Source organism: Cupressus sempervirens, chromosome 1 (genome assembly GCF_028749045.1).
Source record: "Cupressus sempervirens isolate cs-2001-9-10 chromosome 1, ASM2874904v1, whole genome shotgun sequence".
NCBI classification, from domain to species: domain Eukaryota; kingdom Viridiplantae; phylum Streptophyta; class Pinopsida; order Cupressales; family Cupressaceae; genus Cupressus; species Cupressus sempervirens.
Window position 1 is genome coordinate 879919892 of NC_143118.1, and position 144179 is coordinate 880064070.

At 33.9% G+C, this 144179-nt stretch overlaps 1 long non-coding RNA gene and 1 pseudogene across 1 annotated transcript; one reads left to right on the forward strand and one right to left on the reverse strand.

Annotated features, from left to right (window-relative positions):
* Positions 1-10141: 10141 nt before the first annotated feature.
* On the forward strand, positions 10142-79442 carry LOC149580639 (3-dehydrosphinganine reductase TSC10A-like; annotated as a pseudogene).
* Positions 69561-76929, reverse strand: LOC149580640 (uncharacterized). The gene is made up of 2 exons (XR_016360043.1): positions 76830-76929; positions 69561-70056 (listed from the first exon to the last, which is right to left on the reverse strand). It is a non-coding gene; the product is annotated as an uncharacterized LOC149580640 (long non-coding RNA).
* Positions 79443-144179: the final 64737 nt, after the last annotated feature.

The window sequence follows — 144179 nt, forward strand, 5'->3', positions numbered from 1 at the left end:
TCAAAGAGAACAAAAAATAGCTCGGTAGAGATTATGATGAGACTTATACCCTAGTTGCAAGAATAGAAACTACGTGTGTTGTCATTGCAATTGAAGTCACACATAAATGGAAGGTGTTTCAAATGGATGTGAAGTTTGTCTTCTTGAATGGAGTATTGAAAGAAGAGGTGTATGTGGAGTAGCCATTTGGTTATGCATGTGGAGCAGCCATCTGGTTATGAAGTTCCAGGAGAAGAACACAAGGTGTAAAGGTTGAAAAGAGCTCTTTATGGGCTGAAACAAGCTCCATGGGCATGGTGTAGCAAGATTGACTCATATTTGATGAGAAATGGCTTTAGAAAAAGTGACGATGAGACCACTCTATACATCAAGGCATCTGATAGTAAAAAACAAAAAATTGTTGTCTTGTATGTAGATGATTTAGTTTTTACTAGAAATGATAATTTCCTAATTGATGATATGAAATAGGCCATGAAGAGTGAGTTTGAAATGACAAATTTATGTCTCTTAAAGTATTTTATAGGCATATAAGTAAAAATAATGCATGATGACATCTTAAATATCTCTCAAGAAAAATATGCAAATAAAATCTTGGAGAGATTTAAAATGCAAAATAGTAAGGCAGCCCCAGCACCAACAAGTGTAGATCTGAAGTTTACCAAGGAGGATTGCAGCAACTCGTGAATCCAACGTTGTATAAAAGTATGGTTGGAAGCTTAATGTATTTGAAACCAACTTGGCCATATATGATGCATGTAGTAAGTCTAATTTCCAGATTTATGGAAACTCCAAAGGATTCCCATTGGCAAGCAAGAAAGAGGATTCTAAGGTATATGAATGGCACCAAAGGATTTGGTATTTTGTATATTGCAGAAAATAAGTTTGGCTAGTTGGTTATACAGATAGTGATTGGGCTAGAAGTTTGGATGATTGGCAGATAACTTTCGGTTATGTTTTTCATATGGCTTCAGGTGCAATTTCATGGGCATCCAAGAAGCAACCAATTGTTTCTCAATCTACAACAGAAGCTGAATACATAACAACAAATGTAGTAGCATGTCAAGCTATTTGGCTGAGAAGAATCTTGGCAGATTTGAAGGAAAAATAAGAGGATGGAACCATAATCTATTGTGATAACATTTTCTCAATAGCATTGACAAAGAATCCAGTCTTTCATGGAAGAAGAAAGAACATTGAGATAAGATATCATTTCATTAGAGAGATGGATGAGAATGGTGAAATTAAGATGTAGTATTGTAAGTTCAAGCAGCAGCTAGCAGGCATATTAACTAAGCCATTAGGCATAGAAACTTTTGTGGACCTAAGAAGATGTCTAGGAATAGTTGATTTGGATCAATAGTGCTCCTTCTATTGTTAACTCGAGACAAAGGGAGGTGTTTGAATCTTGAGTCATTTTGTTTGTCCCTAGAGCCTATCATTCACCTACTGAAGAAGTTGAGTTCACCAAGTCTCCTCTGACACTGCAGCTCCAACAGAGACATTTAATGTGGTAGGTAAGTTTGAATTCAAAAATGAGAGGGAAGTTTTTTGTATGATCTGCAAGAGACAAAAGGGGGAACATTTGTTCATTCTAACAGATTCCAACATTTTGAGTGATTCAGAAGTGTTCAACAGAATAACACTAGTAGGAGGTTTTTTTAGAGTGCAACAGAGCAAGAAAATGATTTTTTGAGTTTTGCAAAAGTGAATGTTTGTCCAATATGAGCAGCGATTGCTCCAAGATTATTGTATGCATCCTTACATTGTTGTAAGGTTAGTATTTAGATATTTTGATTTCTAGGTTTGTAGTTTTACTCTCAAGATTTGTAATAGTTTAATTTGGTTAATAGAAAGCAAGAAAGAAAACTTGTCCATCTCTAGTATATTGTGTTTCTAATCTTGTCTCCATTCATATTTTCCGCTATAAATGTTAATAGTTTTGGTAAAACTAAGAAGAAATTTCTATCTCTATTTATGCATTTTTTGGAATGTTGTTATTTCTCCTCACACAACTTGGCTTTTTTTTTTTTTTTTTTTTTTTTCCGAGTAACTCGGTTCCTATTGATCAATCAACTCGGACTTTACCTTTCCCAACCTTCACTTTGGAGACCAAGTGACTCAGTGTCTTGCTTGTTGAGCTCGTTGTGTAGATTGAGCAACTTGGTCCCTAGTGTTGTCGAGCAGCTCGGTAGTCTTTTGTCCGCTTCTTTTTGTTGTTTTATTGTATTTCACATAAAATTTCCTTGAATCTTAAATGTCTATGATATTATGAATTGCATGTTACCTCTAGGAGTTTCATGCATAAATTTCCAATCACAAAATATTTCAAAACCTAAGATTTTCATGAAAATTCAAATAAATCAGACTAAAAAGTGCACTATTATTTTGCATTACTAGCATCGAGGGTTTTCTAGGAGCGACAAAATTTGTGAAATTGAATGCTATTCTAGATGCACCTCCATCATTATGATTCTTATAATGAAACTCTAAATATTTTGTATAATAAAATACTATGGCTAAAATTTTCTTAGAAAAAAAGAAAAAGGCAACCCTGAAAAATCAACATAGCCATTGCAAATTAGCAATAAAAATGAAAAATGAAAAATTCATTTTAATAATAAAATTGAAAAGGATGATATAATAAGTAGCTGGAGTATAATGGATAATAGACTCAATGAATTACCCAAGTAAAGATGACACCCACTGAACCTGCAGTAGAAATAAATATCTATGTTTAAGTGTATGCATCGAAAGTTGATTGATTTGTTCAAGAATATTGTCCTTAAGGCCTATTATTTTATAGCATGAAAAGTTTTTTCAAGAAAATCTTCAAATTATTCTTTAAGATGAGAAATGTTTCAAACAACAGCTCTTTTAGAACTTTAGTCCCTGTCTATATTGTAAAAAGTGAAAAGCAGATTGAACTCTCCATAGTTCAAAAGATAGTAATGACACTGAAGTGGAATACATCAATTATATAGTGAAAAGACCATAAAGAACACAATTCACAAAGGATTATAGATTTTCTTAAAAACCAAAAGGTTGAGAAAAAAGCTAAAATATTTTATCTTTACTCAAGAGTCGATATTTACAAAATTAGAAAACCAAAACATATGAAGAGAGTGCTCAATTTTTTTAGGTATTATTAAATGTTATTTAAAACTATATTTTTAGTTGTATATTTTGAAAAAAAGATTTTTTGGGAGATTAAATTTTTTGGTGAAGACATGTTTACAACTCCTCCCATTCTTTCAATACTTATTTTCAGTCTTTAAGTAGCTTCTACTCCACAAAAATAGAGAAAGATTCTAAACTATCCTTTCCCTATAATAAAATTAAGATACTTCAGTTGCTTAAAATTTATCAAAATTTCCTCTTAGGCACCCACATAGGGACATTGGGTAAGTAATAAAATATACTACATGTGTATAAGGTGTATGAAGCTAAATTTGTAAAATATAAGTCATAATAAAAATAACTACATCACTTTTAAATATTCTATTTAAAAATAATTTTTATCTAAAAATATATAATCTTTATAATTTTTACAATTAATAAATCTAATATTAAAAATTCACATACCAAAAATTACTTAAGTGTTCTGTAAATTAATTTTAGGAAAATAGAATTTATGGAATGTACTTTTATATTTTAGTTTAAAATGTAGCTTATAGTAAAATAAAATTATAAAATTATTATAAAATTTTAATTTTAATTTAAAAATCAAATTCATATTTATTTATAAAATAATGTATACTATTATCGATTTTTATTTTTATTATAATTATATTAAAAGATTAATCAAAATTATCTTTAAAAACTACAGTCATAAACAATTTAATCCATATTATAAATTCTCTATGACCACTGATATGTGTTATTTAGCTAGATTATGAATCACGAACAACTAGAATGACATGTTAATAAAAACTCCAAATAAATTTGCATGCTTCCTCTTTGCTTGAGTTCTAGGCCCACTTGGGCAGTGCTTCCTCCAAGTCTTCTCTACATGTTGCTTGGATTGTTGGCCCATCTTTCATTCATTGGCATATCTAGCTAGAGAGGAATCATCGAATCTTCCAAGATGTTTAGATTAGTGTTATGCATCTTTGGTGGAAGATCTCACATTCTCTTTAGAAAACTATTCAAGTGTGTGCTAGATGGGGGTATGGATATGACTGATCTTACTATATGCAATTGCCTCAATTTTCATCTTCAAGATGGGCTTGCAGCTCAATGGTATCAAAGAGTGCCCAAACATCCTTGGCAACAAGGGAAAGGACGGGTGTATCAGGAGGGGCATTGGACTCCTCCTCATGGAGTTCTAAAAATTAACATTGATGGTTCTTCCCGAGGGAATCCAGGCCCTACTAGTATTGGGGGAGTGGCTCATTGTAGTTTTGGTGAAGTTAAATTCTTTTACTCAGTGCATAAGGCTGACCATACTAACAATCTCATGTAGGCTCATGCCATTTTATATGTTGTGGAATAGTGTTGTTTGCAGGGATGGCGCAAGATTATTTGTGAGTCTGATTCCCAAGTGGTGGTGAACTTGCTTTCCTTGTAGGATCTTGAGGATGTTAGTTGGTAGCTGGTAACTATTTTTAATCAGACATTTCTCTTTTGTACCTCTCTTGACTTCATTAGGTTTACTTACATTCCTTGTGAATGGAACATAGCTATTGATTGTTTGGCCAAATGGGCTTCTGGTCATGCTCCAGGCTAGAATATTATGGATAGGGGGTAGCTTTCCCTTGACCTATTACAAGAATTTGATGAACTTGTTGCTTAGGATATAGCTCCTTGTTGTAATCCTTTTTGTTTTAATAAATTTGTACCCCTCTTTTTCAAAAAAAAAATTATTGTCATCAAAACTTTAGAGTTGTGATTTTTTCTTGTTAGCCAATTAAATAAGGGGGAGTCTAATAAGAATATTAGCTCCTTGCCTAATATACATGCATGGACTAAAAAAAAAGCCTATTGCTTTATAATTTAAAAAAATTGTGCAATTATTCTTATTGTTGTTTTAAGAATTTGGTGTATCAAAGAGATTAAGAAAATGTAAAATCTTGAGGTAATAAACTTAGTGCTAATAATATAAATATTTATATTTCTTTGGTGTATGAAGTAGTTTTGTTTAATAGATTATTATAGCCCTAATGAGTGAACTAAGTTAAGGAAACATGTGCAATTTAGGGATCTTCTATATGTACAAGGGTGAAATGATGATCATTTGAAAAAGTTGTTTGATACAAATTATTTATGAATACTTGAATTATACAACTACCTCAATAATTGCCAATATTTATGCACATGTTCTAAGACGAATGCACCATTAGTTCTAATAAAAATCTACAACTCAACCAAATACAATTCAAAAATTCTAAATACTGAGGTGACTATTAGTACATTTGAAATTTATTAATAAAACAAGAGCTCTTTGAGAGCTCTTGGAGAGCTATGGTCCTTGCCTTTTAGCTTAGAATGACAAAATACTTTTTTTTTGTATCATATTTAAAATGTAAAGCAAAATGAAAATGAAGGAGAAATAATGGACAGGGAAATGATTTTTTGTTGTCTATATAAGAAAATAATATCAATAATTTCATTTAAAGATAAAATTTAAGGTAAATAATAGAATTTTAAAAATAATTTTAATCTTTTATAAAATTGTCGTTTATACAATTACCTCCATGTATAAATGATTAAGTTTTAAATATATCTAGAAAAATTACTTTGAATAAAAAAATTTACTATTAAAATAAAAACATTAGAAATATTTCTAACATGTATATAAACTGTAATATAACAACTTTATTGCTAAAATTCCTACTCATATTACTTGACGAAAGCTATTTGGAAAAAAGCAAGTTTAAATAGATGGCAAGCTTTAAAGAGTGCAGCATATATATTTTTGGACATGTGTTATGGTAAGTCTTTACTTTTTTCCTGCTTTTTGGATTCTCGAAAATTGGAATTTTCCCTAGGAAATTGGTCTTGGACCAATCAGAATTTAGATATTAAATGTTGTAAAATGAATTAAAAAATATTATGCTAAAAACCTTAGCTTGGAACAATATATTTTTGCCATAGAAAATTAATACCGTCCACCTGAAGTTCAATCGGTTCCCTGCCTTATATATAAGATAGGAACTAACAATATCTATGTCAGGTTAGATGTATGCTACCCCATTGCTTTATAGCTTAAAAACTAGTGCCTAATTATTCAAATTGTTGTTTTAAGAATTTGATGCATAGGTGAGATTAAGAAAAAAAAAATCTTGAATTTCAAAATCTTATTACTAATACTAACAAGAGCTCTTGTTAGAGCTTGAGTCCCTACCTATTGCACTGAAGAAGGAAATTGCAGTAATTGGGCAACAAATACTCTCATAGGTGTCAAGAACTAAAAAAACTGACCATATGGACCTTTGCAAAGTGTTTCATCATGTCCTTTCAATGTAATGCCAGTTGTTAATTATCTTGTAGTGATTTGTTTTATATGTTGAATCTCTCTTCTAGCCACCTCGTGTAGCTGTTATTCTTTGTAAATTTGCTTTGTTTCAATAAAAAAAAAAAAGGAACTAAAAAAATACAAGTTTACAACACATTTGTGCATAAGAACTTTTCTTAGAACAATTAAAGGACTACATTTTTTAATGTTAAATAAGCTCATATAGCTATTGGTTCAAAGTTCTAAAATAGCTTTAATTTATATTAATTGTCACTTAAATACATTTATGAATAGATCTCCACAATCCATAGATAAGCATTAAATATATTTCTTTTAATTTCTTAATTTGCATTAGTGTTTATTTCCACAATCCATAGATAAGCATTAAACATATTTCTTTTAATTTCTTAATTTGCATTAGTGTTTTACAAGTATTAATTTGTGTCGAAAGATGTATTTAGAATAGTAGTAAATAAATTGCTATTGAGAATTTCTAAGTACCCATGCTAAGGTAAAAATTGACTTTTAGTAAGTTGATCTATTTGGTAAACTAGTTTGGTATTTAAATAATAATATTGGAGTGAATATATTTAAATAACTTCAACTAAACAATTTCATTTTTTATTTTTCAAATTTATTTTGAACCTTAGTTAAAAAAATTATTTAAACTATTTTAATCAATAACAAGGTTCTTAATTTTTAAATTTATTTTCTACATCAACTAACTTAAATAATTATTCAATAATAGCTTTTAAATATACTATAATTTGAAATTCATATTTTATATAAAATTCTCATGTCAAAGTATTTTTGAAACATTGATAAAGCTATTTATAGATTTTAATTGTTATTAAAATAGCCGATATTGACAATGACTATATTGATAAGTAGGAGATGATTTCCACAGCTAGTCAAATTGTGATGTGAATATCAGGATTTAACTGTGTGATTTTTGAGTCAAACTCGATGACCCATGTTTCATGAGTAGTGATTCAACATGAATCCATCTCTCATGAGAATAAATGGAACACTTAGCACTCATTGGATCTAGGTGATGCTCACAAGGGTGAAGCACCGAGACTTCCCGGGAGGTCACCCATCCCAGTACTACTCCAGCTTGAGCGCGCTTAACTACGGAGTTTCCTCCACAGTTAAACCCAAAGCTTGCAACCCCATTTGCAAAACCTTCACCAAGTGTTGTGCCTTATGAACCATTCATTAGAAAGCCCCTTAAGCTCATCAATTGATAAGTAGGAGATGATTTCCACAGCTAGTCAAATTGTGATGTGAATATCAGGATTTAACTGTGTGATTTTTGAGTCAAACTCGATGACCCATGTTTCATGAGTAGTGATTCAACATGAATCCATCTCTCATGAGAATAAATGGAACACTTAGCACTCATTGGATCTAGGTGATGCTCACAAGGGTGAAGCACCGGGACTTCCCGGGAGGTCACCCATCCCAGTACTACTCCAGCCTGAGCGCGCTTAACTACGGAGTTTCCTCCACAGTTAAACCCAAAGCTTGCAACCCCATTTGCAAAACCTTCACCAAGTGTTGTGCTTTATGAACCATTCATTAGAAAGCCCCTTAAGCTCATCAATTGATAAGTAGGAGATGATTTCCACAGCTAGTCAAATTGTGATGTGAATATCAGGATTTAACTGTGTGATTTTTGAGTCAAACTCGATGACCCATGTTTCATGAGTAGTGATTCAACATGAATCCATCTCTCATGAGAATAAATGGAACACTTAGCACTCATTGGATCTAGGTGATGCTCACAAGGGTGAAGCACCGGGACTTCCCGGGAGGTCACCCATCCCAGTACTACTCCAGCCTGAGCGCGCTTAACTACGGAGTTTCCTCCACAGTTAAACCCAAAGCTTGCAACCCCATTTGCAAAACCTTCACCAAGTGTTGTGCCTTATGAACCATTCATTAGAAAGCCCCTTAAGCTCATCAATTGACTAGCTGTGGAAATCATCTCCTACTTATCAATTGATGAGCTTAAGGGGCTTTCTAATGAATGGTTCATAAGGCACAACACTTGGTGAAGGTTTTGCAAATGGGGTTGCAAGCTTTGGGTTTAACTGTGGAGGAAACTCCGTAGTTAAGCGCGCTCAGGTTGGAGTAGTACTGGGATGGGTGACCTCCCGGGAAGTCCCGGTGCTTCACCCTTGTGAGCATCACCTAGATCCAATGAGTGCTAAGTGTTCCATTTATTCTCATGAGAGATGGATTCATGTTGAATCACTACTCATGAAACATGGGTCATCGAGTTTGACTCAAAAATCACACAGTTAAATCCTGATATTCACATCACAATGACTATATTGACCATGACAAGACATGCATATGTTTGGTGGTATGTCATGCAAGAGCTCTTGACAAGGATGATATTTAATGTGTAGTAATATCATCATTAATAGTTTTGATTAATTAATACATATTTGTTGCTTTTATTTTTATTATTTATTTTAATTGAAATTTTATTTATAACCAACAAAATTTGTATTGATCCATGAAAAATTAGAAATTAGTGAAAGAAATTAAATTAAAAAATAAAATTTCATTAAACTTTTGAATCTGAGATTTTTTAGATTGTAAAAATTAATTAAGAGAGGTTCCGACTAATAAATATATTCAATTTTCAAAACCCAGCTCGTGGTCTCGTGGTGTTGCTGGGAAATGTTAATCGTAGATGACAGGCTCAAATTGTCCAGCTATTTTTTTTGGTTTTCTTTAACGCTGCCAATACCCAAAGTTAACCATGGTAAATTCGTTTCGGTTTTCAAATCGAAGCTCCACCTAAATATCTCCGGTGAAATTAATTATTTAGTTGTAGACAAGGTCCTTGACTGAGATGTGAATGCAAAACAACTTCTCTCGTACTTTTTTAATATTATGTGTATTAAATAATCCCCACGGAATCCACATTAAAAAGTTTGGATTATGATTGACAGCTATATTTCATTAATGAATTTTGGAAGATTAATGCACATTTCCGTAGGTTATAAATAATTTTATTTTATTTTTGGTCTTCACAACCTACCCAATAAGAGTGGAGGTACGAGGTAGCCCACTACAGGCGTTTAAAATTAAAAAATTCCCGACCAAGAATCTGATCTTAGAAATAAATGTTGCTGTCAGTTCAATAAATATAGTTTTTATCACTGCATTGCAGATTTTTTTTGTTTTTATAAATAAATTTAATAGTTTTTATGATTTCAAAAATATTACCATTGAAACTTTAGAACTGTAAAATTTATTTTCTGTGCTAAAAATGAAAAGCGCGCCTAATGAAAACATAGACAGGGACTAATAATAAACAGTTATATTTCTTTGGTGTACGGAGTACTTTTGTTTAATTGATTATAGTCTTAATGAATGCACTAACATAAAATTGGTGTCCACTCGAACGACAGATCTAATTTTGGGCATCTTTATGGGATCTAATTACAATCATAAATAATTGTACTCCCCACCTGCAACATAAAAAACGCTTTATGGAATCTAAGCATCTCAAAGTCGGTGTGTTAACATTTTATGGTCTTGCTGAACATATCAACCCAAGTAAAGAGAGAGGAGTTCCCAGCTGCAGCACATATAAATAACTCTGCAGTCTATTGAAGCAAATCACCAAAGCCTCCTCTTTTCTTCCTTTGTTCCATTCCAGTGAAGATGAGATCACCATGGCTGCAATCTCTTGAGGGGAAGCATGTTCTGATAACAGGTGGATCAAGTGGAATTGGGCTTGCCATTGCCAAAGAGGCTCTCTCTCAAGGAGCATTCATCACAATCGTAGACATAAGCTCCACTAATTTGGAGAAGGGAGAACGAATTCTTGCTAAAGATGGTGACACCAAACATAAAATATTAACCAAGGTTTTATCTTATTCTTCCCTTTTAAGCTTATCTCAAAACCTAGAAATCGTGATGTCTGATCTGATTTTTAATTTTGAATAGATTGCAGATGTGGGTGTATATGAAGCATTGGCAAAGACAATAAAAGAGTCATTTGAATGGAGGGCTATTGATGTGCTGGTTTGCAATGCAGGTCTAGGAAGGTCACCTATCTCAATACTAATCTAAGCGCCTACTACAAAGTTTCCATCATGCTTCACTTTTTGTACGCATCACCTAGAAGTAATGAGTGCTAAGTATTCCATTCTGTCTAGTGAGAGATGGGTTCTTGTGAACCACTACTTAGAGCAATGAATTTGATTCAAAAACTACACACTTGACTCCTCATATAATATAACATTTTTTGTTTTAAATATCTCCTAGTACTCATCAACATAATATTTGTTTTAGCATTTGATTGTGTAAAATGTTTAACATCAACATTTTAGATAAACATTATATGTTTTTTTTATCTATTATTTAATCATAACGATAAATTATATGACCGATAATAATTAGACAAAAAATATTCTATAGCCAAAATTCCAATAGTTTTTTAACAACTACTTTTATTTTCTCATCACATTACTTCACCAAAACAAATACGTATTTTAGATTGCAAGATAAAGATCTTGATCTAAATCCTTATCTAAATGAAATAATATACCAATATCTAAAAAGATCCCACTTAACATTCTTACACACTTTTTGTAATTATTTGTACATATATTTCTTTGAGGTTTTAGAAAAGTATATTAAACATGCTAGCACTCAAACAAACATCTAATCTAAAAAGTAGTGTTCAATCAATTTTTCAAGTCCATTAATGTATCCTTCAAGTCGTCATTATCTAATTTTGTTTCTATATTTTCAATGTATATAGGTGGCTTGGAAGATGACAGAAATATCTTGCAGATTGTCAAGGCCACAACTTTCTATAATCGAAGCAAAACAGAGAAACCTGAGCATGTTGCAAAATATACATTGGAAGCGATAAAGAATGGAACATTTCTCGTCACAAGAGGATTCATTAGTCTTGCACTGTTGACATTATCTCGTGGACCCGTGCCTGCAGACTCATTTGGAATGGCTTTGGTTGAGTTGATATTATATATTCCTATGAGACTCATCAGCTTTTTCTACCCTAGTTATGTTTATTATGCTATTAAATATATAAATAATAAGAAATTTTAGAAATTTACTCAGGAAAGAAAAAGCTAAATCTCAAATTTATATAAATAATTTCAATGGTGAAATTCATATATTATCCATATTTAAAAGAAAATCAGTATCATTATGATTATCTTTGGTGCAGGAGCACCTTGAAGGCAAACAACACTCATGGGATGCCACGAGTCTAAATGGTGAATCTAGGTTTTAGTAGGATGTCTAAAGTCTTATAGACCCAATATAATGTAATAATGATCCAACATGTAAGACCACTGGCATGAGTAATCCAATATAAGCCTTCCCAGTCAAACTAGTCAACCCATCCATGGTATAGTAGGATTAGATGTTTCTAGAGGTTTTGAATCTTTTGGTGCCATAATGCACCTATTGAACATTTTTACAAAAGGTTTTGGTGCAATATAAAAAATGCAAAAGTTGTTGAAATTGATCAAATGTTTCTTAACAACACTTTGTCAGTAATGCAGCTTTTCACAAAACTAACCAACTACCCATTTTCAATAGTTGAAACTTTAAAATTACAGTTGGTTGAGTTGGTGTCAGTTTATATAAGCCCCTTTGGATCAAATCCAAATAAAGATGTATATTTTGGATGAAATTGAAGTTGAAAGAAATAAATAATTTATTGGTTTTCTTGCAAATTGCAACTTTGAGTGTTCTTCCCTTGTTTTAAACTGATTCATCGTGTACATTGAATTACTATAATCACAAATACCCAATCCTATAAATGCCAAGTGTAGTTTTTCATTATAAAGTTGATGGAACTTTTTCTTAAATATCAAGAGAGCTTGCACTTATATACAAGTCACATTGGATACTAACAGGTAGTTTTATTGTGCATGCAAGAGTTTCAGTGAGCGAGCATGGAAGTGCTAACATACATGTTAGCGTGGAGTGGTCAATAGAGCTTCGTTCATCTATTTTTCCATGTAGTAGTAGGTGAAGCAAGAGGTTCCTTCATGTATACAAATCCTCATTGAGGGAGGAGAAAATTATGTTTCATGCCCTTTTGAAGGAAGTCACAATTTGATCACTGCCCTAATTAATGCTTAGGAATGATATCGATGGTAATAATGTGATGTTGCCAAAATTGTAAGTCAGATGACTCCAATTTCATTGCTCATTTGATCATGATATTTAAATTATAATTTCCTAAATGAAAGATTCAAGGTGGTATTACCAATGTTTCTAATTAAATACATATTTTTATCATGCAATGTTGTTGGTGTAAATATGTATTCATTATTTACACTTACTTAAGTTTACTTAGGTTAATGCATTATTGTATTATTTTAGTTTATGAGACAGTTAGGAGTTTGTGCACCTTTTTTGAGTTGTCATGTTGACAACACAGGGGTATGCAACTCTATTTTAGCACATGATGTCTACAACACTAATTTGCATGTCACACCCTTGTAGGCTTATCCTCTCATCATCGCACTTACTTCCATGCTTAATGGAGGATAACCCATATCTGGAAGACATGTGCCTGGTTGTATAACTTATCATGATGTTGATTTCGAGGCATTCTAGATGTATCTCAGAGGCTTTTATATACAAGCACCCCTAATGTACTTAACAATGCATATTGAATGAATATATCGTCATTCTGATCATACTCTCTCTTTTTGGTCTACAATTGTGCTTGTGTATGAGTTCTTAGTTCCTAGGTGAATTTTTCACTTAGGAAAATTCTTACATGATATCAGAACTTGGAGATTTTCTCATCACGTAGCTGTTCGAGACCATTTGTTGCTTCAACACCTTAGCTTGAATCTGGAGTACTATAGAAACTGGGAGTGTCCAGAACCAAAATGTTGAATCAGTGAAGATCGACTATAAACTCGATTACCTTGGCCTAGTCAAACGTGAGGAATTTTTTTTGCAAATCAGCACCTAGAGGCCCTGATTTGTAGTTTGGGTATGGTCATTTGCAAATCTATTTGAATTACTTTTTGGGTCAGGCACCCATCAGAGAATTTTTTTTTAGCAGAACTGAGTAGTGACACCCCGGCTCTGCCATTTGGGGGTATATTTTATTAATTGCAAGAGGGCATTTAAATTGGCAAGTCTGCACACATATTCGCAGTCATATTACACAATAAACCAACGACCGTACCACATTTGCAGTGGGCAATATGTTCCAGCATAACCACCTTTTCTGGCCAGGCAACAACCAATTTCGGTAGTTGAGCCTCATATTCCACCTTCGATCGTGGCTTTGTTGTTTGAAGTCTTTGCTGCTTTGTTTTTAAACACCTTCAAGTTCAAACCTATAGTGCATGTGGGATATATATATATATCACACACAACTGACAGCTTGAGCTTCTCTAGCGAGTAGACTTCTGGCAAACAGAATCATCTTCTCTCGGTGGCATCTGCTCCTTTTTTTTTGGCAGATGGAAGTATCTTCTTCGGCACCACTTTTTGAATTTCCTAGTGCATTCTCCTCCTAACAATTGCGTAGTGAAGGAACGACCCACATACACCACGTGGCATCACTTCCACTCAGCCAAGTGACATCCTCCAACCTATCTATGCTCCAGCGGCCAATTAAATGCTACCATGTGTCATCCTTAGCCTTGACATGTAGGTACCCCATGGACGAATCAATTACTGCCACCTATGTAGTCAATGTACAAACTGCTCAGCCAACAATTGCGTACCACATGTCTAGTATTTGACATGTCATATAGACACACAGTCCGAGCCACATCAGTAGCCGACTAAGTGAACACGTAGGTGCCACATCACCTGCCATGCAGGATCTGACATGCCAATTCCATACAGGACATGTGTCACATCCGTACGGATCCGTATGCCCAGTCAGCTTAACACATCAGTAGGGGGCCTATTTTTTGCTTACGTTAGCATTTCATTATGTTAAATTTGATGGTTGTTTGACCGTCAAAATTAGGAAATTTATAACTGTTGCGACAACTATTTGACCATCAAATTTTAGCTCGCAGTTTTTCTTCCAAAACCCTCTCCAGATTGCCTTTTGATTTGGGAGCCTAACTTTGTGAGCCCATAACTTGGACGTCCGAACTCTGATTCAGTTGCATTTTTTTTGAAATAAGTGATATGTTATTTTTTAGTTTTGGTGCAAAGATTTTTTAGAAATTGCATTTTTTGGTGACTGCACCTACATAATCCTACATTTTACAACTTCAAACGCTCCATATAGGCACATCTGGTCACTTTTTTAAGTTTCATTTTTTTTGAAAGTGCATTATTTTTTGTCTACTTTCTAGATCTATAGTCAGATTCTAGGGTTGTATGGAAAAAATTCTCACTTTTAGAACTAGGGCTTTTTTTGCATTGTAAAGCTTTGATTACTTTTCAGAATTGTTGTACATTTGAGCTACAGTGCTTAGTGACAAGTTTGAGCCTCAAAGGGTAGTTGTAAAAGAAAAATTAGAAAGTCCACTTTGTTCATTTTTGACAAGTGGCCCATTGTACATGCACTACTTATAAAGTGCCAAAAGCATCTTTTTTGGGGGGGTCTTTTGATTGAGTGAAATGGGGGGGGTGTGTATTGTGTTCTTGTGTCTCTCTTTTGTGCTCTTTTCATTTTTTGCATCATGGGTTTTAAATGTCCACCTCTAACTTCACGCAATTATTCTACATGGAAAGCTATTTCATGGAGTAGATTAATGGAAACAGGAAATAGTCTTTATGTTGATGGTACAATTACCAAACTTACTAATGATAAAGAACTCATTAATTGGCAAGCTCAAGACTGACAGGCTTTAGGAGTTATTAGGAATTGTGTTCATAGAGATCTGTTGTTTCACATTGCCAGTTGTATAGAATCCAAAACAATTTGGGAAAAACTTAAATCATTGTATGGTAAGGTGGATGAAGAAAAGGGATTTTAGATTGAGGATGATCTACTTCTCTTGGATCCAAAGAACTTTGACACAATTCAAGATTACATCAACAAAGCCAATGAGTATAGGGAACTTCTTAAAGATTGTGGAAATCCCATGAAGGATGAAAAGTTGATTTATCACATCCTAAAGAGGCTACCTTCAAAGAATGCTTCCTTTGTTTCAAGTTTCAATACTCATAGGTTGACCATGGGATCTTCTTACCAGAAGCCTTCATTTGATGCATTCGCAGAGATGTTGATTGTTGAACAATCTCACTTGATGGATTTAGGACTTATCAAGTCATCAAAGACTAAAGCCTTGGTGGCTAGTGATGAGCACCAATCAAGTCAAGGAGGGAAAAGAAACAACAAAAGGAATTAATGGAAGCAAAAAACACAATCTAAGACACAACAATCCTCCTCATAGCAAGGCAGTTCATCTTCCAACAAGAAGGAAAGTAATGAAAAGAAGGACAAACTATTTTGTGCATACTGCAAAAAGCCAAATCATGAGAAGCATCATTGCAAAACTAAAAGAATCGATGAGTTGGAAAATGTACTCAAGAGGAACAAGATTCAAGTGTCAGGTACTTCCAAGGATTCTACTCCAACCTCTTCAAAGGGTAAAGGGCAAGTAGTTATGGCAAACACAAGTTCTTCTTCGGAATGGATACTTGACTCAGGTGCCTCTTACCATGTGGGTTCTTCAAAGGGAGACTTTTCTTCATTGAAGTAGTCAAAGGTACCACACATCTTCATGGGAGATGATACTAAAATGGAAGTTGAAGGGAAAGGACATGTGGAAATGGAAAATGGGGAATTCAAAGATGTTCTGTACATTCCAAACCTTAGCTCCAATCTCCTCTCAGTTTACCAAATCACTCACCTTGGAGATGGTCATAAAGTTGAGTTCCTTCCAGATTCAATGATGGTGCGCAGTCTTAGAGATGATTCATTGGTTGTAGTAGGGAAATTAAATGATGACAAGAGGCTTTATTTCTTCTCCCACTTTGTGGCTAAGTCTCCTTCTCAAGCTTTGTTGACTCACTCTACTTCACAAATCACATTATGGCATGAGTGGTTTGGTCACCTTGACTTCCGCTCTCTTCAACAACTTTGCTCAAAACATATAGTCAAAGGTCTACCTAACATTAAATTTTCTAAGGGAGAATGTTCATCATGTTTAGTGGATATGAATCTCAAGGAGAAGTATGATAAAGGGAAGTCTTCTAGAGCTCCAGTTATTCTTCATTTGGTTCACATGGTTTTAGTAGGATCCTTTGCAGTGACTTCAGTAAGCCAAGGCCACTACATCCTCACATTTGTTGATGACATTTCATGATTCACTTGGGTCTACTTCCTTCATCATAAGAATGAATTTTTTCATAAGCTTCAAGACTTTAAGACTCATGTTGAACACAAATCCAAGAAAGCCATCAAGATACTATGGGTGGACAATGAGAATAGATATGTAGATAGAAGACTTAAGGACTTTTGCAGACTTGTGGGAATTGATCTTCAGAATCCACCAACATTCAATCCACACAAGAAAAATATTGCAGCTATGAGGATTAGGACTCTAAAAACCATGGCAAGTTGCATGATAAAATCCAAGTCTCTTGATCCTACATTAGAAGTTGAAGCCATTAGTAGTGCTACTCACATACTTAATAGGTCTCCTCATAATGCCTTAGACTACAAGACTCCTTTTGAGGCATGGTGCGACAGAAAGCCAATTGTGAGTCACCTTAGAGTCTTTGGTTGTCCAGCATGGGAAAACCTATCTTTGAGGGGTTGCAAGGCACTAGCACCTAGGCCTTGTACTTTCATCGGGTATGAAGACAATGTTGAAGGCATATAGACTTATGGATCTATAGACTCATGAGATTTTTTTGGAGAAGGATGTTCACTTTGAGGAAAGTTCACCAAGCTTATCCTCTAATCCTCTCCACACTTCATACACCGTGGAAACTAATAGTGACACCGACAACAATGCTTCAATAGATTCAGACACATGGGGTTCTATCAACAATTACAGTGAGAGGTCACATCATCAATCTAGTCCACATGCTTATATTGCCCTAGTGAAAGGTCCAACACAGCATGGTACATCTTGTATTCCAACTCCAACTTCATTTGATTTGGGAGATAGTCTTGAGGACTTACATCTTCTCATTGATGAAGGTGATCCTTCTATAGTTTTTGTGAGGGCTCACTCTGATCCTCATGTCCATTCTCTACATGATCAATCTTCATAGGTTGGTGTGATTGTGGATCCTTATGAACAATAGTTGTTGGAGGTCTCTTTTTCAGTTGAGGAGATAGATGGTTCATTGGAACAAGTTCAACAACCATCCTTGCCAGATCTCCATTCATTTTTTTCAACACAGTTTGAAAGGGTGAGCATCAGCATTAGCATAGGGATACTTGAGCAGGTTTCAGGGCCACCATACATCTTCTAGATTGTACCTTTGCCTTCTTTTTTTCCAAAGGGGAGAAACGTCATTAAGCATTCTTGGACCAAATTCTTCCTTGAAGTGGCTTTTACTTGTCGGCATTCTTCATTTGCGGGGGGGGACTACCTTTTCTCTCTTCCTCTTCTTTCATATGGGGGGGACATTTTCCTCTTATGAGGTTTTGTCTCTCTCCTTCTTTACTTTTGTATATATTGGATGTATGTCGTAATGGGGGGTGGGGGGGGTGTGGTGGTCTTGATTACTCCATCCATCCATGTATCCCTTTTATCTATCTTTTCAGGGGAGGGTTTTTCCCATGTGGTTTTCCTTCTTTCTCCGCTTTATGGGAGATTGCATTTCATTATGTACATGGGTACCTAACATGGCCTAGTAGCCAGGAACCATTATGCTCTTCATCCTAGTTTTTGTAAGCTTAAGGGGATTCCCCTAAGTTGCACTTAAGGGGGGGTTTTGGTGTAAATACGTATTCACTATTTACACTTAAGTTTACTTAGGTTAATGCATTATTTTATTATTTTTTATTATTTTATTTTATGAGACACTTAAGAGTTTGTGCACCTTTTTTGAGTTGTCATGTTGACAACATAGGAGTATGAAACTCTATTTTAGCACATGGTGTCTACAACACTAATTTGCATGTCACACCCTTGTAGGCTTATTCTCTCATCATCGCACTTACTTTCGTGCTTAATGGAGGATAACCCATATCTAGTGGACATGTGCCTAGTTGTATGACTTATCATGATGCTGATTTTGAGGCATTCTAGATGTATCTCAGAGGCTTTTATATATAGGCACTCCTAGTGTACTTAACAATGCATATTGAATGAATATATCATCATTTTAATCATACTCTCTCTTTCTGCTCTACAGTTGTGCTTGTGTTTGAGTTCTTAGTTCCTGGGTAAATTTTTCCCTTAGGAAAATTCTTGCAGATGTCCCCTTGACACATCGTCTCTTATTAATAATGACATTCATATCTCTCAAACATGGAAGTAATTTTGAGGAAAAATTAACTTACACAATTATGTGAACAATTTCTAACAAGAGATGGAAAGTTGTTATGCCCACTAGGGAATCCTAGGAATACAAGATTAAAACATGCACTAAGTAATATTTTTAATAGAAGTTACCTACTACAATGCAGAGTAACCATGTGCAATAAATAAGCATCAACACAAGATCATAATCTCAAGAAACATAGCATAACACGCTATTTAAAGAACAAGTGGAAGTCTTTCTAACACTTCAAAAAATTCCCAAGCCTATAACCAAGTACCCATAATGGAGAATACACACATCCCCAAGAATAATACAAGAGTACATATAAAATCTACAATTGACAAGAGGGAGATACTATACTATCTAATGCAAGAAAGATGTTTTTTTTTAAAGTCCAAAATAAATATTCCTAACATGGTCAAAAATATCACTTCAATCCTAAATATTCATAGCATAATTCAACAAATGGAAACAATCTACAAAAGACCATGTAAAAGCCAAGGAATCAAAGTACAAGTCCAAGGAAAACCACACTGAACATTAAAGCTAAAACCTGAAATCTGGCTAAGCCTAAATTCCTAAAATCTTAAACTCCTAAAATCTGACTAATTACTTTGATGACTTTTAGAATTTGGAATCTTTATCTAACTTTTGGCTGGAATGTCTCTCAAATGAATCATTACATATATAAAATATATTTTAAGTATACGATAGAAGAGTATGCCAAAATATATTTTATATATGTAAAAAGAACTTGAAATAGATCTGGAAGACAACTTGAACCCCTAAGGACCAACTCAAGTAACTTAAAACATCATCCATCATCTAATAGATGAAGACAACAAAGGATGATCATATGTGAAAAAAACTGCATAGATGCCAAATTGCAGATGCCAATTTTCAGATATGAAAAAAATCAGATGATGAATAAATTGGAGAACATAAAAATGATACAGTCCAATAAGGCTGAAGATGAAAAATCATATGTGTAGATAAAAAAATGCAGATGCCAATCTATGCAAACAAAAATCTGCTGAAATGCATCTAAATTCTCAGGTCAGATGCAACATAGATGACATTTTCTTAAGTAGTGACGAAAAAAAAGAATCTTAAGATAAAAATGCATAAAGTAAAAGCTAGAACTAAGAGGAAGCAAGGAACAACTGAATATTAATAACCTCCACACTAGGGAGTATTAGATATACACACATTGAGGCAATAATCACTCAAGCATGAAGAAGAAGAAAGAGAACCAATCTTAACTATTCTCCAAGGATATGAGACAAGCAAGGAACAACTAAATATTAACAACCTACACACTAGGGAGTATTAGATACACAAAAATTGAGGCAATAATCACTTGAGCATGAAGAAGAAGAAATAAAACCAAACTTAAATATTCTCTAAGGATGTCAAACAAGCAAGGAACAACTGAATATAAACAACCCCCACACTAGGGAGTATTAGATACACACAAATTGAGGCAATAATCAGTTGAGCACCAAGAAGAAGAAAGAGAAATAACCTTACTATTCTCCAAGGATGTGGTCTCAAACCACATCTAAAATCCAAAGAAAAACCAAAGAATCTTATAATAGACTAGAATTCAATGAAAAAACATAAATCACAACCAAGTTCTATTGGACTCATTACCAAGAGAATGAATCCCAAGATGATTTGACATAAAAAATAGGATACCAACATCCCTCAAATATCCAAGATGACATCCACATCTCGAAAATCTAACAAGAAGCTCTAGATTGTAAAAATATCAATCTTTGGCAAAATTCAGCAAGGGTACAAAAATCAACATTTTAACATGAAAGGGCGCTTTCAACCTAAGATATAGAATCCTTAGAAGGCCTTATGACCATTTTGACTTGACCAACATACTCTTTAAAGCAAAGACTATCAATCTCAAAATCTAAATCATGCCAAAACTAACAAATGACAAGCTTGTGAGGGCATGCAAAATGATGCAACAAGAAAAAGGTCAAAAGATAAACTTGGATTTTTGTTATGCAAATAAAACACATTGGTCTAAATGTACCCAAAAACACACTTATAAAATAAAATTCCACTTTTATTCACTTTACAAAATTCTTGTACCCTAACAGTATAAAGACTTGCATTTTAAAACATAAAATGTGTACAAGCACAACCAGGGATGGAAAGAGCTAAAATAAGTGGGGAAAGAGCATAAATATGCATAGAAATAACAATGAATAAGTTGTAATTACAAAAATAAATAACAGAGGAATGAAGAGCCCTACCTCTCAAACGAAGAAAAACATAAAATGAAGAGGAATAAATAAAGCCAATACCAAATCAATCAACACATTCAACAAAGGGGACTGATCTTGGCACAAATCCAGTGAGCCACTCCACACATCTTGAATCTAACAGCTGTATCAAACCCAACAAGAAAAACTCCAAATTCCTCACAAGAATGTTTAAGCAATTTATGCTCTCCCAAAATGAAAAAGTGAGAGAAATGAATTCTAATTACTCATTAAAAGTCACTTAAATTCTTCCAAAGACCAAATAAAATAAAATAAAATCTCTTTGGACAATTAAATGGGATAGGCTAATCTCTAGACACAATGCACTAAAGACAAAACAAAGTCAAAAGCTTTTTTTTTTCTAGATACACAAAAACATAGTGATTTTTTTCCAATTTCTTTGTTGTTTTCGACTACAAACTATGCAGATCATGAAGATCAAATGCTTAAATTTTTAGAAAAATCCATGATGTTTTCAATTTTTTAAAAATTGGTCAACTGTAGAGTTTGTAGGAAGGATAGTCAAATCCCAATTAAACTAAAACCCAAAATCAACACAAACTCAACCTAGATTAAATTAATCAATGTCTATTAAATAGAATATCTCTATGGAAAATTCATCAGGTAATATAAAATAACTATAGAATAATTAAATTCAAAAATGTTAATTAAAACTCTCTTTCGTGATAACTACGGTAACTCTAATGTACAAACACACCACTAGTCTTTCAATAATGCATAATGAATCTGGATTTACCAACCATGTATTAGATGGATATATTAATATAATAATTAATTATAGATATATCATCCCTATAGAAATGATATTTGCTTAGTATGAAAGGCTAGAATCACTATCACTTGTGTCCACGACTAGGTATATAGGCATACACTCAATTCCTGAAAGTTAGAATGAGCATGTATGTGGACCTATTTAGTAAACATATAAACATCAAGAGTAGGTACTCATAATAAATGATAGCCAAATAACCATGTATAACGACCGCTGCCTAGGTTAATAGTAACTTGCAAAGTGATATCATGATGTCATTTCAGCCAGTGATCAATGACAAAATGAATGAGGATATGACAAGTAAGGTCAAAGAGAAGGAAGTCAACAAGGTTGTTTTCAATATGAACTAGTCCAAAGCCCCTAGTCTTGATGGGTTTCCTCCAGCTTTCTTCTAGGAATTCTGGGACATTGTCAAGTACAATGTAATCCAAGTTGCTCGTGATTTTATCAGAATGAGTAAACTACTAAAGGAACTCAATCAAACATTCATTGTTATCATCCCTAAGATGGAGGACCCTAGAAGGCTAGAAGATTTCAGACCCATTAGCTTTTGTAACACAATTTATAAGGTTCTTGCTAAGGTTATGGTAAATCATATCAAGCCCCTTCTTGATTATTTCATTGGCCCCTACCAGAATGGTTTTGTGCTAGGGAGGCAGATTCTTGATGTGGTAATAACCACTCATGAGGTAATTCATTCAATGCAAAGGATCAAGAACCCATGTATGCACCTTAAACTGGGTATTTCCAAACCTTTTGATAAGGTTAGGAGGGAATTCCTTTATGCTATTCCCATCAAGCTTGGCTTTAATGAGAATGTTACTAGAATTATAAAAATCATTGTGACCTCTCTTACTTTTTTGGTGCTTATTAATGGAGCTCCTGAAAAATTCTTCTCTTCCTCCCAAGGTTTACATCAAGGTGACCCCCTATCTCCTTACCTATTTATCATTGTGGTAGAGGTTTTAAGCAAAAATTTAGTTTCTTTGACTAACTTTGGTAGAATTAAGGGTATTAAACCTCATTCTCGGTGTCCCCTACAAATTATCCAGTCGTTTGTGGATGATACATTCTTATTTGATATCTCCTCTATTTATGAAGCTAGAGAATGGAGAGACACCCTAAATCAGTATGCATTGATCTCTGGTCAATGCATAAATTAACAAAAAATAAAAGTGTATTTCTTTATCATTGTTGCCAGTTTGAGAGAAAAGGTGACCGGTATTCTTGGTTACCAGGAGGCACGTTTCACGAACACTTATGTTGTTCTCCCACACACAATAAAGGAAGTCCCCAATTAGTATTGAAATGGACCAGTTGAATTCTTTGAGAGAAAACAAACAAGCTAGAAAGGTAAAATTTTAAGCAATGCAGGGAAACTCTAGCTTCTCTTTGCATCCTTGTAGGGAATCTTGGTGTATTTCCTCTCCATCTTCAAAATCCTAGGTAGATTTAGAGACATTCTTGATAAAATCCAACATAATTTTTTATGGTCTAGCACTAAAGAGAAGTCTAGAATGAGTTTGGTAAGATGGGAGAAAGTTTGTCATCCTAAAGCACTAGGAGGATTGAATATAAGAAGTATAGGACACTTGAATAAGGCCCTCCTAACCAAAATCAGCTAGAAATTGGTGAACTCTCAGGGTAGTTGATGTAGCATTGTGATGGCTAAATATCTTGGAGGGTCTTCTTTCCATCAATTCCCTTTGGAACATGCTCTCCCCTAAGGTTCCAAGATCTGGAACAATATGGTTAACACCCAAAAAATCTTGAAGATGGGTTGTCGTTGGATCATGGGGAATGTAAACTCTATTGACATCTAGGAAGATCAATGGCTCCAAGACAACCCACTCATGCACACTAAGTTCCTACCTATGTGCAAGAGGTGTACTAGATTGTACGTCTCTTTGACTCGAAGCTTTATCACCCTTGATGGACAATGGATTAAATTCTAGAACTAGGAGCCGATGGAGTTGGGCCTTTCCTAGGAGCTGCAAGACCTTGTCTAGAATTATAGGATTCCCCTCACCCTAGTGGAGCACTTGTTAGTTTGGAAACTTACCCCCTTGGGTGAGTTCACAGTGAAGTTTTCTTACCTCAATTGTCTAAGGGGGGAGGTGGCCCAGGCAGATTGAAGAAAGGTTTGGCACCCTTGGATCCTACCAAAGAGAAACTTCATGTGGTGGATGACTTTGGATGGGTCTATCATCACTATAGATAACCTCTAAAGAAGAGGGTATCAACTTGCTAACTGCTTCATATTATGCCTCCCAGATGCTGAATATATCCCACACCTTCTTATCCACTACCCTTTTCCTATGGAAGTATGGAGGAAAGTCCTTGCCTTATGGGAGGTCCATTGGTGTGTCGATGGTGAGTTTCAAAAATTTGTTCACTTAGATAGTCTATTTACCTACCCTTACCTCAAAAACTTATGGTCTATTCTCCCCCCATATGTTTCATTGAAAATCTAGAAGGAGCAGAATAATATAATTTTTAAGAAAGGGAGCATAGTTACAATAATGCCATATGAATGATCACAACAGGTGGCAAGCCTTTAATTATCCACGTGGGTAGGAGGACAAGGATCTTCATAAAGGGATCATTTGGCAAGATTGTATGACAATTCACATTAATGATTCAATTGTCACGAGATTTAAGTATTTCTGAAAAAGGATACAAAGGGTGGATTCATTGAGATGTAAAATCCTATCAATTGATGATTAAAAAGACAAGTTGTTGAATTCCCCCTCCAACTATAGCTAGCAATGGTCATTTATGAATGGAAATGGACAGCTAACATGTGACACTAAGGGTAGCTTTTCAGTTTTTGGGAAACCTTGTTGACTTATGATGGTTATGCACTACCTTTTCCTTTTAATATTGGATGCTTTTCTTTCATATTCAGTAACTGCAACCCTGCAACAAGGCTATGTCAAATTTTTTGAAGAATTGGTGGTTGAACTAGGTAACGACATGGGCACTAGTGATCATATTAAACCTATGGGAATGGAGGCTAGCATCTGTAATAGAAAAGTGAGGATGGTTTATCTTCAGGATGGTGACCTTTTACCATTTATAGAAGGGATGATGAAACACAATGAGAATGTCTTTATGCAGTTCTTTAATTCATGGAAGGAAATGAAAGTGACTATCAATGGCATGGGTTTCAAAATCTTAGAGAAAATTATTGCGAAGGTTGGAGAGTTTTTCTTGGAAGGAAAGAACTCTAGCATAGGTAGGCCAAGGTTAATGAGGAAATTAGTCTATTGAAATTCTTCAAATTCAAGGAAGAACCAATGCAAATGCATGGTGGTTTTTCAAGAGAAGCTCTTCCTAAACCTTGGGATTTCATTTTCTATGCTATTATGAGGTACATTACCCTCAAGGATCAGTTCTAGGTACTCTATTATTACCATTTCCCCATTATTAATCACTTCAAAAACCTAGACCATATTTCCTTCCTGTTTCTTTTGTTGCATTCTATGGAATATTATATCTATAAGGCTAGGAGGAAATAAGAGGAGGGTAAAACCTTCTACCTCATCCATTAGCGGCTAATGAACAAATTGTATATCCACCATCTCACCCAAAACTCATTGCTTCTGTTCAACCCACTGGCTTTTGTCATCCCCCAAGTCTCTTTAGACCCCAACCTTGGTCCTAGCCATAAAAAAAGTCAAGAAAACCCCTAGCTCTAAGGTTAAAATTAGCCTAATTAATTCAAATACAAACAATAGGAAGAGTAAGAAAAGTGCCAGGAAAACCAACAAATACATCCAGTTGGAAAAATTCAAGTCCCCCCCCACTCCCCCCCCCCACCCAAAGCATGATTCTAGCTCTGAATCTACAGAAAGTGATGTTAAACCTACCAAAAAGAAGAGACTCCCTTAGCACACAAAGACTATCCCTAGCCCCTCCCATATTTTCCAAACCCTCAAAGCTACCCTGGCTAGAAGTGGGGGCAAAGACATCATCTCCCCCAGGAAAGGTACTCCTAAAGGTGGGGGGAGAAATGGAAAACATAGCCATGGAAAAAGCCACAACAATGCTAGACTGGATAGGCTTGAGCAGTTGATGAGGGATTTGGTAGATAATCACATTGGTATCTACTAGAAATTTGACACTTTGGTTGAATTCTCCACCAAATTTAGCATTTTGTGACCACCACCCTTTACTTTTTGTAGATGAAAAAAGATGAGAAAGATTTGGGCAAGGAGAGCAAGACAATTCGATCCATTTATGGGTTCCTAGTGAAGGACTAGTTGAACACAATCCTATACAAATTGATGAGGATGGAGGGGGAGGACATGAATAAGGATGCACCTGAGCAGAAGAAAGATGAGGATCTTGGAAATATGGATGGTAGCTAGCCCTTGGTCTGGTATTTTCCTTTTATTTTTATGTTGTTGGTTACTTTGAACTGGTTGCCCTACAGGGTTTTACATTATATCCTTATGTTGATATGTGGGATTGATAGTAGCAATTTGTTTAAGTGTTGTTGGTTTATTTTTCAATTTTTTCTTTCTAATAGTTTCAAGACTGATGGTACTATTAATTTTTCTATGGACATTATATGTTTTTTGAAGTTTAAAGTTGGATATTGGTTAGATGACTGGGAGGCAACCTCCAGTTGACTTTTTAGCCTTTTTATACTTTGGGGTCAGTCTACCATCTTTTTGGGTGCTATCTAATACCTCAAAAACATAGATAACCATAATGAAGGAGAATGAGACACTGTGTATATCTCACAAGCAAGTGACTATGGCTCTGTCTCACTTCATACTAGCACCTACATGCAATCCACGCATAGTAGAGGTGTAGCACATCTTAACAACACATAATCACCTCAATATTACATTTAAATTAAATCCATTTAAAAATATTATTTCTAGAAATATGAGCATATGACAATTAAGTCTCTATAAAACTTCCATTAGCATATAAGACATAATGTCTAAGAATCATCAACAATCATCCTAATACTTTAATCCAATCTTATTGAATGCAAAACATATCATATATCATAAGAAACAATCATCAAAATATGCTCTAACTAATAGATAACCACATACTTAAACATCATATTATTTCACTTAATGAAACCTATCTTTCAAGATACATCAATAAATATTTAATCACCAAGTATATGTACTTCGTTCTGCTTACAACCCAAAATTTGAGGATCTATTGCCTCCTAGTAAGCACTAGCTTGGAGAAACACTACAAAATCATCAAAGTTCCTATCTAAATTGTGATAGTTGAAATGAAAGCAAGGCTAGAGGGAAAGATGATGGAAATATATAGAGAAATAAAGGAATAAAAATGTAGAGAGAGAGAGGCAAAGGTAAAGAGAGATAGAAAGGACATTATAGTATTATCGTAAATTTAAATTTATCAAATTTTACTTATAATTAATATGTAATATCTAATAATAATTAGATGATGTTATAAAGAAAGTGTATCACATCAAAGATATTTATAGGCAAGCATGTGTGTCAATTATCACATAGATTAAGATCACCATTTTAAATCTACAATGACGAAAACCTTCATAAAGGATATAAACACAAAGTGAAGGATCTTAATTACTTTGTGTTTGTAAGTGTAGTTGTGGAGGCAATTAAGGAAGCTCTGTGTTCCCAATAATAAAAAATTTAACTTAAAAAAATATATATCATAAATAATATTGAAGTGATTTTACAATATTTATTTTAATTAGATGATGTGATTAGATTTTAATAAAATTTTAGTGATAAGAAGATAGTTCGTGATATTCACTTATTGTATTTGTCATAGGCAATATACTATTGCATGCAGTTTCAATCAAATTGAATTAGTTTCCACCAATCAAAAAATATTATTTTTTCTAAATGAAATATTTCTATAGTTTTTATATTTATTTGTATAATTTATATATTATAAAAAACCTTTATGTCAAACATGATTGGTTAAATTTATTTAGTGTTTTAGGACCCCTTTTTGCAGATCTATTTCCATATAACATTTTTTTGGGCAAGATTTTTGGAATGCACATTAAAAAAAAAAATATTAGTAGTAGTTTTTAACAATACGTAACTTCTAGATTTAAATGTTAAAACTAAATAGGTAAGATTCAACAAATTTTGATTTTGATTTTTAACATATTTTTAGTTCGGTTTAATTCACACAAGAGTGCGTAAATATATAATCATAACATTAATAATGGAAAGACAAATTTTACAGAGTAACAAGTATAAGAGTAGTAAGAGTTCTTGAAAGTAATAAAACATTAAACATAATTTATGATTATTAAAAAATTTAATGCTATAAACTCTATCTTAGGTAAGACATCAAAGCTAACAATTTTTGTTTGATCATAATATAATATTGACATGAAGGTGAGCTAAGAGGAAGAAGAGCTACCATGACATGGCCTTATGCTCATTCATCACTGGAAAGTGTTACCACATTTAAGTCCATATCAATGTGCATGAATCTCAGATGAACAAAATTCACATACATATCAAGATGTTGGAGTGCAAGAAGATGAGTAACAACAACATTCTAAATAAAATAAGTTGAATGTGGAACATGCCAACCACTAAATTTGAAACCTTGAATAAATACAATCTACTTAAATAAAGGTACCAATAGATAATGTTAAAATATATAAATAATAAATTTGATTATAACTAATGACATTAAAATATGTTGAATTATTTTGATTATGAAGAAAAATGATATTATAATATTGAAAAAAGTGGGATGCATGTAAATGTGTAATAAATTTGGGTAAAAGAAGGAAAGAATTTATGACTAAATTTTTTATAATAAATTATTATAATTGTATATTAAAAATTTATCATAAGGAATTATAAATCAAAAGAATATTCTAAAATTAATTTAAGAAATGAAAAAATTAAATTTTATACTTTTATTAAAAAATGAATTAGGTTGGTATTGGTTTCCACAATTTATATTAAACCACGTAGTGGCTTGTAATTGTTGTAAACAGAGTAGTATAAATAAAATTTTAATAGTCATAACTTTGTTGTATTTGAGAAATTATGAAATATGTGCAGCCTAAAATATTGCCCTAGAATAGGGGTAGTACTTGTTAGATATCCACTCCTACAAGAATCCATATAATTGAACCAATGAATTTTTTATTATCTAGATGTTATTAAAAGGTTAAAAAAAATTTATTCATGTTATGAATTTTCAACAATATGTCACTTGTTTATTCTATTGGTATTGATTAGTAGTTTTATAGCTATTGAACACATAATATGTTTGCCACTTCATAACTTCCTCTAAGTGCAGTACTAGTAGAATATACAAAAAAAAAGTTAGATACTTATTTAATTTCAACACTAAGAGGAAATATAGTTTAAATAAAAGCATATAGGCCAAGTTTTATTTTGAAACCAACTTCCTTCATATATACATTACATAAAATTGTATCTTAAAAATATAGAGAAAAACAAATTGTATCTCAAAAAAAGAAGAAGGTATGATCATGAACTTTTGTACTTATAATTAGTTTTGAACATTTTTTAAGTATAAAATTATTTAACTTTAAAGTGAAGAGACTATTTTATAATTGCAATTACCTAAACTTAAATCAAATAGTAACAATGGCTTGTGTTTGTCATTAATAGATTAGTACAAATAAACACTTAACATCCATAACTTTGTAGTATTTGATAAATTACTAAATATGTGTATCCTAAAATATTATCATAGAATAGGGGTAGTGCTAGTAGGAAATCCATTCCTATAAGACTCCATATATTTGAACCAATCGAATTAATGCAAAATAATTTCAGTGATTTTAAAACTCACAAATCTCACAAATAAACATTACATAGAATAAAAAATGAAAAATAAAAGAAAAAATACTTCCATTTAATTGGTTGAAATTTAAAATAATAATCACTAGTTAAGAATAAGTGATTGCAATAGTATTAGTCTATGACAAATTTACATCCTCAAAAGTTGGCTAAAAATTTGAAGAGTCATGGTGGGTACAAAAATTAGTGTATAAGATTTCAATATTTTTACCCAATGAGAAAGTTCTTAGTTTTATTAATTTATATATGTTATAAATGTGCATCTTAGCTATGTAAAATATTGATTATATAATAGCATTTATAAATAATTAATTTTCATTAGTAGAAATTAGAAATTTTAATCGCTAGTTATTAAAAGTTATTGCAATAGTACTATGTCTATGACTAGTACTAATAAAGTTTACTAATAAATATATAAATATCATCTTAAATATATAAATATATAAATATATAATCGAATATTATAAAACATAATGTAAATATAAAAATATCCTAAATAAGCCCTGCCCCTGACCCTAATTGAGTCAAGATAAATTTCAACAACTCCTAAATGGGTAACCTAGGTCAAGCTAGTGGGGTGGGCTTTTGAGAAACTCAAAAGGGGAATTGTTTGTAGCCTATTCAATCAAACTACACATTCAAATGACATATGTGGATGAGTATCTTTCTCGTAATCATGGGGTTATTGTGCGAATGAGGATGAACTTGAAAAAAAGTATTATTGAAGGGGATGCATTAAATATAAGTAATATTTTAATAGATGTGGCTAAGGTCGGATGACAAGATATAGATGTTATTGAAATGATTAGACACTTTTTAATGAATGTGGAAGGGGTGTCTTTTTTCCACACCTACCAAGAAGACAATCATGTTGTGGATATGTTGGCAAGCATAGGAAAATTTATGAAGGGGTTCAAATTTTTGGATGTCCCTTCATCTATCTCGATGGAGGTATATGATTTGATCTTCCATTGTTGCTCTAAAATCATGCATTATTTCCTTTATTGGGGTCTAGTTCCTATAGTGTTTCAATGAGTTGGCTTGCCTTTTGGGAGTTCAAGTTATTTAGCTTGTGTGCAAAGCTAAAAATTTGGTATTCAATTTTCTTGGGTAAATTTTTTTAAAACATAATGTGTGATATTTATAGTCATCAGGGTAAGAGAATCATGGGTGGAGATCCCAATTAGATAGAACCTGATCAATTGGGCAGGGGGGGGGGGGGGGGTATCAGAGTGATAATGTGCTCTTGGAGACCCTTGAGAATGGTGGGATTACTAAGTATATCATAGGTATGAAGGGCTACAACCCTGAGCTCTCCTAGAAAATTGTGGAGTCTTGGAATGATGGAAAGGTAATGGTGGGTTTCATCTCCTTTTTTATTATGTCATCTAGTCCATTTTTTCCATTACTGGGCTAAGTATGGAAGGAGAGAAAATATCAAGGAATGCAAAAAAAATTCCCCAAAGAGGAACATGATCACTTTCTTGACTCAGGAGAGAAAGTTCCAAGGCTTCACCATGGGTTCAATGGAGAGACAATGAATGGGGTTTGGTCAGCCCTAGTGAAGGTGCTTATTCAATTCATTACCTATGAAGGAAGGTGTAGTGAAATTCATTACCTATGAAGGAAGCTATAAATGGTTTCATTCCCACATTTTCCCCATGTTAAAGTAGTTTTGGCAAAATAGTTCTTTATGTTTCCAATTTTGGATTTACTCTTCTCTTTTGTTGTATGTGGAAAACTATAAAGTTAAAGGCTCCCTTCACAAAAAAAGGTCTTTTATTTAGACTCTATGAACTCTATTAGAATTTGGCCCTTTAGTCCCCCACTTACCTTGCATCTGAGTAGAACAAGAATATTTTTAAAGTCATTTCTTTGTTCGTGAGGCAAGCTCACATGCAAACCACTCCTAAGACCTCCTATGGCTTGGCTATTAGGACTATGACCCTCTTCATATCAAAAAATTAAAAAAGATAATCTCCTTTATACCTAGGATAAAATAGTGGTTGTTTTAGATGACTCTAACAAGGTTTCTTCCTCAGCTATATCCTCTTCCCCTAGGTTTCACCATGTACCTTCCCTCCTTTGTTATGGATTTAATCTATTTGAGTGACCCTCAAGTGTCTAGGGAATCCTCACCATCCTAGTTCCAAAAGAAGTAGATGATATCATTGATTTGGATTGTCTTACACTACATTCAAAAGATATCACCTCTTGTTATAATAGGTTGGAAGCTGTGGATATGTGGCTTCTTTTTCATATGCATGTTGCATGCAGGGAGATTAATAAGATGGAAGCCATCATGGAGGTAGAGTAGAAATTGGTGGACTAGACCTTGAGCCATGGGGATGAAGTATGGTGGAATGTTGGCAGGGAGTTGGTGGATAATCTTCATAATTGGGAAAAAATCAAGGAGCATGTGGATGAAATCAAGAAAGAGGTTTTGTCAGAGGAAGAAAGAGATGAAATGTTCAAGGCTATGGTGTCCATAGAGAAAACACGAGATCAACTCGGGAAATAAATTAACAATTTTCTCTACTAGGACAATTTAGTTTAGGCCAAAATAGAGAAGGACATAGGCAGTTTGAAGGCCCATCTGGAGGAAAGATCTATGAAGAGGAAGTACAAAGAGGGGACTCAAAAAATATCCAGCCTCAAAATGTGCCCATAACCATGTATAAATGAACAAAAAATCATTTCAAGACAACCATGGAATGCTATAAAGTGATATCCACAATAAAACAATCCATGTGAACAAACATGAATCCACACATCCTATGTTATGCTTCCAACCTCCACAAAATACTCCCTTGGCTAACCTGTATCGCCCTATCTTGCTCAACTTTTCTTTCTTACCTTTTTTTGGCTTCCTACAACAACTACCATTGTAGTTTCTTTTATAGTAGTAAGCTCTCACAAAACCACCAAGTAGTACTACATAAACCATTTTCTATGAAACCACTATTGGCCCATGTTTAATATTGGGCATTTAATTTTTTTTCCTAATATTAAATAATCATATCAAATATTATCCCAATGTTACAATACAACTCATGAAGAATATCCCAAGGGGATCTCTACATGTTGCACGTCCATCTAGGTTCTCCTAGGTGCAACATTACATAGTAAAATAAATAATACAATACAAACAATATGATGCAATGTGTGCAACACACATATAGTCAATATAATTAATACAAAGAATATAAGAAGCTATCAAAATAATGCAAAAAATAATTTTGGCTCTTTATCCTTGTTCAAATTTTTTTTCTTTTTTAGTCATCTTTCACTAAAGTTCCCATAGACTTAACTTTAAACACTTTAAATTTCATTTGGATCTTTTTTAATGAACATGATAAAACTATAAGGAGTTTTAGGTGACTTTTGAAAAAATTCACCTCTTAAATAAATCCACAACACCTTTTGAGCATATATGGGTAACAAAATCAACTTAAGGTTGTGGATAGTTTCCCATGGTCCTAGGTTCAACACTGCTTCTAGATTAAAGAGCCATGTATAGGACCTCACCTTAGGTGACTAGTTTATCCCTTCCTTGCATAGGTTTCTAGTTGTTGGGCAACATTATCAGGATACATCCTCACATTAAAAATATATTCTACAACACCTTTTTCTCCTATCTTATAAAAGCACATTCTTTATTTTGCATCTAAATTTTAAGAGAATAAATATTTATTTGATTTTATTTTTATAAATAATAAGACTCTCTATATTTAACTATCAATGTAAGTGTTGCAGAGGCCAATATATTAATGTTTTTTTCAATCATTTAGAGTTTGAAATATATTCAACTTAGTATTAGCCTTGAATGTGCATCAAAGGATATAATCTGACATTCCATGACAATGTTCTAAAATCAAGAAAGGGAGGTCTAGAAAATTTGTAGTGGTAGGAACCAAGACTAATAGTAATGTCTATTAGGTTAGGGAAGCTAAAAGGAAAATATCAATTTTGACAACATGATTTTACAATGCAGTTTGAGAAATGTCAAGGTTTAACAAATCCTCAAACACTTTGCACAAGGAATTTTAAATGAGAAAGACACAAATACAGACAAAATTCAAGAGCATAGAATATTTATATTAAAACCCTATTAAGCTAGTGCATACTAATATTTTTGGACCTACCACAAGGTAAGAGCACAAATTTGGGTCACAATTCCGCGAAAGGCAAATCCGCAGATGAGACCTTTCCGAAAATAGGTACCTAATTTTAAAAAATTGGGTACTCGTTATGGTTCAGGCACCTGATCCATATTCAAAAAATTGGGTACCCAATTTTTGAATATGGATTAGGTGCTTGAACTGTGTTTTAAAAATTAGGTACCCATTTTTAAAGCAATTAGGTACTTGATTGCGAAAAACTACAAAACCCAATTTTTGGGGTTTTTTGGCCATTTTTACTATGTGCAAAATGGGAGCCCAATTTTAGCATAGAAATAGGAGCCCGTTTTTGGATTTCTACTGAACCCTATTGCTCTTTTTCGGTGTACCAGGTATTTTTCTTTGTTTTCTACTATTTTTATTTTTTTTCAGTTTTACGCATTATAATTCTATCAATTTATTAAATTTTTTTCACTTTTAATATGTAAAATTGTAAATTTCCATTATTAATAATTTTATCTTTACATTATTGTATCTGTTCATTTAAATAGTTCCATATATTTTAATTTTTTAAATTTGTAGATGTTCATTTAAAAATTATTATTTTAGATGTTTTGACATATTTAATAAAAATTATAATGTTGAATGATTAGATAGAAGTAAATTAGATTGTTTAAACATGTAATTACATTGATATTTTATATTTATTTCAACTAAATAGTAATTAATTATAAATTAGTTTGTAAACCATATAACAAAAAGGTAAAACTAACTATATTACTATGTCTAACCTCAACCTAACCATAACTATAAAATAATTCAATCTAAACCCTAAACATAAAACTAAGTATTTAATGTGTAATGCCCTGCCAAGGGATCCAAACAAAAAACTAATTATTTAATGATTTTACTTATTGTATTGTACTTTGTTTCATGGATCCGAAAGGTATGATGTAATCTATTTTATAAATGTATATTCTTTCAGCCTTTCATACCCTCTGACATGTACAATAGATGATTATGCATTCTGAATTAATGCCAAGTGGCATTTAGAACAAATGTATATTATTTAAATGGATTGAACTTGTAGTTATTCTTTCATGTGGATGTGTTATTTATTTTACTTAGTATTATTTAAAATTTAAATGTGACTCAAGATCTTGGGATCCATAAGGAATGTAATCTGTTATGTTTGCTTACGTATGATTGTATGTTATTGGTTATTTAGTAAAACTTTAGGTTAGTTCTTTTAGTGGGACTTGTTTTGCCTCCATAGAATACACATTTCTTGATGGTTTGTTTAGAGAAATTCTGAGGGCATGGGCTACCTTAGAGGGAATAACATTATTGGATGCACTAGAATCAATAATACAATTACTTAACTTGCATCTGGCTATATAAAGAGAAACATAGAATGGATTGGGTTTCTCTAACATAGAAGTTGCAACAAATGATGCTTTCTCAGACATGAGCCCTTGCACATTTTCTTCCTCTAAAGAAACCCCTGACTCATGGTTGATAGTGATCTTAGGCAAACCTTTTCCTTTACCAATGCATTGAATTAGCCTTTCTAACTAATGTGGGTTGGCTTTGAGGTAGTCCAACTAAGAAATTTGTATGGTGGTCTTCTTATAATGATCAATAAAACCAAAAGATTCTTCAATGATGGGAGAGGATTTACATTTATCTGTCTCCTTCACTCATGAAGGCTCTTCCAGGGTATGCTTATGAGATAGAATTTTCTTAGCAGTCTCATTAGAAGCTTTCTCCTTCACTTCTTTACCCCACTTCTCTTCTAATCTTTCTCACCAATTTGGTGTAGCCACATTGCAAGAATTATTGTTGAGATCTTTAGCTTTCTCATCATCAAATTCATGTTCTAAAAATTTTATGGAAGAGGTCCTAATAGTAGGTCCTGTTAGATCTTCAAGGGCCACATATTCTTCTATTTTCTTTGTTGTCAAATGCATTTGCATGAATCTGGCCATCTAGGGACAATTTGTAACATCATGATCTATAGCTAGGTGGAAATCACACATAGCAATCTATTTACTAGATGATGCAAGATGTTCAATGGCTAATCTTGGTGTTGGCTAGGGTAGCCATTTAGTTTGTCTATTTTGCTGATATGGAATATAATTCCTTCTTGGAATATCTTGATACAAAGGCAGAGGATTGTGGGGCAACTACTTCTTGATTTGTAACACATCATTAACCAATTTTTTATATAAAGGATTAATGGTAGTGATAGGAGCTTGTTGACCTTTCCCTTTTTGTAGATCATGACTCCGTTTACCTGAACCAAGAAAGTCATCCTCTACCTCAATGGCTAAATTTTGCATGGCTGCTAGATTAGGAGCTCTCACCCTTCATATTTGAAAACTTACATCAAAATATTGAGCATTGATGAAGAAAGTAATTTGATTTTCTTTAGTGGGTCTTTTATTGATAGGAATTTGGTTCATTATCTAGTTAAATGAGTAATGAATTCTTGCATGGGCTCATGAACATCCTTCTTCATTTGTGTCAATTGCGAGAGAATCAAATGTTCATCCTTAGTAGTTTTAAATCTCCTCTTGAAAGCTTGAATCAAGGTTTTCCCATGAAGTCATTGATCCAACTAGCAGCTAACCAAACCATTTAACTATGGCTTATGTGAGTGTTTCAACAAAATGACAAAAATAAACATCTTCATGTTGTATTGCAAGAATCCTACTTGTCATAAAAAAATGCACTGATGTGTTGATCAGTGGTAACTTTTTCATCACCAAAAACTTAGGAAGAATTTTTCGGGAGCCAATAGCCATGTCATGTAATTGGTTCCCTAAAGCTAAAGGACCAATAGTAGCTCCCCATGAGACTAGTGGTTGTGGTGCTTGTTGTGCCATAGTTGGGAGAATGATGTTCAAAGGCTGAAAATTTATGGCTAGAGGTACAAGGGTACCTAGTAGGATCAAAGCTTGAAAGGTCAAATGAGAAATAGTAGCCTTGGGTTATGAAGATAGCCTACTAATAGACTTAACCTTCTTCTTCTTCTTAGGATTAATTAGCTTAAAATATAACTTCTTAAGGGCTTTAAAATCTTCACCTAGCAAACCTTTTTGTCTATCCACATAGGTATGTGGTTTGTTAGCTAGTTTATTGGTTATTATTTACGTGCCTTTGGATATGACCAAGATTCTACCTATTTCTCCTTAGGATAACTACTATTCTTTCAATGACTACAATATTCTGACCAATAAGAGCTCTTCACAAGATTCGTCCAAATTCTTCTTCTTCTTCTTCAAGAACTTGATTTACTTCATATTGTTGTGCACTTCATCTGCACCTCCAAGCTAGGGTGTTCAAGTCTAAAATAATATCCTCCTGGGTGTCTTGGAAGCCAAGATTTGGTTGGAGAATAGGAAAAATGTTCTCATGTGGTAGCACCATTGTGCTTCATCATAGGTGATTGTTAATCTATCCTTGTTCAGTCTCCCTAGTAGAGTCATCAAAAATTTGTTGGTAAACAGATATTTCACTATAAAAATTTCCCAATAGAGTGTATGTGGAAAACTATTCACAACAGTTGGATAGGCCCTTGGTATGTAGCCTTACTCTATGTTTAGAGGGGCAACTCCCTCATATGATATAATTTAAAAAAAAATTTCAAACAAAGAATCTAAAATTTTAAATATCAAGAGAAATCTATTCAGGACGAATGCACCACATGAATTCACAACTTTCTTGAGTCAACATAGAATGATAACAAAGGCAATCAAGAACTACACTTGAAAATGACCATTATTACCATGTTGATTCATGATTTGTAAACATTTGCACAGTACTGTGAAAATGCTCACTACAAAAAAATTAGTAGTTTATACTAAAACAATCTTCATTTTAGAACATGAAACCCAAAGTGTATCTCATTTCATTTTCTTGCACCAAGAACATAATAGAGATTTTCAATTTTAGAGACAAAAGCTATACATACTTTTCCAAAATTTGTCTCCTGATCAAAATTTCAGCATAGTGTTCTCTTATTCTAAAGTCCAAAAGTTCTTATTTACAAAGCCAAAAAGAGCCCTTACATAGGTCCACAAAGGTTAATAACTACCTCTTTTTGGTTAATAACTACCTCCAAAATATGTAATTTTGGAGAGGTTAATTAACCTCAATAAAATTAACCCATAGAAGGAAAACTTTCAAAAATAAAACTTAGCTAGAATTTATATGGATGTATACATATCCAATCACTAGTCTTCTAGCTATGAACTCTATCTATTTGTATATTACTAACTTATCTCAAAAAGCCCTATAAGCATTGAGAATGGTCATCATTGAATCATAGTTAGGAATGAACACATTCTCCATCTTGAGTTTGGCTATAAATTATTTATCCTAGATCTCTTTTGACTCTTGTTGATAGATTGAAATGTTGCAATCTTCTAGAGTGACTACAACTAGACTAAGTTTCATCATAGTTTCAGCATTTGTTACTCGATTCTCTATTTCTGAGTGAATTTGGATACTGAAAGAATCAAGAAGAAATTGGCAATCAATATCTTGAAGATCATTTACTACCACGCCACCTGTGATAGTAGAGACTAATTCATCTGTAACTTTCATTTTCAGCTGCTCCAAAGAAGCTATTAGTTTTTCAATCTCAATGATCCCTTTTCTGATATTTATCATTTTCCAATTAACACTTTTACTAAAGATATATATGTGTTAGATTCTCACTCGGATCAGCAACAATTTTCTCGAGAACCAGGGTGTTTCTATCTAACTTGGCCATTTCTTGTAATTCATCAGCTATCTTTTGCTAGGTGGCTTCTTGCTTTTTGCTTCTTTCTAGCTCTTTAGACATTTCTTGTACCTGTTTGGTGGCTTCTCCATATATTTCTTTCACTCTAATTATGAGTTTTGAACATCCTCTATCATTCTATTTATCCAAGCTTCCATCATCATACTATGTGACTTGTGTTGGTTTACTCTTTCAACAACAACATGATCAAGAATACCATTAGGGCCTCCTAAAACTAGTGAAGTAACTACTTCTTTTAAATTAGAGGGATCACTAATAAAATTGATGTAAGACACCAAAATTTTCACTTTCTCCTTGAGTTGCTCCTTAGATCTTTTCTCTTTCTTTGCTCTTTGTAGCATTTGGGCAGTAGTCACTTCAAAATTTTGAAAGCCTCTTTCTGTAGTAGATGGACTAAGATTAACCTTATCTAGAATGAAATATGACTTAGATGTTTCATCAACATTCTTTTCAATTATGGGATTGGCTATTTCTATGCATAGATTGCCTAAAGTTTTATCAATGACTAACCTAGACACCACTTTAGTCTTTTTCACTTTAGGAGACTTTTGAAGGAAACTAGAGATTACATCAAATGGAGGTAGGATCATTTGAACAACTTTCTTCTTCTTTTGAAGACTAGTTTGGAACCATGAATGCATAGTATCTAAAACTTGCATGTCACCTATTATATTTTTAGTAATCATCATTAAATCTGCTGAATTAGATAATTGATTATCCAACTATGTGATGTCTATTAATGATATCTCAAGAGGAGAGAGGCTCGAATGAGGAATTACTACATCATGAGAGGATGTAACGAGGATGTGTGGCTCAATAGTTTGAGGAGTTCTTTGATTCTTCTCATTAGATTCATTTCCTTTCTGATTCACTCTAGTAGGTTTACCTTTCATTTTTGTCCTTCTTCTTTTGACTATAAACTTAGCCGGCTGGTTTAGATCTTCATCTTGATCTAGAGCACTCATATCCAATTGTTGTATTTTCTCACTAGAAGTTGCCTCTAATGCCATTTGAGATGATTCTCCTTAATTATCTGTCCTCTCTTTACTTTGAAATTCATTAGTCACTTTTTCTACTCTGATTTTACTAACCCAATCTCTTGTTCTTTTAAGGACATAGGTAGTTCTTTCTTTTAGACTTTTTAACTCCTAAACTAACCAATCACTAGGAGGAAGATTGAATAATTTTATTTTCTCATAGTAGAAGGTATTGACCAAGGAAACTTCATCATCATTTACACCTATCAAATCAATATCCACCTTGGAGTCTATCACCTATGTTATAGTAAGCCACACCCAATCTCTTTTCCTAGCTTCGAAATTATTTTCACAATCTTCCCAAAAAGCTTCAAGAGCCAGAAAATGACCAAGGCTAGGATTTAGCTTTAACTCATTAACTACATAGCTTGTACTATCATAAGGTAAACACATAGTATAGGGATGAAAATTGATTATGGCAAGGGATCTCTCTATGTTTCTCACATCTAATGCAATGTCACAACTATAATATCTGATGCCTATAAGGAAAGGTATTTCATCTATGCTCATGTTCTTGCAAAGTATATTGCTTTGACTAACCTACCTACACATTTCAATCAAGACCAATTTATAATGAAAAAATCTAGGGAGCATTAGGGGACACCCATCATAGGTAGCTAACCTAGTACAATTGAACTTTGGGAATTGTATGAAGACACTTCCATATTTTTGTACATCCATTGCTGCTTTAGATGAAATTCTAAGTTCCATGTTTTCCTAAATTTCTCTTATAGTCAACATTGTGAATGCATCATTCACTCTTCTAAAATGATGCAGGCCATTGTCATATTGTATCTAAGGAAGATGGTTGTAAATAATAGCTATATCATCATATATACCTTGCTAGTTTAGCCTTGGCCAACTTTTGGTAATTGCAATAGTGTAGAAAAGTTATGAAGTCATGTAGAAGCAATCATTAACATGAAGTTCCATGAGTTTCCTATGCAGCGAGTCACTAATATTTTACTAACCCAATCTCTTGTTCTTTTAAGGACATAGGTAGTTCTTTCTTTCAGACTTTTTAACTCCTAAACTAACCAATCAATAGGAGGAAGATCAAATAATTTGATTTTCTCATAGTAGAAGGAATCGACCAAGGAAAATTCATCATCATTTTTATCTATCACATCAATATCCACCTTAAAGTATATCACCCACGTTATAGTAAGCCACACCCAATCTCTTTTCTTGACTTCAAAATTATTTTCACAATCTTCCCAAAAAGCTTCAAGAGCCAAAAAGTGACCAAGGCTAGGATTTAGCTTTAACTCATTAACTGCATAGCTTGTACTATCATAAGGTAAACACATAGTATAGGGATGCAAATTAATTATGGAAAGGGATCTCTCTATGTTTCTCACATCTGATGCAATGGCACAGCTATAATATCTAATGCCTATAAGGAAAGGTATTTCATCTATGCTCCTGTTCTTGCAAAGTATATTGATTTGACTAACTTTCCTACACATTTCAATCAAGACCAATTTATAATGAAAAAATCTAGGGAGCATTAGGGGACACCAATTATAGGTAGCTAACCTGGTACAATTGAACTTTGGGAATTGTATGAAGACACTTCCATATTTTTGTACATCGATTGCTACTTTAGATGAAATTCTAAGTTCCATGTTTCACTAAATTTCTCTTATAGTCAACATTGTGAATGCATCATTCACTCTTCTAAAATGCTGTAGGCTATTGTCATATTTTATCTAAATAATATGGTTGTAAATAATAGCTATATCATCATATAGACCTTGCCAATTTAGCCCTAGCCAACTTTTGGTAATTGCAACAGCGTAGAAAAGTTATGAAGTCATGTAGAAGTAATCATTGTCCTAAAGTTCCATGAGTTTCCTATGCAGTGAGTCACTGATAATTTTAGTCCAATCAATGTGTTGCTTTTCTTCATAGGCCATGCTAATAAACAAGAACATCCAACCTTCAAACTCATGTGAATCTCAGAGTCATATTATCTTACTTAATAGAGTTACCATGTTTGCTACATCTTCCTTTAACAATGATCTATGAATGGATTTGGCTAGTTGAGATTTTCCTTTCCTTGGTTGGAAGAGCCATGACTTGGAAATAGTGTTTAAAGATTGAGTTTGATTCACCATATAGTATTCTTTGGTAGTTCTTAAATTGATGTTGGCATATTGCACTCTAGTAGGCAATTGTAAGGCAATGGCAATGGAGATAGTATCTATATGGACAATTAATTATTATTTGATGAAATAACTTCTCTAGTATTTGGAAGATAGGCCTTCATGCATCCCAATACTAGATCATGGCACTATACTAAGATGGGGTGCTCTCCTGCTCAAGCCAAACCACTTTCCAATATATTTTCAGCTAAAGGGGTCTTGTCTTCACTCTCAAGAGACAACCAAAAATCTTGAATTCAAACACTTCCTAAAATGGTATCACCAATGCTACGAAGAGTACTTTTTAAAATGGGAGCATAATTCAGCCTCTGATATTTATAGTTCATGGTTTGACTATTGATCCTTCCTATTAATTACTTTGAATTCCTTCAAAGTTCTTCACAAATTGGAGACTTCACACTTCAAATTGAAATTCTTTTGAAGACACTCAAACCTATACTCCATTTGAAAACTTATCCATCAATTCATATATAATACTGTACAAAGTGCTCAAGCTAGCTCCAATATTTAGTTTCAACACTTTTCAATCAATCTACATATATTTGGTCAATGCATTATTCATAAAAACATATATATGAAATAGTATTTTTCAACACATATTTCCCTCATTATGGGTAAAACATATATATATGCTTAAGATTTCTTCTAGTTTTTGTCATTATTGGAAAACATGGTGTTGTTGCTAAGCACTCATAAATGATCTATGTCAAATAATTCATGTGCATGTGTTGAGACCTTTCCAATTGCCAGATTAATTTACAAAGCTACCAATTAAAGTCTGCAAGCAAGAGATAGAGGCATGAACCTTGCTGCAAGTAGGGATGATCACACACTAGTCATGGTTGTTGATGGAAATTCTTTAAACAATCTTAAATGAAAGTGGTTAAATTTAGTTTAGGGTAGAAAATATCTTAGTTATGCCTGATCTATAAAGGTAGATTTTGGAAATTTTAAAAAGGTTGACTCTTCTCTATTTTCTCTGGTATTGCTCTAGCTTGCTACTATAAATCCCCTTTGCTTCTAAACTATATGGTGTTCTGCATTATCTCCTTTAGCCATTGATGTGTAGTGCAAGAACTATTTTCCTATCATTTGTGTATTGTGGATATCTGTAATCTTGCATGACTATATATCTTTTGGCCTATGAATGATATTTAAGTGAATCAAATTTTCCTTGCATCATTTATCTGGGATTTTTGATTTGCATGTGGTTGTTAGATTAAAATAAACTTGGATGTGTATGTCTTTTGGTATCATGACGGTTCAATAGTGCATGTATGGGTAGAGATTGGTTTGACACTCTATTTTGGAGCATCACCTCCTTAGAATAGATTAGGTAGATTTAGTTTCTTGCATCTCCTTCTCCCTTTCCTCTCAAGTGTAATTAGGTGCATCCAGATAGCAAAAGAAGCTAGCCTTCTCTAGAGACTCAACCTCACAGTTCAAGTCCCACAGCTTAGAGGTTGTTTCCAAGTTTCACAATGTTGTATTGAGGTAAAAAATTTGGACAAGAGTGAAAACTTTTGTTACAACAGTTATAAATTGAATCATAGTTCTAGAGACAACTCAGTGCCAGTAGGATTTTTACATGTGGCTTATGCAGTGCATTTGTTGGAAAACATTGAAAAGTTGAAGAATTCAAAGATTACAATATTTTGATTTGAATCTCTACTGAGACATTTGTTTTGTTATTCAACCAAGTAGTTTCCTAGTATGACGAGTTGGGACAATAATGAGTGTTTGATGAAGATGGTTACATAGTATTATAGGAACAACCTAGAAAATTTCAAAGATAGAGACAATGATAGAATGATGAAAAGCTTCCAATCTGAGATGAAGAAAAGATATAGAATCCCTCCCTCTATAGTGGAGAAATATAAAGATGAACTATGTTTCATGGTAGAGACTAACTCTACTTGCATGGAAGTAGTTGAACCTAGAGTAAAGTGTACTGAACTCATGAGATGAAATGAGTGAAGAACTCATTGAAGGATACACATAGATTATTCTATAGTCAGAAAGGGACATTGAATGTCCAAGATGGGGTACTTATGAAGAGAAGATAAGGGAACTTTAGTCTAAACTTCATAGTAAAGAGATCAACAAGAATGTTGAAAAGAATATTGAATCCATTCTTAAGGAGTCAGGCATGACAAGAGAATAACTTAATGAAATCAAAGATATAGAAATGGAGATGAAAGCCAGTGGGCAATCGAAGGTTTTAGTAGCCACACCTATCACTATTGTAGCACCATCTGAAGGAGTGAGAGTAACAAAGTCTACTTCACAAATACATATTGCACCTTATGCAATGGTTGCACAAGTACAACCAATTAGAGTGTAACCTAGTTAGAAAAAGAGGAAATTCGGTGATGTTGAGGTGATACCAACCTCTATGTAGAGGAAACCAGAGAGATTAGTAAAAGTTAAACAAGATCCAACACCATCTCCCAAGGAAAGGGTTAAGAAAACCACTAATGGAATCAAAAAGAGGAGAAATATATTGCAAATCAATGAGTCTGAGGAGTAAGAGGAAGAGACTGAAGAAAATCTAGTTGAATAGGTAGTTGGAGAAGGAAGGAAACCAACTAGTAAGAAATCTTGGAAACCCAAAGTTGAGAATCTTAATATGCAGACTACAAATATTGATAGTTTTGTTCAACTGAATAAGTATTATAGTTTCCATAGTAACATGGGTAGGAGATAGCTAGAAAATGCTATAGTGAGAAATATGATTTTGAGAAATAAGAGATTTGATAGGATCCAAAATAAGATTGTAGAAGATTTGTACAATAGATTGATAAATAGGAAGAGAAGAGTAGTAGTAGAAGATACTAAATTGAGAGAGAATATGGTTAATAAATTGTGTGAAGTAAGCACAAAGGAAGACATTGAAAATATCTTTAAAGGTATTGAAACTTTGCTAAGGAACAAGAGAAGAGAAATTCTTCTTATGGGAGGAAACTATGAAGAGGTTAAGGAAACCAAAGAAGCCATAGAAAAATATATGACTTCCATACCTAAGGTCATTAAGGAAAGTGCATAACCTAAAACAAAAAGTCTAGTTTATGTGGAGGCTAGTACTCCTACTAATGGTGAAGAAGAAGTTGAAGAGGCACATCAAACTTATTCACCTCCTCATATAGTTATTGGTATTGAATCCATGCAAGTGGGTAGTACACACATTGTAAGGAAACTTGGCAACAAATAATATAACCGTTTCCACATAACCCATAATAGATCTGAAATAAACACGGAATTAAAATCCACATGCAAGAGAATAGACAACATACCCACAAAATTGTGACACAAGATATACCCTGGGAAACCCTCATTGAGGGAAAAAACTTAGCCTCCAAAAGCATCCATCATCATGTATTATTCAACAAAAATACCATTTCCATACAACCATGAAAGCCTTCATGGCCATAGCCACAACCAAGAAAACTATGTGAACAAGCATGAATCCACACATCCCATGCCATGCTTCCAACCTTCACAAATGCTCCCTTTGGCTAACCTGTCAAGCCTTGTCCCGCTCGACTCTTGCCTTTTGTCTTCTCCTTGTCTCTCTTTCTCTATACAACAACTACCCTTGTGGCTGCTTATATAGTAGCAAGTCCCACAAAACCACTAAGTGGTATTACATAAACCATGTGCTAAAACCATGTGCTACCTAACCCACTGACCCTACATTTAATATTGGGAATTTAATTCTTTTCCCCCAATATTAAATAATTACATGAAATATTTTCACAATGTTACAATACAACTCATCAAGAATATTCCATGGGAATCTTTACATGTTGCACATCCATCTAGGTACAACATTACATAATAAAATAAAATAATAAAATAACAATATTATGCAATGTGTGCAACACCCATTATCTCAACAATCTCCCACTTGTTGTATACATTGCATAGGGTCAATCTGTAGCCGCATAAAATGAACAAGGGAACAATCCCTCCTAGCACATCCACCATCATGGATCAAAAATACATCAAGTGCTCCATCCTAGTACCCACAAAAAAATCAAAGTATCCAACATCTCGAACGTGAATGATCTCACCTCCTATTATGCCACTCCCACTGGACATACATAGAAGCCATCCAAAGAGAAAACCACCCAACCTGTCGCATTAGAAGATCATAAAATCCTGTACCAACTGAAATCCAAGCACAAAAAACATGATCCAAAGGTAATCACATGTATCCGTAGTTGTCAAAATATCCATAGCTGAAATAGCACCCACAACAAGTGCCAAACCCATCCAACTATCCATACCTCAAAGGTATAACAAGTGAATCTTATATCACCGACATATCCAATCTATAACCTGCAATCACAAGCCTCAAGAGCAATACCTGCCACATATATACCAAGAAGCTCCCACTACAAAAGATAATGTCAAATCTATAACCAATCCACTCACAACATCTCAAAGAAGTGAATCCATGTAGCATCAAGGACATCCACAATACATAAATTGATATCCTGCAATAACAACTCTCATAACAAGTCTCCAATTCTCTCCCAAGTTCACCACAACCAACAGAGGAAAGAGAAAGAAATAACCATGTCATCTCTCAAATGACATACATGAGCACAAACTAGTGATCACAATCTCTAACCAATCTCAAATCCAATGTAGGCAAAACTAAACATCCAGGAAGATAACCAAGATCAGAGAAACCATGCAAATCATAACCTGTATCATGTCCTTCTACACACACCTCTAGATGTAAATTGTGCAAGTATGATCTCCTCTATAAAAACCCCAACAAGAAGCCTCAACAACACCCAAACCATACCATATAACTCATCATGGATGTAAGCCTCTCACAAGAAGATCAAACTCAATAAAACCATTCCTAAATCAAGGAATATGCCCAATATAAAACCATCTCCCAAACTCAACCAGCATAACAACATATGCACATGGAGATAACCAATGCTTAACCATCTCTAAAATGAACCCTCCAGAAATAACTCATGTACCGTAGCTCAAGATCCATATCCATGAAAGACAAGCATAAATATAATGCAACTGAGAGAAAAAAATGGGCTATACCTCTCAAGTAGCAAACCGCCGAGTAGACCAAGAGTGGGGAATGAGAATGCCCATCAAGATACCCAAGTCTCCAACCAAGACTCATTTAAGAATAATCTCCTCTCAAGTCCATATCAGGTGACTGCCCCTCGGACTTCCTGCTGAAACCATCAACTGCCCCAACAAATACTTCTCTAATCTAAGAGAAATCAGCGTCACCACTGTCTCTAAGTATCCATGAGCACCTGTAACTAATCAATCCATGCCAACTCCAAATGCAACATAGCAATATCATGAAGTATCCAGCTTATGATCAATGTACTCAATACCAAGAAACTAAACCAAGATCAATGTCCAAGTTCCAACCATGGCCTCAGGAACATAAACATGAGAACATGATCTTACCATCTCAACCAAAGAGATAACATGCTCCATATGAGCATACCATAACATGTCACAACTCTAAAAACGTATCAAGAGTATACCATGACATAATAATGAAACCATCCTCACACCAAGGATAACATGTCAAATAAAAACATAAACCACACCTTTGCCAAGAACCCTATGAGTCCTCAAGATGCAATCATCTCCACACACCATGAAGAAAACCATCTCCACATACCAGGAAGAACCATCTCCATACACCATGAAGATAACCAAGAACTCCATGAGTCCTCAAGATCTAACCATCTTCAAACACCATGAAGATAACAAGTGCACCATGCAAATGTCAAAGACACTTCTGCAACAACAGGATCTAAGACAAACCTCCAACATCTGCAAAAACTCAATAAATATATCAATGCCAACAACTCCCACTCAACCGTGGTACCAAGTCACCTATGGCATCATAAAATCCATCCTCTGCAAACCAAGAAGATATAAACCAAACCAGGAACTAATCTTGCATTGTAACCCCATCACTCTCACAAGCTCCCACTAAACCATGTATCCAAGCTATCCATGACATCATGATGAAAAAAACCATCTTCTAACCATGAGAATCAACCAAGGCATCAAACTATCGAAGAACTCAAAGTGCACATCATGAGCTTTTCAAAAGAAACCAAATAACCATGATCCTCAACCAAGAAGATATACCACCATAACTGAATCAAAAAATCCAAGCTAATGAACATCAAGGATGTACCTGTATATCCAATCATGTCATGCCAAAATCCATGACACCATGATCACATCCATGAACCGAGCATTTGGCTCTCAATATGTCCAACCTATCAACATAGTCAACCGCAATCCTCCACCATGAATGTACCTGGTAACAACATCTCATCCCTTCTACATGAAGAATAAAATTAGCAAATCATGTGACTTAGGGCATAGACAACCCAAATCCAAGCCACCAATCTGAATATGCATCAATAATGAAAGATCAATGGGCAAAGACAACCCATAACCAAGCTATAAATGCAACCTGTAAGTATAGACCGCTTACAACACTGCACAACTTGTAGACCCAACAAGTCATCATACATATCCAAACCAAACACTGATAACCATATCATCATGAGACCAATCAAAAATATGAACTGAGTATACAATGACATCAAATCTTAAATTTCCAATGCCATAAACTCACAATGTTACCATAGTCAAAATATACCATAAACAGTTTAGATCAATATATCAACAAACAAATCGTGCCAAATCTACACCAAATCTGAACCAATGTCTAGTGCTCTCCAAGAGCTTTCCGTTGACTACTCGAAGTCCAAAATTTGACTCCGTATGCCCAAGTTATGCCCTAATCCGTGCTCAAAATAAATAACATCTGACTTTAGGGCTCTGAAAACTTGACATACCTACACCATGTTGTAGTGCTCTGAATTAACTTTCCAACGCCTGTAAGAACTCTGAAATCTGATATTCTGCAAGAAAGTTATGGCCGTTTTACTAAGACAACCTTTTTACCATTTTCAGTACGATTTTTTATTTTTAATTTTTTCAGTGACGAAAATTTTGACGGGATTAAATTTGACGGCCATCATGGGTTGAAACTAAAAAACTCTTTCATTTCCTTTGAACATGGCCAAACTAGGGCATATTATATATCAAATTTTATGGAAATGTCGACCCGGATCCAATGGTGAGGTTTGTTTTTACCCAAGAGGTCATTTCTGCAAGCTACCCCCTAAAACCCTCATTTTAAATGAAACATTCAAAAAATTCTTTTTGTCCAACAATTTCACATGCCCAAATCTTTTAACATCCCATCATAACAGCAAATCCAAAACCCTCAGATCTGCAATAAATCATTCATATATCTTGCCCTTTTCATTTTATCCTCTCATGCATTCCCATGGATTCAATCTAGGGTTACAATAATAAAACCATAGCTCTGATACCACTTGTAAGGAAACTTGACAACAAATAATATAACCGTTTCCACATAACCCATAATAGATCTGAAATAAACACGGAATTAAAATCCACATGCAAGAGAATAGACAACATACCCACAAAATTGTGAGACAAGATATACCCTAGGAAACCCTCATTGAGGGAAAAACTCCAGCCTCCAAAAGCATCCATCATCATGTATTATTCAGCAAAAATACCATTGCCATACAACCATGGAAGCCTTCATGGCCATAGCCACAACCAAGCAAACTATGTGAATAAGCATGAATCCACACATCCCATGCCATGCTTCCAACCTTCACAAATGCTCCCTTTGGCTAACCTGTCAAGCCTTGTCCCGCTTGACTCTTGCCTTTTGTCTTCTCCTTGTCTCTCTTTCTCTATACAACAACTACCCTTGTGGCTGCTTATATAATAGCAAGTCCCACAAAACCACTAAGTGGTATTACATAAACCATGTGCTACCTAACCCACTAACCCCACATTTAATATTGGGCATTTAATTCTTTTCCCCCAATATTAAATAATTACATGAAATATTTTCACAATGTTACAATACAACTCATCAAGAATATTCCATGGGAATCTTTACATGTTGCACGTCCATCTAAGCACAACATTACATAATAAAATAAAATAATAAAATAACAATATTATGCAATGTGTGCAACACCCATTATCTCAACACACATAACTATAGATGCTAAGGATAACCATTTTGTAGGATATGTGTCCAACATTGTTGACAATGTTATGTCTTACTCTAGCATAGATGAAGAGGATGATGAAGAAGCAAAGAGAAATGCAGAAAAGATTAAGAAGGAAGAAGAAAAGAGAATTTAAGAAATAGAGAAGGAGAAATCACATTTAGAATAAGAAAGAAAAAAAGTAGAAGAATCTTTTGAATTGAAGTAGAAATGGAAGAACGTGATGCAAGATTCAGCATTCTTGCCCAATCTAAAACATGTGGAAATAGAATCTGGGAAACTAGAGTTTTAAAATGAAGCTGACATACCTTATATTGCACTAGCAATTATACCTATTGTAGCACCAACAACTATCCCACCATCAACAGTTAAACTATTTCTAGTATTATCTTATGATGATGATGATGATCAGAAATGATTAATGAGCTCTTTGAGAAACATTCTTTACAAGAACAAGTTTGTAAAGACTTTGGAAAGAACATTGGTAGAATTTCTAGATAGATTGCAAAAGACAGTACCCTCAACTATCACAAGTCCAAACTTACAAGAAAAGGTGAATTTTTTTGATAAAGAATTCATAGTCTTGTTTGTAATTGGTTCAATTCAAGCACAGATGAAGAATGATGCATCACTATTTGACATAGTATGTAGCAATGTCACAAATGATTTGCAGGAACTAAATATGTGCATTAAAGAGCTAAGGAGAAACATCGATGAAAGTAAGAAGTTGTATGGACAATGTGTAATGTCATACAATCATCTATAAGATTTTGATAATCTAATCAGAGGCCAAATGAGTGAGATTCAAGCACTCACTATTAGATTACAACAACTAGAGGCAAGCATCAAAGACTTTGGAATAGAGATGGAGAAAATTCACATTGCTACTAGAGGCATTGAATTTGATAAGAAGAAGGTAAAAAAGAGATTCTTTTTCCTTAGAGAATATTTATCTCCTAAAGCTATCATTTTGTAGAGGCAATTGGAGTGTTATGTAGCAAAGGCATCCTATGATAAATTTTCCTATATACTAAACTTTTAGCCAACTTGAGGGCGGGCCTAGAATTTGGCTCAAATGTATTTGACAAAGATAATATATATGGCTTATTTTAGGTTGTCACCTTTCAAAAAATTTTGTTGAAGAGCATGCAACCTCAATGGTTTGACACCACTTTTAGGTTGATTTGGCACATGTGGTATTGTTTGGGGTGCAAAAATTGTAATTCGGCAAGGAAAGGAGGTTTTTATTAGTATTACCTCCTTGAGTCCTCAAACCATTTTACATATGATTAAGTTTAGTATAGTGACTTGTCATCTTTGTGGAATTTTATTTTTTATAAATCTGCCTTATGATGATTTGTGTTTTTGATATAAACTTTTAATTTATCATATTTTATTTTGAATTCAAAAATTTCCTAATTTTACTATAGACTTTAACTCAATTTCCACATTGGAGGGAAGCCCTTGTTTATTAGGTTGAATGTCAATTCATGTTATTTATTAGATTCAACATAAGACTTAAGCATGTGCTCCTACATCCGCTCTTGGGAAGGCTCCTACATCTATTCAAAATGTTTCTCTCATCCATTTTGCTTTTGCTCCTACTCATGCTAGGGTACAAAATGTTTCTCCCACCCATCATCTGTAGGATGCTGCTGGGGATATCCTTCGTCCTCATGTTGTAGTTGTTGAAACATTTTTCCCTCCTACTATGGCTTAGTTCACTACCGTAGGTCCTACTCTAGCTGCTCCTATTATGGATGCTCTCCATTCTCCTAATACTTACCTAGGGTCTTGGGTTGTTGTAGGGAGATCTGCAATTTCTTATGCAGATGTGGTTGCTTTTGAGGCAGGTATTGGTGGTCCTACTTTGATGAAGGGGACCTATTTGGTTATGCCTATTTCTATAAGTAACTCACTTGTGCTTCATCTAGATTTATAAATTGTTGATGAGATTTCCATAAATGTGGAGGATTAGTCTTCCACTACTCTTATTTTATGTTTTAGGGGTTTTTGGCCCTCTCTTTCAGATTTGCATGCTTGGATTTCCAAATATTGGGAACCAATCATTTCAGATTTAGTTTAGATTTACCTTGTGGCAAGGGGTTTTCTTATTGTGAAATTTTCAAATGTTGAAGATAGAAATCCCATCTTATGTCATGGTTTCTCATGGAAGGAGAGGTTCCCCTTGATGGCCAAATCTTTTTATTAGGATTTTGATCCAACTACTGAATCCTTCAATAAGATTCCTCTTTGGGTACGATTGTCAAATCTTCCCCTTCACTTTTGGCTAGATTTAGACTTGGAGGCTATGGGGGATGCCCTTGGGGACTTCTTGTTGGTTGATTTGATTTCTTTCAATATCTATAGGATGATGTATGTACACATCCTTGTGGAGATTGATGTCTTCAAGGGGCTCCCAAAAAAGATTAAATTGGTTTCTCCAAATGGTTCTTGGATTCAGCTTCTTGATTATGAGGGTATTCCCTTCAAATGTAGGAAATGTCATAAGATTGACCATCTCACTACATGCAATGCTCCTGTAATAAGGTTAGATCAAGGAAATCACCATCTTGGTGGTTAGGGGTTTTAGATGATCACTATATGGTTCAAAAGTATCTATGGATGTCAATGGGTTGAATAGCTCTTCCCATATTGATCTTTTTTTGGCTGAGGATTCTATTGTTGTCTCTAATGATTTGAAAGTTGTTCCTGCAATGGTTTTGACTTAGAATGTTGATGTTGTCTCTTCTTCTATAGATGATTCAAATGTTGTACCTTTGGCAGTGATGATGCAAAATGTTGTTGATGTCCCTTCTTCTGATGTTGATTCTATCCATAACACTATTGTTGGTTTTGATTCAGTTGTTCTATCTCCTATTATGAGGGTTTTGGGGGTTAGTAATGGGGCTACTCTTTGCCCTAGGGATTGGTAGAAGGTTTTTGGGAATGTGGAGGATGGTTTGACATTAGTTAAAGGAAAAAAAGTCAAATCCTCCAAACCTTCATTTGATACGTCTTTCAGTTCTTAAAAGATTGGACCAAAATGTAAATCTTGATGGTTTGGGGCTTTTTGGGTCGTTTGCCCTCTTGCTGGGAACTTTGGCGTGTCCCTCTGGTATGCTCGGTGATGTTAGTTGTTTTAAGATTCTTCATTGGTATATCTTTCTTATCCTTTTGTAAAAGATTTCGAGTCCTTTCAAAACTTTCTTTACTTAATCAAAACATAAGACTTAACTTAAATGTTCATAAGTCATGTCGTATCAACAAAACCATTGTGTATATATTCTAAAGGGGTTGTCTCATAAATTCAGGTATAGACATTCATTCAAAACCCTTAAAAGCTTGGGGGAAATACCACTTATCTTATAAACATCTCCAAATTTAGTCTTGACAATAAAAAATGTTTTAAATGATTTCTTACGTTTATTTAGTAACAATTTGATTGTACCTAAATTGATAAAATCAAAGTGGAAATTAAATAGGATATATATAGATTATTTATAAAACAAAAAAATGTAACAAATTACATGTAGTATTTTAAAATTGTATGCATAACATTTACTATGTTATATAGTAATTTATTGTAAATTTAATTAATTTGTTTGATACTCTAACATATTAACTTATTTAGAATTGTCTATTAGTATGACTTTTTATCTCATTTTAATATGAGTGCCAAGTAATAATAGATAAATAAGAAATTATATATTTATTAAACTTTATCTATTTCAATCCACCCAACTAAACTTCATAATATATAAGAACAATTTGTAAAAACAAGTAAACTATAAGAACAAAAACAATTAGTTAAGCCCTACTTTTTAGTTTGTTGTTTAGATTTGCACTTCTACTCAATTGTGTTTTCATTTATTTATGAATAATTTAGGTTATTGATTGTCTATTAGACCACTCTATTTAACATTATACTTTTCTATCTAAAAGAAAGGAAGACAGAAAAAAGTGGTAAGATCAAATCACCATGACTATAATGCATGTTCTCCCTTGATGTTTGCTTTCAATCTTACTAGTCTCAATATCAAGAAATACCATGTACTAGAGTGTATTTTCCATTATAGTTTAAACATAATTTATAATATAATTTTAGTTTTGTTTGATCCAATAAAATTTGAGATATAAAAAATGATTAAAGTATTGTTAACAATATTAGACTAGCTACAATTAATTTAACTCATATAGTTGATAATAATAATTAATAAATTAAATTAAATTAGAAATCTTATTGTATATATATGAAATGATTTAAATTATGACGTGTCAATTGAATTATAATATGTGAGAATTAATGTTGGTAATTAACCAATTGACTAATATATATTCTTTTAGAAATAGTATAGATATATTAATGTCTCGCAAATATTATTATTAGATACAGGTTAAAATATAGTGAACAATTTTAAGAAATTAGTAAATATTGAGATAAACAAACCATAATTAGTTTAATGATATTGTTAAAAAGTGACTATACATATCAAAATTGTATCAATGTTTATTTTGAAATTATTATTATTTATAATATAAAATAATTATTTTAAAAATTATTATTATTATTTATAAATTAAATATTTCATCAATATTTAAAATGAGAAATGAGATATTTAAAATGAGAAATAAAATTGTAAAATTGAAATATTTTAAATGTAATTATGTTGCTAAACAGATTTGTCACTTAGGAAATATACAATTTGGCCCAATGGAGTGTGTGGAAAATTGATATCTCCAACAGTTGGATAGGCCTTTAATATCCAGCCTTCCTCTGCATTTAGAGGGGCAGCTCCCTCGTAAGATAAAATTTGTGATTTTTCAATAAAACTGAGTACAACTTAGAAAATAAAAAGGAAAACCATTGATAGTGAATGCACCACATGCCTTCAATGTTTTCATAAAAATGATGTAAACTGTTAATGAGAGAAATCAAGGACTACACTTGAGGACTATCACTGACACAATGCTAATTCAACCATTCACGAATACTCACACCATACCATGAAAATACTCATAAATGAATCAACACCTCAACAATTCAGATTCTTTAGAAATAGAACACCAAATGCACTTCCTTTATTTCTTTGCACAAAGAAAGTAAGAAATAACTGCTTACAAAAACAACAATTGTACACACTTTCCAAATTTTGCTTTGTTATCATAGCATAAGTGTTCCTTGTCACCAAAATTGAACTATCTTCTCCCTTCTTGCAGTTGTAGAACTTCTCGACTGCAAAAGAAACACCCCCTTACAATAGTTTTCTCCCATTATATAAATTTTGCCAAGAAGTTGGGCAATTGCCCTAACTTACTTCTTACTGAACTTCTATTGCCTTCCATTGCTTTTGCTCCCATGATAAGTGCAATATTCATTTTACACTTTACAATAATATTAATTCTTAAAGAATTAATATATTTTATATTGTGACATAGTTGACTTGGAGAGAAAAATTTAGGGTTGCAAAACCTTAGATAACAAATTAATATGGTTAGAGTCCATCATATACAAGTAAAAATTATGTTTTGAAATTTAAACATTCAAATTTTAAAAATGATAATTAAAAATTAAGTAGAAATTAAATATATGACTATTTCACATTTTATTGGGATTGGATATATGACTATATCACATTTAAATATTTTTTGATATAAAATGCACACTATTTAACTTTTTAAATTTATTAAATTATTTATTTTTCATTCTATTGGTAAAACAAGTGAGGAATCAACTTTTACAATATAGTTCAATTATTTTGATTTTGATTTATTTGTCTACAAATATATTTTCTATTTAGTTTATATTGATATATTGATATTGGTTTATATGATTAGTTATAAGTAAAATATTTATATTTATATTTATTTTATTAATGGGTCAAATAATGTTTGAAATTTTTTTGGTAAAATTTAAATAATTATAAATTATTAAATAACTATGATATTGTATTATAATTATATTTTCTATTATAAATATATAAATTTTATATCTAATATAATTCATTTATTTGATCTAAAGTAGTTTTCTTTATTTATTTGTAAAATTTAAGTGATTATAATTTTTTGGAAAAAGGGGTAAAAATTTATTCAATTAAAGCCAGATTATAGAAGGCCTCAGGCCCAAACAACTAAAACACCAACCCAACACCAATTAAGTTCTATCCCTTTCCACTAATTGGTCGAAGGTCCCACCAAGATCAGTAGGAAGATCATCCCTATTAGAAATATGCCAACCAACACCCCTCTCCGATGCCCATTTTGCCAAGACATTAGCCACTCCATTCCATTCCCTAAGAATATGATAGAAGGAGATCCCATCCAAAAAGATACTCAAGTGAAGAATCTCTCTAACAATAGAGGCAATTCGCCAGTTAGATTCATTCACTCTCTAGTTATTTATCATATCCACAACTATCTGAGAGTTTGACTCATACACCATTCTCCTCCATCCAAGAGAACAAGCTCGCTCCATAGCCACCTTAATGGCCAAAGCCTCCATCACGTTATTGGATTGAACTTCTTTGTGAATAGAGAATATGAAAATAACATTGCCATCTAAATCTCTCCCAATTCCCCCCACTCCAGCCTATACAGGATTCCCACGGGAGGAGCCATCAGTGTTAATCTTTAGGACTACATCAAGTGGAGGACTCCATCTCCCCACTCTACAAACCTTCCTCTTTAGTGGCTGAGATCTCTTATTGCTAATAGTTCCAAATCCTTTATCCACTAATCCTAAGTTCTTGACAATACTGAAATCACCAGGATCCACTGGCTCTGACATATCACATTTAGCAGAGATAGTCTCTTGAAGCCTATTTAAGATCAGCTACCATATTTTAGTGACTCCCAAGCTAGAGTTATAAAAAATTTGATGGTTACGCTCCAACCAAAGATTCCAAAGAATGAAATAAGGTCCAATAGCCCAAGCCACCTAAAGGAATGAAGTTTTCTTAGGGTGTCTGCCAAGGCTATACCAAAATTCAATAAGAGATTTGGCATGAATACATCTATGACACCACGCCTCCCACCACTTATGCTAGATCTCTCTAGAGAGAGGACATAAGAAGAAAAAATGAGAGACATCTTCCCCATCCAACCTACATAGGGGACATAAAGAGGGTCCCTAAAACCCTCTTCACTGGAGATTATCCGAAGTAAAACACTTTTTTTGAGCAACCAACTATAGAAAAAAATTACATTTCTGCCAAGAAGATTTATTCCAAACCTTCCTCCACTAGGGAACCTCCTGAACTACATTACATTGGCTATCCAACTGAGCATATCCCTAGGCCACACTGAACTTACCTTTTGGGCAAGGACCCCAAGCTAGGATGTCTTTTTCTTTAGAAGAGCTGCATAGCCTAGTAGAGAGAAGATTCGCTAGTTCAACCTGAATCTCTAAGGAGCCCCCTGTGGGCCAAACCTATGGATCCTTCCAACTAGCCACCTCCAAGGATCCACAGCTCTTAATAGTCTTGAAGTATGCTACCATGGTCCATCCTGCAAAAGAAAAAACCTAATACAGAGGCTGAAGGTGGGGGAAGCTAGAGAGAATAGGAGGGTGGCCATCCCAAGAGTCCTACTAGAATAACACACTTGACCCCTCATTACAGATCCAAAAAAGGCCTTCCTTGATAAGAGGAGCACCCCTTTTAAGGGTGTCCCAAATAAAGGACCCCTTACCATCAACCTCAAGTCTAGGAATATCCCGAACCTCCACTCCTGGGAAATACTTATGGGTCAGAATCTTGGCCCAATCCTGATCTTGATTCTTGCACCACCTCTAGTATAACTTTGTTCCAAGAGCCTTGACATCGAGAGCCATACATTTAAGGCCTAGACCCCCAGAAAACTTAGGAAAGAAAAAAGTGTCCCAGTTGACTAAGCTCCATTTAGAGGATAGGAGATTGCCTGACCAAAGGAATTGTCATGACAAAGCATCAAAATATTTCATAACTCCAATGGGAGGAGTTTGCACTAAACACCTGTAAATAGGAAGAGCCTGAATCATAGTCTTGAGCAGGGTAACCCTTCCAGGAGATGAGAGCCACCTACGAGTCTAGTGACTCACTCTACTACAAAATTTGTCAACAAGACCTTGTCAATATTCTTTCCATTGAGTCCCCAAGCTAAAGGTACTCTGAGATAGATCAAAGGGAGGGATCCAACTTGAAACCTAAGAATTCTAGCAATCCTGAACTGAATCGACTGAGTATTAAAGAAATAAATAGAAGATTTACCTTCATTAATTTACTATCTAGAAGCTTTTAAATAAGTATCCAAAATCTTTCTGAAGTTTCTTGCCTCATTAATAGTATCCAAGCCTATTAGTCCAATATCATCCACAAATTGAAGGTGCGTGTATGTTGGAATATCATTGCACCACTTCCACCCTTGAATAAGTCTGAGATCTTCTTGAGATTTTATAAATCTGCCCAAGCCCTCTGCCATAATGATAAATAGATATAGAGAGATAGGATCCCCCTGAAAAAGTCCTCGAGAAGCAAAGAATAGTTCAGTAGGTTCTCCATTAATAAGAATAAAAAAGGATGGGGAAGACATACAGCTGAGAACCCAATCCACCCATTCCATATTAAATCCTAAAGGTAGAAGCACACGACCCAAAAAATCCCAACTAACTCAGTCATAAGCTTTAGCTAAGTCCATCTTAATAAGCATAGCCTTTTCCTTGGACATGGCCATAGAGTGAATAGCCTCTAAAGTAATAACCACCCCATCAAGAATCTGTCTCCCACTAAAAAGAAATCCATGTTCCTTAGATATCAGAGTGGCAAGAAAAGGCTTAAGCCTCTCAACAATTAATTTTGTGATAATTTTGTATGTGACATTACATAGAGCAATGGGTCTGAACTGATCCAACCTATTAGCCCCATCAATCTTGGGAATGAGAGCCAGAAAAGTATCATTCATAGACTTGAGCATTTGTTTATTTTGATATGACTCCTGGACAACATCTAGAAGATCAAATTTAATAATCTCCCAAAACTCCCAAAAAAATTCAATGGGAAACCTGTCTAGGCCTAGGGCTTTACCTTTCGGCATACCAAAAACTACTTTCTCCAGTTCCTCAAGCATAATAAGTTTTAATAGATCTCTATTCATACTATTGGATACAAGATGAGGAATACAGTCTAAGATAGCCCTTGTCTCCTCCAAAGAAACAGGATCCTCCTTAGAGAAGAGTTCAGAGAAGTAACTAATGGCCTCTAAAGCAAGTGCCTCCTTGGAACATAGCTAATCTCTAGAAGTAGAAACAAGAGAAGTGATAGAATTCCCAAACCTATGAGCTTTAACAGTGTTGTGGAAGAAAGTAGTGTTTCTATCTCCCTTCTGCAACTAGTCCACCCGAGACTTTTGCTTCCAAAATATTTCCTCCCGAAGCTACCATTCTTCAACTTCCTTCAGAGCTGAGGATTCTTTAGACATCAAATCTGGAGTCATTCCTAGGTCCCTGATCTGGCGAGTGACACTATCCAACCTAGCTTGAGCTTCTCTCAAATGCTCTTGAAGGTTTCCAAAGCACTGTTTATTCCACTACTTCAGCCTAAACTTTACATGCTGAAGTCTCTTCTCGAGGGTGTACATGGAAGTACCATGAGGAGGCCCACCCTCATACCACCAGGCTATCATAAGATCATGTAGGGAGGGATCCCTCAACCACATTAGCTGAAACTTGAAGAGGGATTCTTAGAAGTCTTGAAAGGAGTGACAGAGAGCCTAATAGGCTAGTGATCAGAGCCTCTCCAATCAAGAATTTTTGAACTGGTAGACCATCTACTATCCATCCAAAAGTAGGATACTAGGAACCTATCAAGCCTTTCTAAAATAGCCTCTGTCCCACTCCTTCTGTTATTCCAGGTGAATATACCAGAATTGGGGTTAACATCAATAAGATTCAAAGAACCAATTTTATCTATAAGCATACTAGAAGAAGGACCCAGTCAAGAAATCCCACCCCTCTTTTCCTCTAGACTAGTAACAGCATTAAAATCTCTAGCCACAATCCAGGGAAGAAAAGGATCCAAAGATTAGACAAGAATAATATGAGACCACATAAGGGATTTACTTACCAAATCACTAGGAGCATAAATATTAGAGAACAAGCACCTTTCACCTATCTCAAAATGAGAATCCAAAAAAAAGATGGAAGACCTACTCACAATCCACCACAAAGGAGTCACCTTCTTAGGATTCTAGAGACAAGCGAGACCCCCTAAGCTCCCTTGAGAACCTACTCCCTACTAGCAACCATGGGGCCAAATCTTTGGTCCACAGTTATCCAATTCATCAGCTGAAAGCTTAGTTTCTTGAATGAAAATAACATCTGGAGAATGAGACTCTATCAATCTACAAACAACCTTTTGTCTAGGGATGCTGCTCAACCCCCTCACATTCCAAGAAAGAATAATCATTTAGAAGACTCTAAGAAGTGGGAGTCAATGGGCATCACTAACACTACCTCAACCAAAGTCTCACCCATCATCTTAACCTTCTCCTAATCCGTCTTCCTTCCACTCTTAGCAGACTTCTCTAAGGTCCCCTTTTTAAAAGGCTTATGTTGTAAGCCTAAAGTGGAAGCAGCTTTAGAGCCTTTTTGTATTGTTAGGCACCCCTTTCTTGCTAGGATGGTTTGCAACTATGATATTTGGAGCATCAAAGGGATGTGACCCACCAAGAATATCACAACTAATCTCCTGAACCACTCCATCTAATCCAACTAGCTGGCCTTGTTCTTTCTTAGAAACCTGGACAAGAATCCCATCCTCCTATAGATAGGGTTTCGAAAAGGAACCATCACCCGAGGATATCTCAACAAGTATTCCTTCCTCTTGTACCAAATTATCTAGAACATTAAACCTATTAAAAGTACCATCACTTTGTCTATCTGTCCAAGTTCTGTTCTATCCCTTTCCTTTATTATGTAGCTTCACTGGGATAAAACCCTCCTTATCCACAGAGGGACCATTTGGCATATGGGCCTTCCCCTTGTCTTCCTTAGGAGTTTGCACAGTGGCCGTAGATGATTGAGAAATTTTATTCTGGGGACATTTGTGCTGTAGGTGCCCATACTCTCGACAAATCCTGCATCTGAAGGGTAAAGTCTTGTAGTCCAACTATTGAATCCATGAAGAAGGGCCCATACAAATTTCCATAGAATCAGGTAGCAGATTATTCAGATCAACTTCCACACAAATTTGAGCATATGAAATTACCTTTCGGTCTTAGGTTAGTGTGGCTGACCCAACCGGTTTCCCTAGTAGAAGTGATATTGAATGAAGGATATCCTCTCTCCAAAATTCCAGAGGCAACCGAGGAAGCTGAACCCACATAGGGACCCAAGACGAGATCTCCTTAGCGGAGTTAAATCTAATGTGCTAGGGTTTGATGAAAAGCCCAACTTGGTTAAAGAAGTATGGACCTCCCTCAAAGACCTTCTTCATGTCTGACATACTTGAGAAAATAACCAAAAAATAGTTGTTGGCCACCAAAAGAATTTCTATATCCCCTTCTGGGTTCCATATTTGATGCGGCCACGATTCCAACACAAGAAGAGAAAGTCGGAGACCCAAGAACTTATATATGAGCGCATGTTTTCCCCAATACTCCACATCCTCTGAAATTTGCTCTAGTTGAATAGTTAATAGCGGTCGATCATCAGATCGCTCCAAACATCCATTCATCTTCTTGATATGGACATAATCCTTCGATGATGAAACATTCATCCTAGAAAGAATATTGATAGCCTTGCCTTCAGCCCCTCCCTGCAACAAAAGAGAGGAATCAACCATCACCAAATCCTTAGATAATATCTAAGACGAGATCTCTGGTTGCCCCATGAGAAAATACTAAGATCCAATCACCAATCAATTAAATGAATAGAAAAACCCACACCCTGCTATTGGCTCCACACTGGCTACCGCCGATTGAAGACATGGCAGACTCAGACCCGCCCCAACCGACCCCAACTTTGCCCGAGTGCTCAAAACCCCCACCCCTCCACACAGTCCTAATGTTGCCTGCTGAATCCACTCTATGTGAACCAGAAACCGCGCAAACTCCTGCACCACAGAATGCCCAAATACCAGGCCTAGGGCACGTAGGCCCTAGCCACTGCGATTTGCCCTGTGCACGCCATTCATATTTTTCACCAAGATAGCATGAGAACACAACAACCTTTAAGTGATTATAAATTATTAAACAAAAATGATATAATTATATAATTATATTTTGTATTATAAATATATAAAATTATGTTATTAGTACTAATTTATCTATTCTATATACTATAATAAATTTGTTAAATGAAAACTAGATTTATACTAAAAGAAAGTGAAGTAAAGTTATTATATTACACTTGTTAAACATATTTTGTAATGTAATAATTTTTAATAACTAATATAATTCATGTATTTTATGTAGAGTCTTTTTCTTTATCATATATATTTCTATCTTTAAATTTTGTATTAAAACATATTAATGATGTTAATGAAGTACAATAACATTTATACATTTTTATTTAAGATGAAACATTGTTTACCAAAAAATAAATAAACCTTCATAGTACATATTCAAGGACCAAAAAAAAATCTTTGTTTATAATTAATCAAGAATCATAACATCACGTGCAAAACAATCTTTGTTTATAATTAATTAAGAATTACAAAATCGTATGCAAAATCTATAACAAAATATTCACAGCTTTACAACCTTATTTATTAGTTCATGTTGTCAGCAAGAAACTATAGCATTCAATGCACTTCAACTTTTTAATTTGTTTTTTAATTAGAACAATGTATTGTTCAAATTTTTTTGAGCTATAAAGTTTTCATATTTATTGCATTGAGAAATAATTGAACACAATATATTTATTGACACTTGATTGGTTGTTGTATGTGACAGTATGCAGTGCAACTTTTTCATATGTTTGTCCAATCAGAACAATTTATTATGTAATTAGTTTTTGCAACTATAAAGTTTTAATATATATTATATTTCAAAATATTTACAAAAATATATTTATTGATAATTTAATTGGTTGTTTTGTGTTATAGTAGGGCTTGTAATTTTTTGTACACAAAATGCAACAAATTATTTTAGAGACTTTTTAAAAATATTTTTTTTCTTTAACAAAACCTCTAACATTTATTTTAATTGTTAAACAAAATCTTTCTATTGAACTCAACAAAAATCAAAACTACTATCCACAACACAAATCAAAACTACTAAACTTCTATGGGCAGAAAGAAACTAGACACATTGCATCTTGTTAGGTTGAATAACAATTCATATTATTTATTAGCATCAACATAGGACTTAAAGATGCAACTTAAATACTTGATAATGTCATATCAACAAAACCATTGTATATATATTCTAAAGAGTTTGTCTCATAAATTTAGGTAGAAACATTTCATTCAAAGCCCTTAAAATTATGGAGAAATGTCACTTATCTTAAAACAACTAAATATAATATGTATGTATTATTTATCTACCAAAGAAAGTTATATATATATATATATATATATATATATATATATATATATATATATATATATATATATATATATATATATATATATATATATATATATATTCAAAAGTGTATACATAAAAAAATACTCTTTTATACATAAGTTACTATAAATTTAATTAATATATTCTATACACATCAAATTATATACTTTTTCTATTAGCATGATTTATCTACTAGACATTTTCTTTCATTCTTGAAATTCTCTATATTAATACAACTACCAACCTTGTCTAAAGCATCAACCTCCATAAATGGTCCCTTAATGAACTCAGCAACCCAAGTAATATTGTACCTTTGCTTTCATTCTTGAAATTCTCTATATTAATACAACTACCAACCTTGTCTAAATCATCAACCTCCATAAATGGTCCCTTAATGAACTCATCAACCCAAGTAATATTGTGCCAAAGGCAGAAATAAATTTTTATTTATAATTAATTAAGAATTACAAAATCCATGCAAAATTGATCCACATTATAAAGATGATCAAATGTTTGAAACTATTTTTTTCACATTTAAAAAAAGTTTTTCATAGTCTTTTTAATTGGCTTTCTTAAAATTTCAAGTCAAAACTTTCATTAGTCCCTAAAATTGAGTAGCCAAAGGTTCATTGTTTTAGGGATTCAAATTAGATTTTTAGTTCTTCTTTCCAATGGTGTAAACTATTTTGAATTCTCAGCTCTAGGTCAAAAGTTATGACCTCTACAAGCTTGGTAATTAAACAAGTTTTAGTTATATATTGTTATTTTTATTATAGCCACATATACATTTCAAACTCATGGCTATAGTGACTTTTGATGTTACATCATTGTATATATTCTTACATTTCTGATAATGAATTTTAGTTTGCATACAACTCTTTTGAGTTTTTGCAAGTTTTTTAAGAACATTGATATCATAGGTATTTGATTTCATCAAATATTATGTTTTCAACTCACTTCTAGATCAAAAACCCATAACAAAATATTGGCAGCTTTACAACCTTCTTTATTAGTCCGTCTGTGTCTTATTTATAAGGTAGGGTACTAATGTTTTTTTTGCCCACCCCCGCCCCTGCCATTTCATTTTAGACTTTAGGTACCAAAAGACTAAAGTCATAAATCCAAGTATTTTTAATTTTTTTTTCCTACACAAAATTCTTAATTGTGATTGGCTAGTTGCTAATTTCCCTCGGAAGAAAATAGATTTTTGGAGATTGGAAATAGGTAGAAAAATACTGCCAAAACATTAAATGCAATGCAGCGCTGGTACTCATATAAATGCAATTAATATGTTGTTAGAATTTGTTTAAAATTTTCTACATAGTTTTGCCACATGTCGTTTGGTTCACATGCAACCTTTCAACTATCTTGTCTGCTGACCAAAGCTTTGTTTATCTTTATTTATTTTTCTATTGTCTTCACGTGTTACGTTGGCTTGGATTGGACAGAAATATACTTCTGAGTTGTGTTTTTTGTATTGCGCCTCTTCAAAATTGATGATGTTCATTGTATACGTAAAATCCAAAATAGTTTAAAAGAAGGCACTGCAAACTGTTTGTAGCGAATGCACATGTTAGCTTATTTCCACTCTTTTAACGAACAACACTTACATAATGGTTTTTATGCATTCATTGTAATAAAAATTAATAAAAGATGGTCATATTTTGCTTACCTTTATTGTTCTTTACCGACTGTAATAGGAAAGGAATACTCTTTGTCCCTGGTTGGATTTGATGATTTCTATTTTTAAAATATATAAATAATTTTTTGAGTTCTTGGGTAAAGATTATTTAGTTAAACAATATTTGTATTATTATTATTATTATTTCATATTATGCAGCTTTTCTAACTGTCAAGGTACTCAGAGGTGGAGTTGCTGGGACTCAAACCCAGACCTGTGGGTATCAAAACACGATTTCCAAATTATTGACTTTTAATAGTTGGTGGCTTCAAAAGTGTTATATATTTTATTAGTTTTAAAACTAAATACCGTTAAAACTAAACTGTTGGGAAACCAAGAATTATTAATAAAAAATAAAACTAAACTGTTGAGAAACCAAGAATTATTAATAAAAAATTTACATTCCATTATACATGTTTGGCGTCTACCTATTTCATTTTCAATGCCAATTAATTTGACAAATTCTAAATAATTTGATATAGCTAAATAAAAAATTATAATATTTTATTTATAAATTAGTGCATTGAGGTTTAATAAATATCAAATGTATCTAATAAAATAAGTGCATTTGATGTTTGTTTATTATTATTAGTTGTATATGACCTTGTTACCTTATGCAAAGAGGTTTGAATTATTATTTTCTTTTGAATACAATAAACAAAGTTGTGGAGGTTTCATACAACCAATCAAGTTTTAATTATATTAGTTGGCTTTATTGTGGTCACCAAAAAATAAAATTATTATTAGAATTAACATCAAACCCATCACTAATAACTACAACTTCCACTATAACTCCAAAAGGCAGGGACCCCTGCTTGCAAAGAGCTCTTGTTAAGTTGAATAACAATTCATATTATTTATTAGTGTCAATATGGGACTTAAAGCTGCAGCCATATTTTTTTATGAACAACTTAAATGCAGATAATGTCATATCAACAAAACCATTGTGTATATATTCTAAAGAGTTTGTCTCATAAATCTAGATAGAGACATTTCATTCAAAGCCTTTAAAAATTTAGAGAAATGTCACTTATCTTACAACTAGCTTATATATATATATATATATATATATATATATTACACCGAGAGTAATCGTTCTCGAGGTGCCTATTTTTATTTAATCCCAAGGTTATTTCATAATTGGAATTTATGAAAAAAAATAGGCGCCTCGAGAACGATTACTCTCGGCGTTATATATATATATACATATATATATATATATATGTATATATATATATATGTATATATGTATATATATGTATATATATGTATGTATATATGTATATATATATGTATATATATATATGTATATATGTACATATATGTATATATATGTATATATGTACATATATGTATATATATATGTATATATGTACATATATGTATATATATGTATATATGTATATATATGTACATATATGTACATATATGTACATATATCTACATATATACATATATACATATATATATACATATATGTACATATATACATATATATACATATATGTACATATATATGTACATATATGTACATATGTACATATATGTATATATGTATATATGTACATATATGTACATATATGTACATATATGTACATATGTACATATATGTACATATATGTACATATGTACATATATGTACATATATGTACAGATATACATATATATACATATATATATGTATATATGTATATATATATATATGTATATATGTATATATATACATATATATATATATATATACATATATATATATATATATATATATATATATATATATATATATATATATGTATATATATATATAGGTATATATATAGGTATATATAAGCTAGTAGCAGTCGCGGTGCAACAGATAAATTATTTTTTAATTTTTCTTTTTTTGATATGGTTAGTATTGATTTATTTATTTTTTTAAAAATTTAGTTGTATAAACTTACTATAAAATTGTAGTCATATAAACTTAGTATAAAATCATTCTTCAACATTTTTTTTTTTAAATTCTATATATATTGTTTATTTGCATCACTTTGATTCAATCTTATTTTAAGGATATTATTAGGTAAATTGTTATATTTAAGAGTAGAGTTATGGTTATGGTTAGGGTTAGAAATAGGGTTAGGGTTAGCATTAAGATTTAAATTAGGGTTAGGGTTACAATTAGAGCTAGAGTTAGGGTCAGGATTAGAGTTACAATTAGAGTTAGAGTTATGCTTAGGGCTAGGGCAAGGGCTATTTTAGGATTATGACTATTTTTAAGGTTAGAGTTAGGGTTAGGTTTAGAATTAGAGTTTTGAATCAGGGTTAAGGTTAGAGTTAGGGTTAAGGTTTTAATGAAGACTAAAGTAAAGGTTAGGGTTAGCATTAATATTTAAATTAGGGTTAGGGTTAGGATTTTAATTAGAATTAGGGTTAGGGTTACAATTAGAGCTAGAGTTAGGGTCAGGATTAGAGTTACAAATAGAGTTAGAGTTGTGGTTAGGGTTATTTTAGGATTATGACTATTGTTAGGGTTAGAGTTAGGGTAAGGTTTAGAATTAGAGTTTTGAATTAGGGTTAAGGTTAGAGTTAGGGTTAGGATTTTTGTCAAGATTAAAGTAAGGGTTAAGGTTAAAGTTTGAGTTTTGAGTTAGGGTTAAGGTTAGAGTTAGAGTTTTGAGTCAGGGTTAAGGTTAGAGTTAGGGTTTTAGTGAAGAGTAAACAAAGGGATACGGTTAGGATTAGAGTCTAATTATGGTAGAGTTAGATTTATAGTTAGAATTAGAGTTAGGGGTATTATTGGGTTAAGGATTAGGGTCAGTGTTAGTGTTAGGGTTAGAATTAGAGTTAGGGTCAGGGTTGGAGATAGGTGTATAGAAAGGGTTAGGGCTAGAGTTAGCTTTAGGGTTAAAATAATTTTTAGGGGTAGAGTTAAAGTCCAATTATGGTAGAGTTAGATTTAGGACCACAATTAGAGGTAGAGGTAGGCTTATAGTTAGGGTTAGGGTTAGGGTTGGAGTTACAAAGACATTTAATATTATGATTAGGGTTAAAATAATTGCTAGGGTTAGAGTTGAAGTCCAATTATGGTAGAGTTAGATTTAGGGCTACAATTAGAGGTAGGGGGAGGGTTACAGTTAGGGTTAGGGTTAGGGTTAGAGTTTCAAAAAGATTAAATATTATGATTAGGGTTAATGTTAGAGTTAGGGTTAACGTTAGAGTTTTGAGTCAACTTTAAGGATAGATTTAGGGTTAGGGCTAGGGATAATATTAAAGTACAATTATAGTAGAGTTAGATTCGCGGTTAGAGTTTGGGGTACGGTAGGGTTTCAGTTATGGTTATGATTATGGTTGGAGTTAGAGAAAGGGGTAGAGAAAGGATTAGATTTAGGGTTATGGTTAGTGTTAGTTTTACATATTGAGTTAGGGATATGCATAGAGTTACATCGGGGTTAAGGTTAAGGTACGAGTTTGAATCAAGGTTAAGTTTAGAATTAAGGTTAGGGTTAGGGTTAGGGTTATATTATAATTATGGTAGAGTTATATTTAGAGTTAGAGTTAGGGGTAGGGGTAGGGTTAGTGTTAGTGTTAGGATTAGAGTTAGGGTTAAGGTTAGGGTTAGGATTGGGGTTAGGGTTAGGGTTAGGGTTAGAGATAGGGTCAAGGTTAAGTTTAGCATTACAATTAGTGTTAGAGATAAGGGTACATAAAAGGTTAGGGTAGGGGTTAGGGTTAGGATTAGGTTTATGGTTAGAATCTGAGTTAGGGTTATAGTTTGAGTTAGGAGTAGACAAAGCATTAGAATTATGGTTAGGATTAGAGTTAGGGGAGAAGTAGGACCATGGTCAAAGTTACAGTTATTGTTATGTTTAGAATTACATTTAGGAGGGTAGCTCATTCTCCTTACACATGCCTATTAGCATAATAGAACAATATAAGGATTAAAATGTTCCTTATGTAGTTTTATAACTTTATTAGTTACATTTATAAATATACAATTAATTAATGTTAATTATGCTTAGCATGAATAGTGTACAATGAAGGAGTACTAAACATTATTGAGGTAATGATTACACTTAAAATGAGTATAAAATGAATATTATGCTTTAGAGTGGGTTAATAGTTAGAAATAACACATCAATTTTATACATAATTTAATGATCAACATATTAATGATATATCTCATGTAAAAGCTTTAATAATACAAAAAAAAAGGTCAACAAAAAGCATTTCAAATATTTGGAAGTATAGTTGAGAAGAATTTGAGATAAAAAGTTAAATCGTTTATTTATTATTTCGATACATAGATGGAAGGAGAATAATATCTCCTAGCATAATTATCTGGATAAAGTAATAAGTGAAGATTTGAAAAATGTGAAATCATCATATGGACCATGTGTATAGCTCTCCATAATGATGTAAGTACATCACATATTCTTCAGATATTAAAATTGTATTACGACCTTTGTTTGTAATATGATCATCATAGACCTCTTTCATCATGGATGGAAACACATCTACTTTTGTAGATGTGTTGCGTACATATTTGGCAACATCTTCCATCTCCATTATCTCTATCTCTTGTACATGATCAATAGATAAAGCTGCATTCTGAAGTGCTTCTACCATAGTTGTACAACACTGTTTAATTATGCGTGCACACTTTTGAAACTCTGTCTCAAAAAAATGATTTGACTGTACAGAAGAAGTTGGGCTAGTGTCGACAATGCTTGATTGTGTATTAGAGGCTTCCATGCCTGAAAAAATGATGGAAAAAAATTTAGATAGCATCATCATGAATAAAAAAAGAAGAACAAATGTATACTTAATGAGAGGTATATAAATTTTAAATGAATAATGGTTTTGAAAAAATAGAATAGGTCACTTAGTACAATCAATTATGGAGAAAATTAATATAAAAACCAAATTGTACTAAAATTTGTAATGAAACTTTGAGTATTGAAACATGGTAATATTATGACCATTCATGGATACTAAAGAATAGACAAACATAGATTTGAAATATCGAGTAGCAATGTATTGGTTGAAAGTCATGAAGCAAAAACATTATGATTTATTTCAATTGGACAATGTCTTTATGATTAGAATTAATATTATAACCTTAATTTGAGGACCCAAGTGATGATCATAGTTAAATTTACAAATTAGAGTATTAGTAAAATGAAATATCAGCCTAATGGAACTTGCAACCATTAAAATGTACAAATAATAAGGTTTTCATGTCAGATTGAGCATATCCAATTATAGTTTTCATTAACTGTGGAATATGGAGTATCAATGTGCATAATAAGAATAACAGCATAATAGTTGACGATGATGATCACATAATGTAGTAGAACAAATAAATCTTTATTATTAAATAATATGTCTAAAAGCATCAATGATTTTCAAGATTTCTCAGTCTACATTCTTCTGCTTTTCTCTTTGAAAGTTGTTCCCCACTTTTCATTTTCTCATAGCGGTCATATGTAAAAGGTGGCATTATCCTCAAACCTTCGAGTGACTTAACACGAGATATGGCCACAAATGTCAATCCTACTTTTTCTCTTGGACCTATATCAATTGTGGCTTTTGAAAGAGTGAGCCCTTGAGATTTGTGAATAGTCAACGCCCATGCCAACCTTAGTGGTAGTTGGAAGGTCCTATCCCTCTGCAGTGGTGATATTGGTATTATGTTTGGATGGTGATCATCAAATGGTACTCCAGAGTAATTATCAAATTGAACTGTAACATATGCTGGTGGCTCAGGTGGAGCAATTCTTGGTTTGTAGACAATATTTCTGATATATCCCAATGATCCATTCACAAGGCCAGCTTCTATCCATAGATTTGTAGTCAACATTACTCTTGCATTGTTACTAATCAATAACTCAATATCAAGTTCTTCGCTTGATAATTCTTCATTTTGATTACCATTGCTTGACTTGGTTGCAAGGCTACGTGCAACTGGATGTCTTAAAGAATACAACATCCTCATGTTATGGTTATGAACATTGTCATTTGTAGAGAATAAATGCACTGCCTTATCAAAATCATCATTGCTTACAACATCTAACCTTATAGGTGTTCGTGTCATAAGCAAGTTCCAGTAATCTATTTGTGGATTTGCATCTCTGACATTTGTGAGAAGCTGACAAAATCTTTGTTGTTGGATATTTTCTCCATCTTGCCTAAATACTTTATCTAGTGTAACCACTATCTTGAATTCCTGCTATAATAACTTTGCCCACCTATTGCTATCATATGCTGGTCTATCATTAACAGGAGGTAATTGCCCCAAATCACCAACTAAAATAATAGATACACCTAAAAGATAGTTGCAAAATTTTTAGTTATGCACATAAAGTGAAATCAAAAGGTATACATTCTATATGGCTAATCTTAATAAGAATTAGAAGACATTAATAACACCATGTGATGTATGGAAAGGGATACCTCCAAAGCTTATGTGTGCTTTATGCGGGAAGGCTTCTCTAAGTCGACTATCTATATTTTCCAGCATGTTTTGGCCAATGAAGCTCATTTCATCAATCAATATATATTTGATATTTTCCATCTCTTGTTGAAAGCTTGTAAGTCTTGTCCCTTGTAGTTGGGAAAAATTTGTAATTGGAATCCGCAACTTTGAATGAATCGTAGATGCTCCTATATTGAAAGCTGCAACTCCAGTTGGTGCAAGCAATAGAAGAGGAGAAGGATTTTCCATCAATGCCATCTGAAAAGATTGATTGATGGCGCCAATTAGATGAGACTTTCCTATTCCTTGAATTATCATAAATAAAGGATTTCCCACTTGATTGCTATGGTAATGTTTTAGAATAATGTCAACTGCCTTTTGTTGCTTGTCACTAAGACTTGTAAAATTGATACACTGTGGAATATCATCATACATAAGACATCCATGCTTTTTTCATTTCAGGTATGAAATTTATTGCTCGGATTGTCTCCTCTTCACTTTGATATGCACTACACCAATTTGTATTTCTATCAATATCTCTTCTTCCCAACATGTCAATTTCAGAAACTGGCATATGTTGACCACGATGTAACCCAGATATTATTTCCCACTCATGTTCTGTAGTATTTTCTTGAATGGCTCCATTATCTTCTATCTCTGAATCACTTGAAGGTTCATTATTTTGTGCATGTTCTTGCCTTCAGACATGCCAAGGATTATAATTGAGTGAGGACCAATTTGCTACTATAGTATCATTATCATGACCAATGTCTCTCTCGACATTACGAAAAGGTTTGTATAGTAACAACTCAGACAAACAAAAGTCTACCCACTTATCAGAATCTCATGGAGGAATAGAAAAATACCTAGGAAAAACTCTAACAATAGCTGCTTTGTTTCTTGGCCCCCATTTATTATCTCCTCTTCTTTTAGGATTATATAACCAAGACCTTGCTGCATCAATCAAACTAATACCTTCCATACAAAGTGGTCTTGTTTTATAACCATCAACAAAAGATTTTGTGAGTTCTTCCTCATTTCTGTCATTATTGATTACCACCGGTTTGAAAACTTCACGTGAGTAATTTAGATTGACAAAATTTCTACTACACTCCACCAATGGAAGTTCTAATAACATATGGCATGTTTCTTGAGCTCCAATATCTCTTTCTATAACTATCTCTGTTAGAAGCTTTCTATATGCTCGTGATGCTAAATCATCAAGATTTTCAAGATTTGAAATTCGCATCAACATTTGTTGATATGTTTCAGAGCTTCTCTCTGATTTTGCTGCATACTTTGCAATATATTTGATAATTGCATGTCTTGAAAGGACAAGCTGCCAATCAACATTCGCCCTCCACAATTGTAGTATGTACCGATTGTGTGTATTAACTCTATCATCATTTCTTGCTGGTTCAAATTTTTTCTCACCTGAATCTACATCGGTATATAACTTTGATCCCTCCAAATTCAATTGCAAAGGAGCATTATACCTAAAACATTGGTGAATACATATCTTGTCAATCCAACTTGTTGAAAAAGGTGAAATAAATAATTTAGATATAATTTTTTTAAAAAATTGATTAACCTACAAACCATGTGTCCTCTTTTTTTACGAAGGCATGCTCCCTCCTTACAGACCGTGTATCTTTCAACACAATTGAGTATCTATTCATAATCTTGATCTATATCCATCTCAGCAAGTTGTGTTGTATTCTTGAGGCATGGATGCTGACCAAAATTATGGAAGACCTAAAAATGAAAATTTATATATTATTCTATTGGATTGAGGTGAGAAACATATATTAATATTTAACTGATTTATAATATGAAACTTACTTGTATATTTCTTTGATGTGGATCATGTCTAGGATTCCATGCATGAATAATGGAGTCAAAATATCTCTCTGCAGTTTTTCGTTCATGCTCATTTGACCAATTAATAGTGTCCATATTTGGTGCCCCTTCGAGCCATAAGAAGCCATGAACATGAGGTGAACCATGATGTTGCCACTCATATCTACACCAAAGGTCCTTTACTTTCATACCTTTATGAAGTATTTCTTTCCTGAACATTGTAGTCCTTAAGTGCATGTAATAAGTGACTATATGTGGATAGTCGATGATATTCTGCCTTCTCCATTTTTGAGCCTCTCGTGGATCAGTAGGTGGTGTACCAGGCATTAGTGCATGCAAATTAGGCCAATGCATATCAGCTGCACTTAATGTGAAGAAAATTGTAGGTGTCCCAATCTGGTCAAGCAAGTCAGTTAATTCTGCTTTATTTTTTGCCCAATATGACCTTGTTCCTCTTAGAGTTGTTCCGAACCGCATTAGCCTATCTGCAAGATTATTACATGGAATTTTCTCCATATGTTCACGTAATTCATTAATAGTTATTGGCATTTCATGAAAGCCCCTTTTTGCAAAAATAGATGCTGAACTTTGTGCATGATGTCTCATTACCATGTTTTGCACAAAATACCTAAACCGTGGATGTTTTCCAAAGCGGTGATCCCTATATTTGATCAAATGCTTTACAAATTCATGCAACTATACTCGTCTCATTCTAGGCTCTAACCAATCACAACTTCCATCTGGAAATAATGTTGGGAAAGCCATATCCAACAACCCAGCTGTGACATACTCATTGATAGGTGATGCACCTATAGATGGCCACTCAATTAAAGAAGACGAAACTACATCTAGATTATTAACCCAAGCATGAATTAATTCCATTTCCCTTTGAGAATTAGGTGGCCTTGAAGCCATAGAATTTGTGTGCTCAATTATATTACCTTCATCTATCTCCATGAGAGGACCTAGGAATACAACTTCATTTGCATCAGAATCAAACTCCATGTGCACTGTCTTTAATCTATGAAAAATATTCTCATCTGTATTTGTAGGAAGGTCATTAAGAGCACTTTCATCTATCCTAACATCTGCATAGAATTTATCATTTTCAACTTTGTATTTTAATGCTCTATACACACGATCCCTATTCACAGTAAAGTTATATCGTGTACCACGTTGATCCCTTCTTCAAACAATAATGATTGGTAAATGATCAATTGTGTGTGGCAAGACTTTTGATGACTGTTCAATGTGCTGGGGAAAACTAATGGTATGTCCTTTATACTTATACTGACCGCCAGTTGCATGTGTAACTTGCAATATAGGATTTACACGTGCAATCAACATCTCTTCAACCTGAGTTAAATTTGCAAGCTCTAGTGGTTGACATCCCGGATCCATATTATTTGAAGATGAAAACCTATGAATCCCTATCTCTTGATGACACCTATTACATATTGGACCCTCACTGGTGCGATATACTTTCATTCCTGCATATGACTCCTGACAAACATAACACATTTTTGGTGTTTTCAAACTATCTATCTGATATCTAAACTGCATTTGGAATCTTCTAAATTCAAATTGAAGCATACCATTTCGGTTGGGCATGTTTTCTCTCTCACCTTCTAATTCATGATTCACATGGATTTGACTTCCATGTTGTGGTGTTTCTGGGACACGTTCTACAGATGGAGACCCTTCATACTCAACATTTAGTTGATTGTTTGCTTTTGTACGACGTTCATGTATTTCACTTGGTTGCACTTCAACATGTTGTACTTCAGATGTTTGTACATCTTGAAGGACCCTCTCAGAAGTATGCTAACGATTGTTTCTTTGTACATTTATGTGCTCTCTTTCATCATTCTCTAGTTGTGCAACTGACACTTCAGACCTTCTTCTACCATAACTTTGCTCGTTTCTTTGATTTAATGTTATTCTTTGTTGTTCTCTTTCATTTTCTATTTGTTGTTGTTGTTGTTGTTGACGTCTACGGTATTCTCTGCGATATTCTCTTTGATATTGCCTTTGGTATTCTCTTCTTGCCTCCTCTGATTCAAAATTTAACCCAAGTCTCACCATAGCTAGTATAAAAATAATATCAATGATTTACATTCTAATGTGTCAGTATAAAGATTAATGCCTAAAATTTAATATTTATTCTTTTAAAATTGCATATAAAAAAGAAACATAAATTAAAATAAATATATGGTTATGCAACAAAATTAAAAGTATAAGTCTCATTTTTCTTATTTAAAAATAAATAAATTGGTATTTTAATAAAATATTTGGAAAATGGCGGCATTGCCATCCACTTTTCAAATGTTAATATGTAAAGATTAATTTTAATCTAAATGTAAATTACAAAACTATTATAATTGAAATAGTAATCTAATTTAGAATGATACTCTAAATCAATATACTACTCTTAATAAAAACATTAGAAATATGTTGAGATATAGTTAACATTATAATAAATTACTTACTATTATAATATTTAAAAAATGGCGGCATTGCCTTCCATTCTTTAAAGATTGATGCCTAAAAGTTAATATTTATTATTTAAAAATTGCATGAAAAAAATAAGCATAAATTAAAATAAAATATATGGCTACTCTAATTTTCAAGTAACAAAATTACAATTATAAAATTAAGTTTTTATATTTAAAAATAAATAAACTGGCATTTTAATAAAATATTTGAAAAATGGCGGCATTGCCATCCACTTTTCAAATATTAATATGTTATGATTAATTATAATCTAAATGTAAAGTACAAAACTATTTTAAGCAAAATAGTAATCTAATTCAGAATATTAATATACTAATCTTAATAAAAAACTATTATAAATCAAACTACTTTTGCAAATGAAAATAGTAATCATTAAATTTATAAATCACTTTTTTAAAAAATAAAATATATTGATATGGCGGCATTGCCATCCATATGAAATATTATGAAAAATAAATACAAGATTAATCTAAAAAATACATTGAAAAATATGAAAAACAATAATGCATGAAACATGCAAATGTAATTTTGTATAAAACAATGTAAAAATTAAGAAATGTCATATAACAAATAAATTACAACTAAATGTAAATAGTGTAACTACTATTCTAAATGGAGATAATAATCAAAATGCAAAATAAAACTTAATAGGGAAAAAAAATTTAACAAAAAGCTTACTTTGCTTTTTGGATCTCCTTGTTGATCTTCAAATGTAAAATGCTTTTCTAAATGATGTATCTCCCTTTCTTCTTCCCAAAAAAGTTTGCTCTACCTCTCAAGAGAAATGAAAGCTTTACTCAAACCCTGTCTTCTGCAAATATGTTCTTCTACGAATGAAGAGCAAAAATGAGAGGATATGAGTGTTTTATAATCAGAGAAAAAACTCTTCATCTCCCACGAAAAAACTATTCAATTTCCACTAAAGGAACTCTTCAAATTCCACATCTCCACTCCTCCACTCCTCTACAAAATTCAAATTAATTACTAAAAAATGCCAATAAGACAATATTACACAACGAAATTAAAAAAAAAACAGTGTGTCTACATGTCGTTATCTATTTTTTTCAAAAAAAAAAAAAAAAAAAAAAAAACATTAACCCGCCACATCATCTGTTTCGTTGAAAAAAAAAAAGTAAAAATAAAAATAAAATGGGGTGATAGGCCATCACCCCCGCCACCCCATGGGGCGTTGTTTTATGTGGCAGCAAGACTGCCTGTCAGTGGCAGTTACTGCCACCCCTGACATGCATGTCAGGGGCGACAGTAATTGCCATTGACAGGCGATCTTGCTACCTTACTCCGCAGCCCACAGCTGGCATTTTCTTTTTTATTGACATTGTAACTGCCGTGCTATGGCTGTAGAGAACGCCTCTCGGCGTAATAATGTATACATAAAAATTCAAAAATGTATACATAAAAAAACTCTTTTATACATAAGTTACTATAAATTTAATTAATATATTCTATACAAATCAAATTATATACTCATTGATTTATAATTTTCTATCAGCATGATCATTTATCTCTGGACGTTTGCTTTCATTCTTGAGATTCTTGATATTAATACAACTACCAACCTTATCTGCTGCAAAAATTGCACTTATGGATGAGAGCTAGATTGAAGATCTGCATGCCATGATTCAAACTAATTTGATAGGGGTTGTCAATACTTTGCATGTGGGGATTCCATTGATGAAGCAGAAGAGTGCTCAAACACCCATGTCAATTGTTCTCATGAACTCTCTCATAGGCCTAGTATTACTCAAAAGCTTCATCTTGGACTGATTTATGGTGAATTTCAGTTCAATATTTTATATAAGCCAAGCAAACATTTGTTTCAAGTATTTTTATCTCAGTATCACGGTACTTGTTCTCTTATCATCTTCTAAGTAGATCTAGTGGTATAGTATGTACTGATTGAATGTTTAATAATTTTAACAATATTTGATGGGAAGTGATTTTCAAGATGTTTGTATTGATGTTGAATATTCATAATTGAATGAAGCATATTCTTTAGATCTTAAAAGTTACATATCATTCAATCATTCAATGTATAAAGTTTTTAACTAAGAAAACTTGTTCATATGACATTATATTTGATAATCATACTTGATGACGTAGTCTTGAAACCATAGTTATAAGTTAGAGACTTGTCAAATAAGCTTCTACAAAATTGATGGGATTTGATTGTTTCAACATGATTTTGAGAAGTGTAAAAATAGGATGCTCAATTATTGGGTCCTATCTCATATATTGTTCAAGAATTTATGTTTTTCTTCACTGTAATTTCTTTATGCAGTATACTTTGTATGGTAACGCTGTATATATTTAGCAACCAAACATGCTCTCAAGGGACTTGGAGAAACTCTCAAGCTTGAATTGATGCCTTATAACATCCAAATTAGCATAATCTTTCCAGGATATAGTGAAACTCCCATGCTTGATTACTGTAAGTATCTCTAATTTTATCTTGCAAATGTTTAATTTTATTATCTTGTAAATTTATAATTAAATATAAATAAGCTCTTCTTCCATTTTGTTATGACCATTATCTTCCATTCTAAATTATCCTTCAATTTTTTAGAATTATGCGTATATAAAGATTTTCAAGATTTAATAATAAGTTATTAGAATTTTTTTAATTTATATTATTAAATGTAATATATATATTTTTATTTGATTGTATCACATTTCTATCATAGATATATAAAATAACATTTAATAATTTTATTTCTTATTTTATTAATATGATAAGTTCTATTTTTGTTCATTAATTGACGATTAAAAAAATCATCTCTAATAAAAATTTCAATATTTATTCACTCATGATCAAAACATGTATTTTAATTTGCAAGATAAGATCCTCTTAACTAAAACCCTTTTATAAATAACATAATACAATAACATCTAAAACGTTCCTACTTAATATTATTTAAGTTATCTTAATATAGTTTTGTTTTGATGTTTCCAATTTATATAGGTGGCATGGAAAATGACAAAGACATATTGCAGATTATTAAGGCCACAACTTTCTATAATCGAAGTCAAGCAGAGAAACCTGAACATGTTGCAAAATATATATTACAAGGAGTAAAGAATGGAACGTTTCTTGTCACAAGCCAATATGATGGCCTCGTTATGTCAACATTCTCTCATGGACCTATGCCTGCAGACTCATTTGGAAGGGCTTTGGTTGAATTGCTATTATATATTCCTATCCGACTCTTCAGCTTCTTTGCTGCTTTTTATGTTTATTATGCTATAAAACATAGGAATAATAAGAAATGTTAGAATACTATGAGAAGAAAGGAATTTTTTTTATAAATAAAATAAAATTATATATATATATATATATATATATATATATTTGTTGTTGTAAAAATAAGATTGATATCTTTTTAAAGTATAAATAAATGTAATGGTATTGTTGATGAAATGTTCAATGTAGAAGAAATATATTATAGTGTGGGACTTGAAAAAGAATATGATCATTACTTTATTTGATCTGTATATATTGTAGATACTAATCTTGTCTTATTGATTATCTAGTTTATTTTTTACTTCATAAACTTAATTTTTTTGGTGCTAAAGTAAGTCTTCAGTTTTCAAAAGACAAATTTATATTTGGGTTCTCATTGTGTTCCTCCAATTAGTCATTATGAGCCAAGTAAAGCACAAAATTATTGACTTGCTTTCAAAAATCAAATGCATATTTGGGTTTTCATTGTGTCCCTACAACTAGCCATTGTGAGCCAAGTAAAGCACAAAATTATTGACTTGTATGTAATGCCCCACCAAGGGATCCAAAAGAATTAACCTAAAGTTTCACTAAGTTTGCTAAACATTTTTTAAAAAAAAATAAGAAAGTATAACATACAGATCAAACACATAGTAGCAGAAGCAATAACATGTAATCATCGACAAACATACATTGCAAGTTACATTTCTTAAAGATCCCAAGACGTTGAGTCACATTTAAAATTTAATTAAATCTAAGTCTAACAACTATCACATACATATGAAAGAATAATCAGAAAGTCCCATATCCATAATATACATTTGTTCCGAATGCCTCTCGGCAAATTAATTCGGAATGCTCAATCATCCACTGTACAAGTCACAGGGTATGAAAGGCTTAAAAGAATATACATATGTAAAGATCAAGATACAACATCCTCAAATCCATGATGCAAAGTAAAGTAAAAATATATGAAACTATTCACCATACATGATACATCCATACATCCATAATGATAAAACATCTATCATAAAATCTAACCATCCATCATAATAATCCAAGAACATAGTGAAGGTAAATGCCAATCATGAAAACTCCAGCCACGGTGATCACGGAATGGATCTCAATGGTAAGAGTAAAAGCACTACCACCCGACCGCGTGGAACCTAAATAGTCCACTCCCACCGCGCTGAGGAGATAGTCTCAAGTCCCAAATAGGATAACAAAACCTATAATCATAAATACTTTCTAAGTCCAGGAAATCCTATAAGTATGCTAACTCAAGGGTTCCTAAAAAGATCGACATCTAAATCCCAGAGGTACCACAAGACATGTAGGAAACCTAATATGCAAGCGGGAAAGTGTCATCGCAAAAGTCATGTGGAAGTTACCCGAGCAATCCCTTAAGAATCTCGGGTCCCTACTGATCCTGCGGCCACTAGTATCCTCTCGTACTGATGAGGCATACTATGGAATGCAAGGTCATAACCAAGCATCCTTTCCACCCCATCCTAGCCTGTACTAGCACTCAAGGCATGGGAGAGAACATACAATTATCTTGTTAGGTTCATTTTCTCTCATTTAGTGTAAATGTTTTCACTTATTAAAAATGACTTACAATGGGTTTCTCAAGGCAGCCTCTTAGGGCTCCGACCCCCATTGCAAGCCACTTCCTGACTCTACACATAGATAACCTACCCTAGCTCATGAACTTGTAAATCAAAGAATCATAATAAAACCACCTCAGTCCTATACAAGCAACTGAAAAACATCATAAAAAGATAATCCACAAAATTACATCAGTTCTTCATGAGCAACAGATAATATCAAATAGTAATCATGTAATCACGACAGTTCTCTATGAGCAACTGAAGGCATCAATGATAAGTCACAAAATCCAATGGTTCTCCAATGAGCAATCAGAAAGTAATACAAGTATAACTGATCGAGACTCAGAAATGGTTAAGTTAGGTATTCTCAAATACATACACCTCAGCTTCACACAAGGAAATTGGAAAGCAATAACAAACAGTAAACACAATCATGTCATAGAGTACTTCATCACATTACCATGGTCAGGTTAAGAAAGATCGAGACCAATTCATCATGACATCACATTCACAACCCCCGAGCCTCTGGTAACAACCTAAATTGGTCAACGCTAAACCAACCCCAAAACATTAAAAGTACAAAGACAACATCAAATTCTCAGAGATTGGATCTGAAAGTATATTATTTGAGTTAAAGTAAGGTTTATGTTTCAGTTTAATGTCGAATTCAAGTAACTAGGTTTTCACAACTACCCTTTACGATTAACCCATTTCTATAATAACTTTCATTAAATCAATAATCCAAATCTATAATTTAGTCAAATATTATTCACTAATTGTTAATTTATTAATTTTATAACCAAATTAATAAATAACAATGTTTATGCATTTAATATTTATTTATTAAATATTAATAAAGTTAAAACTATTATTAATTTAAAATATATTATAATTTTATCAATTAAAAATTTTAAATAATAAAATTTGTTTTAAAAAAAAAAAAAAAATTAAAATTATATAAAAAAAAAGCGAAATAAACAAAGTTGTTTTTTTTTCTTAAATAAAAAAAAACGTTTATAGCCCGTTGGCTTGGCCGCAGGCCTGCGGTGGCAGGGCCTGCAGCGGCAGGTACTCTGTACCTACCGTTGCAGTACCTGCGACGCAGGTACTGTCGGCCTGCCGACAATGGGGGGCGAGTACGGGGTGATTCCCTCCCCCCCCACTAAGTACATTAACTATTATTATATATATATATTTTATATATATATATATTATATATATATATATATATATTTTTAATTTCAATATAAATAAAATAAATCCAGTTTTATTTTAAAAATTAGTTTTGTTTAATTTTCAATAAAACAATTTTTTTAAAAGAATATATATATATATATATATATATATATATATATATATATATATATATATATATATATATATATATATATATATATATATATATATGATATATGTATATATTAATTTTTATATCTAGAACTTTCAATTTAAAAAAAAACAAAACCCTTACAAAATTAAATCTTAATTTCTAAATCAAGAAAACAAGGGTTCTAATTAATTCATCCAGTCTCCATGGATACAGAAATTATTGACAAACAATTAATAAATTCACAATATTGAAAGCTTAAAACTTTCATCACAGAGAATTCAGATCTACAAACCCCAGACACGAAGAAGGCAGGAAGAGATAATTGCATATTTAATGGATAATCAAAAACACAAGACCCTACCTGATCCTAATGCTATTATGCAATCTCGAGGAACTATATGCGAATTCGCTCCTCTCAATAACCTTCTCCTGGAAAACTTTCTTGATATCAGCCTTCTGAAATTTGCTACCAAAAATTGTCTCCAAAAAATTCCCATCGAAATTCGTCTATATCAAAAATGAACCCCCAAAGTTGTGATAAGAAATTTCTCCTCAAATCGGGGCACTAATTGTGCGTTTACCCGAGAAGACTCTTTGCACAACTCAGTTAACTCCAAATTAACCTTTATTATCTTTTCTTATTCTTTTGCATTCAACTTTCATGCACATTAAGTTGAATTATTAAATAACTTTATTTAATATTTCACTTGACTTCTATTTTAAATTAATTTATTACTTTAATCTTATGTGCACTTTTAAGAAATTAAAATAATATTATTAATTTCTATAATTTAATCTTTTAATTTAATTCTCATATTTAAACTCATGCTTAGATCATGCGATCTAGAATTCTTAATAATTTAATATCTTTCAACTTTTAATTTATTTTAGAACTTAATTGATAACATATTTAATTAATTTAAATAACAATAATATTTAGCATTTATTTAAAAATGAACTCCAAATATATTATTATTAAATTAAATAAATATTATCCTGTTCTAAATTTATCTTTGAATTTTAATCTCCAAATTTAATTCTTTTAATTAATTAATTAATTAATTAAATATAAAGATATCATAATAATTCTCTATTAAATTAAATCATTAATTAATCTTTTTAATTAGACTTAATTAATAGAAAATACACCAAGGACTCATAAAGCAACATACGAAAACCCATCATAGAAAAATACATACCATATCAAACAAAAAGGGTTATAATCACGAAATTACATCATTTGATGTATTCAGAGGGTACTTAACTTAGATACTTGTCCTAATTATCAATGAGGACGATTGGCTAAAGGGTTTAGGATTTGGACTTAAGAGTTTATCTCCCCTCTCTTACCATTGAGACAGTGCGATAGGGTATGCTCATCCTGACAATTCAGGGAAGTCGATACCCGGTACCTGCAACCTGCATAAAATTCACGCATGTACAAACACAATATTCTAAGCTAAACAGACAATGGCAGGAAGTGGTGCATTGTGTAGATCTCGACTACTAGGTGACTACGACTCCCTTCCTTAACCATATCAGAAACACCATACATAAATAAAACAACACGCACACCATACACATGCAGTATGGGGTAAGTATCCATAAGAAGCACCTGGAATAATAAACCATCTAACTAATCATCATCGATAACTGAAACCATTGAATAATCATCATACATGCATGAAATATAGAGTACCAAGTAATCTCATCATATAATAAACTAAGTGTAAACATCATATGATAATCTCTAAAATAATAATACTAATCATCAAACATAAATTCTCCTAAAAGAGTTTGGCAATAATATCAGAAATGTAGCTTGAAAATGTAAACTAGGGGCAGGCACTACATCCACCCCCCCTAGACTTAGGCTTACTCTTGGAAGCCTATAAACAAATAGGGATATAAATCCCATAATCTAGATGCATCCTCCCATGTAGCTGAAGAGTCATCAGTAGGGTCCCATTGGACCCTTACCTGCTCTATGGTTCGACCCCTGAGGGTCAACTCCCGCTGCTCCAGAATACGTATTGGCTCCAAAGCCAGCTGCCCGTCCTCTACCTGCAATGCATTCCAATCAAGAATATGTACAACATCGGGGATATATTGTCTAAGTACTGAAACATGGAAAACATCGTGAATGCGAGCAAGGCTGGGTGGTAAAGCAAGACGATAGGCAACTGGACCAATCCTCTCAAGAATATCGAATGGTCCCATAAAGCGAGGTGCGAGCTTTGAGCCCTTTCCATAACGAATCGGACTCTTTCTTGGATGCACTCTCAAGAAAACCTTCTCTCCCACAGAAAACTGCTTATCTGACCTATGTGCATCAGCACACTTCTTCTGCCTATCCTGTGCCGTTGTCAAGTGTTCTCGGATATGCACCACCTGTTGCTCCATGTCACGAAGCATCTCTGGACCCAACAGGATGCGATCCTCAAGACTATCCCAACTCAAAGGTGTACGACAAGGGCGTCCATATAAGGCTTGGAAAGGTGCCATGCCAATAGAACTGTGATACCCGTTGTTGTAAGCAAACTCCACTAGGTAGAGATAGTCCTCCCAATGAGTTTGCCTATCCATCACGTACATCCTCAACATATCTTCGAGAACCTGATTTACTCTCTCCGTCTGCCCATCTGTCTCTGGGTGATATTCTGAACTGAAATTCAGCTGCGCTCCAAGATCATGCTGTAGTGATGTCCAAAATGCGGAAGTGAAAACATGATCCCTATCCGAAATGATCTTTCGAGGAATACCATGTAGTCTCACAATGTCACACATGAAGACATTAGCTACTGAAGTTGCAGTGTAGGAAGACCTGATTGGTGCAAAGTGTGCCACCTTGGTCAACTGGTCAACGGTGACCATGATAGCATTATGATGATGAAGAGTCATAGGTAATCCTACTATGAAATCCATAGAGATGATGTCCCACTTCCATGAAGGAACGAGATTCGGTTGCAAAAGTCCTGCAAGATGTTGGTGTTCTGCCTTGACTTTCTAACACTCAAGACATCTAGCCACAAAATCAGCAATGTCACACTTCATCCCGGACCAATAGAATAAATGTCGCAAATCTGCATGCATCTTCTTGACACCTGGATGTGCCGAGTAAGGTACACGATGGTCTTCTGATAGGATCAATATGCGAAGCTCATCCAGTAGTGGCACATAGATCCTTCCTAAATGTCTCAAAAGGCCATCTGACTCTAGGACATAGCCAGAAAAATTACCCTCCAAGGGTCTCCCTAAATTGATCTCACTGCACACCTCTAGATACCATGAATCAGTGGGGAGTGCCTGAAGTATCTGACACCTCAAATCGATACTAAGAGTCATAGATGATATCGCATGTTTCCTGCGACTCAAAGCATCAGCTACAACATTCTCCTTCCCTTTGATATACTTTACCTCAAAGTCATACTCGCACAAAAACTCCATCCAACACTTTTGCCTAGCATTCAGATTAGGTTGTGTGAATATGTACTGAAGACTATGATGATCGCTATGTAGTTCAAATCTGTATCCCAACAAGAAATGTCTCCATCTCACTAAGGCATGAACTACTGTGGCTAACTCAAGGTCATGTGTAGGATAATTCAACTCATGATCCTTGAGTTTGCGTGATTCATATGCAATCACTCGACCATTCTGCATTAGAACTGCTCCAATACCCTCAAGGGAAGCATCTATACACACCATGAAATCACCTTCTGGATTAGGTACTGCTAAGATTGGTGCACTGGTCAGAAGCTTTTTGAGTTTCTAAAATGCTTCTACACACCTTTCTGTCCAAAGAAACTTCTTTCCTTTCCTCTGAAGGGAGGTAATAGGGTGTGCTATTCTGGAGAAGTTTTGAACAAATCTACGATAATACCCAGCTAGACCCATGAAACTACGAATCTCTGACACAGTAGTGGGTGCAGGCCAATCTACTATTGCCTGGATCTTCGCAGGGTCTACAGAGATACCTTCGCCTGAAATAACGTGTCCCAAATACTATATCTCTGATTGAAAGAAATCACACTTTGCCGCATTGGCATAAAGTTGATTATCTCTCAAGCAGTGCAAAACTAAACTCAAATGTTCCTCATGTTCCTTTTGGGACCTAGAATATATCAGAATATCATCGAGGAACACAAGAACAAATCTATCAAGATAGGAACATAACACCCCATTCATTAAGCACATGAAAACTGATGGAGCGTTCGTCAGTCCAAAGGGTACCATTGTGAACTCATAATGCCCGTAGTGAGTTCGAAAGGCGGTCTTATGAATATCAGCCTCCTTGATGCGAAGTTGATGGTATCCCGACTTAAGATCAATCTTAGAGAACACTGTAGCCCCCTTGATCTGATCAAATAAACCATCAATCCTTGGTAAAGGATACCTGTTCTTTATTGTCACCTTGTTCAGCTATCTGTAATCAATGCAAAGGCACAAAGAACCATCCTTCTTCTTCACAAAGAGCACTGGAGCTCCCCATGGTGATACACTAGGTCGAATACTACCCTTGGCCAAAAGTTCCTCTAACTGCAAACGCAACTCACTTAGCTCTTGAGTGGTCATACGGTAAGGAGCTCTAGAGATAGGTTCCGCTCCTAGAGTGAGCTCAATGCTAAAATCAATGTCTCTCTTCGGAGGCATGCCTGGAATCTCACTCGAAAAGACATCAGCATACTCCTATAAAATAGGGTGATCTAGGGTCTTCCTCGTAGATTCTTCCTCATCTAGCTCATTTACCGTAACGGCAAATACCTGACATCCTTTATGAAAGATTCGCTTTAGTTGCATAGCAGAGATCATTCGTAGGGATATAGGCCTTGGTATCCCCACAATCTCAACATCCTTCCCTTGGTCATCCTGACACATAATGGTCTTCTTTCTGCAGTCTATACTAGCCCTATGAGAGCCAAGCCAATCCATACCTAAGACCACATCGTAGGAGCCAAGAGGAATAACTCGAAAATCGACTGAAGTCTCAAACCCTCCTATGCTAAGTCCACACTTATGAACTACAGAATCTGTGGAAAATTTAGCGCCTGAGGCTAGTTCCACTTGCCAACCATGATCTTGCTTAACCGACTCTAGCTTACACTTATCAACTAGAGATGGAGAAATGAAAGAATCTGTAGCACCTGAATCAAATAATATAGAGAGAGGTGTACCTCAGATAGCTCCTGTAGTCTCAACTACTGTCCCCTGATGGTCTGCCTGACGGTGATCCACCGCTGCAAAAACTCTATGAGATCCACCTGCATTTCTGACTGTAGGCTCAGATGCTGCTGGCCTAGGTCCTGAATACTGAGATGCTTGCTGTGGGCAGTATGCTGCAATATGACCAATCTTTCCACACGAATAACATCCCGTGCCTCTACCAGATCCTCTCCCTATAGGTGGTGCATTCAACCGCTGGTGGCTACCCCTGCTAGCAAAAGACTGGTTGCTCTGTGCAGGCCGAGATTTCTGATTCTGTCTATTAAGTTGAGCATTGCGATTGATCCTAGAGTTGGATCCACCGCCACCACTCTGTGCCTGAGGGTAAAATCCCTTATGCTGCTGAGGCTACTGCTGAGAATGCTGCTGAGAATGCTGCTGAGAATGCTGATTCCTCCTAGGGAAGGGAGGCTTCTTGATTCCACCAGAATTGTGGTTTCCCTTAGATCCTGCTATAGTAGGCGCTCCCACAAAACCCCCTTGCCCAAAGTTGACACTCTGCTCTACCAGGATAGCTTGATGTCCCACATCCTTGAGGGTCTTAGGCTCAAATACCTTAACACCCCCAATAAAACAGTTGTTCAAGCCTTGAATGAAATGTTGTGCCAACTGTGCTGGGTTGTCACTGAATCCCGAAAAAGGCATGAGCTCATAGAACTTGCGCTCATACTCTACAACGGTCATAGTGAACTGTCTCAGGTTATGGAACTCATCTGCTCTATGCTGCTTCCATTCTTCTGGTAGGAATCGCTCATGAAAACTCTCCAAGAAAATCTCCCAAGTGACACTACCCATGTTAATGCCCAACTTCTTCTCCTCAATAGTCCACCAGGTGGCCCCAAATAACTCTAGATTGGTAATGGCAAACCTCGCTTTGACATTATTGTCAAAGTCCTGCATAGCAAAAATCCTGTCAAGGGCAATAAGCCACTGCTCAGCTACATACCCAGAACCTTTCCCATTAAAGGGCTTGATCTTGGACCTCTGAAGATCCTTCATCTGAGAAGATACTATGGATCTATGTCGATCCCTCTGAGGACTCCTAGATCTACGTCTATGCTCATGTCCAACTTGGTGTGCTCTATCCTGCTCAAGAACAGGAGGTAAGCGATCAATAAGGGTTCGCATCATTTGCCTCAGATCAACCTCCTCAAAGTCGGCATGTCCCTCTTCATGGTTCTCTTCCTGATGTTCACTGACATGCTCTTCCCTGTTCTCTTCCTGAATGGGGCTCTCGTGGATAGACTCATGAACACTAACATCTCTGCCTCATCCACAGCCTCTGCCACGGCCAAGACTACGGCCTCTAATGGAAGATCTCATCCCAGATACCATCCTACAATAATATCCAAGACACAAGATGCTAAAAATACCATGAAACATACTACTGAAACACATAGATAGAAGACACATGTTTTGCAAACAAGATATTTTCAATTTTCAGTTTTACCTATAATCTCAGTTTAAGTATAATTTCAGTTTTGAAGTCTAAGTGTTGAAGTATGAAAAATAGGTAACTAATAGTTTACATAATGTTTCAGTTCAACTAGTTTCAAGTTTCAGTCTGAAAGAGATACACATGATAGTTTAAAGTTTTCATTTTTGTTCAACTAGTTAACACTCATGGCGTTCCAATATACCTAGAGCTCCCAATGTAGAAACTCGGGCTCTGATACCAGATGTAACGCCCCGCCAAGGGATCCAAAAGAATTAACCTAAAGTTTCACTAAGTTTGCTAAACATTTTTTAAAAAAAAATAAGAAAGTATAACATACACATCAAACACATAGTAGCGGAAGCAATAACATGTAATCATTGACAAACATACATTGCAAGTTACATTTCTTAAAGATCCCAAGACGTTGAGTCACGTTTAAAATTTAATTAAATCTAAGTCTAACAACTATCACATACATATGAAAGAATAATTAGAAAGTCCCATATCCATAATATACATTTGTTCCGAATGCCTCTCGGCAAATTAATTCGGAATGCTCAATCATCCACTGTACAAGTCACAGGGTATGAAAGGCTTAAAAGAATATACATATGCAAAGATCAAGATACAACATCCTCAAATCCATGATGCAAAGTAAAGTAAAAATATATGAAACTATTCACCATACATGATACATCCATACATCCATAATGATAAAACATCTGTCATAAAATCTAACCATCCATCATAATAATCCAAGAACATAGTGAAGGTAAATGCCAATCACGAAAACTCCAGCCACGGTGACCACGAAATGGATCTCAATGGTAAGAGTAAAAGCACTACCACCCGACCACGTGGAACCTAAATAGTCCACTCCCACCGCGCTGAGGAGATAGTCTCAAGTCCCAAATAGGATAACAAAACCTATAATCATAAATACTTTCTAAGTCCAGGAAATCCTATAAGTATGCTAACTCAAGGGTTCCTAAAAAGTCGACATCTAAATCCCAGAGGTACCACAAGACATGTAGGAAACCTAATATGCAAGTGGGAAAGTGTCATCGCAAAAGTCATGTAGAAGTTACCCGAGCAATCCCTTAGGAATCTCGGGTCCCTACTGATCCTGCGGCCACTAGTATCCTCTCGTACTGACGAGGCATACTATGGAATGCAAGGTCGTAACCAAGCATCCTCTCTACCCCATCCTAGCCTGTACTAGCACTCAAGGCATGGGAGAGAACATACAATTATCTTGTTAGGTTCATTTTCTCTCATTTAGTGTAAATGTTTTCACTTATTAAAAATGACTTACAATGGGTTTCTCAAGGTAGCCTCTTAGGGCTCCGACCCCCATTGCAAGCCACTTCCTGACTCTACACATAGATAACCTACCCTAGCTCATGAACTCGTAAATCAAAGAATCATAATAAAACCACCTCAGTCCTATACAAGCAACTGAAAAACATCATAAAAAGATAATCCACAAAATTACATCAGTTCTTCATGAGCAACAGATAATATCAAATAGTAATCATGTAATCACGACAGTTCTCTATGAGCAACTGAAGGCATCAATGATAAGTCACAAAATCCAATGGTTCTCCAATGAGCAATCAGAAAGTAATACAAGTATAACTGATCGAGACTCAGAAATGGTTAAGTTAGGTATTCTCAAATACATACACCTTAGCTTCACACAAGGAAACTGAAAAGGATTAACAAACAGTAAACACAATCATGTCGTAGAGCACTTCATCACATTACCATGGTCGGGTTAAGAAAGATCGAGACCAATTCATCATGACATCACATTCACAACCCCCGAGCCTCTGGTAACAACCTAAACTGGTCAACGCTAAACCAACCCCAAAACATTCAAAGTACAAAGACAACATCAAAGTCTCAGAGATTGGATCTGAAAGTATATTATTTGAGTTAAGGTAAGGTTTATGTTTCAGTTTAATGTCGAATTCAAGTAACTAGGTTTTCACAACTACCCTTTACGATTAACCCATTTCTATAATAACTTTCATTAAATCAATAATCCAAATCTATAATTTAGTCAAATATTATTCACTAATTGTTAATTTATTAATTTTATACCAAAGTTAATAAATAACTATGTTTATGCATTTAATATTTATTTATTAAATATTAATAAAGTTAAAACTATTATTAATTTAAAATATATTATAATTTTATTAATTAAAAATTTTAAATAATAAAATTTATTTAAAAAAAAAAAATAAAAATAAAATTATATAAAAAAAAAAGCGAAATAAATAAAGTTGTTTTTTTTTCTTAAATAGAAAAAAACGTTTATAGCCCGTCGGCTTGGCCGCAGGCCTACGGTCGCAGGGCCTGTGGCGGCAGGTACTCTGTACCTGCTATCGCAGTACCTGCGATGTAGGTACTGTCGGCCCGTCGACAGTGGGGGGCGGGTACGGGGTGATTCCCTCCCCCCCCACTAAGTACATTAACTATTATTATATATATATATATATATTATATATATATATTTTTAATTTCAATATAAATAAAATAAATCCAGTTTTATTTTAAAAATTAGTTTTGTTTAATTTTCAATAAATTTTTTTTTTTTAAAGGATATATATATATATATATATATATATATATAAATTTTTATATCTAGAACTTTCAGTTTCAAAAAAAACAAAACCCTTACTAAATTAAATCTTAATTTCTAAATCAAGAAAACAAGGGTTCTAATTAATTCAGCCAGTCTCCATGGATATAGAAATTATTGACGAACAATTAATAAATTCACAATATTGAAAGCTTAAAACTTTCATCACAGAGAATTCAGATCTACAAACCCCAGACACGAAGAAGGCAGGAAGGGATAATTGCATATTTAATGGATAATCAAAAACACAAGAGCCTACCTGATCCTGATGCTATTATGCAATCTCGAGGAACTGTATGCGAATTCGCTCCTCTCAATAACCTTCTCCTGGAAAACTTTCTTGGTATCAGCCTTCTGAAATTTGCTACCAAAAATTGTCTCCCAAAAATTCCCGTCGAAATTCGTCTATATCAAAAATGAACCCCCAAACTTGTGATAAGCAATTTCTCCTCAAATCGGGGCACTAATTGTGCGTTTACTCGAGAAGACTCTTTGCACAACTCAGTTAACTCCAAATTAACCTTTATTATCTTTTCTTATTCTTTTGCATTCAACTTTCATGAACATTAAGTTGAATTATTAAATAAATTTATTTAATATTTCACTTGACTTCTATTTTCAATTAATTTATTACTTTAATCTTATGTGCACTTTTAAGAAATTAAAATAATATTATTAATTTCTATAATTTAATCTTTTAATTTAATTCTCATATTTAAACTCATGCTTAGATCATGCGATCTAGAATTCTTAATAATTTAATATCTTTCAACTTTTAATTTATTTTAGAACTTAATTGATAACATATTTAATTAATTTAAATAACAATAATATTTAGCATTTATTTAAAAATGAACTCCAAATATATTATTATTAAATTAAATAAATATTATCCTGTTCTAAATTTATCTTTGAATTTTAATCTCCAAATTTAATTCTTTTAATTAATTAATTAATTAATTAAATATAAAGATATCATAATAATTCTCTATTAAATTAAATCATTAATTAATCTTTTTAATTAGACTTAATTAATAGAAAATACACCAAGGACTCATACATACCATATCAAACAAAAAGGGTTATAATCACGAAATTACATCATTTGATGCATTCAGAGGGTACTTAACTCAGATACTTGTCCTAATTATCAATTAGGACGATTGGCTAAAGGGTTTAGGATTTGGACTTAAGAGTTTATCTCCCCTCTCTTACCATTGAGACAGTGCGATAGGGTACGCTCATCCTGACAATTCAGGGAAGTCGATACCCGGTACCTGCAACCTGCATAAAATTCACGCATGTACAAACACAATATTCTAAGCTAAACAGACAATGGCAGGAAGTGGTGCATCATGTAGATCTCGACTACTAGGTGACTACGACTCCCTTCCTTAACCATATCAGAAACACCATACATAAATAAAACAACACGCACACCATACACATGCAGTATGGGGTAAGTATCCATAAGAAGCACCTGGAATAATAAACCATCTAACTAATCATCATCGATAACTGAAACCATTGAATAATCATCATACATGCATGAAATATAAGTACCAAGTAATCTCATCATATAATAAACTGAGTGTAAACATCATCTGATAATCTCTAAAATAATAATACTAATCATCAAACATAAATTGGCCTAAAAGAGTTTGGCAATAATATCAGAAATGTAGCTCGAAAATGTAAACTAGGGGCAGGCACTACATTGTATAGTACGATATTACATTTGAGAACATGCCTTAGTCTCTTTTCATTGCCTAAATAATCAAAGGATCATAAAGGAGAGCATCTCAATACAATCAAATAAGATACATCTATTTTATTATTGTACACCATCATTACATTGTCTCCTTGCATCACTATAGAAATGAAGTAAATGGTTTCTTATTGTCTTATATATTTTAAGTAAACCACAAGGGCTTGGCCTAGGGAGACTATCCTTGCATAGTGAATTCTTGAAAGGTTTTGTTGAATACCAACAATCAGTTGTTGTAGGTCACAAATATCATGATGATAAGATCATAGAACGAGAATCCTAAATAATTAATAGACATGTGGTTCATATTCATACATTAGATTTACATCCATAGAAGTCAACCATAAAATCAAATGCAGAGTTTGGCGATTTTTAAGTGTTCATTGAGGATTAGAAGAGGATCTAATAAAATAATGAGTTGATTACTAACACTTAACACAATAATATATCTATGAATTTTTAATTAAGTACTTTTATTGATTTTCTTTACCATCTAGAAGCATTTCATTTAGCATATTTATGAATTCTAGCTCCTTAAACTAGGGTCTCGTGATGATATATTTTTTTTTCTTGTTTCTTGTATCTAGGATGTATTACTTTGTTATACATTTTTTGGTGAGCCTAATGTACATTGCATTCCTAAAAAAAAAGTCCTTTAACATTTTAATTTTTTTTTAATATGTACCTTTCATTTGGATTTGATTAGGTTTTAAATACCTCGTCTACAATGCTCCTTACATAATATTTTGTTAAAAGGTAAATTAAAGTTTCCTAGCACTGAAAATGCTTGTGCTAATGGAATTACCAATTTAAACTATGTGAGGTGAATGTATTAACTGACCACTTCCACACTAGCATTCAATGCAAGAGAAAGAGGGGCTTCCAAGCATAACTCTCAATATAATTTAATTTAGATTAGCACAATCCAAAGGGATAAATAGATGCTAAGGATAAACCCAAATTACATCAATGAAGTACACAAAAAAGTCCTCTTTCATGCAATGTAAAGTTTGATTAAACATGTGTAATTATAAACGTGAAATTGAGTTAATTGATTAAATGAGAAGAATAAGATAGGTTTAGGTGCTATATATATAATCAACCCAATTAAAATATGAAAAGAGGTCTAGATTAAAAAGTGAAATGACTGATGAAGTACTCAACTTGGAATGTGTAGAGGAAAATTCCTTTTTGCTCCAAAAATTGAAGATCTAAATCCATAACAAAACTTTCGACTATGAATTCATGATCACAATAGGAAAACTAGAAAAAAATTATTTTTTCCAGTGCCTTGGGATGATGTCAACCTTAGGGTAATGTGTTTGGATGCATTACAAAAAGTCACCATCTTTCTAGGAAACAATAGAAAATTTGATCCAACTTCTTCAAAAATGTTTTGGTGAGTAGTTTCTATATCTATTATTAGAATTTGGTTATCCTAGTCCTACACACACTATTTTTTTTGTTTTTGTTTTGGGAAGACGAGGGATTTCCTTAGTCAAGCCATAGATTGAGGAATCAAAATTTAAATTTAAATGCAAAGTAAAGAAAGACAAATGTGAGTATTCACCTTGCTTGTAGAAAACTTTATCAATAAGGATTTTTTAATGCTTGTATGGGTAAAAGCACAAACCTATGTCACCCTTTTGTAAAGGAAAAGGCTAGCAAAAGTATAATTGGTCACCTTCAATGATATAAAACTAGTATTATTATTTAGAATTTGGAAATGATATAAACTAATGAAATGTGTACAAATTGATCAAGTTTAGGATTATAATTTTTAACAATTATTTGGAATAATATTTGATATATTTTCATAATTTTTATACAGAATTTTTTAGCTGCTAAAAAATGCTAAAAATTAGGGGTCGAGTTCCCACCACAAAATTATATAAAAATAAACTTAGTTCACTTTGATCTCAGACTATGTTATAGATAAAATATATATCTAGAACATTCAAAAATAAAAATAGGCTTTAGACCTATATTTTTTCTTTTATAATGATTCAAATTTCAACTCGCCAGAAATCAATAGTTTTCATCTCCCACCACATTTTTCAAAACAAATATATTTTGACTAGAATAAAATTATACATTCTAGAAGAGGACTCTCTCCTCTAGAACATCATATAAGTTTCAAATTTTTTTGATATGATATAATATTTTTTTCTTTCTCAAAACTGACATCTTTTTTAGTGTTAAAATATGTGCTTGTAGGTTTTTTTAGTTATAATATACTATATCTAATTAAAATATTATAAACTCTATATGATAATATTATTGACTTTGAGTTCTATAAAATGGTATTTATAAGTTATTAAAAAAAATCATAAAAAATAGTAAGAGTTATTGAAATGTCAATTTTTTGAAATAGTTATATTTCTTTAGTAATTGGATACAAACTAGTATAAAACATGCATTTAATAGATATTTCCAATTGGAAAAGTGTGAGACCATATATAACTTAGCTAGAATAAATTTATCTAGATCATATGTTTGAACTAAATTGATTTTTATATAGAAATACTCAAATTCATTCATTCTGATCAGTCAACCTAAAAGGTGACACAACTTTGTACTTTTACCCATATGTTGTAGATGTCGAATTTTTAATAAAGGATGTAGGAAATCTCAACAAATGAAATGGATCTACCAAAACCAAATCATGGAGCCATGAATGTAAATGTACATCAATGAAGAAGTTGATGAATGTCTCAATATAGATCTCCTCCCTAGATGGCCAACAAAATACTATATCTTCAAAAGGAAATGCTTGTCAACGATCCTTGAATCTTTTAAAGCCTTGAATGCTTGATGAAAATATTTTTTCATAAATGCTTGAATGATTGTGATATCTTGTGATTTTTATATTTCTACTAGATGTCTCTTGATCTGTCCAAATGTGAAAAGAGGTGAATGAGCTTCCTTTGATACTAGTTTTTGGGCATGAAAACAAAGCAAGTAGATAAGGTCACCCAATTTTATAATTTACAACCCCAAGATAAAACATGCCCTAGGATTTAAATTCCTTGGGCAATAGGTTGAATTGGGTTGACCTATCCTAGGGTTGGGCGACAAGGAGCTAGCTCTAAGGTCTCCAAAAATTCATTGATGATAAGGGAGGATATGTGGCATATGTTGGAATACTTTAGAGTAACTGAGAGGGGGGTGAATCAATTATCCAAGGTGAAAATGTAAAAATAAAACTTTTCAGTACTAAAACTTATCCTTATAAACACATTTAATTTTCGATACATCAAACATATGCATATTATTTTCCTATGTCAAAATAACTTTGCAGAATTGTAAACATGCAGAACCACAAAGCCAATCACACATTATGACACAAGGATTTTATGTGGAAACCCAATTTGGAAAAAAAAAATAGTAACATGCTACCAATTTTCACTCTTATGAAGTGAGCTCTATGAGGAGCCAACCCTATTAAAGGTTACAAAATACACTATTAAATGTGATCTGGTGAAAAGATTTCAATCACTATATTAGGAGTGAGCCTTGTTAGAGGACATTAGAAAATTTCGTTAGGATGCCACCCTGTTAAAGGATTTACAAATAACTATTAGGTCAACCTTAATCCAAAGGATTTATCCAAACTGATACAGTTATTATAAAGTAGCAGTAGGAGTCAATCTAATAATAAAACAAAACTCACTTGCAAATTATAGATCTCTGATTTAGTCCTCCATTCTTCTTGGCACTCATACCCTTCATCTCTAATTTCTTGTTCACCCTTGAAGCCTTCAATCTCTTAAGCCTTCTTGCTTGTATGCTGATTACAAACTCTTCTATTTGATCACCATATAAAGAAACACCTTAGAATTCTTGTCTTCTTTAGGTTCTCGCACATGACAATCGTTACTTTTGGCCTGTTATCTCTATAAATAGAGAATTTAGGTCTTTTGTCGCTTAAACATAATTGTCTATTCTAGGGTTAGGTAAGATTCAACAAATTTACCCACTTTTCCATTTTAGTCTCTTGTAAAAACTTCTTCTACAATCCTCTTTGAATTTTCCTCAAAAAATTTATCTTGAATTATGTGCCACCAGCTCATCATAGAAGTCTTTTACACACTTCACGCAATTCAAGAAATCAACTTTGTTGACTCAATTTTTTAAAATCTTTGATTAAACTCTTTTTATTGTCACTCAACATCCACACTATTCCCTCAACAATAATAGCCTTCTAATGCTCGACCAACACTAGGTTGCTTGACATCAACTAAGTCTTGCTTGCTCAGTCACTACTGTCATTTCCTTGATGCTCCAAACTAAAGTTATATTTCTCTAACGTTCAACACATACTATTTTTTTGACACTCAACATATACTATTTTATACTTAGCCTAAACTAAGTTTTCTTAGCTTATACAGTTTGCTTGACCAGGCTTGGCAACCACTTTTTATGAAAACACTTCATCTAGGCTTAGCTAAAGTAACCTTTCACTTTAGCGTTAACTAGACCAATAATACATACTATCATCAATATCTTGCTTGGTCTTAGTGTACCTTTTATACACCAAATAACTCAACCTTTTTCTAGGTTATCTTGTTATCCTTACTTTTCAAATCCTCTTCATCAATCAAACAAATGATAGCCTTCATACCAAAGTAAGAAATTGTCTCACCAATAAGTAGTAGGTTTGACATCAGTGACAAAATAATCATTGCTCCATGATAGTTGCATCAATCGTCTTTACTTCAAAAAGTAATAAGAAGAAGAGATGACTGAGTATAAATTCATCCATGGGCCATAAGGTCACTAAAGGTTGAGTACTAAAAGGTCTTAAATGATAGTTGATAGGCCAACACTGGGGCAAATAATAATAACGAATTAATGATTTATAATAAAGTTTGGCTGGTCTTTTCGTGTCAATCTGAGAGCGTAAGCTTGTGAAAGGTGTCTGAGAAGTATGCTATCAAGGGGTGCAGCTTGTGATATGAGAAATTATGAATGCATCTACAACACACGAAAAATGAACTTATAAAGAACTAAAACGAAACTGCGACAGGAACTGTCACTTCCTGCGACAGGAGCTTGGCTGAAATCTACTAAAGTAATTATAGCAACAAAACATCAACAACAAAAACATCTTTCTACCAGCAATAATAATATGATTACCTCTATTCAAAACTATGAAAATACATTAGTAATTCAGATTATGGAGAAATAATAATCATATTATACCAATGCAAATCTTATTACAAACTGCTACAGGAACAACAAGCATACAATATCAATACAAATCAGATTACCAGCTAAACAATCAAATTAATCTCGAATTCAAATAAAACCTAATATTAATGTAATACAAACATACCATACTGAAATAAAACCAGAAAACACACCAGACATTCCAAGAAGTGGGCCCCCTCCTCAGTCCATCAAGTGGTGATTTTAAAAATGCTTGAGCACAAGTCTGATCAGCACAATAGATAATATTAATTTCTCAGAGGAGTGGTACAGAATTAATACATATCCCTTTGATTATGAACTACGTTGTTTATATACATGGCATTATACTAGCTTTTACATAACAACTTTATAATAGAAATCTATTATTTGTAGATAATAGTCATTTCATTTCAACAGAATACTCTTGTCCTCATATTTAATTAAGTTATGGTTTTAGTTTGACCAATAACCAATAAGTAATGAGGAGAAAATTGAATAAATATGGTTATAACAAGAACCACGTGTTTTCAGCATGTATCCACATAATTTTCCTGCTACAATCTTCATGCATTCACATACATTTTCATTCCATTTTTATCACATTTTTGGTGAATGATATCTGCAGCAAATATATCTATTTCAAAGTGGATGGAGAGAACCATGGTTTGTTTTCGTTGATAAATATGAATCACAAGACTTTTTAACATGCATCCACATAAGTGTCCTTGCTATCATCTCCACATATTAATTCATCTAAGGTGGAGAACTTGAGCTGGTAATAGCAGCAAAAACAAACTTTGAAAATTGAAATCCAAACCTGTAATAGAAAAATCACGTTTTGAAAATAACCTCTAACTTTTCCATCATGCACTTTTTGAAGATTTTTTCACGTGTGATTGTAATTGGGCACATTTTGGACAATACCCATGTTTCAGATTTTTGAAATTCATCCGCATCTGTTCACAAAATAAAATGCAATATTGACTGTCCTCATTTTTAGTTTGTAATTATTCCAGCTAAGTTCTTTCTCAACATACTCCTTGGTCAATAATATTTGAAGGAATAATGCTTTAAATAATGAATGCCAATAAGATATAGCAAGCAATATTTTCAAAGTAGATGAACTTTGTATTTCTGAAATAGCTACAGGAAGATTTGTAGGTGACAAGAAGATCTGTGCTACAAATCAGCATGCTGCAATATTAAAGATTAGTAAAACATAATCAACAATGAATTTTCCATGTTTTAATTCCAAAACAATATTAAATACTACTTAATTATATTAAACTATATGCAACGTAAAATGGTAAAATGGGTGGTAATGGAATGGAAATGGAATATGAAAATGAGTAGGTAAGTGCATAAAATGGATTAAAATATGGTATTAAATGGGTCATAAATGGCTCTCATCAATAGTTGCTTCTATTTTAATATAGTAGAATTAGGCCCCACTTTAGTATTAGTATATGATTTCTCTCAAAATCATGGTAAAGCAGATCAAGAGAGAAATATGATCATATTATGACTAAGGAGATGAAGAAACTGTATATGAGCAATGTCAGTATGCTAATAGAAACCAAATTTAAATAAAGCTTCTACAAACTAAACAAAATTCATAAACTTCAAGATAGACTAAGATGAGCACTCAATTGAGAATATGAGCCATTAATGGGCTCTCTCAATGGGAAGATCTCTTGTTGAGTAGCTTTGTCTAAATAGATAGGATGTATGCTCAAGCTTATGCCTCAAAAATGGCTTCAAATGGAGTTGGAATTTGGGTGTGAGTGTATGGTTTTGATGTAAAATGGCTTCTTAAAATGGAATTATGAATTTACTTCATGGATTGTGTTAAAATGGCTTGGGAGAGGATTCCTTAAATAGGCAAAGGGCTTGAGGGATCAAGGGCTAGGATGCAAGGATGGGAAAAAGCTTATGGAAGGCTCAGATTGCATGAGAGGAGAGCACATGGATTGTGCTTCCTTATAGCCAATCAGGGAGTGACACATGTTACAAGGTGAGAGGATGGAGGAAAGGGGAAGGATGAGTCAACAAAGGAGGCTCAAGGGATAAAATCTTCATAAAGACCCTCATAATGGCTTGTAAGAGCAATGAAGGGGCTTTGGAAGAGTCAATTATGGCCTAGTGGGCTTCATAAAGTTTTATGGTTGAGATATTTTGAAGGAGATGAGAGGACTTTTGACTTGGGCTTGATTAGGAAGGTTTTAAGCTTGCTTAGGCTTGTGCAAATGATTAGAGGATGGATTAGGATGGTTTAGGATTAGCTTAGGGATAAGCAAGTGGATGGCATTTAATGAGGGTGGGTGAAGGAGGAGATATTTGTTAACTTTGTCTTGGGTTCGTAAGTTTTAACCCATGTTTAGGGAATGTGACAAGGTTAGGAGGGGATTAGGATTAGGTTTAAAGACATCTTCTAGAAGAGTCTAGACTTTGGATGAGGATAAAGACTTTCTAGAATAGTCTAGAACTTCCTAGGATGAGGGTGAAGACTTTCTAGAAGAGTCTAGAACTTCTTAGGATGAGAATAAATTAGATTTTTAGGAAATAAATAAAGTTTTATTTATTTCAAGGGTTTGGGTTGAGGAGATATTTATTAAAACTTTTTTAATAAACATGAGGATTAATATTTAATCTTAATTAAATATTTTGAGTTGGGATTAGGGGTAGGAAATGATGGTATTAGCCTTTAATCAAAATTAAAGAAGGATTAGAAGATTTCGGAAGAGGTTAGTGGTCTTAAGGAAATTGGCCAAGTTTTGGGCAAAAAATAATTTTTTTATTTATTTTGGGTTTTTTGGTCAATTTATTAATTAATTCATTAATAAATAAAAAAATAATGTTTAAATAAGATTTAAATGTTTTTGGGAGGGATTCCTTAATTAAATATTTTTAATTAAGATAAAGGGATTTAATGGCATAAAAATAAATAAATAAATTAAATAATTAATTAATAAATAAATGATGATGTCATCAAGAATTTTTTAGAAAATAAAAATACTTTATTTTCTAAAAGTTTTTAGGTGTCTACATTTTGCCCCTCTTTGATGTGATGCCGCAAGTGGCATGGCATCAAAGATAAGAAAATAAAATGCCCAAGGCTAGAACAGAAGAGGAGAGAATGGACTGTTAGATGCCCCCTCAAGAAGGCGGCGGGGAGAGAAAGTGAGGCTCGATGGCTTCTTGAAAAGTACAAGAATCTCAGATGAGCAAGGAAACTCAGATTGGCTTAAAAGAAGAGGTTTAGTTAGCGCAAACTCTCACTACGGGAGATGATAAAGGGAGAATCAGAGGCATAAGAGGAAGCAAGCTTAAGATCTCAAGGATTGCAGAGGATGAAGGAGCAGAGTGCTATAAAAGGAATCCAGGATGGGGAGATGGATGAGGGGATTATAAAGCTGATGTAATAGGATTTCAAAGAGTCAAATTGGCAGAAGATGGGTTTCGGAGATCACTAGGACTAGAATTGTGGATCTCGAAAGATGAGGCTTGGTGGATTGATTTGGTTTGGTGGATCCCTAAGACTAGGATTGTGGATCCCTAAAGCTAAAAGTGATGAGTGATTCAAAGAGATACTAATGCATAAGCTGGGGTAGGAGAGACGGATGCTAGATATGGATGGGGGACAATGGAGATGAAGGGAAACCATTGAAGCTTTTTTTTGAGCAAGGGGATACTTCAAAGGGAAGTACCACCAAGTAGTTGAGCACTAGATTTACTATAGGACTATTGGTTAATTGCCAAGGTTACTAAGAACATCAAGGCCATGTCACCAACCATCCAGAGGACTGACAAACTGACTCAAAACAAACACACAAGGATTGCTCCAGCATCACACATGAAACCCGAAGGAAACAATGTGGAACCGACACTGAGTAATCCACAAGCAAAAAAGAAACAAACCAAAGACTTGATCAAAATCGTACGATTAGAGTGCCCCATTCGTAGCATACCATGATATGGAAGATCGTGGCAACCTTGAGGGGGGAACAAAAAGATTGTTTGGAAAAGATACCTCAAGACCCAAAAGGGAAGATTCCAAATCAAGAGAAATTGAAAATCCAAAAGAGAACCATTTGCCAACGAGATGGGTAGGATGAGGTACTAACAGACCAAGATTAGACATAAGGAAAGCTATATCCTAAATGGATCTATCAGAGAGCACCTAAGCTGATGGATCTAGATGAGTGATGCATCTAGCAAGCTGAACTAAGAAGGATAACACTTTGGTGACATGAGATCTAGCTAAAGGATGCATTAGAATAGTTAACCAAGATGTGTGATGTGTGCAAGATGCTGATCAAGGAGGAACTGACACAAAAGCTAGATAGATACAACGATACTAAGCTAAAGAGGATGTGCAAGCTGACAGACCAAGATATTTACAAGCTGAAGTTGACCAAGATAGTTACAAGCAGGCAAAAGCTTAAGATGATAGGATAGCGGGATGGTTCGATGTTGTGCAAGACGCGAAAGCTAAGGGTGGGGTGATAGCGAAAGATATGGATTTGGCAGGATGCATCCAATGATGATGAGATATTTTGTGACCAAGGATAGCTAGAGGAGCAGGATGAGATGGCTAGATAGGATGGTAGATAACTAGTATTATGATGGATATAAAGAGATGACATTGGGTTTGCATGAGGATAGCCTAGACCTAGATACCAATGACAAGGGAGGATGGACAAGACAAGAAATCCAAGGAATATAGTGCCCCCAATTAGAAGATAACATGTGGAATGAGGTCTTATGATGGATGTGATAGGATTGAAGCTAGGATGGAAAAAGCTGAAGGGGCTAGGGAGATGGATGATAGCTGGGATGGTTGGCTGAAGCTGCAGGAGATAAGTGGATGGTGTGAGATGGAAGATGGAGGGTGGAGGATAGGTGGATAGATTGGAAGATGGAGTTGGATGTCAAGAGGTGACCAAAAGCATGAGGGTGATAGGCTAAGCTGGTGATGGCGGGATTATGCATGATACTTTTTTGCCAAGTTTTCATCATGGCACTTGTCCAAGGCACTTGAATTGCCAAGTTTTCACTAGTGGACGCTTTATTTTTCTTTTTCTTTTTTTTTTGACTTTTTGACTTTGGACTTAGATGGAATGATTTTGGCTTTCTTTAGCTATTTTGGCCTTTTTGGGATTTATTATTGGCTGTTGGAATGTTCAATTTTGTTGCTAGCTGTTGGTACACCAGATGTGTGATTTATACAATAGATTGGATTAGATGGGATTGATGGTAGGAGATGGAGGGATGAAAAGGTTGGAAAGGAGCATGAGATGGGGATGCTTGCAAGAGCAACATTGGCACATGTTGGGACGAGTGTGAAAAGAGCATATGGGGGATAGATAGTAGATGCGAGCGTGATGGAGGATTTGTGGAAGCGTGCTTGGGGATATAGGCACCCAAGATGGAGTTAGGAGATGGGGGACATGAGTCACTGGATGGAGGATTAGCAATGGTGGATGCCATTATGCATTGGGTTTCAACTTTTTTCTTTAGGATCCACATGGTTTTGGATTTTCTTTCCATAGGCTTTTGCATTATTTTGCATTCTTTGATTGGATTTTTCCTTTTTGGAGTATGTCTTTTAGAATATACATGTGATTACCTAGGATGTGGATTTTTAGCTTTATGCATTTTGAAGTTGGCATTTACATTGTTGTGGTAAGCTTTGGGAAGATGGTTAGGAGAAGCTTTGTGAGATGGAGAGGATATGGGAGAGCATGTAGGGGGATGATGATGGATGATGTGCCTCGATATGTGCCTTTGCTGATCTTGCATATGAATGAAGGGAATAGGATTTGAATGATGGCTGATAGGAGGATGGAGGATGGTAGATTTTGGGACATAGGGACCCAAAATGGATTTAGCGAATGAAGGGGGGATATGGTAGGTTGTTTTAGGTTGAAAAGATGGTGGAGGGGGGATGACATAAGATTTCTTGAAGGAGTGATGGGAGGCTAGCATGGGGGGTTTGGAGATAGGCTTGGTTTGGGGCTGTGGTGTACCAACACCTTTAGATGGTGAGCCTTTGGATACATATCCAAGACCATGATATCCTAGATTTTTTTGTGCAATAATAGGCTTTCTGATTCCTTGCTCTTGTGGTCCTAAACCTTGACCTTGATAATGCCATTGATTGAGCATTTGAACTAGCCGAGGATACTTTTTGCTTGTAAAAATGGTGGAAGTGCTTTATTAGATGTACTGCAATAGGGAGATACTATTATTAATTCTTTTGCTGAGAGGAGGCCACTATGGATGAATGTAAGTGAACCAAGAGGGTATATTATAGATGGTGAAATAGCTTGGATAGGTGGTAAGATGGAAGCATGGAGTGGAGGAGATGGTAGGATAGGATCTTGATTTAGCTGATGGGATGAAAAGATATCCTGCAGTAGAGGTGGTATGGCTTGAGGTTTTGGAGATGGAGGGGATAGTGACTGCAGTATGGTTGGAAGACATGGTATGATGATATCTTCGTTTATGCTTTGGGGGATGTCAACATGCTTTTGGGAAAGATCTTGATAGGATTGGTTTGGAGTGGATGGTGCGATAGGAGGTGAAGGGATGGACTCTTCAAAGGCAGTGGATGGATAGATGGGAGATTTAGTAGTGGAGATGGGTGAGTAGAAGATGGATGCATAAGGGTCATTACAAGAGATTTGGGAAATGCTTGGAGGGGATGTGGATAGGATTTGGAGGGTTTTGACAGATGGTGGGATTTTGATGCTTGCAGGAAGTGGAAGGATTTTAAGCAATTTGATGGATGGTATGGGGATGATAGCTATGGGAGATGGAGGTGATATTATAGATGGGGAAGATTCATTACAAACTACTTCACATGGTTGGATTAGATGACATGGCTTATCGACTGCTGGAGGTGACTTTTCTTGTATTTCCTCTAGGAGATTCCTTGGAGACTCGTGTGTCGAAGGTGGAGGTGGATTGACAAGAATAGCTAGTGTGATGGGGGTGGAAGATTGGAACCTTGGTTGATTGGGTGATGGAGGAGAAGCTGGGATATCAGATGGCATGACTAGATAGTTTGGAAGAATGCATGGATTTTGTGGGATGCTTGGGGGAATGTTTCTAAGGCTTTCAATATACCTGTCATAGTCAACAAGATTTTCATCATCATTGGAATAGGAGGTGGCGGGAGCAAGGACAATACGACCGAACACATCATGATAGGTTTGGGATTTCATGTTTTGATGATGAGTCGGATGGGGATGGGGTCTTGCATATGGATGAACACAGAAGCTCATGGTTGGATTTGGATTAAGCGTAGATTTTGGATTGGCTGATGAAGGATTTCCTAGGGAGAGTCAAAGTTGTATGACAGACCTAAGGAGGATTGGCTGGAGATTTTTGGCTTTCCTATGGATGGAAGACTTCAAGGGCATGCTATCAAAAAGTGAGAGTTTTTCTTTCCTATGCACTGGATTGGTGGAGATTGTGTCAACATAAGGATAGACTAATGATCCTATGGGCATGACATGAGATTGACCACTTGTGGATCCCAACCTTTAGCTCAAGGTGATGAGGGATAACAAGTGACAAAGCTAGATTACCCTAGACAAAGCTCTATCAAAGGGATAACCTTGGTGAGGCTGGTGGATTGGTCGGATTGATTGGATAGCAAATTCTAGTAGAATGACAAAAACTTTCTAAAGGCTTGGGTGTGATTTTGGATTGGGTTTCTAGCAAGCTGGGGGGGATGATTTGGAGAGATTTTGGATTTGGGATTGTTCTAAAGCAAGGAACTAGATAGATTCGGCTGCAACGGGGGAGCTTGGATGATTTTCTGATGAGGCAGTGACTACGCTAAGTATGCCTTGAGCTGGGAGATTTTTGCTTTTTTTTGAGTTTTGACCAAAGTTGGCAAACATTCATTCAAACGCTATGAAAAAAGAAGCAGACAAAATTTTGGAGCAAGCATGTCAAACACACCAACATCCTAGGAAGCTTTCTACAAGGATGAAATTTGTTATAGCTAGGGAGTCCTCGATATACACAAGGTACGTGAGGCTCAAATCTGTAGATGAAACCAAAAAGATGTCACACAGCTGAGAGGAGTGGTAACCCACTTCTCCTCTTTCACTTCTCAAGGGTATAAAGTTCCTTGAGGCTTAGCTCGAGTGATAAAATCTTGATTCCAAGAGAGGTGTCTTTGGATTCACCTCCCAATTTTTATACTCTGCTGAAACGGTGGAGTTGAGGTTGTCCCAAGGGGTGATGAAATCCCCAAGCAGGCCTCCTAAAAAGTGTAAAACAAGACCACATACCTGATCTTGGGCTTTAAAAGACATGCGTTTATTCCAATTGATGATTTAGATTTTGTTAGCTATGATTGAAGACACTTGTGATTATGACATACAATGTTCATTCCAATTTGACAGCATCGTCAGCATAATGAAAGTCGAGATATCATCAACATAAGAAATACGAGCGTCATTGAAAATGCGTCCAAACCATGCAATGTTCATTGATTGTTAGGCATTCAAGATTGAGTGTGAGTTTGTTTTAAGCCCAAAACAAAGATGTGTGAAACTCGATTGCCAAGCACGCGCTCGGAGGCCCTCCATGTCAAGATTTGTCCAATTTTTATGCTCAAATGAAGTGTGAGTGAGATTAATGTGCATTCAAGGAATTTTCTAACTTAGAAAATCCACTAAAGACCCAAGTGAGTGGAGTTTGATCTTTGTGGAGCACTTAACACCCTCTTAGGTAGACCCATCCCCATAGATGGCGCTGAGATTGTAACCAATGGTTAAATTGATTGGTGATTAAAGAGGGTGAGTCCAACTACAAACATACTCAAAGCATCTTTATTAGTTTTTATAACTTAGAAGATTTCGAAAATGTGGATTCTTTTTATGCTCCAAAAGATGATTATTTGATCTATGGCATTCAAGATTGGGATTTTTGTTTTAATCATGCATTCATAAAAAAAACAAACTTGATTTTAATCCATGGCACTCAAGAGTGATTTTAGCAACATGCATTCAAAGACAAGTGATTAAACATTCAAGTTTTTTCCTTTGAGCATTCAAGATTGAGATTTTGTGTGTTGTTTTAAGAACTTTGAAGTGCTTTTTTTTAACCTTAGATCATTCAGGATTGTTTTGGACTCAAAAGTGAAAATGACTCTTTGGACTTTGGTTTTCATTCAAGATTTTGTGTTCTAGTTTGCATATTTTAAGCCCAAAAATGATATTTCTAGATTGCTTTGATGCATGAAAAACCTAAGAAACATTCAAGATTTTGCAACAAGACATTTGTTTGGAACAAATAACAAAGGTTTTAGGAGAATTTTTGGCAACCATTTAGGACTCTTAGTTTTCATGAGATTTTTAAAAGAACTTTAAAATATTTGCAAATGAGGTTCATTTTATCCTTGATTGATGCTTTGAGTTTGATTTAGATTTTAGTGTGCACTTAGTGTTGATTTTGAACCTTTTGAAATGGAAACTTGAAGTTCTTTTTAAATTCCCAAAAATGAAGTGTTCCTAACTTTGCATGAATGCATCTAAAATATTGATGTTGCAAGGATGCCAATGATTGGATTGGTTTAGTTTCACTTGTTAAAAGATTTTTTCTTTTTTGCAAATTTTTAATTTTTTAATGGATTTAAGTATGATTTGGGGGTTCATTTTAAGCACTAAAAAGAAGTGTGTATGATTTTGCTTCCTTAAAAAAAAATGGCCAAGATCTCCCACAAGAAGAAGAAGAAGAAGTAGATGGAATAAGAAGAATATAGACAAGAAGAGGAAGAAGAATTCCAAGTGCTTTGTCCACCTATAAGCTTGAAAAATCTGCAAATACTATGAGATAGACTATGAGTTCCTTTGTCTTCTTCATGCTCATGTGGACCTACAAAACCAATTTATACAATCCTACCAATCACAAAAACAAGAAAAATTAGCCAAAATCAGCAAATGACATACAAAACTTGACTAAAAAAGCTAATGAAGATGACCCATGCGAGGTCCCACCCGGCGTGCCAAAATGTATATGAGCAATGTTAGTATGCTAATAGAAACCAAATTTAAATAAAGCTTCTACAAAATAAAAAAAATTCATAAACTTCAAGATAGACTAAGATGAGCTCTCAATTGAGAATATGAGCCATTAATGGGCTCTCTCAATGAGAAGCTCTCTTGTTGAGTAGCTTTGTCTAAATAGATAGGATGTATGCTCAAGCTTATGCTTCAAAAATGGCTTCAAATGGAGTTGGAATTTGGGTGTGAGTGTATGGTTTTGATGTAAAATGGCTTCTTAAAATGGAATTATGACTTTACTTCATGGATTGTGTTAAAATGGCTTGGGAGAGGATTCCTTAAATAGGCAAAGGGCTTGAGGGATCAAGGGCTAGGATGCAAGGATCAGAAAAAGATTATGGAAGGCTCAGATTGCATGAGAGGAGAGCACATGGATTGTGCTTCTTTACAGCCAATCAGGGAGTGACACATGTCATAGGGTGAGAGGATGGAGGAAAGGGGAAGGATGAGTCAAAAAAGGAGTCTCAAGGGATAAAATCTTCATAAAGACCTTCATAATGGCTTGTAAGAGCAATGAAGGGGCTTTGGAAGAGTCATTTATGGCCTATTGGGCTTCATAAATTTTTATGGTTGAGATATTTTGAAGGAGATGAGAGGAATTTTGACTTGGGCTTGATTAGGAAGGTTTTAAGCTTGCTTAGGCTTGTGCAAATGATTAGAGGATGGATTAGGATGGTTTAGGATTAGCTTAGGGATAGGCAAGTGGATGGCATTTAATGAGGGTGGGTGAAGGAGGAGATATTTGTTAACTTTGGCTTGGGTTAGTAAGTTTTAACCCATGTTTAGGGAATGTGACAAGGTTAGGAGGGGATTAGGATTAGGTTTAAAGACATCTTCTAGAAGAGTCTAGACTTTGGATGAGGATAAAGACTTTCTAGAATAGTCTAGAACTTCCTAGGATGAGGATGAAGACTTTCTAGAAGAGTCTAGAACTTCTTAGGATGAGGATAAATTAGATTTTTAGGAAATAAATAAAGTTTTATTTATTTCAAGGGTTTGGGTTGAGGAGATATTTATTAAAACTTTTTTAATAAACATGAGGATTAATATTTAATCTTAATTAAATATTTTGAGTTGGGATTAGGGGTAGGAAATGATGGGATTAGCCTTTAATCAAAATTAAAGAAGGATTAGAAGATTTTGGAAGAGGTTAGTGGTCTTAAGGAAATTGGCCAAGCTTTGGGAAAAAAATAAATTTTTTATTTATTTTGGGTTTTTTGGTCAATTTATTAATTAAATAATTAATAAATAAGGAAATAATGTTTAAATAAGATTTAAACATATTTGGGAGGGATTCCTTAATTAAATATTTTAAATTAAGATAAAGGGGTTTAATGGCATAAAAATAAATAAATTAATTAAATAATTAATTAATTAATAAATGATGATGTCATCAGAAATTTTTCAAAAAATAAAAATACTTTATTTTCTAAAAGTTTTTAGGTGTCTACATTTTGCCCCTCTTTGATGTGATGCCTTAAGTGGCATGGCATCAAAGATAAGAAAATAAGATGCCCAAGGCTAGAGCAGAAGAGGAGAGAATGGACTGTGAGATGCCCCCTCAAGAAGGCGGCGGGGAGAGAAAGCGAGGCTCGATGGCTTCTTGAAAAGTACAAGAATCTCGGATGAGCAAGGAAACTCAGATTAGCTTAAGAGAAGAGGTTTAGTTAGCACAAACTCTCACTACGGGAGAATGATAAAGGGAGAATCAGAGGCACAAGAGGAAGCAAGCTTAAGATCTCAGGGATTGCAGAGGATGAAGGAGCGGAGCGCTATAAAAGGAATCTAGGATGGGGAGATGGATGAGGGGATTATAAAGCTGATGTAATAGGATTTCAAAGAGTCAGATTGGCGGAAGATGGGTTTCAGAGATCCCTAGGACTAGAATTGTGGATCTCAAAAGATGAGGCTTGGTGGATTGATTTGGATTGGTGGATCCCTAAGACTAGGACTGTGGATCCCTAAAGCTAAAAGTGAGGAGTGATTCAAATAGATACTGATGCATAAGATGGGGTAGGAGAGATGGATGCTGGATATGGATGGGGGATAATGGAGATGAAGGGAAACCATTGAAGCTTTTTTTTGAGCAAGGGGAGGAACAACCAACACATTAGGAGCCACAACCAGACCCATGCAATGACTCTAGTTAGAGTCAGGGTAATCATGACTAGTAGTGAGTGTTAAATGTATAGAGAGAGCATGATAGTAAAGCCATAATCTATTTTAATATTTTCATATTCATCATCACTAACATTTTCATTAGAATTTTTGTCAAAGGTATCATCAATATCAAGATTAATATAATCTAAAATATGAATAGAGTCATCATGGTTATTCATTTGCATGTTATTATTGTGATTAATCTCCTCCCAAGGCTAAAGTGTGGGTTGACTAAAGGATGACAAAGTTTAGGATGAAGATACAATTTTAGAAGCAAGAGCATGGACGTTGGCCTTATCTTGATGGTTCTTGTGACACTTATGAGTGTGTTTATTGTGAATGGTTTTATAAGATAAAATTGAAGGATTGGGATCAACTGTCATAGGTTTTGAAGAAGGAAAAACTTTGGGGTGTGGAATGATAGGTAGAGGGATATATGTGGGGCAAGGAAGAAAACTGTAGGAGGATCAAACATAGGAAGATCAAGCTTAATAATCTTGTCTACCTTATATTTCTTATAGGATAGATAAATGATTAGGGTAGTTAGCTAGTTTTTGAGGTAGACATAGCCCATAGATATCTTTCTCGACAAAATCTTGAGGGTGAAAGGTTTCATAAAGAAAATGATTAATGGTGACAGTTTCTCATTTATGAAAAAATTTGGTACACTTATGAATAGGAGAGGCTACAACTTGCATAGAAGAGAGCCACAAAATACCCATTTTAACTTGAAATTGATCAGAAGTAGAAATAACAACAATGATAGTATGAACAATATTACTTGAAAGAGTCACAAGAAGATTAATAGAAGCTTGAGGATGATAAAGAAAACCATTAAAATAATACATAGAAAAAAAAGTAATCATAACTTTAGATGCAATAGCCACTTGATTATTAACTATGTTGGTTGATTTGTTCATTTTGATGTAGTTTCTAGGATTAGATAACTTGTTTTGATGAACAATAGTGTCACTCTTATCGACAAAAAATGGAACCATTGTAGTAGAGCTCTCAAAATTTCTCACTTGTAACTAAAAATGGTGGAGAACTTCACAAAGATGTGGAAAGGAAGTATACTTAGTAAGAAGAATCCTATCACTAATGATTTTTTGCATGTTATAAATGAAAATAGGTTGAATATCATCATCAAGAACATGATGTGATATTTGATCATACAACTATTTGAATATATGAATACAATCACTAAATTTTTCTTTCACAATTTTCTTACAATGCATTAAATCAATCAAACAAATTTGAGGACCAATAATATTTTGAAATTGATGAATGGAAGGATTCCATAGAATAAAGGGTAAAGAGAAATACCATTGCAAATATTTGTCCCTAAGAGTATGTGTAAACAACTTAGCCATAATCCTATATTTATGAGAAAAATCACTCCATGTAGTTTGGAGAGTTCTAACATTAATCATAGGATCACCATTACCATTATAATTCTCGAGACAAGGTATGTCAACATGTTTGGGGATAACATAACAAATAATATCTAAGGAAATGAGATTATCAGTGTCACATCTAAGGATGTTGTACTTACATTGAATGAATTGAGCCACATTTTATTGCAATATGGTAAAAATTTGAAGCAAGCTACTAATGGTAGGATTAGAAGACACAATAGTAGGAAAAGACATATTATATGTGTATAAAAAATTTAAGAAGGGGAAGGAAAATATGAAGATGTTGGTGGAGGATTGGAAGGAATATGAAGAGGGCTAGAATATGTGAAAGGAACAATGTTGTATGAAGGTGATGAAGAAGGTATGAAAGTAGAAGGAACACACAAGGGAGGTGAAGGCTTGAGAAGAACAACACATAAATGATTAGAGACTTATATAGGAGTTGTCATTAGAGGTGGCACATAAGTAGGAATTCTAGGAAGATTATTGAAAATAGGAATGCGTGATTCAATGGTTATGGAAGGAGGAGTGTGTCCTAACTCTTGAGAAAACTCTATCAAAGGCTTAGCATGAGTGTTAATAAGGTGTGATGTACCATGCAATATGGACATGTTATTATAGTCACGAGTACTAAGATTTTCAAATTCCTCAAGAGGAACAATAACCAACACATCAGGAACCACACCCACATCCATAGAAGGACTCTAGTCGAAGTCTCTATACTCATCACTAGTTGACAAAGGGCCACACCTACCAACTCACAACAAAAACACAATAATATGGAGACAAAGAGATGACAAAATGCTTCAAAAAATTCTTTTTATTATACTTAAAAATCCTTACATCATAGATATGACTTCTTCTAAAAGAAGTTTACAAATGCTTCAACATAAGAGAACTCCCAAATAAGATCTTCCACAAGAAGAGTCTTCACACCAAGAGCTTCACCAAGAGAACCTCCATAAAGATGAGCTTCAAAAAGAAGAAACTTCCTCTCAAGATCTTACACACTAAGGTCTTTCACCTCCAAGCTTTCTTACAAGAGATTACACCATGAGACCTTAACTATAAGAGCTTACAATTGAAGAGCTTGATTACAAATGATCATAAGCCTTGCTTAAATAGGCACTTACCATCAAAGGCATTACAAACATAACCAATGTGGGATAAAAGGTAAATACGTTTACCTTAAAATAAATATTAAATTCCCACCCAAATACAACTAAGCACCATCATGTAGACCAATTCGAAAATTAAGTTGCTTTTGTGGATCACAACAAATATTAAATGCATGATTTAAGGGACTTTCCACAAACTTCTAAGATGCGACCTACACACCTTGATAAATGAAATGACAAATATTTTCTTATTTTTCTATTTACCCCACCTATGCACCTTGAAAATAGAAATTCCTCTTTTTTTCCTTTTTCTTTTTTCCTTTTTCTATTTTTATTGTTTTTCCTATAATTTTCATCACTTTCTCTCTCCTCTAGTTTTTTTAAAAATAAAAAATAAAAAATTGGTCTTACCTCCTTTTGTGATGCAAGATGCTCTTGCATCAGACACCCATGGTAGGAGAAATTTTGTGGATATGAATTCACAAAATAAAGTAGCCACTGTTAGAATTGTTTCTTTTCTTTCTCTTCCAACACCTAGTTGGAACAAGTATTTGTTGTTGATATATTTCCTTCTTCCTTCATTTCCAACACCTAGCTAGAAAGTGTCCGCTATTGAAAATAATCCTCTGCAATGAACTATGTCCAAGTATAACTCTTGTCCTCCTCTAATTTTTTAAAATTATACACACCTATAATAAACTCAAAAACACTATACCAATATTCCGTTGCATAGCACACATCACTAATAAGATCCTCATGCAAACCATCATCATCTTTCAAATTCATCCCAAAAACAATATCCCATGATTCATAAGAATTTACCTCTTGACATATTAATCTTTGCTTGCCTCTTTCATGTCATTAACAATGCATGTAACTGCTTCACTTGCTTGATCTCCAACTGAGGCATTATACTCTTCCTTCATTGCTATAATCTTCAAATCATCTTGATCTACTTCAAGTTCCCAAATCTTGTCATCTTCATGCTCCTTCTCCTCTCTTTCATCTTCTCTAACTTCAAGTTCACAAATATTTTCATCTTCATCCTCTTTCTCTTCTTTTGTACCACATGTGTGATACTCCACTAGATCTTCTTTCTTTTCCACATCCAAGGAATTGTCAACATCTCTTCTCTGGTGACGTGCTCTTGATTTCTTGCTCTAATTTTCTCAAGTCTAGGAATCCTCAGAATCCATCCAATCACAAAAGTCATGATGGGGAAACAACCCAAGAACAAAATAGACACAACAGAAAGGGGAAAATTATATTAACTGAGAAAATAAGCTAGTACAAATAGTACAGAGAAAATAAACTTCAAAACATGCCCTAAGGGCTTACAATAGCATAAATTTGGAGATAATTTCTCCTTTCAGTACCTCCTCTCAAACTCCACTCTGAACTACTTTTTATAATGCCAAAAATCTCCTTAAATAGACCCCGGAGGGTTAAGGACTAGGAGTACATTCTAGAAAGTGCTAGTAGGCATCCACCGACCAAATAGAAGGTTCCAGAAGCTGTGTTAGAAGTCGGCACAAATCTAGAAGAATCCAAAAATGGTAACCGAACTTTCAGGAGGGATAACTTTTGAACTGTAGCTTCGATTGAAAAACCATTTACATTTTTGGAAAGCTCTCGAAGTGCTCTATAGTCCTATGGACCAGCTTTATTTGTCCCCCATTTTTTGGCCCTTTTTGAGGTTATTTAATGCCCCTAACCTAAATTTGAAGCATTCTTAAGAGGTCTCCAAAACCCAAAAAACTGCAATAACTTTCAAACCATGGAGCCTTTTGACCTGATTCTTTTTCTGGAATGCTCTAAATCACAATTACATTCATCTGGCCAATTCACACCTTCTAGTTTACCAAAATGTTGGCCCAATTACATGTTCCAATTTTTTTGAGATTTTCTAACACACTGATAGTGGAACTGTGAGAGTTGGAACCTTCATTTGACCCAAATGGGTATCCAAAAATGAAAACACATGAAACAAAAACTAAGTTTAAGTACTTTTTTTTTGGGTGACACAGGATTGCCCTTATACCTTTGGATGCTCCTGCATCAGACACCCAGGGTAGATTGAAAAATGACCCTATCACTTTATGAATGGTAGAGGAAATCCCAAATGGAAAACCTCAACTGCTAAAATCCAAGTTGAGTCCTCGATCTGTCGTCCTTTCCATTTGACCAAATACTCTTCATACTGCCTATTTCTGGCACTCCTACCCACATGATGATCTAGAATGTCTTCTATTTCCTCCTTCTTAGAAGCAGGAATTGGACATGGCTCTAACACCTCATCTCCACCATCATCATGATACTCTGTTAAATCTACAATGTTGAAAATGGGAGAAATGTGAATACCATTTGGCAGCTTCACCTCATATGCATTTCCTGAGTCATGTTTCTTCAAAATTTTGCAGGAGCCAAATTTCTTCATTTTCAGCTTGTTGTAAGTACTGGCTAGAAATCTTTCTTTTCGTAAGTGCACCATGACTAAATCTCCTACTTGGAATTCCTTATGTCTTCTCCTTTGATCAACCCTAGCTTTATACTCTTGATTCATCTTGGTAATGTGTGCTTGAAACTCCTCATGTAGACGCTTGATATGTTCAGCAAATTCTTTCGCTTCAGCACTTGTCCTCTCCCCTTGCTCGATCTTCCTCAATTCTGGTGCAATCCTTGGGCTATTCCCATATACAATTTGGAATGGTGATTTTCTAGTACTCCTATTTATAGAGTTATTGTAAGAAAACTCTTCTTGTGGTAGAATCAAATCCCACCCCTTCGGCTTATCCCCAACTAAACATCTCAGCAAATTGCCCAGACTCCTATTTACCACTTCTGTTTGGCCATCAGTTTGTGGGTGATGCATGGAACTGAATTTCAAGTTTGTTCTCAACTTTTTCCACAATGTCCTTCAGAAATATCCCACAAATTTAGTATCTCTATCAGAAACTATACTCCTTGGAAGACCATGTAGTCTTACCACCTCTCTGAAGAACAAGTCTGCAATATGGACAGCATCATGAGTTTTGTGGCATGGAATGAAATGTGCCATTTTGGAGAACCTATCAACCACCACAAATACTGAGTCATTACCCCTTTGTGTCCTTTCCAATCCAAGAACAAAATCCATACTTATGTCCTCCCATGGCTTTGATGGAACATGCAATGGCTGATATAGTCCAGTATTGTGGCTAAATCCCTTAGCAACTTGACAAACCTGGCAACTTTGTACAAACTTCTTCACATCCTATGAAATTTGAAGCCAAAAATAATGTTCTCTAAGAATGGAAATGGTCTTATCTCAACCAAAATGCCCTTCCATCCCTCCACTGTGTTTCTCCTTAATCAGATTTTCCCTCATGGAACTCTTTGGAATGCACAATTGACTACCCTTGAACAACATGCCATCCTGAATAAAATAGTCTAACCACTTGGTTCTATCTACAACAACAAGTTCTTTACAAGCTTTTCATGGTTCAACAAAATCAGGATCCTTGGGGTACAAATTCTTGAGTTCATCAAACCCAACTACTTCAAGTTGCATTACTGTAAGCAATAACTGTCTCTACTTAGTGTATCTGCAACCCTGTTAGATTTTCCACTTCTATGCTTCAACTCAAATGTATAACTCTACAAGAATTCTACCCACTTCATATGCCTCTGATTCAATTTACTTTGGCTATTTAGGTACTATAATGCCTGATGATCAGTATACAAAAAAAATTCCTTTGGCAATAAATAATATCTCCATTTCTTTAAGGCCTGAACTATTGCATAGAACTCTTGATCATAAAAAGAATACTTCTTCTTTGCATCATTTAATTTTTCACTAAAATATGCAATAGGCTTACCTTCTTGGCTTAATACAGCCCCAAGAGCACTGCCACTAGCATCACAATCTACCTAGAAAACCTTTCTAAATTTTGGAAGTGCCAACACAGGCTATTATGTCACCTTCTTCTTTAGCAATTCAAAACTTCTCATAGCTGTTGTAGTCCATTTGAACTCTTTTATATCCCCTCTTATTGTATCAGTTAGGGGGTGCACATATGCCACTAAAATTCTTAATAAACTTCTTGTAAAAACTAACCAGACCATGAAATGATCTTACCTCAGTAGCAGGCCCTGGAGTAGGCCATTCCAAGATGGCTTTTACCTTCTCTCGATCCATTTTGAGGCCTTCAAGTGATATAACAAACCTCAAATAGACTAACTCCCTTTTTGCAAAGATACACTTCTTCAGATTAATTAACAGTTTCTCTTCCCTTAGCCTTTCAAGGACACTACGAATATGCAATAAATGTTCTTCCAAAGTCTTGCTAAAAATTAAAATATCATCCAAATAGAAAATAACAAATTTTTCCAAGAACTTCTTAAGTACCTCATTCATGAGCCGCATGAAGGTACTTGGGGCGTTCGTCAATCCAAAAGGCATAACTAACCACTCATAAAGACACTCCTTGGTCTTGAAGGCTATTTTCCACTTGTCTCCTTCTTGAATCCATATTTGGTGATAACCACTCTTTAGATCTATCTTTGTGAAGTACTGAGCTCCACTCAAGCATTCCATAAGATCATCCATCCTTGGCAAAGGAAACTGGTACTTGATTGTTATCCTATTTATAGCTCGAGAATCTGTACACATCCTCCACTCTCAATCCTTCTTTGGTGTGAGTACTACAGGTACTGCACATGGACTTAGGCTCTCTCAAATCAAGCCCTTCCTCAACAGCTCCTGAACCTGTCTATTTAACTCCTCTATCTCAGTAGGAGTCATCCTATAAGCAGCCTTGTTAGGTAAAGTAGCTCTTGGAATCAGATCTATCTGATGACTGATTTTCCTTACTGGTGGCAATCCATCTAGAACATTATCAAAGATAATATCTCCAAACTCCCCTAGTAAATCTAAAACTTCAAGTGGCATTTCACTACTACCTTCTTTATCTTTCCTAGGAATCAAAGCATAGCACATATGCTGATGTTTCATGCCATCTAAAAACTTCCTTTCATCAACAAGACAAATCCTAGCACTGCTACATACCTTTTCACCTTCCTTTTTCATGGGCTTCAATTTGTGGCGAACTCCATCCTTTGTCAAAGAGTATGTGTTTGCATGCCCATCATGTACTGCATGTCTATCAAACTACCATGGTTTACCCAACAATAGATGGAAAAAATCCATCAAAATAACATCACAGAGAACTTCATCATGGTAACTCCCAATTTTGAATTTCACTAAACATTGTTCACTTACCAGGACCTTATGATCATCTTTTACCCAAGCAATCTAATACGGCTGGGGATGTTTCTCCCTCTTGAGCTTCAGCTTAGAGACCATTTCTTCTGATACCAAGTTATTAGTGCTACCACCATCAATGATCACGTCACAACATTTATCCTCACACTTGCATCTGGTATGAAACAAAATCCTCCGTTGTCCTAGTTCAATCTCACCACTTAGTAGGACTCTTTTATTTACCAAGGTCTCTCCTCTTTCTGCATCCTCTGAATGTGATGATTGTGCATCCTCATCCACATGAGCAACCCTTGCTTGGCCCTCAGTTCTCCTATCTATCCTTCCTTGTCCTTGAGCTCATTCAAAGGCATGATGACCTTCTTCATTGCAATGGAAATAGGTACCATGGAAGCCTCCTCTTCCTTTTCCATGTCCTCTACTTCTTCCTCTCTGATTTCCAAAGTCTTGATCATGGGAGCGGTTGAAACCCTCATTCCTCTAGTTCCTGCTAGTACCCACATCTTCATTTTTCTTTTGGGTTTCATTGCGACCTCTAGATGATCTACTGCTTCCCCTTCCTCCTTGACTACACCCTCTTTGTCTTCCTTCAAACCTTTTATTCATCTTCTCTTCAACTCATAGGGAAAACTGGTATGCCTCTTCAACGCTGGTCATTCTTACCAGACTTAATTCCTCCTGGATGCTAGGTCGCAACCTACTGATATAATGAGCAACCTTCTCCTTATTTGCTTTTGCATGTCCTTCTCTAATCAAGAGTCGATAAAATTCTTTTGTATATTCTTTGACTGATCTTCCTACTTGCTTTAACCCATGCATCTTCTTAAACAAATCAAGCTCGTAGTCCACAAGAATGAACTGCTTCTTCAATTTGTCCATCATGTGATCCCACCTTGTGATCTTCTCCTTTCCTCTTCTCTTTCTTTCCAATTGAACCTCTTGCCACTAGATTTTGGCATGGCCTTTCAATTTTTCCTTTGCAAACTTAGCCCTATCTGGGTCCCTAATATCCTCATACTCAAAGTATTCTTCCAGTTCATTGATCCAATCGATCAACTCATTTGGTTTCAGATTTCCTAAAAAGACACCCACTTCAATTGTGGGTCTTTTCCCAAACTTAGTAATGGTCTTAAAAAGCCTTTCCTCTGCATGATTCAGAACTTCCCTATCAAATTCCCCTTCTGGTCCCATTACTTCTTCTTCATTGTCATCCTCACTGTTGTCACCTGCGACAACATTTGCTCCACTACGAAGCTCCTCTTGCAATGCTTGTGCCTTTGGAGGGCTCTAACCTCCTCAGGATTAATAGCTCATGCCCTTCCACCATGCTCTCTTCGTGGAGGTATCTTCTAACTCGAACCCACAACCACACAATCCTGGTGCAAACTGCCTCACAGTCAGCGCTCTGTCTACACACTCAGGAAAACCAGCTCTGATACCACTTGATGGGGACACAACCCAAGAACAGAATAGACACAAAAAAAAGGGGAAAATTATATTAAATGAGAAAATAAGCTAGTACAAATAGTACAGAGAAAATAAACTTCAAAACATGCCCTAATGGCTTACAATAGAATAAATCTGGAGATAATTTCTCCTTTCAGTACCTCCTCTCAAACTCCACTCCGAACTGCCTTTTACAATGCCAAAAATATCCTTAAATAGACCCTGAAGGGTTAAGGACTAGGAGTACATTCTAGAAAGTGCTAGTAAGCATCCACTGACCAAATATAAGGTTCTAGAAGCTGCGTTAGAAGTCGGCACAAATCTAGAAGAATCCAGAAATGGTAACCGAACTTCCAGGAGGCATAACTTTTGAACAGTAGCTCCGATTGACGAACCATTTACATTTTTGAAAAGCTCTCAAAGTGCTCTATAGCCTTATGGACTAGCTTTTCCCGTCCCCCATTTTTTGGCCCTTTTCAAGGTCATTTAATGCCCCTAACCTAACTTTGAAGCATTTTTAGGAGGTCTCCAAAACTCGAAAAAATGCAATAACTTTCAAACCGTGGAGCCTTTTGACCTGATTCTTTTTTTGGAATGCTCTAAATCACAATTACATTAATCTGGCTAATTCACACCTTCTAGTTTACCAAAATGATGGCCCAATTACATGATCCAATTTTTTCTAGATTTTCTAACACACTGATAGTGGAACTGTGAGAGTTGGAACCTTTATTTGACCCAAACGGGTATCCAAAAATGAAAACACATGAAACAGAAGCTAATTCTAAGTACATTTTTTTTTGGGTGACACAGGATTGCCCTTATACCTCTGGATGCTCCTACATCAAGTCATCTTCTTCTTTCTCTTCTCCATAATTGCATCTTTATAAGACAAATATTGTTCAACAGAAGCACCTCATGCAAATTGCCCCACAATCAGTGATCTATCTACACAATCAAGAACTCCTTGACAAACTTTACCCAAAGGTCCTAGTGCAAACTACCTCACATTCAGAGATCCATCCACACACTCAAGAACCTGCCTTTGATACCATTTGATGAAGGGCCACACCACCCTTACCAACTCACAATGAAAACATAATAATATGGAGACAAAGAGATGAAAAATTGATTCAAAAAATTCTTTTGTTATACTTGAAAATCCTTACATCATAGATATGACTTCTTCCAAAAGAAGTTTACAAATGCTTCAACATAAGAGAACTCCCAAATAAGATCTTTCACAAGAAGAGTCTTCATGCCAAGAGCTTCACCAAGAGAACTTCCATAAAGATGAGCTTCACCAAGAAGAAACTTCTTCTCAAGATCTTACACACTAAGATCTTTCACCTCCAAGCTTTCTTACAAGAGATTACACCATGAGAACTTCACTATAAGAGCTTACACTTGAAGAGCTTGATTATAAATGATCATAAGCCATGCTTAAGTAGGCACTTATGATCAAAGGTATTAGAAACATAACCAATGTGGAATAAAAAGCAAATACAATTACCTTAAAATAAATATTAAATTCCCACCCAAATACAACTAAGCACCAGCATGTGGGCCAATTAGAAAATTAAATTTCTTTTGTGGATCACAACAAATATTAAATGCATGATTTAAGGGACTGTCCACAAACTTCTAAGATGCCACCTACACACCTCGATAAATGAAATGACAACTATTGTATTATTTTTCTATTTACACCACCTATGCACCTTGAAAATAGAAAATCCTCATTTTCTCCTTTTTCCCTTTTCTATTTTTATTATTTTTCCTCTAATTTTTATCACTTTTTCTCTCCTCCTCTTTAAAAAAAATAAAAAATAAAAAATAAATTAATTATTTTTAAAATTTTTATCACACCCCCTTTTGTGATGCAAGATGCTCTTGCATCACTAGTAGTGACTGTTAACTGTGTAGAAAGTGCATGATAGGAAAATCATAATCCAAATTATTATTTTCATATTCATCATCACCAACATGTTCATTAGAATCTTCATCAAGGGTATCTTTCATATAGATTAATAGAATCTAAAATATAAATAGAATCATCATATTTATCCATTTGCATGTTATTACTATGATTAACCTGCTCCAAAGGCTCAAGCATAGGTTGATTGAAGGATGAAAAAGTTTGGGATAAAGATGAAATTCAAGAATAAAGATCATGGATCTTGGCCTTATCTTTATGGTTCTTACGATGCTTATGAGCATGTTGATTGTGGTGGGTTTTACAAGATAAACTTGAAGGATTAGGATCAATAGTCATAGGTTTCAAAGAAGGAAAAATATGGGGTGAGGAATGGTAGGTAGAGGGATATGTGGGGTATGGAAGACAATTTTAGGAGGATCAAACTTAGGAAGAATAAGCTCAATAATCTTATCTACCTTGTATTTTTTATTGGATAGATAAATATGTTTAGGGTAGTTGGGTGATTTTTGAGAGAGACTTAGCGCATAGATATCTTTCTCAAAAATATCTTGAGGGTGCAAGGTTTTATAAAGAGAATGATTAATGGTGAAAACTTCTCCTTTATGAGAAAATTTGGTACACTTATGAATAGGAGAGACAACAAATTTCATGGAAGAGAGCTACAAAATACTCATCTTAACTTGAAATTGATTAGAAGTAGGAATTAAAAAAATGGTAGTATGGAAATTATTATTGGAAAGTGTCATAGGAAGATTAATAGAACCTTGAGGATGATAAAGAGAACCATTACAATTTTGATACATAGATGAAAATGTAATCATAACTTTAGATGTAGTGGCCACCTAATCATCAATTGTGTTGGTTAATTTGTTGATTTTGATGTATTTTTTAGGATTAGATAACTTTTTTGATAAAAAATGATGTCACTCTTATCAACAAAAATAGAAACGATAGGACTAGAGCTCTCAAGCTAGCTCAAGTGTAACTAATAATGGTGAATCATTGTATAAAGATGTGAAAAGGAAGTATACTTAGTAAGGAGAATCTTATCGCTAATGTCTTTTTGCTTGCTAGAAATAAAAATAGGTTAAATATCATGATCAAGAACATGATAGGGTATTTGATTGTACAAGTATTTGAATTAACCAATAAAGTTACTAAGTTTTTCTTAAAAAAATTCTTACAATGCATTAAATCAGTGAAAGAAATTTGAGGACCAATAATGTTTTGAACTTTTTGAATGAAAGCTTTAGAAAGCATAATAAAGGAATCAAAAGAATATGGGATAAAGAGAAATATAATTACAAATATTTATCCCTAAGAGTACATGTGAACAACTTATCCATAAGCCTATATTTGTGAGGAAAATCACTACATGTAGTTTGGAAAGTTATAAGATGAATCACATGATTAGCCTTACCATTATAAACCAATCTGCTGTATGGTCTAAAACAAGCTCCTAGAGCATGGTATGAAAGATTGCATAACTATCTTATTCAGATTGGTTTTCAAAGGACTAATGATAACAGTAGCTTGTATATAAAAGAAGGTCCAGATAATAAGATTGTTTTGGCAGAAATATTTGTAGATGACACTGTTTTCACAGGCAATGATGATCTATGCAAAAAATTTTCAGAAAAAATGAACAAGGAGTTTGAGATGTCTATGTTTGGTGAGATTAAATTCTTTGTAGGTCTTCAAATCCAACAAAGTAAGAATGGCATCTTCATCACACAGTCAAAATACATCAAGGAGATATTAAAAAAATTTGGTATGGAGGATTGTAAACCAGTTGGAACCCCTATGTGTACTGGATTGAAACTTACCAAGGAAGATGAATCCAAAGAAGTGGATCAAACACTGTATAGATCTATGATTGGAAATTTGCAGTATGTAGTACATACTAGGCCAGATATTGCCCTTGCAGTCGGTATTGTAGCAAGATTTTCAGCAAAACCAAGAGAAACTCATATAATGGCAATCAAAAGAATAATGAGATATTTGAAAGGAACTGAAGATTATGGGCTATGGTATAAATTTGGAGGTAATTTGGATTTGAAAGTATTTACTGATGCTGATTGGGCAGGAAACCTTGATGACAGGAAAAGCACAAGTGGAGGAGCATTCTTTCTTGGAAAGAGATTGGTTTCTTGGACAAGCAAAAAGCAGAATTGTACATCCCAATCTACAGCAGAGGCAGAGTATGTTGCTGCAGCAGTAAATTGTTCAAATATTGTTTGGCTTAAGCAGTTATTGCAAGGAATGAGGATGGATATCAAAGAACCAGTTGTTATGTTCTGTTACAATACTAGTGCAATCAATATATCAAAGAATCCAGTGATGTATTCTAAGACCAAGCATATTGCAATCAAATATCATTTTGTCAGAGAATTGGTACAAGACAAGGAGATCAGATTGGAATATGTCAATTCAAAGGAACAAATTGCTGACATATTCACAAAGCCACTACCTAAGGATGCATTCTTGTATCTCAGAGGTAAGTTAGGGGTTACACCCCTATCCGAAATTCACTAAAAACAAGTTTTAGTGATGCATCAACGCATACCAAAATGAAAATCTATCTGTTGATGCAGTAAAATCTAGAAGCTTTGCATATGAATCAGTACTAAAGGTACATTACAATTCATTTAAGTTCTATTGTCTTTGGCATTTGTTGTCAAAGAGGGAGAGATTTACTTTACTATCATATCTTTCTGAAATTTGTGTGAAAAAGAAAGTTCTTATGTAATTCCTTCACAGAGGGAGATTACTGAAAGAGGGAGAGTCTATCATCTTAAAGGGAGAATTGTTTTGATGACACATTGTGCTGATAAGGACTTGTTTTCAAATTTCATTCTGCTATGACATGTTGTGTTGCCATCAATGCCAAAGAGGGAGATTGTTGGATACAATTGATAATTGCATGATTGTCTTTGATGTTACACAAATGTCATATCAGTCATCAGACAGTGTTAACCGAACTCACTCGATCATCGAAGAAAAGTAGCAGACAGTATTAACCGAGCTCACTCGGTCATCGAAGAAAAGTAGCAGACAATGTTAACCGAGCTCACTCGGTCATCGAAGAAAAGTAGCAGACAGTGTTAACCGAGCTCACTCGGTTATCGAAGAAAAGTAGCAAACAGTGTTAACCGAGCTCACTTGGTCATCGAAGAAAAGTAGCAGACAGTGTTAACCGAGCTCACTCGGTCATCGAAGAAAAGTAGCAGACAGTGTTAACCGAGCTCACTCGGTCATCAAAGGAAAGTCGGAGAAATCAGTGTTTACTGAGTTCACTCGGCGACTGAAGGATTTCACAAAATTCTCTGTATTAACCGAGCTCAGTCGGTTACCACAGGAATTATTTTCTGTGCAGGATTTACCGAGTTAAGTCGGCCAGCGAAGGATTTCTCGAAGGTTAAGTAATTAAAGTTAATTACTTTATGTAATGTATGAAGCCGACTTATAGCACAATTATTTATAATTGTAACTTGTATTTGAGCCGACTTGATAATCTGAAAGGTATATAGGAAGGATTAAGTTGTGAATTCAAGTATGGAAGTATGAATGTGAAAAAGCTAGCAGATATGATTGAATATCTAATATGCGAATTATAAGGAAGGTTAGAGCAAATTTTTGAAGGATCAGAGATGCAGAGTTACATTTGATCAGAGAGGATCTAGAGGAACAGAACAGAGATCTGTATCAGCAAAGATAAGTTGTATTTATTTCAGATCACTCATTGTTACTTTCTAACAATTGTAACAGTGTTTTCAAATCTCTTAACAGAGTAGGTTTAACAGCCTTTTGTAAAATCCTCTAACAAGGTGTCAATTCAGTTGAATTGATCCAAAGACCTCTAGCAAGGCCACTCCTAGCAGGGTGATTAAATCCTCTAACAAGGTTGCACCTAACAGTGTGTTTTGTAACCTTTAACAAGGTTGGCTCCTAACAGGGCTCACTTCAGAAGAGTGAAAAACAGTAACTAGTTACATTGGTGGTTTTTCCCATATTGGGTTTCCACGTTAAATCTGGTGTCTCTTGTCTCTTGTTTCTTGTGTTTTCAGTTTGATTATATGAGTATCAGCAATGAGTATTTCCTTTGACATCTTAAGGGACTTGTGGGAAAAGTTTTTGTAGTAACTGATTCACCCCTCCCCTCTCAGTTACTCCATTCTCATTTCCAACACTACACTATCTTCCACCCATAGTTTTTCATCATTTATTCTACTTAGTATGATCTATGTCCACTCATCTATGTCCAATTCATGGTAGAAATGATATTTGAACAAGTCTAGTTCCTTCAAATGTTCAAATCTAAGCTTCATAGTCATATCATGGTTAAGGACTAATTCCATATCCTTGTTTATACATTCACTCCCAATAGATTCAAACTTACTAGTAAGATAACTTCCTACGTCTTCCAAATAAACTAAAATTTTTGGTGTAATGAATAATGATGAACTAGGGTTTCCTTCTATGGGTTTCATGGAAACAACCTTCAATTTCTATCTCTCCTCATTTTCAACATTATGAACTATAGAAATATCCATGCTTCTATCAAATATAAACTTTTATCAAATGAATTCTATGAATAAATGATAAAATACCTCTTTCCAAAAATAGGGTTTTCTTTAAAATCACCTTGTCAAGTTACTTCTAAGTGCTCTATGCTTTTGATGTGATTGCAATGAAGTGGTAATCAAGTCTGTACTCCATTTTATTCATAGAATTCAAACTTGCATTGATTACATACTTTGCAAACATGAAAAAGTTGTCAATTACATTTGAAATCAAATATCTGCTCAAGATCTTCTATCTTTTCTTCAGATGCTACCTGAGGTTTACCATAGCCTCCTTTCATGATGAAAATATTGCACAAAATTTTAGTCCTCAAAATTCTCTATAAAAACATAGTTTTCATCTTCTACTACAGAATTGACTTTCTCTATAATGCCAGTAACTCTTAATTCCTTCATAACTAGTTTAAATAAGCTCCAAATTACAAGCAAGCTTAGATATACTCTAAACTTATCTTGATACACCTTTTTCCAATCTTCCTACCTCTAATTCCATCTCTAGATGAATTTCTTCTAATTCCATCTCTAGATATACCTCTTAATTCAAACTCAACAACTGACTTCAATCTTCCTATCTCGTCATCTACTAGCTTTTCCTTTGAGACATCTAATCCTTTTACAAATGCCACATTGAGTTCTTCTCGAAGTTTACTGACTATATTTCTTTTTTCCTCACTATCTTTGTTAGTTCCAAAGTTCCTCTCATGGTTCCTTCTATCATTTCTAATGTTTCTTCCATCATTCCTTTTGTTTCCAAAGTTTCTTCCATTGTTCCTTATATGTCCAAAGTTTCTATCCATTCTACAATATTGCATTGTATGTCTCAAGTTATTGCATAACTGACATACTATAGTTCTACTTCTAGGATTCTATTGATCATAAGGTGCATGACAATTATGAGCTATGTTTCCAAAGTTGTTACACTTATAACACACAATCTTTCTTCTTTCTGCATTAGGTCTTCCTTCACTTGATGTCCTTTTATTAGATCTTCTTATATTTGTAGGGTTAGTATTTCTAGACATTTTACTATTCCTTCTATCATTATCATACTTAGGTTTCCTACAATCAATTTCTTTATGACCCATACCATGAAAATTATGAAAATAAAAGTACCTAACATGATTAAATGACTTATTTGTACAATCTCTTTTCATATGACCTATTTCATTACATAAAAAATGCTTACCTCTAAATTCATACCTGGTTTCCTAAGGAGATTCAACTTGCTTTGGTTCATCCAAAATCTCAACTTCTTTATCTTGTCCAACTATTTTAGGTTTATCAAAAGATTAACTGGATTCAATCTTATCATTAGATTTATCTTTTTCTTTTAGATCTAATCTAATCTCAAGTTTCTTTATAGACATCTTAAATAGATAACCAAGACCAGTCTTATCATAAGTAGGCTTTTGTATTGACATAGAATTATCAATCTTTTCTTTGCTAGAATAAAGCTTTTCAAGTTGTTGCTTGCATTGAGTTAATTCACCTTTCACAATCGTGTTATACTTATGGAGTTCTTCATGATCTTCTTTCAATGTTTCTAAATCAGATGTTTTCTTTGTTACACTTGCTTTAAGATCTATATTCTCAGTCTTCAAATTAGATTCAACTTTGCTAGGATCACTCCTCAAAGTCAACTTCTAATTTTTAATTTTCAATTCATGCTTCAAAATCTTATACTCTATCTTTAGCTTTGAATAATAATCATCACTAGTTTCAAATTTAGTAGATTTAGGTTTGGATTTGAGATGCTCGATCTTTTCTTTCAATTGTCCAATACATACTTTGGAGTCTTCATATCTATCCTTCAGCTTTTCTCTTTCTTTAGTAAGGAGATCAATTTGTTCAAGTGCCTCTTCAAGGTTCTTCATCAATTGTTCCATATCCATAGGAATCTAATTCAAGCTATTAAGCCTCTTCTGACTAATGATGCTCTAATAACAATTGTTAGAAATAGGAATTATGGAGAGGGGGAGGGGGGGGTGTTGAATCAATAATCTAAAAACTTTATTCACCAATTGGATATTATTTCTTACTTTAAACCATACATAATAAAGCAACAAAATAATGATGAATAGTAATAGTAACCATGCACAAAGATAACTCATAACAACATATTTTGTTAACTAGGGAAACCTTGGCCAAGGGAAAACCCTAATGGGGATGATACCCACTAGATAATATATTGATATATAAGTTCCTTGTTAGAGGATGGACCCTGTTGCGAGTTAATGAGGAAATTTAATATAACAAGTCCTTGTTGGAGACTTTGAATCCTTGTTAGGAGATTCTAACCCTATTAGGAGTTGTGCCAACCCTGTTAGGAGTTGTAGTACAATAGATGAAAGATGAGCCCACTGCCCTAACATGCACTTCCAATTACAAGAAGAGCTCACTACCCAAACAAGTAATTAGACTTCTGGAATATAGATTCTTTCTCAGCTCAATCTTAGAACACAAAATAGATTCACAAACTTTGCATTTATTGCTTTCACAAAAGTTCGCAACAATTGCTCAAACACAACTTCTCGAAGATAGCACACTTGAAATCACAAGATGTCCTTTGCATAAATACCATGCCTTTACAAAAATTTATGCTAGGTTGGCTAAGACCATAATACACTTTTCCAACTTGGAGGAAACATCTAGGATGTCAGCCCTAATTGGACAAGTAATTATTTTGTAAATAAAATAATTCCTTTCCCTTAATTTTTTAATCTTGTTTTACTAGTAAAACACGAATAACTCTTTTTCGTACAATCCATACTATCTTCTGAGGTTATACATGTCATCATCAATATGTAGACTATCTTCATCTAACTTTGCTAGTCATAATATGATGTCAGACAAGTTACATACAAAATAATACAGTGTTGTATACTAAATTCATACTTAGACAATTTTATGAGTACCAAAAGCTAAGTATCTTTATTTCTAAGGTTTCCTATAAGCATGTACATCATGTGTTGCCATAAATGACAACAATTACATATCTTCATTAGCCAATTATCAAAAAACTTGACATTTAATAGTAAGTATATTATTCCTATTTGAATTGCACACCTAGACATACATAGTTATAGAATATAGGTTAGGATGCATTGTGGAATGCAAGTTTAAACAATGTAGCATGGTTCACATTATGAAATTTCATATAAAAGATATTTTTTTAAATGTGAATCATACACTTAGAAAGTTATATGATATGGAATAACATGTAAGATTTAGACGATAAACAATGAATATATTTATGATCTTGATAATAATGAATGCCACATTGACGGAGTGACATCCTAATCAATCTTATAGAAAATCCTCCTAAACACATGAGCATGTGTGCGCGTGCGTGCACACGCACACACATCCATACCCACACACACACACAAGTATATATCCATATATGTATATAAATATGTATAGAACATACAAACATATACACATATGCACACATATATGCATATAATGATTTAGATATGATTTCTTTATGCAATGTATGTTTGTTCCAATGGTTGGGGTGGGTGGGGGGGAGAGAATGCACCAAGTTGTGGTGTGCATGCACTATGGATTAGGCTTAGGCTTGTGGAGCCCTGGCCATAGTGCACAGATACTATGGCTTGGGCTTAGCCTTGTGGAGCCCAAGATATAGTGCATACATACTATGGGATTATACATAGTGCTTGCACGCTATAGTGTGTGCCTGCTATTGGAAATCACATAAAATACTCTCTCTATCTGTTTCTCTCTTCTTACCCTCTCTCTCTCTCTCTCTCTCTCTCTCTCTCTCTCTCTCCCCCATCCCCTACTTTGTGTCCCTCTCTCTCTTTCTATGCATCCTATCCCATGTACTATTTGAACCCCTATCCCCTATTCTCTCTCTCTCTCTCTCTCTCTCTCTCTCTCTCTCTCTCTACCTCACTATTCCCTACTCTCTCACTCCACCTTAATCTCTCTTGCTCTCTACATCCTATCCTATGCTCTTTCCCCATTCCCTTCTCTCTCTCTCTAGCCTTCTCTCTCTATCCTCTCTCTCTCACTCTACACCCTATCCCCTACTCTCTCTCCATCCTCTCCTCTACTTTGTCTAACTCTCCACCCTCACTTCCTCTCTACCTCTCTCCTTCACTCTCTCCATATCCATCCTCTCTATTGAAATACAAGGCTTACAAAGTGTGTGCACACTATAGTGTGTGTGTGTGTCTGTGTGCTATAGCACATACTTGCTATTGCATCCATGCATTATTATGTGTATGCACTATATAAAGCATTAGATACCACCAATCCTAAGGCTTTGATTTTCCTTGGGCATCCAACCCAAAGGTTTGGAGGCTCTGAACTAGTTTGAGACATGTTTTGTAGCAAGCATACAAAAAATACTTGATTTTTCTTCTATGCTCTCCTTCAAGTTTTCTTGTCATTGAGTACTGATAAAAATACATTAAATGATATGATAAATCTCTATGTTAGCTATATAACCATATAATTTATTTTGAATTTATACTATTTCAAGCCTTTCAACTATAATTTATTTTGAATGTATGTCCATTTTCTCTTAATAACCAACATGTACTAATTGGGGAGTAGATTTTAGCTTGTTCATCAAATTTTGTAAAATGTTAGTTTTTAAGAAACTAGACTCCATTTTACACACTTTGGAAAAAAATAAATTTTGATTCTAGATCAATTTTTAGTACTTTCTAGTGGGAGCACACAGATATTTCATGTTTTTGGTATGTGGCCACTTACAAAAATCACTAAAAAAAATACATATTATAAAATTACCAAAAAAATTTGGTATAAATAACATAGTGTTAGGTAATTTTTGACCAGAGCGATTTCAAAGAATTTCAAAAAATAAAATAAAAAAATAATGGGGGCCACATTTTGCACTATGTTATGTTTTTATGAAAAAATAGTACCACTTTTTGTGGCCCCCTTTCTTGTGGGCCTAAATATAAACTATTTTGAAAAGAAAAAAATAGTAGTTTAGAAACATATTCAAAGTACAACTAATTTTGTTTTTGTCATATCTTAAAATTTTAAGTGTAACTATCTTCAAATTCTTGTTGAATTTTAGAAATTTTTGATTCTAGTAAATAAGTGGCCACTTATACCCACCTTTTGGCACCACAAATTCATGAACTTACCTGGGGTAAGATTGCTTTTACATCTGTCCCTAGTATTTTAGATTTGAAATTTTAGAGCAAGCTAATATGAGAGAAGTTTTACCACTTGTGCAAGCTAATTGTTGAACCAATTAAATCTAAACCTTGATTATTAGAACAAGGTCACCTTGGAAGACTTTGTGTAGGATTCCATCACCTTGGGTGTGTGTGTGTGTCTTTATGTATGTATGTATGTATGTATGTATGTATACATACATATATGTATGTGTTTACACACACACACACACACACACACACACACACACACATACATGTATACATATGTTTTGTTACAAATTTTTAGAATAACTAATAGGTAGGGGGGTGAATCAATTACTCAAGGAATCTATGTACCATTTTAACAATAAAACAAAAATTCATTGTTCTACTAATCTTGCTATTGCTTGGTCTCTATTGGAAATACTGTCTTAAAAATAACTTTCTTTGCATAATGAAAATATCATCAAATGTAAAACATATAAAGCATTCATCACATATTTGACACTAGGATTTTTACATGGAAACCCAATTTAGGAAAAACCACTAGCAACATATAACTCTTTTTCACTCTTTCGAAGTGAGCATTGTTAGGAGCCAACCCTATTAAAGGTTACAAAACACATTGTTAAATGTGACCTTGTTAAAGGATTTAATCACCCTGTTAGGAGTGGCCTTGTTAAAGGAATTTGATCATTCCATTTAGAATGTTACCTATTTAAAGGATTTAGACAGACTGTTAAGTCCTCTAAATGACTACTGGGTCAACCTATATTAAAAGGGTTTCGATACAAACTATTCACAATGGCTAGAAAGAAAACAATAGGTTTTGATATGTATGATTAGAAGTCACTTTTGCAAGTTCAGATCTCAATTTGGTCCTTGTGTTGACTTGTTGATAAGCCTTCCATTGTCATCTTTGATCTTGATTCACTTGGAAACCCTGTAAGCAATCAGTCCACTCTTCTCAACAACACTTAAGCCTTCTACTTAGATTCACACATAAATATCAGTATCATCTCTACAAGTTTTCTCTTTTATCTTCGTATTCACTCATGCTTATGCATTTCTAATCAATCCTGCTCTGTATGTTCGTTTTCACATACACTTGCACTTCACACATACATACACACATCACCAATTATTTGGCTTTTTATCTCTTTAAATAAGAAATTCATGCTTTACCATTTTCTGTATCCATCATAAATCTTAGGGTTTATGATCATGTTCAACTCAATTCATTATATATATCCATCTTCTTGATTTTCTTCTAGAAACTTCTCTAGAATTCATCTGTTAGGTCTTTACCTAATCCTTGCCTTGAATTTGATGATCCAACTCACCAATCTTATCTTTAACATAGTTGACATCTCCTAAGAAATCAATTATGTTTCTTCATCTCATGATTTCCTTAAATTCATTGTCATAATGTCACTCAACAATATTTGAATCCTAACACTCAGACATCACTGAAATACTTGGTTGACACAGGTAAGGGAAGGAAGAGAATAACTAGGGCCAAAAGCTCACCCAACTATCCAAGCTAGCTTGCAAGAGTTAACACAACAAAAGAAAATAAAAGAAACAACACCAAGGAGAGAGAACAAGAGTATCCTTATTGATTCATGAAAATGGAAATATCAATATACATGCCCAGTTGTAAGGCCTTCTGGGTGATGGCCAAATACAAATCATAATATTCAAATTCGCAATTGGACCTCCAGCTTCCTTTCCTTATTCTCCTTTTGACTTCACCTCTAACTGACTTTCTAAAACCTAACCTAAGACCTCCTTAAATACTTTCCAAAATAGCTTACAGAAGATTCTAGAATATTACATAAAGAAAGGTAGACCTCAAGATGGTCAGCACTCATCCCTAGACAAGATCCTATATTTAAATTCATGATTGAAATGAAATACAAAAGTCAGCTCCCACTAAGAACTAAAAACACAAACAACTCAGCACACACTAGATAACTTGGCACATACTAGAAAAATGGCACTCGACATCAACTGGAAACTAGCACTCAATGTTAACTTGAAATTAGCACTCAACATTAAGTGGAAACTGGCACTCGACATCAACTAGAAACTGGCACCCAACATCAACTAGAAACTAGCACTTGGCATCAACTAGAAACTGGCAACTCGACATCAACTAGAAATTGGAAACTCGACATCAACTAGAAACTGGCAACTTGGCATCAACTGGAAACTGGCAGTCGGCATCAACAGGAAATTGGCAACTTGACATCAACTAGAAACTAGTAACTTGGCATCAACTAGAAACTAGCACTTGACATCAATTGGAAACTAGAAACTGGGCATCAACTAACAGAAAGAAAGAAAATGTAGGATTGCAAAGAAACCTAGGATGCTCCTACATTAGACAACCAGGGTTGGAGAAAATGATTCTCCTAAATCATGCAAATGTCACAACCCAAGCTGAATCCAACTTAGATTGAGAAATCCATGTAGCATCTTCAATAGGTCTATTCTTCCACTTCACCAAATAATCATAGAAATTCTTTCCTCTTGTGCTCTTACCAACTCTTTGATCCAATACCTTTTTAACTTCTTTAATCTACTTCTTAGGATAATCTTTTGATACAACAACTTCATCATCTAACTCATGATACTTATATAGATCAGAAATATTGAATATAGGAGATATATCCATGTCATGAGGTAACTCAACTTCATAAGCATTGCTTCTATCAAACTTCCTCAAGATCTTACAAGGTCCAAATTTCTTCATGTTCAGCTTACTGTATGTTCCAATAGGAAATCTTCCTTTCTTTAGATGAACCATCACCTAATCACCCACTTGAAAATCATGATGTCTTCTAGATTGATCAACATTCTCCTTATACTTTTGATTACTTTGTTCCAACCTCAACTTCACTTCCTTATGCAAAGACTCCATAAAATCAACAAATTATTCTTTTGCATCACTTCTCTTTTCTTCACCAACATCATCTCTCAAATTTGATATACCTCTAGGATGCATTCCTATAATAATCTCAAAAGGTGTCTTCCCTGTACTTCTATTCATAGAATTATTGTATGCAAATTTAGCTTGTGCCAATACCATATCCCAATTACTTGGCTTATTCCCAACTAAACATCTTAGAAAATTACCCAAGCTTCTATTCACAACCTCTATCTATCCATCTATTTGTGGATGTAATGTAGAACTAAACTTCAGCTCAGTACCCATCTTCTTCCACAAAGTCTTTCAAAAATAACCAAAAAACTTACTATCTTTGTTAGAAATAATACTTCTTGGTAATCCATGCAATCTCACAATCTCTCTAAAGAAAATTTCAACAACATTCTTAACATCTAATGTCTTCTTACATGGTATGAAATGAGCCATCTTAGAAAATCTATCTACTATAAAAAATATAGAATCATACCCCTTCACTATCTTAGGCAATCCAAGAACAAAATCCATACTGATGTCAGTCCAAGGTTTCTCAAGAATAGTAATAGGTGTATACAAACCAATATTTTGACTCACCCCTTTTGCAACTTGACAAAATCCACACCTCTTTACAAATTTTTGAACATCCTTGTACATTTGAGCTCAATAATCCTTCTCTTTCAACAAACTCAATGTCTTATCAATTCCAAAATGTCCAGCCAATCCACCACTATGTTTTTCCTTAATCAAATTCAACCTCATAGAAATTCTAGGAATACACAACTGAGTACGTTTGAGCAAGATACCTTCTTGAATGAAATATTCATCATACTTAATTCTATGATCTATCAAGTTTGGTGCTCTACACTCTCTCCATGCCTCAGAAAAATTAGGATCAACATCATACAAATCTTTCATTTCATCAAAACCAAGAACTTCAACCTTCATTTCAGTCAAGAAAGAATGTCTTCTACTCAATGTATCAGCAACTATGTTAGTACCTCCACTCTTATGTTTGATCACAAATGTAAAACTTTGCAAGTACTCAACCCACTTCATATGTCTTTGATTCAATTTATGTTGACTTCCCAAGTGTTGTAAAGCTTTATGATCAGTATACAACACAAAATCCTTAGGCATCAAATAATGTCTCCACTTCTTCAAGTCTTGAACAAAATTATAAAACTCTTGATCATACATAGAATACTTCCTTTTAGTATCATTCAACTTTTCAATAAAGAAAGCAACAGGCTTACCTTCTTGACTTAATACAGCTCCTATTGCATTACCACTTGCATCACATTCAACTTGAAATACTTTGTTGAAATTAGGTAAAGCCAATATAGGTAATTCAACAACCTTTTGTTTCAAAGTCTCAAAAATCTTATCAGCTCCATGTGTCCACTTGAATTCCTTTTTATAACCCCTCATTGTCTCTGTCAAAACATTACAAACTGAACTGAAATTCTTGATAAACTTTCTAACAAAACTAGCCAAACCATGAAATGAACTTACTTCACCCACATTCTTAGGTATAGGCCACTCCAAAATTTCTTTAACCTTCTCAGTATCCATCTTCAATCCATCAATTGAAATCACAAATCCCAAATACACAGTTTCCTCTTGCATAAAAGAAGACTTTTTAAGATTAATTAGCAACTTTTCCTCTTTCAATCTCTACAATACTTGTCTCATATGCTCAAGATGTTCTTCATTAGTCTTACTAAATATCATAATATCATCCAAATAAACAATCACAAATTTACCCAAGAATCTTTTTAGAACTTCATTCATCAACCTCATGAAAGTACTAGGTGCATTAGTTAAACCAAAAGGTATAACCAACCATTCATACAAACCATCTTTTGTCTTGAAAGTAGTCTTTCATTCATCACCTTCTTTGATTCTGACCTAATGATAGCCACTCTTCAAATCAATCTTGGTAAAATACTTTGTTCCACACAAACAATCCATTATGCCATCCATCCTCGGCATGGGAAACCTATATTTCACTATTATCTTGTTAATGGCTATGGAATTATTACACATTCTCCATTCTCCATTCTTCTTAGATGCTAATATAGTAGGTACAACACATGGACTCAAGCTTTCTCTGATCAAACCTTTTTGCAAAAACTCATGCACTTGTTTATTAAGTTCCTCATTCTCTGTAGGTGTCAATCTATATAGTGCTTTGTTTGGCAAACTAGCTCCTGGAATTAGATCCATACAATGACTTATACTTCTTACTAGAGGTAAACCATTAGGAATGTCTTCAAAAAAAATCTCTTTATACTCATTCAACGATTTAGCAGCTTATTCTAGTACTAGTCTTCCATTAGTTTCTCTTGTCACTTGGCCATTACTAGCTTCTGCTGCTTGGTCATTACTGCCAACACTCAGTCCTCTAGGAACTATGGAAAAATAGACTTGATTCTTCTTAATTTCCTTTTCAAATTGTTTCCCATTAACCATGCAAATTTTTACACTAGTAAAATTATCCTCATCTGGACCTTCAATCAATGGTAACAATATTTGTTTCTACCCGCTTACCCAAAGAGTATATTGATTCAATCTTCCATCATGCACAACATATCTATCATATTGCCAAGGTCTACCCAAAAAAATATGACAACAATCCATAGGTATAATATCACACAAAAATTCATCAAAGTAATGTCCAATCTTGAATTTCACTAGGCATTGCTCACTTACCAATATCTTATGCTCATCTTTGATCCATGAAACATGATAGGGTTTGGGATGTTTCAGCCTCTGCAATTGAACTTGGTAACTAGCTCTTCAGATGCTAGATTTTTAGAACTTCCACTATCAATGATCACTTTGCAGCATTTTCCAACCATCTTACATCTTGTCTTGAAAAGATGACTCCTTAGAATAGGTTCTTCATCACTTCCTTTATTATATAAGGTTCTTCTCACCATTATATTTTCTCCAACCTCAAGTCTACTTGGTGATCCCTCATCATCTTCTTGAGTCACAACATTTCTATTACCTTGCCTACTTTCAGAGGTTCTACATTCAAAAGATCTATGTCCCTCTTTACCACATCTAAAACAATTACCATGAAATCCACCTCTAGAATAAGAATTACTTCTTCCTCAGTAAGAACTAGTACCTCCTTGGTATGAGCTACCACCTTTCCACTTGGTATCTCCTTTGTCATCATTCTTCCATTTAGATTTTCCCTTATCTTGCATAGAATTGTCAGATCTACCACTTTCTTCGTAAGATCTATGTTTGCTTCTCTGGAATTTGCCACCTTTATCTCTTTGTCTTTGTTCATGCTTCTTTTTCAAGATCTCCTGAGCTTTCAAGGCATATTGATATGCTTCTTCTACACTTTCCAACTTCACAAAACTTATCTAATCTTGAATTCCAGATCTTAATCCATTTATGTACCTTGCAATTTTATCAACATCATCATCCACATGTCTAGATCTGATGTCCAATCTATATAATTCCTTGGTATACTCTTTCACAGTAATGTCCTTTCGTTTCAAAATTTGCATCTTTCTCAACAAGCTAACTTGGTAATCAATAGGATGAAATTTGTTCTTTACCTTGTTCACCATCTTCACCCATGTTCTAATCTTCTCTTTTCCTCTCCTTTGTCTATCACCTTGCAAGTGCTCCCACCATAGTGATGCATGACCTTTCAACCTAGTAACTACAATCTTCACCTTCCTATTATCAGGAGTGTTTTCATACTCAAAGAACTTCTCCATATCAGAGATCCAATCCAACATAGCATTGGTGTCCAATTTTCCATCATAAGGAACAACTTCCATATTAGGCTTAGAATATTTCCTAGACAACACTCAATAATCTTTCCTAGTCTTGATCTTCTTCATGTTCTAGATTAGGGTTTTTTGCTACTGCTTCATCATCACTTACATCATCAAGATGTGCTCCTCTCCTCTAGGCTATCTCCACCGCATCTAATCTGGATGCAATTTGTCTCAACTAATCCAATATGACATTATCAACATTATTTGCTCTACCATGAACCATCTATACAAATTAGGTTCCTACAACATCGTAACCCTCTGCAAGCTATAGATCAAATCCATAGATCTGCCACCCTAAAACCAAATTCACTTAGGGTTCTACATGATCCAATTTGCATAAGGATGAACCCCAAGCTCTGATACCACCTGACACAAGCAAGGGAAGCAAGAGAATAACCAGGGCCAAAGGCTCACCCAACTATCCAAACCAGCCTACAAGAGTTAACACAATAGAAGCAAACACAAGAAACAACACCAAGGAGAGAGAATAAGAGTATCCTTACTAATTCATGAAAATGAAAATATCAATATACATGCCTAGTTGTAAGGCCTTCTAGGTTACAACAAATTACAAATCATAATCTTCAAATTCATAGTCTGACGTCTAGCTTCCTTTCCTTATTCTCCTTTTGACTTCACCTCTAACTGAATTTCTAATACCTAACTTAAAGCCTCCTTAAATACTTGCCAAAATGTCTTATAGAAGATTCTAGAATATTACATAAGGAAAGGCCGACCTCAATATGGTCAACACTCATCCCAAGACAAGACCCTATTATTAAATTCATGATTGAAATTAAATACACAAGTCGGCTCTCACTAAGAACCAAAAACACAAACAACTCGACACACATTGGATAATGTGGCACATACTAGAAAATTGGCACTTGGCATCAACTAGAAACTAGCACTTAGCATTAACTGGAAACTAACACTTGACATCAATGGAAAACTAGCCCTCAGCATCAACTAGAAACTAGCAACTCGGCATCAACTGGAAATTGGTAACTCAACATCAATTGGAAACTAGCAACTCAACATCAACTAGAAACTGACACTCTGCATCAACTAGAAAATGGAAACTCAGTATCAACTAGAAACTGGCAACTTAGCATCAACTCGAAACTGACACTCATCTTCAACTAGAAACTGGCAACTAGGCATCAACTAACAGAACGAAAGAAAATGCAAGATTGCAAAGAAATCCAGGATGCTCCTCATCATTGGTCCTTGTAAATTTTTTTGGCTCGGCATCAATTGTATCACTCGGTCGATACTAATGCTCAGTCAACACTAGATTTTCTTAGCACTAACTGTAGCTCAGTTGACACTATCATTACTCAACATTCCTTAGCATTTTATTCTATTGCTTGGCTTGGCTTAGCTTTGTTGACATAAATAATAACTTTTCTTTATCAAAGTTTATCTAATCAAATTTCCATTTTAACTTCCTTTTCATAAATCAACCTTTCCTCTGGGTGTTATTGTTATGAGAAATTTTTCAAATCCTCTTTATCAATTAAATAGATATGACATTTAGATTAGGTAATGCAATATGTCCTATCAATAGATTTGACATCATGTACACACACACACACATGTATACACAAACACATATGTGTACACACACACACACACACACACACACACACACACATATACATATGTGTTATTAGAAATGTTTAGAATAACTGAGAGGCGGGGGGTGAATTAGTTACTCAAGGTCTCTATGTACCATTTGAACAATAAAACAAAAATTCATTGTTCTGCTAATCCTACTATTGCTTGGTCTCTATTAGAAATATTTTCTTAAACATAACTTGCTTTGCATAATGAAAACATCATCAAATGTAAAAAATATAAAGCATTCATCACATATTTGACACTAGGATTTTTACATGGAAACCCAATTTGGGAAAAACCCACTAACAACATGTCACTCTTTTTCACTTTTTTGAAGTGAGCTCTATTAGGAGCCAACCCTATTAAAGGTTACAAAACACATTGTTAAATGTGACCTTGTTAAACGATTTAATCACCCTGTTAGGAGTGGCTTTATAAAAGGACTTTGATCATTCTATTTAGAATGTCACCTATTTAAAGGATTTACATAGACTATTAAGTCTTCCAAAAAACTACTAGGTCAACCTCTATTAAAATGATTTCACTATAAACTATTTACAATGGCTAAAAAAAAAAAAGGTTTTGATATGTGTGATTACAACTCACTTTTGTAGGTTTAGATCTCTATTTGGTCCTTGTGTTGACTTGCCAATGAGCCTTCCATTGTCATCTTTGATCTTGATTTGCTTGGAAACACTTTAAGCAATCAGTCCACTCTTCTCAATAACACTTAAGCCTTTTACTTAGATTCACTTATCAACATCAACATCAACATCATCTCTACAAGTTTTCTCTTTTATCCTCACATTCACTCAAACTTGTGTGTTTGTAATCAATCCTACTCTGTATGTCTCTTTTTGCATACACTTGTACTTCACACATACATACACACATCAATTATTCGGCTTGGTATATCTTTAAATAAAAAATTCATTCTTTACCATTTTTTGCATCCATCATAAATCTTAGGGTTTATGATCAAGTTCAACTTGATTCATTGTATATATCCATATTCTTGATATTCTTCTAGAAACTTCTCTAGAATCCATCTATTAGGTATTTACCTAATCCTTGCCTTGAATTTAATGACCCAACCCATCAATCTTATCTTTAACATAATTTACATCTCTCAAGAAATGAATTATGTCTACTTGATCTCACAATTTCTCTGAATTCATTCTCATACTATCACTCAGCACTCTCTAAATTTTGACACTTGGTCATCATTGAAATACTTAGTTACTATAAAACTTTCTAGCTCATCATCAACTATCTCACTCAGTTGATACTAATGCTTGGTCAATAGTATATTTTCTTGGCACTAACTATAGCTCAGTTGAAACTATCATTACTTGTCATTCGTTAGCATTTTATTCTATTTTTATGAGAAACTTTTCAAATCCTCTTTATCAATTAAATAGATATGACATTTAGATTAGGTGATGCAATATGTCTTATTAATAGATTTGATATCAATGACAAAACAACAATTGTTCCTATTGTAAGTTTCAAACCACACACACACACACACACACACACACACACATATATCTACATATACATATATACATACATACATATATATATATATATCTTATATATTTGTATATATATGTAGTATATATATGTATATATACATATATATACTACATATATAAACAAATATATCTTATATATTTGTATATATATGTAGTATATATATGTATATATACATATATATACTACATATATATACAAATATATAAGATATATATATATGTATGTATGTATGTATGTATATATATGTAGATATATATATATATCTGTATATATATGTGTGTGTGTGTGTATGTGTATGTATATGTATATGTATATAGAGAGACACACACACATCCATGTATGTATACATATGCATATATGTATGCATACATATAATATTATATGTATGTATGTATATATATATATACATACATACATATGTACATATCTAAATACCTATATATGTATACATATACATTTATGTATATCTATATATGTGCATCTGCACCTATTTCTTTGTATGAATATGTATCTATATCCGTATATGTATATGTATCTATATATGTATACGTATATGCATATGCATATGCATATGTCTATGCATAGATACATATAGATATAAGTGTATATATATGTATATATAGACACACACACACATCTATGTTTGCATACATATAATATTATATGTACGTATACATACATATGTGCATATGTAAATATCTATATATGTATACATATACATATATGTATATCTATATATGTATATGTATATGTATATGTATGTGCATATGCATATGCATATGCATATGTCTATGTATAGATACATATAGATACATGTGTGTGTACATACAAACATATCTCTCTATGTGTGGGTGTATATGTGTTGTACTATCAAGTGTTTACTATGTAGGTTACCCTATACCAAAAAGTAGTTTAAATTTTTTACAAGTTTTCAAACCTCTAGTCTCTTATATAATGTTCATAAGTATACATAGTTATGATCATATTATATGTTAAAAATAAACCAGTATATTTTACAACTTATAGTGTCAATATTATGCACCTTGGAAAAAATTTGTACTCTAAATCATGTAAACTATGTGAAGCGTGTAATATAAAGGCTAAGATATTGTACCATTACTTTGAAATTAAAAAATAAAGTATGTTTTGAAACCATTAATTTCTTATAATATATTCCTAACCATACTTATGTAGATGTTCATAATTTGAAACAACAACATTTCATTACACTATGTTCAAGTATGAGAAATGGTAGGTTTTAAACATTTCATGTATTGTAACCTGCACTTCACAAGGTGCGTAAAAAGAAATCATGTTTTATAATTTGTATTTTGTAAAATTATATTATTTTTCTTTAGTAACAACATCAATGGTGTTGTTGCCAATTGAGATTTGTGCATAAATATGTATATCCTTGTACCATCTTAAATTGGAAGCACTTCAATTTAATGATGGTTTAGCACCCATTTAATTTGGAGTCATTATTTGTTTGCATTTCTCCTCTTTTCACCCCTTTCTTCTTATTTCTCCTAGGTGGAATTAGGGTAGGATTTAATGGATCCTCCTTGGTATTCCTAGTTTATGTTGTAAAACTCTAGGCATGATCCAATCACTTGGGTCCTCCCTTACCTTCTTTTAATCTCTCAAAATCTATTATTTGCATTGAAATGAACTTTTCTTGAAAAATACACTTGGTTTTTTAAGATTGGGACCTGCTTCGAGGCCCTGAGAGAATTTGGAAATTTTTAAAGCCTAGATACAAAGGATGTAGTGAAAATATTATCAATAAGTGATATAGTAAATCCCTATTGGCCCACTTAGGTATGTAATGTGTCTGCACTTGGGACCTATTTTTGGATATACTTCTCAAGTTCTATGTCTAGATTGAGTTGATGTGTTAAATGCAAGGTGTAGCCTACCTACAAGAGAACATTTATTGCAAGCCCATCCAATTCTCTCATTTTTCATCATTCACTCACAATAACATCTAATGCACTAGAACTCAATCCTTCAAATCTTTAAGCATCAACGATTTCAAGAATTCAAGCCATTTCAAAATACATTCAATGAGATTCTATTACAAACCTTTGGAGAAGAGATATTTTGTATTCAAGGTGATTTTAAGGAACTTAAAGGGGTTCATTGGGGATTCATCATCTCTTTCATGATCATTCCACAACCTTTAAATATTTAGCATACTTCATAGGTGATAGTGGAGCTTTTCATCAAGGAAGGGTTTCTACATGTATTCATCCTTCATTCCTCTTGATCCATTTAATTGGTAAAGTGAGCTCATTGCATTTGATTTGAGAGATGCTACTATTGTAAGGTGAATTTGTGTATTTAATTTACATATCCATTATTTCATTTATTTAATTTTAAGGTTAAATCATAAAATGGGGATTGACCAAGGCAACTCCCATAAAAGCCATTTTTATTGTAAGTTGAAGATCTTGGAAGGAAGAACAAGCTATAGATTTGGATACCATTTATGCTATACTTTAAAG